The sequence below is a fragment of the Carassius gibelio genome, chromosome B24 (genome assembly GCF_023724105.1).
Source record: "Carassius gibelio isolate Cgi1373 ecotype wild population from Czech Republic chromosome B24, carGib1.2-hapl.c, whole genome shotgun sequence".
NCBI classification, from domain to species: domain Eukaryota; kingdom Metazoa; phylum Chordata; class Actinopteri; order Cypriniformes; family Cyprinidae; genus Carassius; species Carassius gibelio.
Genome location: NC_068419.1, coordinates 23,009,166 through 23,153,344, shown reverse-complemented (window position 1 = coordinate 23,153,344; position 144,179 = coordinate 23,009,166). Strand labels below are relative to the sequence as shown.

At 37.2% G+C, this 144,179-nt stretch overlaps 1 protein-coding gene across 1 annotated transcript; it reads left to right on the top strand.

Moving 5' to 3' along the window:
- Positions 1-36,459: 36,459 nt before the first annotated feature.
- Positions 36,460-121,853, top strand: ofcc1 (orofacial cleft 1 candidate 1). The gene is made up of 17 exons (XM_052595827.1): positions 36,460-36,463; positions 36,813-36,956; positions 43,046-43,224; positions 49,787-49,873; positions 50,947-51,008; positions 51,740-51,866; positions 54,312-54,632; positions 58,512-58,775; positions 60,327-60,468; positions 66,708-66,802; positions 70,804-70,895; positions 82,507-82,743; positions 86,600-86,852; positions 87,710-87,873; positions 95,718-95,877; positions 116,107-116,289; positions 121,597-121,853. Exons 1-17 carry the CDS (start codon positions 36,460-36,462, stop codon positions 121,735-121,737), a joined length of 2,655 nt encoding a protein of 884 aa, XP_052451787.1. The 3' UTR covers positions 121,738-121,853.
- The last annotated feature ends 22,326 nt before the right edge of the window (positions 121,854-144,179 follow it).

Genomic DNA, 144,179 nt, shown 5'->3' with positions numbered 1-144,179 from the left:
TATATAGTTTGTTTTTACAGCTCTGCTGTTAGACGCGGCATGGAGTGATAGAACAGCGAGTGTGATGAGAAATGTATTGATCTGAATGGTTTGTTTCCTCTCATCAAAAAAGTGTATGTGGTGACAGACTACTATATTGACTGACCACACTGAGGTCCTTGGCTGGTGTGAGTGTGTGTGTGAGACAGATGGAACACAACAAGACTGTACTCTTTTATTATTATTACCATTCACAACAACTAAAATGTGACAAACCAAATACTGTTTCCATACAAAAGAGTGTAATGAGGTTTATTTCAAGTCACTGTTTTGTTGATCTTTGCGTTACCATAAAAATGCACTGTGGTGTGGGAATCTAACAAATAACACATATGACTCTCATTAAGATTTCTCAGTTTACTGTTCATCAAGGCTGAGCAAAACCCTCTCTGACCCCTATGGAGGGTTACAAGCCCCCAGAACACCTCCTATCCCCAGGCCGGGAGTTCCTGTGTGACCCTCAGTAGCCTTTCACACAAACCCTTAACGTGAGAACCCTCACAGCTGCTGCAGTGAGAACCACTGTTACATTTCCAACACACTGATTCCACCTCCATTAGCCTAAGCGGCTTTTAGATGGGTAATACTGAAGATACGTCAAACAAGCTCGAGCTTGCTAGCTAAATACGAGGGTTCACTCACTCCTAAAGATGCAATGTTCAGGTAAGTCCAGGCCTGGGCCTGCATGATAATCAGAGGTAATGTTAGAGGCTGTTCCTCTTTGTCTATGTCTATGTGTCCATTCTAATAGAGGCTGACAGTTAGCTTTGCTCTTTTATGATCTTTGCGTCACTTGGAATCAGTCATTGTGAAATCAAGCGGTAAGAGGAGGGCAGGGCAGGGCGTATGTGAACACCCTCCCTCCCTCACTGCATTCACACACACACACACACACACACTGGCCACTGTGTGGGTAAAAGCCTGGCCGTTCTTGGGATGTGGGTCACTCTGCCCTGGCCTGTAAAGCTGTATTGATTTTTTTCTCCAGTCAGAAAAAAAATAATATGCAGCCACTATCTCTCCAGTGCTTCGAATCATTCCCTTGCTGCTTTTCTCTTTTCCATCCTATAATAGACAGACAATGGATGCATTTGACAGAGTGGAGAATGATGATTTGAGAGAAAGTCAGACAGACAAGATTTCTTCTTACCCCCACCTCCTGCTTAAAGAGTGTGGAGTTTCACCCATATGTTTGTCTGTCAATGCAGAGAATGCAGTCATTTGGAAGGAACTGATTAGAATCTTTCTGTTTGTGTATACATCGCAATAGTTAATAGACTAAATTTGTCCACAAAAGGTAAATGTGTACCCCAAAAGGTAAATACAAAATAATTAGTGCTGTCAAACGATTAATTGCGATGAATCACACCCAAAATAAATATTTTGTTTACATAGTAAATTTGTGTGTACTATGTATATTTATTATGTGTACAAACCCATGCATGTATATATTTAAGAAAAAAAAAAATCATATATACATTAAATATATTTATTTATAATATAAATTATATGAATATAAATATATACATGTACACACATGTAAATATTTTCATTTTCAAGTATTTAATTTAAATATGCATAATAGATATACATAGTACACATATATATATATTATGTTAATAAAACGTTTATTTTGGATGCGATTAATTGTGATTAATCATTCGACAGCACTAAAAATATAATTTAGGAACAATATTAGACTACAGTATATCTGAAATAATTTTTGGGATTGGCCCCTTAAAGCAAAAAAAAAGTTATTCAGAAATGTATGTATGTATGTACGTATATATTTGTTTGTTTGTTTGACTGTTTTATCTGAGCTGAATGTTTAACATGTTTATGTGCAATATGTATAGGTCACTGTATTTGATTGAATCGGATTTTTTTTTTTTTTTACTTGTATTATTTTGATGTTTTCTGAACACTAAGGCTTGATAGATATTTGTTCATAAGTTTTACACATTAATACATTTATTGTGTTTTTATGAAGAATCATCTAAGTAGTATTTTATATATTGTATATATAAGTGTTTTAATCATATATTTTGTGGATCACTCCTCTCAATGTATTCCACCATTCTGAAGTAATAAACAAATAGCAGTATCAACATTTAAACATCTCCTTTTGTGCTCCACAAAATAAATAATGTACATCATAATCTCACAGCAATTTGTAAGTATTTTATGCCTTGGTATATTGCTGGCTTATTCTCATGAATTCACACAATCCTTTCTTTTAGTTTTCGTACGATCTCCTTATGCCCCACTGACAGTTAGGTTTAATAGTGGGTGGACCTTTATGCTTAAGTTTTTTTTTTTTTTTTTTTTTTCAAATAAGTATGTTTTCTGTATGAATCACATTGTACAAATTCATACAAAATCTTCAGTTTGTAAAACAGTATTGATTTGTCTTGAGAAATGTTTGGAAGGACAGATGAGTTTGTAACAATATGAGAAAGATTAAATGATGTCAACTTTCATTTATGGGTGAACTATCACTTGTAAATATTTAATGTTTTCAACATCATATGCTGAAAAAAAAAAAAAAAAATGTTGTCAGTTTTGAGAAAACTCTGACATGTAAACTGAATTTGGAACGACAGGCCAAAACCATGAAAATAAAATTGAACAACACATGTCAAGAGTTCAGAGCCCTCCCAACATCATCATGCGATGGACTGACCTTTCCACCCCAAGCTGATCTCCAGTAATTCTGAGCAGCCAATGCTGAATAAACAAAACTAGTACGCATTTCAACCAAAACTGTGTATGTGGCAAGAAGGGAAGGTTTAAGTTAAGAGATGCTATAGCAGAAACGCACCATACTCAGTGCCCCACCAGTGCCCGTTTAGCTCTCTCATTAGCTTGCTATTCGTTATCAAGTATGCTGTAGGCCTTTTTTCAATTATACTCATTTAAGTTCTGCATGGTAATTACATTCAACTCTGCTACCTGTAAGGTGGGCAACTGTAAATTAATGTTGTAAGTTTTTTTTTTTTTTTTTTTTTTTTGTCTTTTTCTCTAGGGAGGTCATGCTGATGGTGGGACATTATTCAATACAGCAAAGTAGCAATACAGGAAAAACACCTCATGAGTAGAGGCCTGCATTAAAACAGATTTGGGTAGCACATTTGGAATACTGCTCTGCCATTAATGATTAACTAGAAAGGAACAAATGACTAAAGCACAATTAACACTTTAGTAACTACTGTTAAAAGGTTAGTTCACCCCAAAATGAAAATTAGACTATGTTTTACTTACCCTCAAAGGATCCTATGTGGATATGACTTTCTTCTTTAAGAAGAATCCAGTCAGAGTTATGTTAAAAATTGTCCTGGCTATTCTAAGCTCTATCATTGCAGGTTGCCGGGTGTTGAAGTTCCACAAGTTGTCAAATAAACCTTGCATATCCATAATAAAATGTGCCGCAGATGGCTCTGGGGGATGAATAAAGGCACCCTGGAGAGTGTGATTTCACCAAGTACAACATGTTCCTGGATTAACATCCTTGTTGATCCTGGAACAACATTCCAATCAACCAATCAGAGATTGAGATTTAATTTTTCAATAAATATCTGTTTAAGACTTACAATCAGGGGTAGGTGCTTCTACACCCTCATTAATCAATTATCATTTCCCACAGATTTTAGGAATAATTATGGCTAGGGTTAGGTTAATCGGTAGGGATTGGGTTAAGTCTATATTTTTGGAAAAAAATGTTGATCCAGGATCATCAAATGATGTTAATCCAGGAACATGTCTTACTTTGCAAAACCACAGTGACCATATATATATATATATATATATATATATATATATATATATATATATATATATATATATATATATATATATATATATATATATATTATAATAACTGATCCAAATGCTTAGTTCTTACTATTACTTACTAATTCATTAATCAGTTTCTTGTTGGTTAATTGTAAGCCTAGTTACTAGAGTACTAATCTTGTGTTACTCATGTGTTCCTGTGTAGTTATTAACTATTGATGGAACAGTATTCTAAAGGGTTAATCAGACTTACAGTAAGAGGCGTATAAAAATGACATGAACATTTATGCAGATATGGCAGTATTTACATATGGCCACTTTGTGCATTTTGACTTTGGGTATATTATTTAAGACAGCTCCTATATGGATCCAAAACTTCTGCAGTACCCTTTTTAATGCAAAAAACAACCCCCTGAGACAAAATGCCAAACAACTGGTGATTCAACAGAACTGTTTGACTGGGGACACAGCATTACTTAGCTTTGAATGATCTAAATCTTCAATAACTGAACTCTATAGGAAGATAAATGTCCAGGAACTGGAATAAAGTAGCAAACAAACTACATTGTTCTTTTAAAAAGCAATCTACTAAAATGTCACAAGTTTGTTGCATCAGTCTGTCATATTAGCCATTTATCAAAAAAGCTTTCTAACACTCTCTTGACCCTTGTCGCTGAATGATTCTGAGAGTCTTTCTTTCTGCTCATGGCATTTACAGCTTGTGTGTTTTGTATGTCAAGTGCACTTGGTGTATTTCGAGTGGCTCTCATTTCCTCTGCGGCTTTAACTGCTTGTTCAAGCGTCTTGCTGATTAGTGGTCAAATAAATCAGGCTCGGGATGGTGACACACACACTGACGAGCTGTAGTGCTTGTTTGTGACACTGGAAACACTCAACATCTACTAATGACTAATTTGCTAATTGCCAAATTCCCATTTTCAGATGGGTTCCTCATGCTTTACACGCAGAGTCCCACCATCTAACATATATTCTCCAGAATGCTGCCTTGATGACAAAGTTTGTTCTTTTAAAAACGCTGACAATATTCCCATGCTTGAATACAATAAAACATTGTTAAAAAAAACACACACAATATGATACAAATGCCCTTTGTGTTTCTGCTAACACTAACAACAGTTTTCCTGTCACATACCCACACACACGAAACACTCACAGACATCAAGCGTGTTTGTGGTGGCGTACTGCTCTCAGGCATTCAGTGTCAAATGAGAGACTTTAATAAAGTGAACTGCCACTACTTTAATGCGCTGTGCATTCTAGGAGCAACCGCACAGTTCAAAGTACTGCAGGAAAAAATCATGACAGATGCCAAACGTTTAATCTGTGCACAGGGCTGAACATTTGTGCATGCTGTCAGAGAGCTGTATATTCTGAAAAGGGCTTATGATCACATTTCTGCATAGTACTCATGAATCTGTGGACTGCTTGGCCTGAAAGATATACTCAACAATTATACAATTACGATTATCAGTTGCTTTATTGTGCTCTTGAGAACAGAGGTTCTTTAAATATGTGGCTGTTGTACCACAGGCAGATTTTTATTGCAACAACAATACATATAATTTCGTTGTTGTTATATGGCATCACATTAAAACTGTTCTAGAAACATTTTACCATATTGCCATCATTTAATTACAGAAAAATTACAGATCAGAATAACAACAACAACAACAACAACAACAACAACAACAATAATAATAATAATAATAATAATAATAATAATAATAATTATTATTATTATTATTATTATTATTATTATTATTATTATTATTATTATTATTATTATTATTCCCTTATGCACGTATGCATAAGAGTCAGAGTACGAAAAGTTTGTTTTTTTGGTAGTTTATTTCTGGTCTCCACCTGCATACTTGTGTAATGTATGTTTCTGGCCTTCTTCCTCACAAATGATGGGCAATAACTCATCCAAGCTTAGTTTACTGACAGATCAGATACTGTGTGTGCATAATTCTAACATCATTCTATGTATAGGGGAAAAGAGAAATACTCCTGACGTCTTTTCACACAAACACAACACTGTAAGGATAATATGACCTTGCTTTGCTCAGTATTGAATGATTAACTAGTTCGGTCTGATGATTAAAAGTTCAAAAGAATCTGGAGTTAATGCACATGAGCTGAATGTGCTACTGGTTAACGGCTCACTCTCTCAGTGTGTACAGGTGCAGCGCTCAGATGATCAAGGGCTATTTTAGACATGCTGGTTTCCCATTTACCCAAGACACACAATTATGCATACATACATCATCTCATTTGTGAGAAACTGTTACCCTCCGTACAAGTTTTCTGTCCATGGTTAATATTTTCCTCATGTCAGACTATTATCTAACAGGGAATCAGGTGTCCATTAGTGGTTCTCAACTCAGGTCCTGGAGCACATTTTGGACATCTCCCTAATTAAACACACTTGTATCAATTCATCAGCTCCAAGATCTCAAATCAGTGTGTCAGATACAGGAGACATCCAAAATGCATTTAGTACTGGGGCTACTCCAGAACCAGGGTTGGAAACCTTTTCATTAGGTCATTCTGTGTGGAAAGAGGAGCTTTAACATTTGCACTTCATTCAGGAAGCGTAGGAGAAATACTTGTCTGACCTTTTTTTTTTCATGTGCTTTATTTTACAAACTTGCTACAGCAATTATTTCAAGAGTTTCTCAGAACACTTAGCATAAAGCCATAAACATAATGAGGCCTGGCACCAAAATGAAAGTGTGTCAATAATTCTGAGTACTGTAGAAGTTTACACAAGCAGCTACAGTTTGTGCTAAACAAATATTAGCATGCAAGTGCATCACTCCATCTGAAGAAATATGATTAGCAGCATTTGGCTTCTGAGAAAGTAAAAAGTGAGTTTACCATTACGACATCCCAACACACTTTTGCAGCTTTTTATGTGAACATGAGTCTTTGTGATGTCAGACTAGTTTCCTGGTTAGTGTGAAAGTAGGATTCTAACTTATGCGTGCACCATCTTCTTGGAAAGTGCTGTGGGGTACATTTCATGATTAGTATGAATGCAACTCAACCTGGAAGTAGAATGCAAATTATACTAGATGATATCATTGAATCATTTTTGGAACATGAAAAGTTTGGACCTCATTGTGGACCAAACAAACAAACAAAAAAAAAAAAAAAAAAAAATATATATATATATACAGTATATATTTTCCTAAATGCTGTGCAGAAGAAAGCAAGCCATACAGGTTTGGAACAACATGGGTGAGTGATGATATAATTTTTTTAATTAAATGATGAAAGAGAGATTCATGGTCCATCATCAGAATACAACCAACCCCTGTCAGGAAGTGATGCCAACAGCACCTCAAGATGTTCTCTAAATGCTCCCTGCAGGTCCTGATGTTCTAAAGATCAACTCCTAATGATGACCTTAGGCCAGTTTCTCCAATTATTTGTGGTGCCCTTTTGACAATCATGTCAGTCTCATGCACAATACGACCACTAAACTAGAGATGCTTTTCCATGCCAGGCTCGTTCACACTATCTTTCCTCTTTTCTTTATCACAGTGAGCAGGCATGCCACATTCAAAGAAAGCAGAAAATTCTCTAATAGTCTTATTCCTCACTTTACCATGCATATTAAATATATCACGGCAGACACAGCCTCTGAGCAATCCAGTTTGTAAAACACTCTGTAAATATCACACACATCACAGCTGTAGTTTCACTCAGATATCAGCTGTGCTCTAAATCCCACTCACTCTCTACTGTCTACTTCTAAGCATCCTAAGTGAAATGAAGCTTCAGATGTGATTCTTTTGGACCACTCCCTTGACAGCAATTCTGTGTTCTTAATAAATAGCATTTCTCATGTGAAACACATTAAAAGACGTGACATACGAAATGCCCATTTAACCCTGATACAGCTTTTGATGAGGTACCTTAAAGTAGTAACAGTACAGATACACAATTTCTTAACATGTAGGTACTATACAGTACTTATACAGCAGTTTGTTATCATGCTATCATTGTTAGCTGTAGTTTAAGCATACATATTTAACAAAGTATAGTTCAAGTGAATTTGTTGAAATTGTCAGGATTGTGGACCTGTTTTGTTGTGTTTTCCATCCCCGTGTGCTCCGTGACCCAGTTTCTCCCTTGTATGATTGTGTTGTCATGTAATTCAGGTTTGTCATGTTAATTGTCATCATTACCCCATGTATTTAAGTCTGTGCGTTCTTTCTTTGTTGGATCTACATTGAGATGTACGAGTGTTTTCTCCAGTTCCTGGTTTGGATTCCCCCTTGTGTGTATTCATTAAAGACCGTTTATTCTAATCTGTGTCTCCATCATTTACAAATAAAAAGTACATTAGTTTAGTTTCACTTTTGTTAGTTAGAATTTTTATTTAAATTGTTTTCATATCAAGTTCAAAATACAGCAATGACACTAAGCCCAGTATATATTTCATATTATAAAATATAAAATATTTCTAAAATATGAATGATGTTTTTCACCATGTGATAAGGAATTAATTCTATGTAATCAGATGCTAAAAAAAAAAAAAAAAAAAAAAACCTTCTCAAATGATATCTGAGGCCTGCAAATCCGTTGTTTTGTGTCATGACCAATGCATTTATTCCCTATGATACCCTGTTTACATCAGAAGTTGAACTGACATAGTTGAAATGCATACAAATACGAGATTTGAAATATTTCAACATAGTGTAGTGCTGCGGCTTTCACTTTTGAGTAATCTAGACATGAATAATAAATTAGCCTTCAGGTTTATGTATTTTTTCCCTGATATGAGCTGTGTTATTTATAGCTTCATCTTTATTACAAGCTTAAATATATGACAAAATATTATGACATTTTGATGGTGGAAGGGGCTGGTGCAGGCCAAACAAACATTTACTTAATCAATCACTGAAATTTAGCATTAGGCAATACCTCCTGCAGCGCCACTGCACGCGCACCCAAACCCACACCAGACTCGTCCTGCCAGACTCTGAAACATGGTTTGAGTATCTTTGAATTCATTTGCATCACTGTTTAATGGTGGATTATTGCAGAGAGGGGTGATTTTATTTTGCTGCATTGTTTTGTTTGAGTGACCTTGAACGCACGGGCCAAAGGCACTGAAGTAAAAAAAAAAAAAAAATCAATTAAACACAGTTTATAGCTGAAACAAAGAAAAAAAGGGCTAATTGAACAGCTGCAGCCTGATGAAATGCTACTCCATATGCTCAAGTGAAAAAAAAAAAAAAAAAAAAAACAATTTCTGTGCATCTAACAGAGGAAGAGAGAGCGAAAAGCTCTCATTTAATCAACTAACATTGATATTACTTCTGGCAATTAGAGGCATGCTGATAATGATATGAGTTTTCAGCTGTAAATAATTATGCTGCCTCCAGGCCATGCTTTCCTTCCTCACTGTATCTATAAACAATAATCAAACCACCAGGCGAAAGTTGAGGGGCTTTTGTTTGTTGCCGTGCTGCAGTTTGGGGAAAAACATCGGTGTGGCCCCCTGGTGTTGCCCTTGGCGGCTCTGACCTTCAGGAGCATGGTGCTGGCAGCATGGGGAGCTAATGCATCGGCCTATCGATCCCTACACTTTCACTTCAAACGGCCTGTGTGCATGCACGCTTATTTAGCCCGAGAGCAGGGTGGGACGCGGAACGCTCCTGTGGCCTAATACTTTGAGAGACATGCAGCGGATTGAAGATTGCTCTTTCACTGGTGCAATCTGAGATTTAATAATGAGGAAGATGAACACAGACCTCACGCAGCTCTGTTTTAATTGTTTAGCAGATTCAGCTTTGAACACATTGCAGTCTCAGTAAGTGCATGGGTTTGGCTAATTTTGGCACATGGATTAGCAGTTAGCACCTATCTCAGGTTTCACAAAACCAGTCACAAGTTGCACTGGAAGACTATTTTGTAGCAATAGCCAACAATACATTCAATGGATAAAAATTATAGATTTTTATTTTATGCCAAAAATCAATAGGCTATTAAGTAAAGATCATGCTCCAGGAAGGTATTTTGTAAATTTCCTACCGTAAATATACAGTATAAAAACTAATTTTTTTTAAAGTAATATGCATTACCAAGAACTTCATTTTGCACAACTTTAAATGAAATTTTATCTATATTTATATTTTGTTGCACCCTCAGATTCCAGATTTTCAAATAGCTATATCTCGACCATACTGTCCTATACTAACAAACCATACATCAAAAAATCTTATTTGTTCAGCCTTCAGATATATCTTAATTAAAAAATAAAATAAAATAAATAAATAAATAAGTAAATAAATAAATAAATAAATAAATAAAATGGACCCTTATAACTGGTTTTGTCGTCCAGGGTCAAATTGGTTACACGAGTCAATTAAGAACCAACAAAGTAAATTAAAACAAATCCAAGTGTATCAGAAAACAATGCACACATGTGTATAGGGGTGAAAGGGGCAAGCTGTTGGACTTTTTAGTCTATAAGGAATATTCCTTGGTGTAGAGAGATTTCTGAAGTCAATTTAAATATAAGAAAACACCCACACCTACAAGCACACACGCAAAGTAAAACATTATACAGCCTGTAGCTATATAGTTTACATTCATTTTAACCGTTAAACAATCATAATAGACAAAGCCACTATTCTGATGAACAAAAATTGTAATTAATAATAATAACATGTGACAACCTGCACCGACCTGAAACTCTTAGTTAAACTCTTCATTATACATAATACACTCACAAAAACACACACTAAATTAAACCAAAAGCTATTTTCATCAATATAAAATAATAATAATAATAATAATAATAATAATAATAATAATAATAATAATAATAATAATAATCACTTAGTTCTCATTAAATTTGTTAAATACATTTACTATCAGCTCAGATTATACTTTTGTCTCACAGCAAAAAAAAAGAAAAAAAAGAAAAGAAAGTGTGGCAATTAATGAAGCTGTAAATGTATCACCTCAGGAAATTCACATCAGTAACAGCAGCTCGTGAGGTATTGTAAGCACTGAGAGCAGCAGACAGTGAACTTTGCTTACTAACTTCATCTGGTGTGAGTATAGACTAAGATGAAGAACATAATTAAGAAAACACATGGAAGGCTACTCGAGGTCCACGATTAATTAGCCTCCTGTCGATATTCTCATCAATACCCGATTAACAAATGACACATTGCCCTATGAATGCTATTGATCTGCCTGCATTTCACAGCATTAATAAGCTGAAGCCTCCTAACAAACTGAAAAGCTGACAAAACAGAGGAAAGTCATTTCTCTCCAACAGCTTGTTGATCCGCTTTGACAGAAAGGCCTGTCTAATATCAGAGAAAAACTTGCTTACTTTACAAGTTCAGACAAAACAACCAACTAAAGCTCATTAACTCAGTGTCAGTGATGCAAGTTCTTTTTTTTTTTTCTTTTTTTTGCTCTACTAATTACGATAAATGATTACTACTGTAGATTACTAGCTATAACCAACTAGAGACTCTGAAGTAAATATGTTTTATTGTTTTAATTTTATTTTAAGATGCATTATATATATATATATATATATATATATATATATATATATATATATATATATATATATATATATATATATATATATTTATTTATTTATTTATTGGAAGTTTTTACCAAAAGCAACATGAAGAGTCACAGAAATGTGTTTTATATTATTTTCTTTCAATTACAAGCCTCTACATTTACTGGATCTGTATGTTCTCCTCTCATTACAGAACTATTAAATAAACAGTAGACTCTTCAGCCAGGTTTAGCTCCAGACACATACTATATGGTCTCCCTTTTGAAAAACGACTGCAAAGTGAGGTAAAAAGGGACTCAATATAAATTAATGGTGCCCTAGCAGCCCAAGGTTTAGTCCCCTTACGCTAATGATAGTAATGAATACTTAGATGAGGGATGATCAGGCCTGTCCTCCAGTCAGAGCTTTACGCAGGTTAATTAGGTAAGATAACATCATCAACCTCTTTCATGCCTACACATGGAATTAATTGGATAAGCTGAAGCTGGATTCAGGTCTATATATAATCATGTGAACAATCAACGGGAGTAATGGAGAAGAGACGCTGGCCACGTCACAAGATGTCTTATTTAGATTCTCTAACAACCTGCCTAATAAGCACATGGACACTAATGGCATACTTTACAGTAATGAATCGGTAAAGTAGAACAATAGCAGCGTGGCAGTTGCAGCATCTGTAAAAAAAGACATCATGGGCAGTTTGATGTGCTTATCATAATATTAAGTAATTAGTCAAAGCATGAAGACATGATGAAGTGTGGTTTAATAAAATCATGCCAATGAAAATGTCTTTGAGGAAAACATCAATCAATCCATGATTTGAGTTAAGATATGAAGGCACTTCAATTATTGTTATTGATTTGTATATTGATATTATTAACACTGTAATGATTTATGCCATATACGGGTGATACTTCAATTATTGGAACTCCGTCCTCCAGGACTATTTAATGAAATAATTAGATTAAGACACATTATAGCCGAAACCCACCCGATCAGGCATAATCAGATATTTATTCAAGGACATGCAAACACATTTTAAAATAGATGAAATATAATTTAATTTTTCAAGTAGTAGTCAGAAGTGCCCTAACTGAAGTGACATCCAATAATTAGAATTACACACATCATTTTATTTTATTTTTTCAGAAATCAGAAAAAAAAAAAAAAAAAAAAATCATAAGTATCTTGTGACGGGTCTTGTTATCCTGTGTGTGCATAACGGGTGTGTTCTTAGGCCAAACATTTACCATGCTGTGTTGTGTCATATACAGGAGAGCAGTGTGCTGTGTTGTTTAGCACCTATCATCCATCACAGCAGATGTTTGGCTCCTCTCATTGGCTTTGTGTGAAGTACGTTTGTAAATTATGTATGAGGAACTTTTGTGTAAATTGTCATACTACATAATATATGTTTACAAAGCTGCATGAAAGCTCACCTTAGATGGCAACTCATTACAATAATTGATGCAGAGAGGTAACAAAGGGCTCTTTTGCACATAAAGTCACTTTCTGATCTCCATCAATAATGAAAGATCATTTAGAATAGACCGGATAGGCCATCTGCTACACGCACCTCTCAACTCATCAGCCGAACCGACAAACATAACATTTTCCCTCAAAGATCATTGTGTACAGACACATTATAAATGTATGTCATGAGGGAAAATTAACACACATGAAACAGAATTGTTATAAATTAAGCAGCACTACTGTGGTGAAGGTTTGGCTCATGAATATTAATTACATTACGTGACTGGACACTCCAACAAAGTTACCAAGCAACGGCAGCATCAATTAATATGCATGAGGTAAGCCTTCACCGTAGTTCAGTGAACTCCAAGATACGTCACTGTCACCATAGTAATGGACACCTCACATGACAACTCTAATAACATCAGTAATGTCTGTGTGACCCGGAATGTTTTTTTTTTTTTTTTTTTCTAATCAACTTTGTTTTGTTTGGACCACTGCAAACAAAAAATAACTTTTCTTAAATTATTTTAGGTTTAAATAGAGTATTAACTGAATGAATGTGCTTGTTTTATTGTCATAACAGCACAATAACATCCCATAATGACATCCCAGTGTTTCATACCTAACTGAGGTAAGTGATGTAAGAAGTGTTTTTGTGTGTCATTGACCCCAGTGTCATAATGCCTCAACATATATGTCCTATTGAAATGTTGTTTTGTTTGCAGTGAAATGATAGAAAAATGCTACTTTTATCTGCATTGTGCTCTGTTTGGTGTTGAAGGAGCAGAAGATTTTAGGTATAATTGTGCAGCGTTATAGAGAGTACACTTTCTCCATGAAACTATCAAAATATTAGTGTTTTTGAACATCTGTAAAAACTAATTTGTTTACTTTAAAAATTAGCAAAATGAATTTACCCTCAATTCAGTTAAGTTTTACCAAATTAAATCAAGTTAAAAAGGAGTCTCATATACCCAAAACACTCTAAGTATTTTTTTTTCCTTAATGTATTTTATTGTGAGTACTCCTTACGTATTCTAAGCCACAAATACTATACTGATACAGAGAGCGCACTGCTATGTGACTAAATAATACATTTCCTTTGTTTTATTCAATGGTTTATTTGCTGCTATTGTTGTTGTTGATGCCAATATTAGCAATATGTTTTGTAATTTTTAAGGGTTTATCTTATTATGAAAACATTATTTTGTTGTAATCATTGTTGTGAATACTATATGTTGATGACTGTGCACGTCTACATAAATACTACTGTAATACATTTATTGCACCGTAATTTAATCATGTTACATTAAATGTAGATTGGTGTTAATAATCTAGTTTTGAGGCATATGATCATAATTTTTTCATGATCTCTCTTCATTCAATAGCCCAAGTGATTGCGAGGGCTTGAGTGCTTCTAAAGTAGATTCTGGTCATTTTGAAACAGAAATATGTTATTTAAAGCATTTTGAAAATAAACTAATCTCTACACTTCCTTAATTTATAATTGCTTCTCTTGGTTTGCTGGTTAAGGAAGGGGTATAGCTACAGCTACCAGGGCTTACTGGGCATGTGCACAAATAAATTTGTCAATTTTGTCACACCATATATTATATTATATACTATATTATATACTATATATATATATATATATATATATATATATATATATATATATATATATATATATATATATATATATATTATACTATACTATTATACTATATATATTATACTATTACTATATATCACTATAGTATATATAGGGGTAGGTGTAGACGTTAATAAAATACAATTTAATATTAAGCTAATTTAATTCATTGTTACTTTCAGGACAGCTGTAGCCCATCTATCAACTGACATTCAACTGGCTTTACTATGTACAGAAGCGTAGCGATTTTAAGGCAAGTCATTTCACTTGGGGGCCATTTTTTTAAAAGCCTCTCAGGCATGCAAGTGCAGCCCCTATCTCTTTGAATTGGGAAACATTAAATTCTCCAAAACTGTTTGCCAAGCTTACAATTAAATTTAAATTTAAAATCACCAAAGAAATGTCTCATAAATGTTGTTCCTTTTGCTCAAATAGCATATAAAAAAAGCATATTATTCAAATTAGACCAGCCACTGTGTATGCACAGTCTTAGGCCCAATCCCAATTCTACCCTTTAGCCCTTTCCCTTTCCACTACCACTCCGTTTCACGCATTCTGAGCGAACAAAAAGCCACATTCAGGTGCATCTTGAAAATTAGAATGTCGTGGAAAGGTCATTTATTTTAATAATTCAACTCAAATTGTGAAACTCATGTATTAGATAAATTCAATGCATACAGACTGAAGTAGTTTAAGTCCTTTCTTTCTTTTAATTGTGATGATTTTGGCGCACATTTAACAAAAACCCAACATCTCAAAAATTTGAATATGGTGACATGCCAATCAGCTAACTCAAAACACAAGCAAAGGTTTCTTGAGCCTTCAAAATGGTCTCATAGTTTGATTTACTGATCAGTCTATTCAGTTCTCTTTTCACAGCAGTTCAGTCAGTGTACTGTTTGAGTAAATTAATTACTCCGGGATATTGGTTTGTGTGAACTCAGAGGGAGTGTCAGCCGCATTAAAAAAAAAAGTTAACAGCTTAAGTCATTTGTGGATTAATGCATATTAGAGATGCAAACCGCTTAAAACGATTCAGATTTTGGTGAACTGAATGATTCGTTCGCGAACCGGATATCCAGCTGCTTTGTTTTGAACTCTATCTCACAACAGACACAGAAGAGAAGACAATGCTGAATTAAGTTGTTTTTGCTATTTTTGGACCGAAATGTATTTTCGATGCTTCAAAAAATTCTAACCGACCCTCTGATGTCACATGGACTACTTTGATGCTGTTTTTCTTACGTTTCTGGACATGGACAGTATACCGTACGTACAGTTTCAATGGAGGGACTGAGAGCTCTCAGACTAAATCTAAAATATCTTAAACTGTGTTCCAAAGATAAACGGAGGTTTTACGGGTTTGAAACAACATGAGGGCAAGTTATTAATTACATAAATTTGCTATCCGGTTGAACTAACCCTTTAAGTTTACGCCATGGCTTATCTTTTAGCAGAAGTTCTAAAGAATGCTCCGTGACAAATGGTCAGCTGACCATTTGCAAAGACCTGCCCTCCTAAATTCATATTGCTATCTCTGAGGAACAATGCCGCTCACACGATACACATCATGTTCTCACGCAAGTGAAAAATACATTGCAGAGCAAAGAGGAAACTCACAAAACACCGACAGACAAGACAGAGCAGGTTACTTCTGTTATGAAACATGGTCCCAGGACTCTCACCTTTCAAATTTTGTCATTTTTGTTTTAAAGAAATTCAAACAATAACTACAGTTGTGTGGCCCTTTAATTACATATCACTGTATTGCTTCAGTTAAAGTGGCACGTGATCTTTTCATATTTACTTAAAGCACGAAATCATATTTTATTTTAACCGCAGAGCACACCACTTATCAAGTTTAAGTCCACTCAAGTTAATCTACTCTCCTGTCTGATTTGTGTTTGGGATACAGCTGTGACTCCTGGGCATGTGCAATACAATGTATTTTTTTGTCACCCTGTCCAACAAATATTTCTGGCCATTGCTCACGGACAAAATGGAGGTTTGACTTTATGATTGTCAGGATCGTCTGTCAATCAAGCTCTTTGCAAAAGGTCAGCTGGGCTGATTTTGTTTCGCAGATCTACAGTAGCAACCCTGCTCCCTGGTGAAGACATATATAGATAGATATAATATTCATAAAATGCATTGAGGAGCAAGAGGAAACGCACAATGCGCAGACAGAAAAGACAGAGCAGGTTATCTTATGGAAAAAAAGTCTCACCTTTACAATTTTTTTTTTATTTAAGGAAATAAAAACAATAAATACCATTTTGTGGCTCTTTAATGTGTCGTGACAGATTGCTCTAGTGCCTCTGTTAAACCGATCAAGATAATCTCTTCCTCTTAACTTCCTTGGGGATGTGGAAGACATCAATAAACACATTTTTGCCAAAATGGCAGTTTCAGCGTTATGATTGGTGAGATCGCCTGTCAATCAAGCTCCTGCAAAGGGTCAATTACCAGTTTTGTAGAATGTTGGCAGGGAGTAATAATCAAAATAATATTATTACTTGTGAAAGGAGCAAGGAGTTGCAAAATATGTACAAAGTGTGTATGTCTGTATTTATTTATTTCGTGCATGGCAACTGAACTCATGGAATGTGATTGACATAACTGCAGCAAGGCTTGCCAAACAAAGAGAAATGGGTTGGAAGAAGACTTACTGTATGTAGTTATTACATTTTGATTAGAGATTTCAAGGTCCGAATATAATTCTAATTCTAATTCTAATAACAATCATAAAATATGTATGCATGAAAAAATACACTTTGGAGTAGCATACCATGTAAATTACATGGTATTAAAACTTGCCAAAGTGAGAATAATTTATTTATTTCATCAAAAAATATTTGTAAACTATTTTCTTATATTAATGTATTATTTTCTCCCTTTTTCTGATAAATTCATTTGAATTCTGTAATAAATATTGGACTGAAAGTTGTGTCTGTTTCACCATTCAGAGATGACTATTCCAAAGAACCAAATAATTACAAGTATGTTAGATTGGCAAAACAATAGTTAAAGCAAAGCTTATGGAGGGAATGTGTCACAACAACTAGATACAGCTATAGGCCTAATTAGAGATTCAGGACATTTACTGATATCTTTTCATAAAAGAAAATCAATATTATAACAGGTCTTTTTTTTTTTTTTTTTTTTTTTTTTTTTTGTTAACTTGACTTGAAATTGACATTGTAATGTCTGCATTGCTGAGTATGTAGAATCGTCACAGACTGGTATGTGTTTCATTTTATGAAAGCATTATGCCACTGTATGCCATGCTACATACTGTATAATAACTGTAGCATCTACAGAGATGTATAAAGTACTAAAGAACCATACTTGAGTAAAAGTACAAGTGCTCTATCAAAAAAGTGACTTGAGTAGAAGTAGAAGTGCTCTTTAAGCACCACACTTAAGTAGAAGTACTAAAGTATTCAACATTTTTTGTACTTAAGTATTGCAAGTAGTCTATTTTAAAATTTACTACTCAAGTACTGAAAGTAAAAGTAGAAGTATTGTGTTATGTAGCTATTAAAGAAAGTAGTCAAAAGTTTGAACATATTGTTTTTACTATTTCAAATGATTAACCTAAAGGACAATCACAATTCCTTTGACTGTAACTTCTTGTAAACAAAAAACAGTTACTAGGGTTAGTTAGCCCAATTTGCAAAATGATGTCATTAATAACTTACCCTCATGTTGTTTCAAACCCGTAAGACATCAGAGGGTCATTTAGAATTTTTTGAAGCATCGAAAATACACTTTGGTCCAAAAATAGCAAAAACTAGACTTTATTCAGCATTGTCTTCTCTTCAGTGTCTGTTGTAAGACAGTTAAAAACAAAGCAGTTTGTGATATCTGGTTCGCGAACGAATCATTCGATGTAACCGGATCTTTTTGAAACAGTCCACCAAATCGAACTGAATCGTTTTAAACAGTTAAAGCGTCTCCAATACGCATTAATCCACAGATGAATTAAGCTGTTAACTTGTTTAATGTGTCTGACACTCCCTCTGAGTTAAAACAAACCAATATCCCGGAGTAATTCATTGACTCAAACAGTACACTGACTGAACTGATGTGAAGAGAGAACTGAAGATGAACACCGAGCCGAGCCAGATAATGACTCGTTCACGAGTCAAGAACCGTTTCTGTCCGATTCGTGAACCGAGGAGCTGATGATACTGCGCATGTGTGATTTAGCGTGAAGCAAACCGACACACAGAGCGTCTGGAACCGAACTGATTCTTTTGGTGATTGATTCTGAACTGATTCTGTATTAATGTTATGAGCCCATGTGCAGTCAACGCCAATGACGCCATTGCATCGAGCGCAAAAGAATCGGTGAACTGTTTTCTTCAACTGGTTTATTGAATCGAACTGTCAGAAAGAACTAACGTTACTGGTCATCCGAAAACCGACGCAACCGGTTCTTGACTCGTGAACGAGTCATTATCTGGCTCGGCTCGGTGTTCATCTCTCTCTTCACAGCAGTTCAGTCAGCACGCGCAGTCTCGCTTGATTCGCTCAATGATGTGCCAGCTTCATCAAACCTGTCATCTACAGTTCTGGCAGTGGTTTGTAATGGAATGATTCGTAACATTATTATAATTGTAACGAGTAACGATGCAGCACATAAAAAAAATATCGGAGTAAAAGTATTAAACTCAGCGAAAATATGTACCGAAGTAAAAGTGGAAGTAGGAGAAAAAAATAATACTCTAGTAAAGTACAGATACCGCCTTTTAGTACTTAAGTACAGTAGTGAAGTAGTTCTACTTCGTTACTATACATCTCTGAGCATCTAATACCTGATTACTGAAATTCACTCACTGATGACCATTCGATGTGTTGCAGTCTGTGACTTAATTGCTTTAAGGACTGTTTTAGAGCATGACAAAAGTCAGCAGCCTTTTGTGCAGTCATATAGCTGCTGACATGCACATCATTTTCAGAACAATATTTGGCATATAGAAACTAACAGCTTTTACTACCAATTGCATGGACTTTTTGCTGTATTGCATTTTATGGCCCCTATAAAATATTCATCCTCCATAACTTATTAGTTACTGAAAAAAACAAATCAGCAAATGAGAAACATTGGTCTGAAAACCATCAGTAATCCAATGAGATGCACATGTGGAAAAACCACAGAGTACTTTATCAGAGAGAATTATGGGTGCTCTGAGCACCGAGCTGACTTACAGAATGAATTAAAGCACAAAGTGATTCTGCAAGAGTGAGTGAGTGAAAGAAAGGCCTTTTTCTGTTTCTGACTATTTATCTGAGTGAGCTGTCGTGTCTGAGAAATAAGACAGAGGGATATCCTGTGCTCTTTACGTTCACTTTTGCAGGAAAGGTGGCAGATAGCTTTTCCTCTGTTATTGCACACAATGTAATTTGAAACAATTACCAAAACACTGGCTCACTTGTTACTACACACTGTTCTCCCCATATATACAAAGTGCAGATTCAATAGCTTAACATGTTTTACAATTGCACCCGGTGGAGTAGCGTTTAGTGTGAAAAAGTATAGTGTTTCACTGTAACGCGCATAGTATGGGATAATCTTTCACATTTTGCCTGGGGTTTGTTTTGCTATTTCTGCAGAAACTTGTGCAGGCCATGTGAATTACAATGGAGAGAACCAATAGAAATACTAAACATGCTGTATCTGATAGAAATGAATAAACAGGACTTAAACAATAAGGGAAAATAAGTTGTTACCTTTTATAATAAATATTTTTTTTTCTTATATTGTCATTCAGCTAGATGAATTCTAAGTAATTAACAGCATAAATATACCCCAGCACAGCCAGGATAATACACTTGAACCCAGGTCTGAATTTGTGGAGTAGATTATGCATATTGGTTGCAGTACTACACTGTAAAAAGTGATTCTTAGTTTTAGTCAGTTTTTAGTGACATTATGTCCTGTCAACTTGCAGTGTCTCACTACGCAATAGGATGAGTTATAACAACCTCAACTTGAAGGGAAATGCACAACTTTAAATAATCTGTTCATCCTAACTACAAAACATAGATTCTATACATTTTCTGCATAATGTGTATGTGCCAGAAACTCTATGCCATGATGACGTACTATTTTAACAAATTTGAGCCAGAAGCGCCATTGATATTTTCTGCACGAGATCACAACATGAGTTGCTGATGCAAGAAAAAAGACAAAAAAGCTCTTATTTGAATGACTACAGGTGGATTTTTATAGACCACAAATAATGAATAAGTGTACCCCAATTTGTGCTTTTTTTATTTTATGTAAAAATTAGGATTGTTTCGTTTGCGCTCACCAACCGCGTATTGATTTCAGGCTATCAAATTTGACAAACTTGATTAGTAATAAGGAGCCACACACACTGCCAGGCACATTTTCTGCTAGCTATACAGTGTGTTAGACACAGAGCCGCTGCCCAGACGTGAGCAGAAAGATAAGTTATGTTGGTAAATTGATAAAAAAGTGTACATATAAGTAACTTTTTAGAATGATCTCATTATCGTTAGAAACACAGAATGATAAGTAACTTTAATATATGAAGCACTGCCTGCAATCCATATTTGGGTTTTACCATTATGAATAAAAATGCTTGATTTACTTATGTTTTTTTTAAATGCCCAGTTGGTATTTTTTTAAATGACATACTCTTGACGCCATGTCGGTGACCAACACAAAATGTGATTTCGCTTCAATAGACTAAGCTACTTCGAGTGTAAACTAAACGAGCCAATGCACATTGGCATGCAATTAATTCACTCTGTTCAACTATGTCTGCTGTGAACTACGAATTCAGCATGGTCTTGGAAGCTTTGTGTAGAGTGCATTGTACACTTCAGGCTGCACTACCCCTGTCATGTTGCAAGTGGCCAATTCCCCTGTCCTCCTCAGCAGTAAAATAACATTTCCTAAAGAGAAAATTTATCTAAAAGAGCTTCAAGGGGGTGTCTTTGTAAAGATGATGGATCTTCCTTTAAGGATGCCATTTCACCTGTGCGTTTCTGGGTGCGGTCATTACCTGGCAACGGGTGATGGTCACGATCGCTGCCTTACGTGTCTGGGCGAGCAGGCTGAGGTGGCCTTCGTGGATGAGTCATGTTCTCACTGCGGGAAGATGACCATCTCGGAGCTGAGAACCAGGCTCTGCTACTTTCAGGGGGCAGAGTCCAGTTGCTGCTGCCGTGATCTTGGGCTCATTCTGGTGGCTGACATACGAGAACCACTTCCAGCAGTAGGAGGACTGGATGGAGAATCTTTTGTTTCATTTTTCCCGAAATACTCAATAAAAGAGTAATTTCCCTTATCTCTGGGTCCCAGGAGGGAACGGAGAGTTGCGGACAGCAAAGCTCCGGACCTCACTCATCCTCCTCCTTCGCCGGTAGTCAGCGGGCGGTTTGAGGGCGTCAACAAAGACCCTACTCATGCACCCTCTGCCAACCCGTGGAACCAGGTGAGCCCTGCACCACACTGTCCCTCCAGCCGATATGAGGTCAGAGTTTTACAGCCCTTACTTCATTGTACCCAAGAAAGGGGGTGGATTACGACCGTTCTTGGATCTGCAAGTTTGGGGTCTTTACCAGCTACCCTTCACGATGTTGACAGAGAAACGCATTGTCGGGTGCGTCCGTCCCCAAGATTGGTTTGCAGCGATCGACCTGAAGGACGCGTACTTTCATGTATCCATCCTTCCGCGCCACAGACCTTTTTTGCAGTTTGCAGTCTTGCCGAGGCAGAGGATCTCTTTTCTCGGTATGGAGTTGGACTCGGTCAAACAGACAGCACGCCTCACAGAGGAACGTTGGGTGCAGGCGGTCAGTGCTAGCCTGCTTGCATATGTTCAAGGGCAGGACAGTGGTCCCACTGAAACTTTTCCAGAGGCTCCTGGGGCATATGGCAGCTGCGACAGCACTTACACCGCTTGGCCTGTTACATATAAGACTGCTCCTGCTATGGCCGAGTCCCAAGTTGGACGTGGAAGTGCGGAACTCATCGGGTCTAAGTTACACCGGCCTGTTGCCAAAACCTGTTGCCAAAACCAGATCTTGCATTTCTTCGGGCAGGGGTGCCCCTAGAGCAGATCTCCAGGCATGCTGTGGTTTACACGGATGCCTTCACCACCGGCTGGAGGGCCAAGTACGACGGGCATGCAGTCTTAGGGGTTTGGACGGGCCCGCAGCTGCAGTGTCACATCAGTTTCCTAGAGTTGTTAGCAGTGCACCTTGCCTTGAACTGTCTTAAAGGTATCTTACGAAGCAAGCATGTACTGGTCCGAACGGACAATGCAGCGGTCATTTCGTACATCAACTGACAAGGTGGTCTGCACTCCCTGCGCATGTCACAACTCGCCCACCACCTCCTCCTTTGGAGTCGGAAGGTTCTGAGGTCGCTTCATGCTGTTCACATTCCGGGCCTGCTCAACCGTACAGCCGACGAGCTGTCTCGAGCAATGCTCCCGGGAGAATGGCGACTCCATCCCCTGACATTCCAGCTGATTTGGAGACGATTTGGAGCCACTCAGGTAGACCTGTTTGCTTCTCCAGAGACCTCTCACTGCCAGTTGTTCTACTCCCTGACCGAAGGAACTCTCGGCATGGATGCACTGGAGCAAGTCTTGCTAGTGGCACCGTATTGGCCCTCTCAGACCTGGTTCCCTGAACTAGTGCTCCTTGTGACAGCCCCTCCTTGGCCAATTCCTCTGAGGAAGGATCTACTGACTGGGAATTGGGAATTGAAGACACTGTTTTATAGTTGTTAAAAACAGCTTATTGAATTCTTCATGTACACCTGTTCCTACAATGAAAATATCTAATAGTGACAAATAGAGTTATTTGTACTATTCTCTAAGAATGGCTCTAAGATGGGTCTGTGCTAAGTTTTCACGTGCTTGTGTGAGCTGAATATATGTGAGGGTTTTTATATCTTTGCAAGCTAATTCTTTTTTTCTGTGTTTTTTGGGTGCATTACATCTGTTTAAAAAAATAAATGCTGAGAGTTTCAATTTTGCAGTTGTGTTGATTTCATAAAAACATCTGGTTCCAGGTAGATATCTAGAACTTCTTGTCAAAGCAAGCATTCGAGTCCAGTAAACTCAAAAAATTAAGTTGAGATGTTGAGGAAAATTACTATTTTATGTCAATTGGACTTGGTTAATTGTTGTGAAAACATGAAAAATTAAGTTCAACCAATATGCTTTAAAGTTGACTTTAAGTTGAAATTAATTCAAATCTCAAGCTGACAGTTTATCAACTGAGCCGAAGCCTCTTTTACTAACTCCAAAACATCACTTTAGAACTAGTAATGAAGGGATGTTGAGTTGCTTCATTGAAAGCTTATATTACGGCATAAAAAGTAATGTATTATGAGAGAGATATGGACTCAGAGTGATTACCTAAATCTGACACAGCGTTCATTTTTTAGCTCAATCATATTGTAGTAAGTTCGTGAGAGGAAAGGAAGAGGACAAGGGGGTCGGCTGGACTGCTGACAATTTTATTAACTGAAACTCTTTATAAACACCAATGTTGACTTTTACTCTGACATCAACACAGACACAATCGCACAAAATTTCCGGGTTACTCGTTTCGGTTCCATTTCCGGTTCGCGTCAGCAGTCTGTCTCTCTCTCCACTGCTTCGGTCTCTCCTGGCATTTTATACTCTCTCCGTGTCAATTACTGAAACAAGAGACAGTTTTTGATCGTTTTTGCCCAAACCACTCACTTACCGCTCATATCCTGATTCTCAGGATGCCCAGTTACTATTGGATTGTTCTATTTCTCCTATGTCAAGCATTGTGCCTAATTCAGCCTGAATTACATTTAACTTGTGCTCAGGTAAGCGATACGGCCGGCTGCGAACTACCACGCCCGGCTCGGTCTTGATATGGTGCTGAATCAGGTTAGTACGGCCCGGTAGGGGAGAGAAGATGTCGGCAAACTCTGCCTGTAGTTTCGTTAGATCAGTGAGTTAGGGCGGCGAGAGGTGATCTCCCCCTTGGGCCAGGGCGGGGGATTGTGGTTTGACATTCGCCTCTGGTCCGAGATCATCCTCCCCGCCAATCACCGTTGCCAACATCACTGATTCCGCCTCATTTTTTAGGAGGTTGAGGTGATAGATCTGATGTGCCCTGTCCCTATCGGACCGTATTACCTCATAATCGAGATCTCAGACTTGTCATGCGACCTCAAATGGTCCCTGCCACTTAGCCATTAACTTTGAGCTCAACGTTGGGAGTAATACAAGTACTTTCTCTCCCGGTGCAAATTTGCGTTATCTAGTTCCCCTGTTATACAGCTGGCTCTGGCGGTCCTGGGCTTGTAACAAATTTTCCATTGATAGCCGCCCCAAAGTGTGGAGTTTTGTTCTCAAGTCCAGCACATACTGAATTTAGTTTTTGCCCTGAGATGGCCCTTCCTCCCAAGTTTCTCTCAGTACATCCAGCACCCCTTGGGGCTGGTGTTCATAGAGAAGCTCTAAGGGGAACAACCCCGTGGAGGAATGTGGGACCTCTCGCGCAGGGAATAACAAGGGATCTAGCCCCTTATCGCAATTCTTGGCGTCTTCTTGAACGAATTTACGGATCATGGATTTAAGTGTGCAATTAAATCATTCAACCAGGTTGTCGGTCTTTGGGTGATAGATGCTAGTTCAAATCGATTTAATGCCCAATAATTCGTAAAGTTCACATAGCGTACAAGACATAAACGCTGTGCCCTGATCGGTGAGTATCTCTTTCGGAACCCCCACCAGGGAGATAAGACTAAACAGGGCATCCGCAACACTCTTAGCGAAAATGTTGCGGAGGGCCACTGCTTCAAGATATCATGTTGCATAGTCAACTATGACTAATGCAAAGCGATGTCCCCGTGCAGATCGCTCTAATGGCCTGATGAGGTCCATACCAATTCTCTCGTAGGGGACCTGCATTAAGGGAAGAGGGTGCAAAGGCGCTTTTGGGGTGGCAGGTGCATTCACAAACTGAAATTCCGGACAAGACGCGCACTACCTGGCTCAGTTTCTCCCACCTGCACCTGTGCGGCCTCCTTCCATGCCTTATTTCCCCAAGAAGCATCCGACCCAAATAAAACAGTAAATGCGGGCCAATTCCTTCCCAAAATTATCGGATGCCGGAGGTTGGGAATTAACCGCCACCTCCACACTATTCTTTTGTTCCCGAAATTGAATAATAATCAGGACCACCGGATACTCCACCACATCTCTGTGTATGCACTGCACCTTAACCACGCGACTTGTATCCATTGCCCCCGGTTGAATCAGGCTTTGATGGATTGATGTTTGGTTACATCCTGAATCCATCAAGGCCGGATATGTACCCCCCTTGATACTCACAGGTATTTGGTACTCGCCAGCCTGACCGGGGTTGGCCTGTGGGTCATTCGGGACCGGGATCATTCGTCCATTACATTACATTACATTTAATCATTTAGCAGATGCTTTCATCCAAAGCTGCTTACAAATGAGAACAATAGAAGCAGTCAGGGCAACAAGAGAACAACAACAGTATACAAGTGCCATGACAAGTCTCAATTAGTCTAGTATAGAACGCATAGCCAAGGTTTTTTTTTTTTTTTTTTTTTTTTTTTTTTATAAATGAAAAGACAAGAAAAGGAAAAGTGCTAGTATTAGTTGGTTAAGTTGGGGTCACTTCATCTACAGCGATATCATTGACTTGATTGCAAATGAATGCACAGACACTATTTAAACTGAACAGAGATGACATAACTGAATTCAATGATGAACTGCCTTTAACTATCATTTTGCATTATTGAGACACTGTTTTCCAAATGAATGTTGTTCAGTTGCTTTGACGCAATGTATTTTGTTTAAAGCGCTATATAAATAAAGGTGACTTTGACTTTGACTTTAAGTGCTGTCGAAAGAGAAGAGTCTTTAGATGTTTCTTGAAAATGAGTAAAGATTCAGCTGTACGAATTGAGATTGGGAGGTCATTCCACCAGCTCGGCACAGTCCAGGAAAAGGTCCCTGAGAGTGAGAGTGATCCTGTCACGCCGCCCCAGTGGCAGGAAGTAGATTGGAGAATTGGCACGGAGAGAGAGGAGAAACAGAAGCGTTGTCCCCTCCGCCAGCCATCAGCTCCGCCCCCCTGGGTGTGGCCCTTGGATTCGCATAATGACCTTGGTCAATCCTGCTGGCGGGACACGAGGAGGGCCGGGTGGACGGGACCTAGGGAGAGGGACAGGTCGAGAGAGAGGGAGAGAGAGAGAGATGTTAAGGGTTCGCCGACCCCTGGGCACGCCACCATGTGGTCCTCTGCTAGATGGATGGCCGAGTACAGTGACGTGGGACCGTGGCACTGGACCCACTCTGCTTTTTTCTTCGATAGCCGAGCGATAAATTTCTCCAGCACCAAGAGGTCGATGAGGTGTTCCACGTCACTCCCCTCGGCCAGTAGCCACTTGCGGCAGGAGTCCCGGAGCTGCTGGGCCATCGCGAATGGCCGACCGGATTCCCCCAGGTCCAGGGAATGGAACCGCTGGCGATAATGCGGCTTGAAGGATGGCATGGAATCGCCGCTCCTGAACCATTCTCAAGTCCAGCAGGGCCTGGTGTTGCTTTTGATGTAAGGCCGCAAGGGATGAAATGATGTCCACAAATGGCGTAGAGGACACTTCCAGGTTACTCGTTCCAATTCCGTTTCTGGTTCACGTCAACAGTGCATCTCTCTCTCTATACTGCTTATGTTTCTCCTGGCGTTGTATACTCTCTCCGCACCAATTACTGAAATAAGAGACAGGTGTTGATCGTTTTTGCCCAAACCACTCACTTACCGCTCGTCTCCTGATTCTCTCTCCTGCTGCAGACTTCGCTAAACCACGCCCCCCCGCCACACATATTTTCACAATAATACATAGTTTGAATGTATGCTGAGGAAAGAGATGCTATCTTTGTCTAAACTTGGATCTGTTAAGGATGATTTAAGATGATTTGCTGTAATATCACACTCCAGGGATCCGTTCTTCATACGTCACTAACTTAGTCAGCAGGATTTGATAGTTGACAATTTTACTTGTTCTTGATTGGTTGCTTCTTCAAAGCTGATCACAGAGTTGCTGTCATAGTACTCCAGTCCTGGATAGTTTATCTCCAACCCTAATTAAAACTCACCTGCCTATAGATTTCTAATAACCCTTCAGATCTTGATTAGCTTATTCAGGTGTGTTTAGTTTAGTCATGATTTTAGGGCAAAAATAAAGATGGCGTCTTAAAGTTGCGATTGGTGATTAGTTTGTGTGTTGACTAACATTTTGCACTTTTGATGTTATTTCTAGTGAGAAATCAGTATTATAGTATGTTTAACTATTCGATTAGTTATCACCAAAATATGTTCTATGCACTATTTTGTTGTAGATCATTAAACCATTACGCTGCCTCAGAAGTCTGTCCGAAATAAGTTTCAAGAGGTGCCTTCATGCAAAGTCATTGCCTCATAAGGCAACGAGGCAGCAAGTCAGCAGCCTAGGCTTTCGGAGGCAGCCCTGATCTATGGTTTACATGCTGTTGTTGAAAGTAAAAATAACTTCCTTGTTTCAAACAGTGCTTTTTTCTCTTTTTTTTCTCTTTCTCTTGCAGTATCTTCTTGACTAATGTATCACTAAAACCACCATCATGAACACACACTTTCCCAATGCTAAATACTATTATGTATCTAAATATTATTTATTGAATAATAATGATATTTTCAAGGCAATTCAGTCAAAAGTACAAAGGCAGCACACTAATATACAGCATTGGATTTACATGAAATATAATGTGATGAAGACTTTGCCCTCAGCCAAAACTATTTGCTCTGGAATACAGTTTAATGAGACCAAAGACTGCCCGTTAGATTTCCCCAAAACTAAATATATCTCATGCTTAACCACTATAGAGACATCAGAGCCAGTGGCAAATTCTAGAAGAGTTGGCCGAGGTGAGGCTACTCTCGATGGGTTAATGAGGAGCTGGTGCCCTGGAGCTCACAGCTCTGTAAACGGTGAATACAATTATCTTAATTAACAAACCACATATTTGAAGTCCAAACAAGTACATTCTCACCTAAGCAAACAAACAAACAAACAAACAAACAAACAAAAATCTCTTGAAACTACATTCTGTGACACAAAAAGTATATATATATATATATATATATATATATATATATATATATATATATATATATATATATATATATAGAGTGCCAAAGATGTGACATCAGGATTCTGCACAGTGTGTTTATTTTGAAATATACATTTGATTTTTTTGACTTTTATTTTGTATTTGCTGTGCGGTTTGGATGCTGTGTCCATCAAAAATAGACTAGGTTCCTATCTTTAGTGAAGCTTTTGAAACGTGCCTTGGCACGTTCAACAAGGTCAGTTCCGGTATCTGCGTTGGAGCCGTAATGTGCCAAAGACGTGTGCAGTGTTAATCACGGGTGGTCCGGACATCACTAGACGAGACAAAACCAATAAAACACATTCAAAACAAGAAATTTGTTACATTCAGTGAGGACATAATTACTGATTATAATGACTTGTTTTTATACTGTCTTTTTATGCGTTGGGTTGCATATCACACTGCATAAACTTAAAACCATTTCTGCATATGTAATCGGAGAATCAGAACTCACATTTGATTCATTATTGGCAAAATATTTAAATATAAAAGACTTCATGTTACTTACAGGCTGTGAGTCAGAAGCGCCAGAATGTTTTTGTAGTTTTTAAAATGCTATTTGAGCAAAGGTAACAACATTTATTACACAGTTGTTTCTGATTTCTATGGTGATTTCAAATATGAAATTTAATCATAAGCTTTGTGAACAGTTTTGGAGAATTTGATGTTTCTCCATTCAAAGAGATAGGAGCTGCACCTGGGTGCCCGAGAGGTGTTTCAATTGATGGCCGCCAAGTGACATGACCTGTCTTAAATAGATTTCGGTGTGGTTGACTTAAGTTTTATAAAGGATATCTCTTTGGATTTAAGACTTTAGTCTTTGCAACTTTACATATCTTCTTTATGCACCAAGAGCTTGTAACACTCCAAAGAGAAAGGAAAACATTTTTTTATCACATCATATGACCCCTTTTATATGTAAAAAAATTAATACAATTAAAATGAAAACATAATAATAACAATAATAAAAATAATAAATAAATAAAATACATCCACATAACTTTTTAATTTTGTAAGCTACCTGTATTCAAGTTATTATTATTTAATCAAAACAACATAATGACAAAATAATGTTTTGATTAAGTTAAATGGCTCATGATGACCAAGGCAGCACTTTAACTTTAATATAGAGAAATATATATATATATATATATATATATATATATATATATATATATATATATATATATATATATATATATATATATATATATATATAGTGTTTATTCACTGTGATGCAAAGGTAAATTTTCAGCAGCATTACTCCAGTCTTCAGTGTCACATGATCCTCAAAAATAATTTGAATTTGCTGATTTAGTGTTTAAGAAACATTTATTCCATTGTTATGTAGAAAACCATTTTTGCAGCATTCTATTTTTGTTAAAAGCATGATACTACCATTCAAAGTTTGAGGTTAAAGAAATATAGAATAACATATTTATAAAACATAAACCTAAATATTAATATTGAAATAAATCAATAAATATTATTTTTACTAAGCAATTATGCACTATTTTTTTATTCATCACTTCTTTAGCTTCATCACTTTAATTAATCACATACTAAATTACTTAATTGCTAATTACTAAAATATTATAATTTGAAATAAATGTTGTTCTTTTGAACTTTGTATTCATCTAATAATACTGAAAAATGGTTTCCCAAAGTTAATAATCAGCAAAAACTGTTGCATTTTAATAATTAGAACCATTATTAATAATTAAAAGCAACTAATATTTGATGATAACTGAATATTTTCAATGTGACACTTAGGACTGAAGTAATACTGTAGCTGCTGAAAATTCAGCTATGCCATATACAGTAGTTCCTTTAACTCCATGAAAGTCTTTCCCAAAGTCAATGCCATGTTTGTTTGTTTTTTTTTCTCTTTTTTTTTTGTGTGTGTGCCTAATTTCTGAAATAAATAATTTGAAACACAGACACATCCTTGTACAAACTTAGTTAAACACAGGTAGCCAAATGTCACTAATAACCTGTAAGTCTGTATGTGCTGTTAAAGGTCGAAGATCATCACACAAGGAGTAGTAAAATGTACTCTCTGTGGCGATGGATGTGAGCATGCTTTCAATACAGGGTCAGAGACTTCAGCTTACAATTTTCTATTAAGTCAAAGGCAGACTTACCATTCACATTTAACATTTGCTGCAGTGGCCTGTGAGAGGTCAGCTGGGAATTGAGAGAAGGAAACGGCATAACAGAAAGCTGAGGAATTCTCAAGTAGCTGAACAAAAAACCTATTTAAATTCCCAAAGAGCTCCCATGATCCCAACCTGGCCCCTCATTCAGCTGGGCTAGACTTGCCACTTGGTTTTGCACACAAAACAGTACATATTGACATGTTTATTATACCTTGCCTTGTTCAGTATTATTGTATTGCTTGAATGTAAAGTAAAGGTGTAAACTAGCTTACCACTCTTACTTCCTCTTCATTATGTAGTATGTACTGTATATTGTTTACAGCATGCAGATTTCCTGCATGGAATACCCATATAGACACTGTCCAATGCACTTTCCTCAACTTGACCTTACATTTGATAAGTGAACCAAAAATAATTGAAGATGCTGTGTTTTAAACATTTATTTTTTTAAACGAATTGATTGATTAGACTGCCATTTAAAAAAAAAATATATATGATAACTGGACACCACCCACGAACTGGACAGAGAGTTGGGTGAACGCACCAATCAATGGGACAAAAATATATTGTTTGAATTGTACTGTTTTTATATAAAGGAAGCAGGTACTATGTCAGATATTCTGAAGTAAACTAGGTATTCTGAATAAATAATCTGTTATCAAATATGTTTAGCTTATGAAAGGATTAAGTTTTTTAGTTGCATTTTTAAACGACAAAGAAAGTTCTGTAATTTTTCAAGGTTCTGTTTTCCCCTCGTAATCAGTTAGCATCAAAGGGGCACACACGCATAAATAATTGGCTAATTCACTTAAAGGGGCCAGCGTAGATTAATTAAGTCTGAATTCTAATTATGTTTTCCTGTTTTCACCAACTGACATGGTTGTTGTTCAACATAATGATATTAGTTTAATAACAATTAGTATTTTGTAAAAATGCATGCTCTAAAAATACATGAAGACAGAGCTGCAGTGAGGGTTTGTACAAAGCGAGCTAGTGCTTTCATCAGTCTTTTTCTTTGAATTTATTTTCAGACAAAACATGAATTTAAAAGATCTAGATCTCATGCAGTGTTTGTGAAATAGTCGCACACACTGTATATTTGAGTGTCATTTATTGATGCAGGTTTGTGCTGACGAAATTCCAATTCTGAATTATATTTGGATAAAGCAGCTTTAAAGCTCGTAAAATCACTATAAACATATATGATTTTATTTTTAAGATTACGCCTGTCATGATTCCTTGATTAAATTTTAGTACTAGGTTCAATAAATAAATAAATAAATAAATAAATAAATAAATAAACCCTTGATTGCATTTTGTTTGTGTCAAGTAACAAGCAAAATACAGGATGTGGCACATTCCACGGATGAGAATCCATGAAACATAATTAAACCATTTACCAAGGCTGCACGATATATTAAACCCATTTAAAAATCATAATAACTAATAATGCTATTGATTAAATGCTTGATATAATGCCATGATTCAATTAAATAAATACATGCAAAGCAGGTTTTGTATGCACCCTAATTATTTACATGTGTGTATGTTATGTACGTGCTTGTCAGAGTGGCTCCGTTTACAGTAAATAATGCACGAAAACAGTTATCACTTACACACAGGATAATACATCAGTAGTTTTCTCAATATGCTAACTGTTCATCGCAATTTCAAAATAAAAGTTGAAACTCTCAGTCTGAGTTTACACCTTTTGATGTCCACATATTCAAGAAATTACAGTGGCTGTAGCATGTTCGTCATAAATAAATGGCCAAATATTATAGATGAAGTGTAAATAAAATTAAATGTTGAATTTAATGTTAAGTAAGTATTAAACAAGAATTAAACTGCAAGTGTAAAAAATTTACAGGCCATTGGTGCTATCTGCAGTCATTTGTTGTAATGCATAATGGGTATTAGCTCTATTGTTTATATTACATTACACTATAATAGTTTTGTACTTCATTCTTTATTTGATCTAATAATTACTTCCTCATTGGTATTATATATATATATATATATATATATATATATATATATATATATATATATATATATATATATATATATATATATATATATATATAACATGTATATTTTTTTGAACATGTATGTGGATTCAGCATAGTCCTTGGATTTTGGGTTATGTGCACGTAAGTGTTTGTGTTGTGTGTGTGTGTGTGTGTGTGTGTGTGTGTGTGTGTGTGTGTGTGTGTTTAAGCTTGAGGTTAAAGCTGCAACATAGAGGACAGAGGCTGTCAGCACATCAACAGGGTGAGAGAGAGAGAGAGAGAGAGAGAGAGAGAGAGAGAGAGAGAGAGAGAGAGAGAGAGATTGTCGTAGGGCTTGTTTACCGCAGCCAGCAGAAGAAAACAGTCAGACGTAAATGAGGGTTGACGGTTTCATGAAGCACAATTGGTTGAAGGCAGATTCAATGTGACTGCTCTGAACTGGGCAATGATCCGTACAGTATGCAAAATTCACTCTGGAACTGGTCTATGCCCACCAGCCTTACGCCTAGCTGCTGCACTCTGAATGGATCCCAGGCTGAAGATGGCCTCCGTATTCCCAATTCTTTTCGACAACAATCACATTCTTTTATAAAGCTCATACATTTCGGTTTTCTTGCTCTCTCTGTCCACGGTGCAGCACATAGTGGCATCTTGTTAGTGTCCATTGAGAGAAAGGGCAACATTTTCATTTCTAACAGCAGACGGGATGCCTCCGGATGTCAGCTGAACCATTTTTTTCATACTTATTTTATAGTGTGTTTAAAGCAGATATCAGTGGGATTACTTGGCACCTTACACCAGTCCTGACACTGAATTGCTAATGCACTGGCCATGTAGATTTGTTCAGTTTTTAAGATATTAAAAGGAAATGGCAGTTGCTCAGCGTTTTGTAAAATAATTTGGCACAGGACCCTGCTGATGAATAATGATAATTACCTTATTTTATCATAGTAAGATTGATTAATTAATTTAGATGCTAAACAGATGATAGCTGACCCTAGAGCCTGTTTCTGTGTTTACATCCCAAAAGAGAGATGAGAACACTAGAATTAGTGACAGTAAAATAAAACTAACTCATGGTCTTTCAAAATGTGTTCCTTAGCAAGACTGGCCAACAGTACAATGCATTATGCAATTTTTTTCTTGTCAAAAAAAAAAAAAAAAAAAAGGGATCTTAGCATGAAATTATGATTGTGATATCAGATTAATTTTAAAATATTGTTCAAACAAAGCAATAGTTAACATTCATTTCTAAAGCCACTGTTTTATCGACTCAAAAAATTATTTTGGGAAAAATAGAGGAATACTGTATGACAATGCTGGTGCGACAACTTCAGAAAATAATTAAAGAGATATTTTACTGGGAGATAATTGAAATCCACCAGTGTAAGAGAGCGCTGGATGGATAATATGAAATGTTGAATTGGTGAAGATAATTATGTGTCATTCTGCTTTTAGCTAAATCATTATTTGCTTATTCCTCAAGTGGTGTCCCAATTATCACTCATAAATTTGCATGCGGGACATGCACCAAAGTGTTATATATATATATATATATATATATATATATATATATATATATATATATATATATATATATATATATATATATATATATATATACATATATATATATATATATATATATATATATATACATATATATGTATATATATATATATATATACATATATATATATATATATATATATATATATATATATATATATATATATATATATATATATATATATACATATACATATATATATATATATATATATATATATATATATATATATATATATATATATATATACATATATATATATATATATATATATATATATATATATATATATATTCTAGAATGACTATACATAAAAATAAATAAATAAATAAAAATAATAAAAAGAACTTAAATGACACATTTAAAATTTCTGGTCAGTCTTTCCATCTTCCTGTTGGAGAAATTGATTTGAAGACAGTAGGGGGAAAAAAAAGCAAATGGTTTTTAAATAAGTTACAATTAGATTAGCATTAATCTCAGCGGTGCAAATGAATGTGTGGCTTTAGGGCTTGTTGGATGTTAAAGCAGATTTCTAAACTCTGCTCCAGATTGGAGTGTGTCCTGCTCAACTTTAATTGCTCTGTCATGTAAGATGAAAAACATTCCCCATTTTAACTGCTGTCTTTAAGATGATGTTTTATGTTTTGTGCATCTGTATGCTCTGTTCATATATATAGCAGTGTTTATCACTGTAATCTGTGCCATTCAGGACTCATTTACAAGTGCAAGAATTGAGTACTACAGTCATGGTTCTCAGCTTTGAGTGTCATCCAAAAAAAAAGAAAAAAAAGAAAAGAAATCAAAATCAAAACAAAAAGATATTTATATATAATATTTATTATTTTAACACATGCAGATCCATAGTGTGTGGATCCACAATATATGGCATAAGCACTGTAAGTTTGCTATGGATTCTGCCTTTTTTTTGACAGATTTGTATGCTTTTCAGCACAATTTAACAGCAAAAGATATGTAAACCCCAGTTTCCCCTATTTATTAAAGACAAATGATACTATGAAAATAAGTGTGGTTATTGATGTGTCAGATTTGATCTCGTAATAGTAACAATAATGAATGTCTTATTTGCAGTAGTCAAAATATATATTGAATCATGCAAATATTGGACATTGCACGTCAGATTTTTTGTTGTGTGCTTCATTCAACATTACATTAATGTTGTACATTTATAAACAATGATATATTGCAACACCCTATTTAATTATAGATCATATGTAGTATATAATGCTAGGAAACCTAACTTGTAGTCCTAAAACAATGAACAATATTTTTAAAAGATATCCTACTGTAAGTGTTTTAAGTCAAAACTTCAATTTTAAATGTTCAACCTTTTTTTTTATATATTCTTTCATGGAAAGTTACAGTTTTAGTATGCAGTAACCAGTTTTAGAACTGTTTTATGTTTTTAATTTGGTGCGAGATCTCTCGTCCTATTCTCGTCCTCATATGTTTGAGCCTTCATGCTGCTTGCAATGTGTTTATAATGATTTGCATATTCATATGCACGGCAAACCTCCAACATTTTCATGTAGTGCTCATGAAAATGCATCTTTTTTTTCTTTTTTTTGAGGATACATTTTTTTTTTTTTTTTTTTTTTTTTCGGGTTGGAGGTTGGGGTGGGATTTGGGAAGGTGGGGGTTGGACATTGTAAGTATTTTAATGTGACCTTCATCAGGCATTCATGTCAACTTATCTATTTATGATTCCAGTTTCTTCCACTCTGTTGTTCAATTAGTGCTTGACCCCTTTAGCGGCATTGTAAATTAAATGACATTTCCGTGTCGTCCCATATTTAAAATACTGCGTTAGTTGCGGATCAGAAATGATGATCTTCATTCTGCAGCTAATTTATTCATTTAACAATTTCCCTCCAGAAGTTGCAGCAGAAGGCTGTGGAGCAACCTGAGCAGAAGAAATCCAAGTCGGCTGAATTTCTGATGGGTGAGTCCCGCGTGATGAGTTATTGCTCATAATTTGTGTAAGGATTAATTAACTAATTACAGACAAATGGCTCTGGGCTAAATTTTGCTCTTGCTTGTCAGGGCGCAATTTGTAATTATTTTAATCATTTCTTCTTCTTCGTCTCCTTCATCTTCTTCGTCTTCTCTCTTCCCCTCTTTTTCACACACCCTTCCTATTCGTGCTTTGGGTTTAATTTTAACCTCGTTGTGTTTCTGTGTCATTAAAGTAGGGAAGAATTTTCAGTTGCCATTAAATGTGCTTTGGAATAATGTGCCACTCTGACCTTCTCGGTTTTATTTTCATATGTGCTTTTTCTTTTTGTCCTCAGCAGACAGAGTCTTTATGGAGGGTGCTGAGAATCCTGCATTCCAGGAGGACTCGGAAGAAGAGCTTGAAATGAGAAGTGGTGGGCACGATAGCACGCTTGCAGCTCAGAAGTGTGCGGGGCTGCAGGCCGCTGCTATGGCACAAGGTGAAGCTTCATGCTGTCCCTCCCTCTGTAACACAGGCCCGGCCTCACATTCCAGTGCAGCCTGTCCCAACAGGTATCTCGGTGTAGCATAGGTGCATCTGCAGATGTTGCAGGAGAGAATAAAAATAAAAAAAACATTTTTGTGTTTGCCGGGTCTGCATGAGAATATATCATGTTGTGCTAAACGTGCTGCTCATCATCTAAAAGAAACCAATTTAGACTTACACCTGGAACGTACACCCACTTGTCATTGCAGGTTATGAATCAGAAATGTAGTTTGTAAGTGTATAAGTACTTTATCGTATCCTTGTTTTTGTGCATCATCAACAAAATGCAAGCCATTGGTCAGTTGATTTTGTAAGAACACCCTCAGGCACTTTATAAACATTAGTCTTGTCCAAGCAGATCGTAAAGTGTGCATTTTTTTCATGCATGGTGAGCTGATTACTATATATGACAGACAGAGTGTTTGGGAAATGTGTTTAAAAATAGTCATTAGATTTACAATTTTGTTTGGTGATACTAATGGTACATAAATACTGGTCATTGTTAAGGTATAAAGAGCAAATGGACAATTTGTCACTATAAATTAAAATGACTGCATTTCACAGGAACAGTGACAGAAAATTAATACTCATTTCAGGAAGAGCACATCTTATGCTCAGCTTGGTGGTAGGAATATCATTATGGATGAAAAGTTAAGTAGCACGTTTGTGTAAGCAACAGACATCAAGAAAATGATGTATTCATTTAATGGATGTTTGTAGACTGTTTAAGTGTCGCAATACCTTTTGTTAAGACTAATTGTAAAAAAGCTTCAGCTGAGTCTTCTTATTTGACTTTCTTAACCAATACTTTATAGTAGAATAACTGAAAATGCAAAATATGTAAAAAAAAAAAAAAATAAAATAAATAATAATAATAATAATAATATTAATACAAAAAAGAAAAAAAGGAGTGGAGTTTAAATTTCAGACGGTTTCCGTCTTTGTGTGTGTTGTGAAAGCTTACAGAGCACTGGAACGAACATAGAGTGTGTTTTAGCTGGCAGGCATATTCCCGCATGTAAATAATTCAAATGATTATCAAATTCAAGCTGAGATCAAACCTTAGCTTTTGCCTATGCATAATTTCAAAAGTAAAACCGCTGCGTTCAATTCCTTTGATAGATACCACATCAACTTTCATTTCACACTGCAAAAGAAAAAAAAAAAAAGGACAGATCATTTTGTCCTAAGAGAAGCTTTCTTTTGGGTATTTTTGTAAATTTTGTCAGCATGTAGTTGAGAATGTATTTACTTATATGTACGAAAATTGCATGATTTCCCCATCCTAAATCTATAAGCAGCTGCCCTGACAAATCAGTGTTATTCTAGCGAAGTCAGACCGCATTGCAGAGCTGCATTATTGATAGCGTTCATGGAGAACAGAGGAGAGTTTGATTAAGGATGAGAAACACTGGAAGATGGCCAGGCAGTGTAGTTAAATCAAAGATATAATTCAAAGACATCATTTCAAAGACCGCCAACGTTATGCAAATGCAAATGTTTAGCCCCTTCCAACAAAAACAGAAATGGAAGCCAAACTGTGTTTACCGTGGAAAAGAGCTTCACTTCAGAACTCAAGTCACTTCAATTTATTTGATGGGTGAATGTCAGTCAAAAGGGGCGTTCACATTGACAACAATTAAATCGCTTGAGGTTCAACTGTATCAGACGGGGGATCACTGTGTGCACTCCCACTGGTAGTTGCAGACTCACATCGCTGCTCATTTGCATGAAGTCAACTCAACTTTGTTGTATCGCCAAAGGTCGCTTTTGCTCATGATGGCAGAAACAGAGACACTATATGTAGGAGGATATACTCTTAGATAAATGGATAAAATAAATGGCAATTCTCATTATGGCTGTTGTAGGAATGAAAGTCCCAGCTTAGAGCTTAAGGACCTACTTGCCTTTTTGGTAGTATCATTGTTGAGAATATTCCTATTTTTAATTAACTATTTTTTCTTTATTTTTTTCTGTTTTGTTCTCAATTTTTAGCATAATTCAAGCTAGATATATGTCATGGCTGATTTAAAGCATAATCTTGACAGAGAGGTTTGGAGATTCTGGCCCTTCCCCATTTGAGGAGACAGTAGGTTGAGTACTGAAACAGTGACTGCCATTAAGTTTGGCCAATTTGTAACAGAAATTAAGTTCTAAACATCTTTTATAGATGAGGCTTGCTCAGATGCATCTTTCTGAACCATTTTCAAGATGTAAAACCTACAGTTGAGACATGGACGTGTTGAGTAGTGAAGAGCAGAGAGCAGTGACTGTTTAACAGGAATAACCCCTCTAGCTGCTGGCTTTCTATAAAACTCTGGCAAGACGCTTTGATGCCCAAAGGTCAGCGATTGCTAATAAGGAGTCAATGGGATACAGCGTTTGCTTTGTCACCCCTCTCTCGCTTTCTCTCCCTCTCTCTCTGACCAGTGACCCCAGAGCAGTGTTAGGGTATTGTCTTTGAAATCCAGGGCTCCTTGGCTTATACACATTTCTTATTAGTTCCTTTGAACACAGGTAACATATGGCAGGTTGTGTTTAAAAGATTGCCTACTCTGACCTTTCCTGGCATGCTAATTAGGCCCCTGAGCAGCGTTGGGCCCTCGTGAGTGCAGCTCAGGGAAACGTGACCGAGCGGGGCCTTATCAGGTAGCCTGTGCCAGCCGGTGAGAGTGGTGTGGACTTTCAGAATTAACATTTTCACTTCATGTGCTTTTAATAATCACTAACCTCACCCGGCCCACAACCATCAACCCCCCACCCCCCTCACTTTCTCTTTTCTCTCTTTTGCCCGCCTGTACTTTCCACAGGAAATGAAGGTGCCCAAAATTACTTTGACCCCTCGTCGGCAGCGGAGGGTGACCCAAGGCGGTGCAGGATGTCTGGGGTCGGAGGCAGAGATGAGCTGGAATTAAGTATGCCATTTTTTCTCATAATAGGCCGTCTCAGTTCATTAAAGCGGGGTGAGCGAGATCACTCGTAGCCAGTTAGAGCACTGGGTGGGCCGGTCTATGTAAATACTTTTACCAGTGGGTCACAAGATAGGGTGGTGCTGTGACTGTCATTGCTGAAGGTCACCGATCATTGGTCAGTTCCATTTCCGATCCCTATGCTTCCCTTAACTTCTTTTAAATGAAGGGGGTTCCTTCCAATACGGCTACATGCACTTCAGTGTGTCTATTAAAAGTGTGCTCTGGGGAGCAAAGTCATATGCATGTTATAATGAAACATGGCTATTAACAGAAAAGCCATTCTGACTATATCTGTTGGACATCACCATCCTGTAATATTCCACAATCCCCACAAACCTACAAACCTTTGATAATGACACTCTAGAGGTGGGGACACCTTCAAATGATATTTTGCATAAATTTCATTGCTGTCAAACGACTTACATTGGACTTACTTGTGTGTTATTATTAGCTCTGAGCTATAATCATTTAATGTAAATGAAGGTCAAGAATTAGTGTCAGTTGTTGGAAATTCATGCCGTATGCTCTTTTATGTTTGGTTTGGACTTTGCAATCCATGTGGAATCAGTCAGTGAGAGGTGTTTGAAAGCACAGCAATAAAATGTGCCACATGCCATCCGTAATATTAATCAAGTAAGATGTTTTTTCCCCCAGAATTTATGAATGAAGATGAGAGAAACCTTTATGAGAGACTTTCGGAAATGTTTCAAGAAGAAGATGCCTCCACTGTCATAGATTTACCAGGTAATAGTTATTGAAGTATTGGAAAGAAATAAAACACAATTTGTTTAATATTGGAATTGTTTCTCCTAGACATGAAGAAAGTATCAAAGGATCAAACAAAGTATTTGCCTACATCTTCTGCTTAGCCTTTTATCTTAAGAAAACAAACCCAGCAGTCTCACAACTCTCTCATGTAGAGTTTCAGCATAGATTTTAACAATGTTTCAAATTGTGCTTAGCAAAGTCCACTATGAGATCAAATATTTCTCATTAAATTCTTACAAGAACAAATTATTGTTATGTTCCATCAGCCTGGTAATAATAATGAATAAAAAAAATAATAATAACGAATAATAAAAAAATTATGCATCTCTGTTTTTTACCTTCATTATCTGATGTTTGTGATTTTTTTTTTTTTTTTTTTTTCATGTAAGATGTTTTTTACCAAGCAGGTGAGATATTAGCCCACTGATGTGAAGCTTCGGTGCAAAGAGTGTAATTCCCCAACAAAACATTGAGCTCTCAGGTAGGCATGGAGCTCAACTTCCTGTGTGAGAGCTATTGTTGTGCGTGACTCCAGCGTTTGTCCCATTAGCAGAGGGTCGGATTAAGACTCTCTCCCAAGTAGAGTGTTGGGCTTATGCTGCTTTTGTCTTGGTGTAAAATGCTCTCTGTGAATTGGTTGAGGTACCGCACAGCAGGTGTAATTGGTTTGCCAGACTGTCATTGGGTTTAGGCCTCATGGTACACGCGAATACAGTGTTAGCTGTCTAACACTCAACTGGATTTTTGTGGATTTAGCTGGAGTATATAGATTAGCCTCTTCACTATTGTCTTAGAATGCTCATAAAATCCTTCAAAGAAACAGAAGGAAAGAGGATACAGGATTAACACACACACAGTAGAAGGAGGAGGTTGATCACGGGGAGCATCCATCCATGAGGCTTTAACACTGTCACAATAGACATGAAACAATTGCCTGCAAGCTTTCTTTGCCGCCACCTCTTAGTGTAGGCCATAGTCTGGTAATTCTCTAAATATCTCCACACCTCTAAAACTTAAAGGGTTTGGAGCATCATTACCAGAATGGACACAGTCCAGTATGCTGTGTGTAAAACTCTGAGGAAACCAGTTGGTTGATTCAGATGTTCCAAAGGCTGGTGCCTTCCATAGCGGATTCACTGCTGCATATTAGCAAAAAATAAATAAATAAAATAATTAAATAAAAATTATCTATTATCTATTGTCAATAGTGTAGCATTGCATGAAGCACAGCTCATACATAAGTCATTTTACACCAAGCAGCTTTCTGTTGGTCAGTGTATCAAATTTGTGTGACCAACTGAACGTAATGCAAGATCTCCTTAGGGATCTCACATAAAATCTCATCCTCACACAAAATTCTTAATGCATCAATTCCTATTGAATGGACTGGTTTTTGCTGAACAACAGTAAATATGACCACACTTTAACTAAGATGAAACCTGATTTGGAACACTCTAGATAGCATGCAATACAAAAATAGCATCTCTATATATATATTCAGACTTACTTGTACTCTTCTTATCTCTCTCTCTCTCTCTCTCTCTCTCTCTCTCTCTCTCTCTCTCTCTATATATATATATATATATATATATATATGGGACAAATGCTGGAGTCACGCACAACAATAGCTCTCACACATGAAGAAGACCTCAATGCGGACCTGAGAGCTATATAGTATAGAGCTATATAGTGCACTCCTTGCACTATATATATATATATATATATATATATATATATATATATATATATATATATATATATATAGTATTGTATATATTATGTATTGAATAAAATTTATTTATAGCCAGTATCTTTTTTCTTCTGCCATATTTGATGAATGCTTTCACAGAGCCTGTCACAGTGCATTATGGGATTGCTTTATGTGTGAAGGATAGAGGAGGTAGAGCTTTAGAACTGGGTCAAAAGAAGGCCTTTAAATAATCAGAGTGCCTATGGTACCTTAAAATGCTGTCTAGGTAGGTAGCTTACTAGGTTACATGATTTTTGGAACAGACTTGATAAGTATCTTTGCACTTTGGCCTGTCTTGATCCAGGTGTTTCCTGATTGGTGTATTATGCTGCACTGTGAAACAAGCACAATCACGTTAGAGCTTCATTAACACTACTTAGTTTGATTAACTCGCTGGTTTAATTAAATCATACTTCTGTGTAATTTGGTTCAGATGAGGAATGCGTCTAAACCTCAGAGCAGAGTTTAACATCACTATGACTGACTTTTCAGATTTGTGTTTGTTGTGCATATTTGTATTCGATTTATAATCATAGTTAATGTGTATTGCAGGTATGGTGACGTCTGAGCATGCTGAGAATGTTCACCCAGCAGCTGAGAATGGATGGAGAGATCGATGGAGGGCTGAGCTGTCGGAGAGGAGAGTGGAGGTCATTCCTCAGTATGTGGAGCAGCTGAAAGAGTGTGTTCAGAGAGACATGATCCCAGTTAGCAGACTCACATCAGAGCAGGTCAGTTACAGTATATATAAGCCCATAACTCTCTGATGGCCAGTATGATCATTGCTTTGAAGTCATCATATCATGGCCTGAACTACATCCAGTCTAAACTCTGTCAGCAAATGGCAAGATAAATGTATATTCCAAAAAAGTTGGGATACTGTACAAATTGTGAGTAAAAAAGGAATGGAATAATTTACAAATCTAATTAACTTATATTTTATTCACTATAGAATATAGATAACACATCAAATGTTGAAAGTGAGACATTTTTAAATGTCATGTCAAATATTGGCTCATTTTGGGTTTCACGATCCAAAAAAGTTGGGACAGGTAACAATAGCCCCTTTCACACTGCACGTCGGACCCGCAATATTCCCGTAACATTGCCTGGTCGCCTTCTGTGTGAAAGCAACCACGTCCCGGAATTGATTACCGACTCGAACCCGGGTCGGGGACATAGTAACATTGCGGTAATCGATCCGGAACGAGCGCTGTGTGAACAAAAGTCAGATCTAATTCCGTATCGAAGTGATGACGCGCGTTATCGCGCGTCTTTTTTAACGGCTGTTTTGAAGGAAGATCAACATTCGCGACGAAAACATATGTGCAAACTGTAATGAAGCAGAGATCAGTTAGTTCCTCACTTTCCGCACTGACGCAGAGATCGTTTGCTTATTTCAGTTAAAGTATAATGTGCCAAGCGTTGTCGACTCGTACATTACACGTCACGCGCTGATGTCACGTGTCGTTACGGGATCTTCAAGGGTTGTGTGTGAAAGCACGCACATATACCGGGTCATCACTGGCAGTGTGAAGGTGCCAAATCTAGCGACCAGGGTACAATTACAGGAACACTTTACCCCTGAATTTGCCGGAATGGCAGTGTGAAAGGGGCTTATAAGAGGCCTGAAAAGTTAAATGTACAAATACGGAATAGCTGGAGGACCAATTTTTTTTGCCAAACTCATCAGTTCAATTGGCAACATATTTCTCTCAGAAGTCAAGATGGGCAGAGGATCACCAATTCCCCCAATGTTGTTATCATCGTCTACAGTGCATTATATCATACAAAGATTCAGAGAATCTGGAATAATTTCTTTGCGTAAGGTCGGAAAACCATACTGGATGCCTGTGATCTTCGGGCCCTTAGACGGCACTGTATCACATACAGGAATGCTACTGTAATGGAAATCACAACATTGGCTCAGGAAAACTTCCAGAAAACATAGTTGGTGAACACAATCCACCGTGCCATTCGCCGTTGCAGGCTAAAACTCTATAGGTCAAAAAAGAAGCCATATCTAAACATGTGCAGGTGTTTTCTCTGGGCCAAGGCTCATTTAAAATTGACTGTGGCAAAGTAGAAAACTGTTCTGTGGTCAGACGAATCAAAATAAACTAAAGGGGACAAGGACAACCCAAGTTGTAATCAGTGCTCAGTTCAGAAGCCTGCATCTCTGATGGTGTGGGGTTGCATATGGAAAGGCACCATCAATGCTGAAAGGTATATCCAAGTTATAGAACAACATATTGCAAGACCTTGCATTTTCCAACATGACAATGCCAGACCACATACTTCATCAATTACAACATCATTGCTGCGTAGAAGAAGGATTCAGGTACTGAAACGGCCAGCCTGCAGTCCAGACCTTTTACCCATAGAAAACATTTGCCACATCATAAAGAGGAAGAAGCGACGAAGAAGACCTAAGACAGTTAAGCAACTAGAAGCCTTTATTAGACAAAAATGGGACAACATTTCTAATCCTAAACTTGAGCTACTCCTCGGTCCCCAGACATTTGCAGGCTGTTATAAAAAGAAGAGGGGATGCCACACAGTGGTATACATGGCCTTGTCCCAACTTTTTTGAAATGTGTTAATGCCATGAAATTTAAAATCAACTTATTTTTCCCTTAAAATTATACATTTTCTCAGTTTAAAATTTGTATATGTCATCTATGTTGTATTCTGAATAAAATATTGACATTTTAAACTTCCACATCATTGCATTTGTCACGGTGCAGGGTGCCGTCTCAGCTTCCCCTGTGGTCTGTGTTGTCCTGTCTGTTCAGTAGCTCGTGGTCTGGGCAATCAGCGCTGATCATGGCGGGGTTGTGCAGATCACGAGCTGATTCTTCCCCACCTGTCGCTCATTCCCCCACTCCCTTTATATGTCTCTGCTTTTCTGTCTGTGGTCGTGGGTAGATTGTTTTGTCTTTGCCCATGTTTTGCATTGTTTCTCAGTATCAGTCTCACCTTCTGTTCTTGTGTCAAAGGATCCGTAATTCGGAGATCCGGCAGCGCGAGTGGTCCGCAGTGTGCCGGCCAGCTCAGAGATCTCTGTGTGTGCCAGAGCTTTTCGTTATTGTTTATGTTATTTTGTGGCGAGAATAAAGATTCTCCTTTTTCTAACTCTGCATCTGAGTCCTCTGTCCAGTACGCACCCCTGACAGCATTCTGTTTGTATTCACAATTTGTACAGTGTCCCGACTATTTTTTGGAATTGCGTTTGTATATTAAATCAACAAAGAGGTGTATCCTACACTAAAAATTTCAAATGTTGCTTACAACAGGACGTTTGTAGTTTTGATCTAGTCACACCACTCAATTGCTGTTATGTATACACATTCCTCTGTCTGTAGAAAATACAATTAATTTTCTTTTAATTTAATGAAACTAGTTTGTGTTCTTGTTGCCCACTCTAAACAGGGTTAGTTCAGAACGTTGTTCTTTCAGCACTCTTAGTTTTTATGCTTTTACAGTTTTTTTTTTTTTTTTTTCGTTGGGTTACAATTTATATTGATAAAGGAGGAAATGGGACATGAAACAGCAATCAAACTTCTGTATCTGCAAGAGCAGTGCAAAGTAAGATGCCATGAACATTTTGACTAATTCCTAAAACCATGGTAGGGGAGAGTTGGACACAATGTAACACTTTTTGACTTTCTCAGTTAAATCCACATGGGGTTCAGAGTCCTATATATTTTTTTTTATCCACAATGATTTTACACTTGTTTGGTCCAAATGTGTCACTTTTGGCCCTATGTTAATGATCTAAATGCAAAGTGTAAAATGCATGGCGCAGGTGCACTCAGGGCGTTTCCAAATCCACTTTTGCTATTTTAACTCTGTAAAAGTGGTCCTTCCATGGGGCGCATTTTTGGAATGGTTTGCCCCTATTCTCTTAATGAGTAATGGGTGTAACGTTCAATACATCGATCAGAGTGTCATCTCCCATTCCCTTTAAGAGCGAGATGTGCTCGCGCCAGGGCGGATCGCTATTTACATAATTGCAACTCAGTCATGGAATTTGTTGGCGGAAAAGTTAAACGCTTCTCAAGAGAAGAAACCGATCTGCTTGTGTGCGAAGTTAAAGCGCGCATGCAGATCATTGAGTCAGTTAATATATATGTGTGTATTAGCATGATTGTTCAATTAATTAGCCAATGTCATTCATCATCATAAGTAGTAATAAACTGAATTGCAAATAGGTAGCCATATTCCAGTACACGCGATGACTACCCATCATTACATTTTTTATATTTACGTAGCCTACACAATAATATCATTTTACACTATATCTTGTTTTTAATATTTGACATGTTTGTGTGATGTGCATCCCTGTGTGTAATAAGCCAATGAGTCAAGTTAATGAGCACTGTGGACCCGCCAAGAGGCGCATTTTCCACCAACGTGCTCTTTAAATAACAAAAAAAAATATATATAATAATATTGTGCCATTGACTTTAGACTGTAGACCAGGTTTGAGTTGGCACATTCTATTTTCAGATCCTTAAAATAACAATGCGCATGAACACACCTCTTTTTTTAGACCAGCACTACCATGGGCACATAAATGGGCGCAAATGCATTTGCTCTTTAAACGATGTGGCACTGGACCGGAAAATGCAAATGGCGCCGACTGAAACTTGCAAACACACTTGCGCTGCACGTTGCGTTGCATTGCACCAGTGTATGATAGGGCCCTTTGTTTCATAATTGCAGTGTATAATTTTTTTCTTGATTTACTCTCGAAAAATTAAAGTGAAATGTGAAAACATGCCCCTTAGGTGGCGTACATTGTAGAATCTGAGTGGCACGTTTTACATGACCATATGACATCTTAAAATATTATCTGATCTATATCTATTTTTATATATACAAAATAAACTAAAATATTTTGTCAATGAAATAAAATTATTAACTTTATAAAATAATTATTTATTTATTTATTTTTTTTTTTTACAAATAATCTCAATTCGGAGTTTGATAATGAACACATTGCTACCATGATTAGGATGGCCCACATAAATTAGCAAAAATACTTTACATTTCTTGAAAAAAATAACTTCTGAACATTAAACATTGACTGTCCGTATTTATTCGCCTGTTTCTTGTGGTTTCTCATAAAAATTAAAGTAAATAGTGTAAATTACATTGTTAATGTCATAGAATAGAACTCACATTTTAAATGAATACTAAAAACATGAATGTAAAATTTACTTAAAATTTACCCCAGAAACAGATCTCCTGTAAAGACCTTGTATCAGACTCCCACTGAGACAAGACCAAAGGAACCAGTTTAGCCATCTGCACAATGTGACTTTGCTGCATACTGGAATTGAACTGCTGGTTACGTCTGGCCAGAGGAGAACTGAGGCTGGTTCCTCCCAAGGGTTTTTTCTCCATTCTGTCACTGATGGAGTTTTGGTTACTTGCCTCTGTCGCCTCTGGCTTGCTTAGTTGGTGACACTTCAATTACAGCAATATTGTTGACTTGATTGCAAAAGATTGCAAAGATACTATTTAAACTGAACTGAGTTGGATGATGACATCATTGAATTCAATGATGGACTGCCTTTAAAAGTCATTTTGCATTATTGACACACTTTTATACTAATTATCGTTGTTCAATTTTTGTTTGTCTGTTTTGTTCTATGTAAATAAAGGTGACTTGACTTATCTCAAAAAAATAATATATATATATATATAATTTTGGTGCACTTTGTTCTTTATATAGTGTTGATATGGGAACTAGTAAATAGTATACATTTTGTTATGCTAGCATGTGTGGAAATATTCAAACCATTTGTGTTATAACTAACCCTGCATTACTTTGTACACCTCATTCCCCTAATGCCATATTATTGATGCAGAAAACGTGGTCAGAATTACAGAATCCATGTATGCAGATTAACATGGGACTGGACAATTATTTTGAAAATAAATAAATAAATAAAATAAAATAAAAATAGCACTGTACACCTAATCAGATTGGAAAAGTGTCTGTGAATAGTAAACCACAACAAGACTTAAATATAAAGATTACATTTTTTTTTTTTGTGTGTGTGTCTCTGTGTGAATAAATGTCACAGTTTCATCTACTACCCAAACTGAAACACAAGTGATGATCATGGTGTTTTTATTGTCTGACATCTCACTGTATAACAGAGCTCCAGAGCTGATTTGAGAGTCCATTTCTCCAGCTTTTCACCATTTTATTTGAGAAAACTATTTTTATATCATACACACTGAACAACCCATCAAAATTAAAGTTTGGTTTAAGTTGAAGAAATTATGACAGAAATGCATTATTATTGTACAACATACATAATTATGCTGTCTGTAGAGGCAGCATCCTGACTAAAATGGAGCCTTGTAACTTAACTGATTTTGATTTGGTTTCTAACAGTTTTACTTTTAGCATGTTGCTATATTTACAATCATCTTTTCTCACTACATCCATTATCTTTGCTGAATTCGTTTTTCACTGAACTTTGTCTTTGACTTTTTTTTTGGTTATTTTTGGTTATTTTTATTTTGCGTTCAATGTGTTACACTGCTTTTTGGTTACTGAAATGCAGGGCCCAGATTTATTGTTTATAGTTAAAACCCCTTTGAATGTAACCTGTTGGTACTGTAATGTACTATAAGTTCACATTATTTATGTCTTATGTTATTTTTTGCTTCTCCTTTGCAACCAATACTGAAAAAAATAGGATATTTCAGGTCATATTCTATATGCTCCACTTTCTATGCAATTCTATACACAGAGAAAATGTCAAAAACACAAAATTACACCGAACAGGATAAGTATTAGCCAGCATATTTAAGATGTAGTCAGTCTTGGAAACTTGTTATGACTGAAATGTGAATGAAGAGTTGCACATTAAATAGAGATTCCGAAGTTGAAGTGAGAAATGAATACATAAGGAGCGGATGGGATGTAATGGTTGTTTGAGTCATGGTGTGTGTTGAATAATCACTCTTGGTTTGTGTGCGGCTGCAGAACTCTCCAACTGTTCTGAAAACACAACATTATCCCTACCACACTCCACAAGCGTTTCACTATAATGTGAGTTTAAGCAGCACAGGATGTACCACTGTCTATCAGCGAGTATAAAGCCTCTTAAACATGCTGACAGAATTCTGCGGTGTGTGTCTGTAGGGTTTGCCTGCAGATTGTATTAACACATCTCTTTAGATGTTCTGAATTCAAGTTAGCCACATGCAGTGGCAGAATACAGTCTGTTGGACCTAAACAAGAACATGGATTTTCCTTTTTGGCAGGAAGAGCATTCGGAGCGAGGGAAGACGGAGGAAAAGGTGTGGGCGAGGAAGCAGAGAGTAATGTCGCTCTTAAGGGGAAATTCAAAGGTACTGATGTGTGTCCAGAAAAGGAAAGATTACTGTAGGTATGTCAAATGAGATTTCCTGAGGTACAGGAGCTGCTGCTGAGACCTTCTGCTGTCTTTGCCTATCAATCACACTGTACTATCATTCAAACACACAGTCACATGCTAATATGGACAATTCTATGGAGTTCTATAGAACAGTAACACATAAATGTGTGTGTGTGTGTGTGTGTGTGTGTGTGTGTATTAATTCTTCGCCAGAAATGCTTAGGCAGTCATTGCAATTTTCTTCAGTCTTGGTTGTGTATGCATTGTTTTTATGAAATAACCTACTCTCATACTAATGTTACTATTTCCAGATGACCAAAGCACACTGCATGAAGTACTTTATCCCACAATGCAATGCACTTGATTTGACCTTCTACTTTAAGTCTGATGAATTTATTTTGACTAAAAGCTAAAAAAAAAAAACAAAACAAAAAAAAAAACAACTACATATTTAACTACAATTACTTTTGTGTAATGTGTACTGTTTTTCACTCTTTACAGAGTTTATAGTAAGCTATAAGGTATTCATTTCCGAACAGAAAATGTGTTCAATAATTTGTGCAGATGGCAGAAAGCAAGACACAAAATAAGTGTCATAACAACAGCAAAGCACATTATTTTTGCATGCCTTTGCAAGCAGTGATAGGAAGTGAAATGTTTGGTTTCGCTCTACATTTTCATTGTGTAGCATGTTCTGGTTTAATATGGATATCATTTTCAAATTTTTGTTTCTTCATAATATTGGATAAAAAAAAATAAAGTATGCTCTCTCAGGGACTTATTTATTAAGATTTTACCAGAGAAGATTATTGTATGTTAATAAATATATATATATATATATATATATATATATATATATATATATATATATATATATATATATATATATATATATATATATATATATATATATATTGGGGGGGGGGGGGGGGTGCTCATTATTGCAACTCAGTTTTTGCCATAAAGATAGCCTTAGATGTTGACATGGTATTGGTCATATAATACATTTACTATGTAAAACATTTGATTTATTATTTGCTTCTGCAGATTAGGCGCATAGATGAAGAAGAAGCCATTCTGCAGGACAGACTCTATGCTGTGTTCCAGCGGTGCGTGAATTTCTCTACATCCAATCTGATGTGAAATAATCATTAATCTGTGTTTCCAAAGCCATTTACATTTTGCTGACATTTGTGAGGAGATGTAATATACTCCACATTGTATTGTCTCTACCAGTGCATTCTGGGTAAGTTGCCAAAGGCGAGGAAATCTGTCCGTGTCATTGGACGCAAAGTAGCATCAATTTCATCCTGTTCACTTCAGTCTGCAGCCCTTTCTCTTTCGTGCTCTCTGTTTCTGAGTGTCAGGCCTGCAGGCTCGGCTGTGTTTAAGTTTTTAATAATTGTGCAGCACCACACAGACTGATCTAATGAAATCAGGGCTGTTAGTTGGACACTGGCGCAGAGGTTTATTAGATGACCCTCTCTATGTCCTTTCATATCAACACTGGGTGGTTGTTACTCAGATGAGACGTCTGTATCAGATCAGGCCAACACCACCCACATTTACTGAAAGAATACTGTGACGTCTATTTTTTTTTAGCAGATTTCCAAAACAGTTTCTTTGTTCAAGATAGAAACTTTCAGTGGCAGTATTGCAGGATATCATTCTACCTGGTGTGGTGTTAATATCTGATATTATTTTAAATGCTTACTCTTCTTTTGACATTATCTATTAAAACAAGGCTTCATTCAAATAGAGGAAATTATTTATTTAAAGATGGCATGGCATGTCCTAATTTAGATAAGCTAATTAAATATGTATCCATGTATATTTTCAGGGCGGAAAATCGCTTGCTGAATTCTCTGCGTCAACACCAGGCTGAGGTCGTCAACCAATATGGTGAAATTATCGAAGAGACAGAAAACACAGAACCACTGGGCATTGAATCTGACCTCCACTGGCAGGTACACTCTCTCTCCTTCTTTCTGTCTATCTTTCTTACAGTGAAGATCTCTCTGACTTTATGCAAAAAATCAGAAAAGCCCAAATGTGGACTGTCATAATTCAAATAATTTTAATAGATTACGTAAATGACAGTCGAAGGCAATAGTAATTTTGGAACAATTGCCAACTAGTAACAGCAAATATTGCACTGCACTGAGTTTATCAAGAACATTATTTTTCCTTTCAAAATGGATCACTCTTTCCTATAACATAGCTTAAAGATGATAAATTAAATATATACTGATTTATACTATTACTAATGATACAAACTGCAAGAGACACTTGCCTTGTTTGAACCATGTGGTCGGAAAAGACTTGCATGTCACTCCCTTAAAGTAAATCAGATTTAAGAAATATCAAACCATTATTTTAAAGGCAGAAATGTCACAAAATAATAAGGTTGAACTGCAGGTACAAATTCTGCATTTTAGTGAAGCCCCGGTATTTTCATTTCAGATTTAGGTAGAATTTGATTCGGTTTGAACCCATTAAAATGTAATGATGATGAATAGGAACATGCAAATTGGCTGATTTTATAAAGAAAGAATAAAAGGTAGAAATTAAATCAATGTTTTAAATGTTTTTTATTTTTTTATTTTTTATCATGATTAGGTTAATGAAATCAGTCATGGGGGCTTACATATTACACGTTTCATGAGAAGAGGAAGCCACACCTAAATTTTTCTGACCAAAATTAAAGGAAGAGGGCAGCAGCCAATTCTTGTTCAGTTGCGTGAGAGATGTTGTTGTGAGGTTTTGCGTTGTAATGACTTCTGTAAGAGGGCCTCAACAGTAGCGGGAGCAGCCTTGGTTTGCAGACAGAGCATCAGCTTTGAGGGAGGCAGTAAACGCAGTGAGATTGTAGTATAATTCCTCTGCCTGGCATCCGTGCCCCCCAGTCACTGTTCCATTATCTCTCAAATTGCTGTGTTTCAGAGAGATAAAGATATTTTATGGCTTGCTGACTTGAAACAACCCGCACAGCCAGAAAAGCAATGGCCGACCTGCCACGCATAGTAATTTCATTGGTAAATGACAAAATCTTTGTTTATATGACATTTCCAAAATTACAGTGGCAGATGAATCTCAAATATAAAATGTCACATTTGGCATGCAAAACTATGAAAATATATTTCTGTACAAAATTCATGGAGGCATTTAATTTAGAACATGTTTAATAACTAAGCCTGCCTGCATCGGTAATCCTGCCTTCAGGACTCAAAAAGATTGTCATATTTATTCACTAGCTCCCCCCCCCCACACCCTCCTTCATTCTCACGCCAAAAAATTTAAGGGTAAATGTTCATTGTTAATTAAGATTTACTAATTAAAATGAAAATAATTAAGGAGAAAGCTTAATCTCGGAATATTAGGCTATACTTAGAAAGAAAATAAGTTTTTGTGTGTGTATGCATGTGTGTGTTTATATATATATATATATATATATATATATATATATATATATATATATATATGTATATACACTTTATTTATTTTTATTTATTTTTTTTTGGGGGGGGGGGGGGGGGAGCTGTTACTTGTTTGCAATGTGTTTTGTCAGTCTGTCAGTGAGGTTTCAGTGAAAGCTGGCCTGCTTGCCAGAAAGAGAGGGATGAGAAGTGTATAGGATCTGGCGAGCTGCTTTCATGTCATCTAGGCGAGTGTTATGGCGTTACACACTTACGCCACAGCTGCAGGAAATGCGTCCTCTTCACCTTTATTTCCTGAAAATCTGTCTGTTTTGAATAGCATACTACTTTTGCTGTTTCAGTAATATATAGAATGAATACTGTGCACAGAATGCAAATATCCTAATGAGTGGCTGAGTACATTTTCCATCAGAACACATTGCATACCATAATACAATATTTGTATTTGAACTTCCATTTCAAATGATAACTATATTACTCTCACACACAAAGTGATGAGGTCATGTGCAATATAACGTTACTTATTTTATTTTATTTTTTACCGTGAAGCAATGCATCACATTTTTATGTATTTCTTTCTTTTTTTTTTTTTTCTTTTTTTTTTTTTATATAGTAATCAGTATACTGCACATACTTAAAATGAATACTGGGTAATATTTAACAACCTATAAGCTAGTATTATTTCCTGATCATAGTGTCTGTGCATCCTCTTTATATAAAGAAAAGCCAATTTATTATTATATTTACATTTGATTCAGGGAGTCATGATCTTATTCCAAAACTAATCTCAATGCATCTTAATTCTGCAGGCTGCATATATACTGGTAACGTTAACAAATGTTGACAAATTCTGTGTAAACATTCAACACAAAGCTGTAAGAAAAAATAGAAATGAATAATATTTTCTGTAAAGTTTTCTCTCTTACACGCTTCAGATCTCTTTCACATAGTGAAATATTTCATATTCCTGTGTAGGTGGAATGGATACGGACCCCGGAGCCCATAGAGGTGCTTGTTTTGTGTTTGAGGGCCGTGAGAGAGAAGCTGCCCAGAGGTCTGTACTCACTGAGCGTGTCTCTTCAGACTCAACTGGGCGGCCGCACGCTGCGCTGGTCCCGTCTGCAGGAGCAGCAGTGGGTTGGAAGAACAGAACCCATGGAACACCAGGGCCGATACTTTGACATAGAGCTCAACATTAACCAGAGCCTCTGCATGGTAAGAAAACCCCAGCAAACTGCCCTCTTGAGACGCCCACAGCACTGCAGTTTATTTAACCCTTACAACAAAAAAGCTAATGTTCAAAGAACCGATTTGATGATTGTTGATCTGAGTGGATTTATGCTACATTAAAGAGCACAGCAATCAAACATCATCACCTTTACGTTAGAAGTTGTGGGATATTTTAGCACTATCAATCATGGGTGCTGCTCAGAGGGGCCATCTGTCATTGAGGACATTTGTCATATTTTTGTCAGAAGTAATGAGTTTTGAAAGCATATTTACTTTGTTTTTTTCGTTTTTTTCTTTTTCTCGTTTTGCCAAGCTAAAAAAATATATTCCCCCCCCCATTATTTTATTAAAATGTTCTGTACTTTTTTGTAGCTCACGAGGAGATATTATTCTAAAAAAAAAAAAATATATATATATATATATAATTTATATTTATTATAGCAAAGCTAAATTTTTCAGCATAACATTATTCAGTGTTATATGATGCTTTAGAAATATTTCTTGTACACCGATTGTTGTTCCAGATGTTAATATTGTTACAAAGCTTACATCGAAAAGGCTAACTAAAAAAAAAAAAAGTTAATATAATACAGTAATAGTTCACCAGTTCGGAAAATCCAGTGAATTTAAATGAAGTATAATTATTGTAAAACTAATCCATATTAATTATTATGGATTACCAATCCATATGAATCTATGAATCAGTCGCATTATAAAATGAACAGATTAAATTTAGGCTTTGATTCACATGTATACCTCACACACACCCACGCGCGCGCACACACACACACACACACACACACCAGTTATGGAAAACATCTCAATGTACTGTAAATACATGAATAAAAGTAAGCCGTTTTATGAACTTTTTAAGCATCAAAGTGGAAGTTGTGTAGAATAGTGGGACAGAAATCGCTCTGATTATCAGACAGGACTAAATTCCAGAGCAGAACCACACTAGTTTTCCCTTCTGCCGTTCCACTTCAGCTATTGAAAATAGAGTCAGAATGAGGCTTATGAAATGTGATATTAAACAGTGAGTGTGTGTATGGGAGTGGAAAGAGACTGTATTAAAAACTGCTGCTGAAAGCTCAAGGTTTGACTTGAGGGACAGTCACTGTGAATAAAACAGCTGCTTTTCTAACGTGACATTCAGTGTGTGAACGTAAATCAAATTTATAATTCATTATACAAGAGCTGACGGTTTATTGGGATAAAAAATGATGTACAAATGCTGTGAAACCAGAATTCCAGAACTCAGAACTACTGAGAAAATAAGAGAAAATAAATAACTATATGATTTTAAAGAACTATCAATGCTGCTCAGAGCAATAGTGTTCAAATTTGAAGTTAGTTGGAGTGATGTTTTAGCGTTAAGCCCACATCTTGTCTTCTGTTGCCTGTGCATGAGAAAGAGCTGTAAAGAAAGAAGAATGAGAATGAAAGAACACCTCCTTGGTCAATGGGATACTTTATTATACATTTTTTAATGATTTCGAGAAATTATTAATGCGTTTTAGTTTAACTTAAAAGAAAAGAACAGTCAAACAGGTTTTTTACCAGAATGAAGTGATAATGTTTCAACAATAAAGCTCTGCTATTATGAGATCTGAAAATATAAAGATCTCTAAAACTTTATTCTCAAAATAATATTTAATTTTATCAAATTACTTTATTCCTCATAACTTTATTTTTGGAAAAGGTCAATTATGAGATTATTCACAAAACATTGCAATTTTATTCTTGTAATATTATAACTTGATCCTCAAAATAAGTTTTTTTCTTTTTTTTTTTTGTACACACCTAAGAAGGAAATGATCTTTAAAACAAGGTTCAAATGGATTCTGTTTGTTAAATGGTTTGGGCTGAAATAATTCCAGAAGTTTAGACCAAACCTTCACCAGAATGTTTGTTCACTAGTGCCTTCCAAGCACTGTAAATAAATAACCTAAAAATGCGATCACGATCAATAAATAAAGCACCAAATCTAGCATGCACTTGTGTAGTCAGGCCTATATCTGCAGACAGAAGCGTCTGACACAAAGGAAAAAAAGTGGGCCGCTTTAACTGAATACTCCTCCTCTCTCGTCCAAAACCGTGGGCTCTTATTTGGCAGGCAATCGTTTAGCGCTCCATTGAGATTGTCTAGTGTCAGTCTCCTCTATCCTCTACCAGCTCTTATTTATAGCCAATCCTGTTGCTGTTGATGTTTATGTTTCGAAGATTTCCATCAGATTTGTCTGTAATTAGCTCATTTGCTTTTTGCAGTTGCCCACATTACCGTGCTCTCTCGCCTCGTCTGTTTTTCTCAACAGCTTTCACAGAGGAAACGAGGAATTAACGTTAGTAGGAGGAAAGCTACAGCTCATCATGTTTTTCTTGAGTGTCTCTGGCTGGCGCATAGAGATGCTCTGATCCATCTTGCAGATTTGAGGCTTTCCTTCAAGTGGGATGTGAAAGATGCGATGGTCCAGGCAAGGAAGCAGAAGATAAGAAGGATCTTTTGCTCCTTTGCCAATCTGTAGTCTCAGTCTCATTTTCACATCTCTTCATTCTGTTGTTTCACAGCACTTCCATCTAAAGCAAACAGAGTCATTTAATGTTAAAAAGCAGAAGGACACCAGCAGTCCACGAGGGAAATGCACTTAAATGCACATTTTTTATTTTTATTTTATTTATGCTTTCTCGTTTCCCCTCTTTCTCTTGTGGCGTTTGCTCAGTAAGCACAGGTCTGTTTTGTATTAAATTTGATCTCTGTGATGCTTTAATAGATTCCCAGCATGTCGCAGTTCTACCTGAGAACTGACACAGGCCCAAAACACAATATTTCAGTCATTTAATTGTGTTTTCACTCTTTCCTTTTTAATCTCTTTTTCTTTGCCAATTGATACAGTCAGCAGTGTTCTTGCTTATTTCTCAGTGAATTGAGCGTCTGAAATATTTTTTTTCAATATGTATAATGCAGGAGATTATGGCATAAATTTGAGGCCTGATGCAGGGAATCTGTGCCATTTTTTTTTTTTTAGGTGTGAGCACAAAGCGATTAGAAGAGAAACACATGATGAATGTGATAAAACAAGACTTCTCCGTTTTCCATTACTCCTAATGGAGGGATAGAATATTCCTGGAGTGACTGATGAAGTCAAGCGCTTCTTTTTGTCAGTTCATTTTTTAACGGTCTGTCTCTTGCTTGATGGGTAAATAAGGATCTCTGCCTGTTAAACACTGTTATTCCCCATGCCACGTTTTTCTGATATACCACATTTTTCTTTAAACGTGCCTGGTTTACATATGTTCTAGTGATGTCACGGCTGTCATGTTGGGATCGTCACATGCTGGCGCTCCTGCTGAGATGGCTTCCTGAAACCAGCCATAATCACACTCCAATGTTTCATCATCTAGGTTCAAACTTTAGATCATATTAAACACATTTAGCTAGAGAGAGGAAATCGGGGAAATTAGATAACAAATATCCATTTTGAACTTACTCTCTTTACATTGCACCATTATTCAACTTTCTCTACTGAGAAGTGTTAGCTGTGTTTTGTGTGTCAAAAAAATAAATAAAATAAATAAATAAATTAATTAATTAATTAAAACATTCCAAATAGAGGATGCTTTATTTTAGATTATTATTAATTAAATATATAGCATCACCAAAGGCTGCTAAAACAGCAAATACAAATTAAACATAGATAAAACACTAGTTTAAATGTTTTGCAGGGTTAAATGTTACAGGGTTTCAAATTTTTTCAAAACTTTTTTTTATGCATTACTTGAATCAGTCACTTTGGTCTTCTCTGTGTTAAATGTGCTAATAAATCATTTTGACTTTAACCCTGAACTCTCTTTGCCCCCCCCCCCCCCCCCTAGATTTTTCTAGATTTGTTTTAAATGATATATTTAGATTTACCGTAGGGATTATTCACACTCTGTCTCTTCCAGGTCTTGCCTGCATCATGTGATCTGTTGCCATCCAGTGTGTTAGTGTTCAGGCTGTTATCTCTGCCCGGAGATCACAGTTCTGTGAGTTCTGTAGTGGGCTGGGGTGCATTTCCCGTCTGCGACTGCTCCTTCCAACTCTTCAATGGAAAGTTCAAGACCCCTCTCTTGCGTGGCAGTCCGAACCCCTCACTCAACCAGTTCCGCAGAATTGAGCATCTGCTTTCCACTGACCTGGACAACTGGCTATGCAACCTCTACTTCCAGGTACATATTTAAAATGTACTGAAGGTTTATTTTTGTGAAGATTCTAAACAGTCTAATGGTCCATGCTATAAATAATAATAATAATAATAATAATAATAATAATAATAATAATAATAATAATAATAATAATAATAATAACAGTTTTATTTACTTTGTGTTGTAATTGCTTTAAGTTAATAAACCAGTGTAGTTGCCCTAACTGAACTCTGTAAAAGACAGTTTTGGGAGAATAGTGCCTGTTTTGTATATGTGAATGTGTGTGAGAGAGTGTAAATGGCTCTAGCAAGAAAATTGGAAATTGGAGCCAGGTTGTAAACAAACCACATCTTTACTAAACAGATCCAGATACATTTGAGGAGAAGCATCGATCCTGTTACTCAACAGCTTAATGGAATTAAAAAGCAGAGAAAAGTCTTTTCTCAATCTAATGCTTTCATATAATTGGAAGATATTTTGTGCAGTGAATATAAGCAGTTAATATCCCTATGGAATCTGGACTCCACAAACGTCCATTTTACACATTCACAATCTCATGATTATTAAAAATTATTTATATTGGCCACTTTGACCGTTTGACAAATTTAATGTTCAAATTCAATCCAGATAAATTTGCAGATTTACTAGCCAAATCGGTGCATAAAGTAAAAAATTTAATAAAAAAATAAAAAGTCATCAAAAAGTCAAGAGCCCCAGATACAGATCTCCTGTAAAGACCTTGTCTCAGACGACCACCAGGACAAGACCACAGGAAACAGATGATTCTTCTGCAAAATCTGACTTTGCTGCAGCCTGGAATTGAACTACTGGTTTCGTCTGGTCAGAGGAGAACTGGCCCCCCAACTGAGCCTGGTTTCTCCCAAGGTTTTTTTCTCCATTCTGTCACCGATGGAGTTTCGGTTCCTTGCCGCTGTCGCCTCTAGCTTGCTTAGTTGGGGTCAATTCATCTACAGCGATATCATTGACTTGATTGCAAATAAAAACAGACACTATTTAAACTGAACAGAGATGACATAACTTAATTCAATGATGAACTGCCTTTAACTATCATTTTGCATTATTGAGACACTGTTTTCCAAATGAATGTTGTTCAGTGTTTTGACGCAATGTATTTTGTTTAAAGCACTATATAAATAAAGGTGATTGATTGATGGATTTTATTCTAAGAATTACAGGTTTGTTTTGGAAGGCTTCCAGAAAGTAAAGGAAATAACAACAAAATAAATAATAATAATAATAATAATAATAATAATAATAATAATAAAAAATGTAAAAATAAAATACAAGTAAGTATATTTGTGCAAAGGAGTGATAGCAAAGGAAATTAGCTTATATGGGTTTAAAATGGAGGAGAAATGCTTCCTGTTTTTTTTTTTTTTTTTTTACATCAAAGGCTGTATCCAATCAAACTACAATAAATCTGTGTTCCTGAATGATCTGGGTCCTGAAGCAAAACCAGTTGAGAGCCACTGCTGTACAGCATCTATTTGCCAACTGTTTTATAATGCCTTTCATAATCAGTCTTTGTCAATCAGCAGACATCCCTCTGTGCAGGTGAAGAGACTCCCGCGGGGTAGCACTGGGGTGCCGGAGCGTAGCTTCACCCTGCAGATCCCTTCTCACCCCCAGCTGAGCTCCAGCCAGGGGCTTCATCCCCATCCTGACACCTCCATCCGCTCTTCTGCTTCTCTGCCAGGTAGGACTTCTTCACCCCCCACGAAAGGTAGAAATGCCAGCGAATGTCACGGCCTGCCACAAACTCCCACACAGAGGCAGAATGGCAGCTGCCAGTTAGAATCTGTTGGGTCATTCATGCAGAGAAAATGAACCTTCTCCATTCAGATCAAAGCACGTCCGATTTGTGCAGCACAGTAAGTGCCATTTGGGCCAAAATTGTTTGCACTGTAATTGAAGCTCACTAACATAAGACGTTCAGCTTTACACATGATTGAAATTTCTCACTGAATGCTATCATCATTACCACCACCGTCATCATTCATGGCTGCGTTATCAAATGGCACATATTTCCTCTAATCAAAACTCTCAGCCATAAGCCAGTTCTCATTGTTGTCGAACCGTGAGCAGTCAGTGTTAAGCAGGATGGGGTGATTGCGAGATCACTAATAGGGCTCATTCGCTTGTGTGTGCCTCCATTAGCTTATTGATTTTATTTTATTTTTTTCTAGTTCGGTCGTTGTTTGCCAGTTGTTTAGGAAATAGCATGAGTTTGGAACGGTACCCATAGAGATTAAAGCTTTCAAAACACGTGGCATATGTTTGTGTGCTGAACACTGTATTGAAAATCTTCATAGTCACATTGAAACAAATGAAGCAAGCCAGGCATTGTTTTCATGTTACGTCACTTGGGCCCTTTTGCATGCGATCTTGTCTGCATAATAATGCCATCTTTGTTGGCTTATTTTGTTTATAAATGATTTAGACAGCATGTATATGTCTCAGTCTTTTGATGGTGTTTCAATACTTTGGTCATAAGCTCCCACATTTCCAAACAACTTAGTTGAAGTATATTAGTAGCTATGAATGATACCTTAAACTGTATGACGAGGAGAGTCATGCAATTACTTTTATAAGCATTTAGACACAAATATATCCCATTACAATGGAGTTGGTATCTGAATCACATTTAAAAATCTAGAGTCATCAAGTACTTTTTTAAGATTAACTCTCTTCAATGGCCTAGCAACCACCAAGAACACCTTAGCAATTACACAGGATCAACCAACAACAAATGAACAACTGCAAAGTAAAACCACTCAGAATACTGAGTTAGTATGGAATTTAGGAAAGTCTTGGCAACCACCAAATGCTCAGAACTCATTAACAACTGCAAAGCAGTGCCCTGGCAAACATTTACATTTATACATTTGGCAGATTATTTTATCTAAAGTGATTACAGTGCATTTAAATTTATTTGTTACCTTTTGTGTTCCATGTACCAGTTTACCCAGCTCTATCAGTTTACCTGCTACCTACAACACCCTATCCACACAGAAATATGCTAAAAACCACACAGGACACCTTGGAAACTGCAATGTTCTGGCTACCTCCCAGACCCAAGAATTACACTGGCGAGTTTTTTATAGGGAAGCATTCTATTTCTTATTTTCTTAAGAAGAAGGGGGAAAAAAGTCTGGTTTTTATAAGCAGTTGTGTAATTTATGCTCTTAAATATCCAGCACCCCTACTGCATAAAGATTAGTTTGGACAGGAAAGAGGGAAATAAGCAGTTTCCTTTCACTCACGTCCATGTGTAGAGCAGTTTTTACCTGAATAAGTGTGCTTCTCCCAGGCACACCTTCCTGTCTCCGAGCGTTCTGTCCTCACATAGGTCACAGAACATCTTGACGCCAATGCTGTCTCATTTGGTATTGATCTACTGCAAAGACCATTGTTCCCCCTTTTTTTTTTTTTTTGACAGTGCTCATCTTTATTTAACAGAGCAGAACCAGAAAAAAAAAAAAAAAAAAAAAAAGTTTCTGGAGTGCTCAGCTTTAAACATCACATAGGCTTTTTAATTACAAATGAGTTGTGACAGGTCTGCTGGGTAGCAACCTGTCCCATTTTAAGCGTGATGCTAGCTGACAGCTCGGCGCTGTTCTCAGAGTGCCGCAACATGTGGAAGAAATTGGTCTTTTACATTTCACAGCTTGTCACTTCCTCTCTGCAGTGAACTTTGACCTCCCACTGTGCTCCTAACACCCCACATGGGAAGTGTCCCCATGCCATGGCACTCTGGGAGAGTTGTGTTCTGCTTATTATACATGCCAAAAAAGAGGAAAGAATAGGATATAAAAGAAGCAGGTATCGGAGAAACAGAGGAAAACTCAATCTGACTCGAATAAGTGATCAAAAGGTGTCCCTCACTGGACATCAGAGCGTCAAACCGCTGAGCAGAGATGACGTTAGCATAAGGATCAGTTCAGGTTGCATTACTGCTACACACTCTTATGATATTCAGATGGAGGATTCCCGTCAAGCGGGAGAGCGGGATTGGACTGACAACCTCACATTACTCTGAAATGAAAATCAAATTCAGTGAGGAAAAACTGCAAACAGAGAACATCCAACTTTGGCTCCATGGACTAAAGATTTTTATCACGTGTCTTTTCTGCTAACTATTGTAGTTTTATCTGGCACCCTTATTAAGGTTTTTTTTTTTTTTTTTTTTGAGACATTTGTAATAATAATAATAATAATAATAATTATAAAAACACTATATATTTGTGTTTCAGTTCATTCCAGTCTTTTTCTTTTCAAAAATCATCTTAGAATACAGGTGCATTCATTGGCAATCTTATCTATTATTGTAATGCTCAGACATGTCAAATAGGAACACTGACAGCTAATGTTATTTCCCCTCATTTCTATGTTCATTGCAACATATGACGTAGCTGCAGGCATTATGAGTTAACTGACCTTTCACATTAAGTGAACGATCCAGTTACACTAGGTCTGTTTGAATTCAAATGACTAATTAAATTAGACCTTTCTGCTTTGATCACCCTTAGTGGATCTGTAACTGCATGCAGTGGGGCTTTTGGAAGCTGTGTTTGATTGCATCCTGCCCCTTAAGTAAAAGCATCGTAATACACACGGCCTTTCAGCGCAATGACAGTTTCCAAGATTTGCTCTTAGAGTGTTTCTGGAACTAAGCCGTGCTCTGTTATATCATTGTCCCTGAGGGGCCAGTCCCGGTCACTGCAGATAACCCTAATACAGGATCATACCCTCTAAATCACACTGCATTTTTACCCCAATTAATTTACCACTGCCCATCTTTAAATGGATGAATTAACCTTGCTTACATCAAACTCAGTTTTTAGTTGATGTGAAAACCTAGCCTCATGTGGTGAGGGTGATGGAGCCGGACAGACATTCCCAAAGGCTGCTTAGCTTATGTGAAGAAAAACAAACTGTTCTGAAGTGACAAGCCTTGCATAATGCAGATTTTTAAACATGATAGCATTGTAAATGCGCAGATACTTGCTAAGTGTCAAATATTTGAAAAAGCTCACGATTCATGTCATGGAAGCTGGAAATGACTGTAAAATAATGCATCTGTATGTCTCTATATTATATACAGGACAAATAATGATTCAAATTATAATATAATGTGATATACTGTAAAATGCTGTATAATAATTAGACCTTTAACTTTAGATAAATGATACGATGATGATAAATTTATAGTTCTAATTTATGTTGTACATTATTTTAACATGAATAATTTGGTATGATATAAACACACACACACACACACACACACGTTTGCTCAAAAATTTTAAATTGACTTAAATATGTAAATATATATATATATATATATATATATATATATATATATATATATATATATATAGATTATATATATATATATATATATATATATATATATATATATATATATATATATATATATATATATATATATATATATATATTGAACAATATAATTTTTTATAAATTATTGCTCTAACAAGGAACAACTCAATTTAAGTCAATTTAATTTTTCTCTACTTTATTTCTCTTTGTTTTGATTATTCATATTACATTGGGTAATTATGAGTCATGGATTATGCTCATGGGTAATCAATAATTCACTGACCTTTGGCAACTCTGGAACCGACACCAGGGCAATTAGAAACCTAGGTGAGCGCACAGGTCCCCGTCGGTCACCCAACCCTTCAGGCCCGGCTCCTACTCTCTGTGTGTTCATGGTAAGCAGAGGATAACAAGCCTCTCTTGTTCACCCTGGGAGAACGTGGGTTGTGGCTGCAGCACTCCAAGTTCATGGACATAGCCTACAGCTGTCAACGCTGCACTAATTCAGACCCGACACCATCTGAGCATCAGGCTGGAGGAAGGATAATTAAAGGCAAAGTTGCAAAGTTGTGTTGGCTGGCCCATTAAAACATGCACGTTCGTGGCGCAAAGGCAGGCAGAATGCTCTGCTGACAGGGATTACAGTCTCTGGACACAGAACAGAGGTGGAGGGCAGGCTTTTGCTCCACATCGCTGCAGGCCGCAGATTGGAACAGGCTAAACCTTAGATAAAAATGTATGCACTTTACACGCCAAAGACAGGGGTCTTCGGTTTATGTAAGGCTAATTTTTTTATTACTGTGTCAGTATCTTTTTTTTGTAATTCTGATGATGCATGTCGAAAGTATCGTTGGAAAAAAATAATAAATACAAATACTATTTGATGGCAAATTGTTGCATTTTTTTTTTATATTTTACATAAAAATTGCATTGCTGTATGGTGCTAAACTTGTCGGTCTTCGCATTGGTTACCTTTTACCTTGGAGATGTAACACCATTGTTGAAGATAATTAATGCATCGCTACCGTCCAGACTTTTTAATGAGCAACATGTTGGACAAAATAATAATATAGTGCAGGAAGTTTAAACACTGAAAAGAAAATAGGCTATTAACTCCCCTGGTACGAAACTGGAACAAACTGTTGGAAGCAACCATGTGAAGAAATGATTACAAAACCATTATGAACCAAACACACCAATATTGAATGGTAGAGAGTCATTGGGGCCGGTCTCATAACGTGAAGGTTTTGAATAAACCTTTTTTACATATAACTCCATATGGTTTCGTGGGTCATTAACTGTGTCTCTTCCAAGAGAAAACATACTGACATATCTTCTGTGGAAGACAGATTTCCTCTCCGACACTTTTTGACTTGTTCAAGCTCCAGCAGAAGAAAATGTCGGTAATTTGTTTCCGTTGTCTATGGTATTTCTTAAGGCTTGTCACTACAGTGAAAAGATCAGAGTTAAGCCATGCTATTGAACGTGATTATGCATTCACTATAATGGAATAACCACCCATATTTCTGTTAAGATAGGGCACATGTAATGCTTTCACCTGTAGGCATATCAAATGTTTACTAGTATAACTTGTAATTAAAATTTACATCTGCGTTCAGATTAAATGTAATATCAGTTCAAAACCAGCACTGAGGACATACCAGCCCTGCTATTAAAACCTATTTGAGTCTTCTGAAGCCTTCCTGATACGTTGCCTATATTTAAAAGTTATTATTACTGATATATTTAATCCCGCAGCAAGAGAAAAATTATATCATCTGGGAAGTTTCCATATTTATTATATAGATGTGACTGGCTGAGGCGAAGAGAAAAACGCAATGAAAAAAGTTTCTCATGGTAAAATTTTTACATGTATCAAGCTAAGGTTTACTTAATTGGAAGCTCCAGGCAATGCAGGAACCCTCTTTTTAAATTCTGTGAATGTTAATATGCTAAATAATGCAAAGCTCCTGCACTTCAAGCATGAGACACACATCTGGCAGCTTACCATTTAAATTACAGACGGAGAGCGAGAGAAAACACTTCAAAAGTAATTTTCCAAAGGAAGGAAGAATGGCAAAATGTATTACAACTAAATTTAATTTTTTTCCGATTTTTCATCGTGTCTAATTGTGCGCATTAGAGCAATGAAAAAAAGGAGAGGTTGGGCTCAGAGATGTTGATGATGTGTGTGAGGGAGAGAGAGAGAGAGAAAGAACAGAATAAATGTGAAGAGAAAGTTTCATCACTTTTGCTTTAGCTGTACATTTCATTGTTGTTGAAAGTCTACAGGCATTTACCATTCTCATTAGTTGTGCTTCATATGTATAATATATCATTTATATAATTTCATTTTCACTTGTTTAATTTATTTTTTCTGAAATTGTCAAATTGCTTAATTTATTTTCTTTTATTATATTTCATTTTATTTTACTTTACATTGAAGGTGAACTATACCAGAGATTCTGTTTCTGTGCTTCATCTGTGAAGTTAGAGATTATGCAATAGTCATTTATTTAATTAAACCATAAATCACTGATCCTGAGTTATTTTCTGCCATACAAGAACAAAGGTTCATTTGTAATGTCATTGCAGGTAAGAGCCCCAGTGGACCTGTGCCGGCCTCTGAGCCCAGCAACCAGACAAACTGTCCCATCGCTGAGAAAACCAAGGCTGAAATTCATAGCAAGGTAACTCGAATGAGGAAACATTCTGACCTTGAACATGGGCTCTCTCTCTCACTTTTCCTTAATATAAAAGTAATATTATTATGTAAAAATAAGTTAGTAAAAAGTGTTTGAATTATTACACATTCTACTGTACTATCATACTATTTTTGGCATGGTATGCATAGCATGCAGAATCATTATGTGTGCATGGAATCTCATGAAACTATGACTTAAAAAAAAAAAAAAAAAATAAAAAAAAAAACCCTACTAGCAAGTGTACTATGGTATTTGTTTAATTATAATTGGATTCACACACACACACACACACACACACACACACTCACACACAGGTTTTAGGTAATTACATGACATGTTTTTTTTCTTTAGTCATGTCTTATTTAGCCCAAGGCACCAAGTGAGCCAGGACCGCCATTGGTGCCCCCTTTACAAAAATAAATAAATAAAAAATAAAGAAGGTGCATGACGCCCCTGCTGCTCCTCCCTTTTTCCTCCCTACTCCCCTTATTATCTGAGATTTGTCAAAATACATTTCACACTAACAGGTATTTTTCAGTCTTCAAAGCTAGTTTTGATGTGCCCGACAAGCCAAAACAGCTCAGGTTCTGTAAAATCAGCAGTATCAGCCCGGTGCTCTCTCTCTCTCTCTCTCTCTCTCTCTCTCTCTCTCTCTCTAACCGCTCTCAACACGCCTTTTCCTGCGCTCCACAGGACTTAAGCTAAATGAATCAAAGCTGCGACATTACCTGCCACACTTTGAAGTGGTAATTGCAAAATGACTTCTCTGTGCCGATCTGGTGCTGCTGTCTTATATTGCACAACTGTGCATTGTGTGTTCTCTCATGCCCCTTTTGTCTTTGTTGTTACTGTTGTCATGGGATGCCAGGAACATGCAAACTTGCATCGGTTTAAGTGCATCTGCAGATTAATCACAGGAATGGAATTGTGCACATAGTCTTAGAAATTATCATTATTATCCATATTACATCTCTCTGTTTATTAAAATACGCTGTCATACAGACATCTTTTTTTTTTTCAGGGAAAGCTAATGGGCCATTGTGTCAATTGTACACATGTCTAAAATGATATTTAGATTTATTTTACATAAAGTATTATTAATGTAGTAATATTTTGTGTCTTTAGGCCATGCTTCAATGTACTTTTTTTTTTTTTTTTTTACAATTTTCAAACTTCTCTCCTTTAAAATAACTATTATATGATATATAACTCACTTTCTCATAATGCAAATATCATCCTTTCAAGTGAACTCTTCAAATCAATGAAAATTTTAAGGGGATTATCTTAAAATCAAGACTCTGATACACATATATGTTGCTTTAATACTTTTTCTGAAACATATTTAACATTTGATGGCATATTTATATTTATATAAGATATAAATATAAAGAATATATATATAAGAATGCCTGTCTTTGGCTTCTCCTGTAATCAGTTATAGTTCAGAAGTAGTCTAGTGATGACGTGAACGATGTCATACCTGCCTAAACCTGGAAGCCAGCCATAAAATTTTACATAACAGTATATATGTCCTGTTTTTCCCCCTCCTTCTTCTTCTACTTCTTTTACTTTTTCTCCAGCTATAATGTTCTTCTCTGTTGTTTTGTTATTCTCTGTAGTTTGCTGTATGTGGTCCAATGTGTTTTTCATTTCTGGATTGGTGACAGTGTTCTTTCATATGGGGGAACTCATTGACATGTAGATGCAGGCAGTATCTGTGCTGCAGCAGCGCGTCTGAGCCCACCCAAGGGCGTAGTGCATCAGACTGAATGCCAGACTCACGAACAATATCAGCACCCAGCTCAAAATGACTTCTGAACTCTGATGGACTCCAATTATGACGGGACTGCTCTAACACACTGCCGTATGTTTGAGCTATGCGGGGTCAGAATTAGACCCCTGTTTTTGCCCAGACCCCAGAATTAGATCCCTCTTTTCTGAGTCAAATTTGAATGTGGTTCATTATGAGGGGATATCTGGCTAGTACTATCTCCCCTTGTTTTTTGTGTCTACGGTATTTTAGAGGAACTGTGAAGAATTATATTGCCAAACTACTGCTGCGTTTCTAGTACTTAGTGTGTCTGGAGGAGGGGGTCTTCAAGAAAAATTGGGTCCAGTCCCATGAAGTTAAGCAACTACCCAGAAAGAGGACAACACATAGAATATTAGTTTAGGTATGAAATACATTACATGAATAATGTAAACGATAATCAATCAATTCAAAAGGCAAAATAGGACAGAACAGACGGAATACATTGCGTCACTGGATTTAACTGTCTGTCATTTAACTTTTAAACATCAAATGCTTATCTACTCACCTCTCTTAAATCTTAATTCTGAAGCTTCAATTTCATGTTTGACTTCTGGGAAACAGTTTGGCCATTTCTAATTATTGTCCCCCTCAACGTCTGTGGTGGTTACAGCTCTGGGCCCCGGTGCTGGAAGTTTCAGTTAAGAGTTTAATAACCTGCTGACTTAGTTTTAGGTTTAAATGTATTGAGTGGTGTTGATTTTATTATTGATTTAAGAGGCTCGAATGTGGTTCAATATAAGAGGATATCTGGCTAATTCTGCAGATTATGATTCTGATTGGTTTCCACCATGACTGGCGTTTTAATGGATAACCGGGTCCAAAATGTCGATGGCTGACTCATATTGTTAAAAGAATGGACTAGAATAGAACAATTATTTGAAAGCACTGAATTTCCTTTTTATTGCTTATGACTCTTCTGTGCTTTAAGTGATTTCAGCCGTTTGGCTAACTTCTGCTATTTTTCTAATCGCAAACACATGTTCCTCAAAACATCCTTCAAAGCATACAGTATGTGCAGAATGATTGACTGGCAGAGCGTTTCTGATTGGCTAGTTGCCCTGATTTACAAAAAAACACCTGACACCGATTTTGCTGATATTTGTCAAATAGTGGACGGTTTTTATGTGTGGTAAAAATAAATAAATAATTAATAATAATAATAAAAAAATAATAAAAGAGGTTCTGTGGCAGAATATGATGTTGATACAGTATTACAGTATATAGTTTTTTTTTTTTTTTTTTTTACAGAAGAAAAAATCTGTTTGCTGCCAGTTCATATTTCACATTTATTCTTTGAATATATTGCTTTGATTTCATTGCATGCAGTAATTTTTGTGACTGTAGGGCAGCCCTTCATAAATGACATATAAATTATATGAACTGTCTTCCAAAGTCTACTCAGCACCCAAAAAGCTCTGTTCAACAACCTAGAGAGCTATCTACATTTGAAGTCAAAAGGAACCTCATAAATGACATAAATTAGGAAAAGTGTACACTTAACCATGGGAGAATCAACTAAAGTGAATAATTTTATTTCTTAACATGTTGCTAAGTTATCAATACCATAGTCTTAAAAAAAAAAAAAAAAAAAAAAACACCAAGAAAATTAAACACATACATATTGGGTAATGTAGACTATTTTATTGTACTCTTTTTGCTGATATTTTTCAGCATTGAATTAAGTATTGTTTATAATCACCATATTTTGCAAGAAATGGGCAAAATAATACTGTAGAACCAGAGACAGCATTAATATGAAGCCTCTCTTTTATTCTTTGATTTGGAAACACACTTCTGGTGATTTATTTTATATAGATATCTTTATATATATCTTGACTCATTATGATTTTATAGAGCTGATTTCAGTAGTTTGAGTATTATAGTTGTGTTCTTTTAAACATATAATTTCTTGTTTTTGTCTATTTTTTTTATTTTTTTTGTGACTGCCTTTCTTTTCATTTCATCCCATCTCTGTTCTTCTGACAACTTTGATTAGATGTTGTCTGTAATATGGATGTCATTCGTTTCCTGTACTGGTTTGTGTGTGTGTGTGTGTGTTTGAGAGATGATGTCAGGATGAAGTGTGCTGCTGTCATTGTATTCCCAAGATAAATCATTGCAACTGTTTCCTGCTATGATTACAAACGACATGCACATGTGTCTCTCCGATCAGAGCGGCAGGCAGAAGAAGATAATCGAGAAAAACAGTGAGGCGCTCAAACCTTTCCCTAAAGATCAGCTAGACCAGTTCACCTTCTCTGTGAGGTAAGTGTAATTTAATGTCTGGTTTCATGTCATATAGTTTTATATGGTTATGTTCAGAATGAATACAAAGCATACTTACTTGCATACCGCACATGCAGAACAGCAGGCATTATGCCATGATAAACATCATTGGCAGAAATATCTTTGTTGTCACATGACCTGATTCCGTAATGTGTTTAATTCACTGGCATGCAGTTACCATGTAAAAAAAAAAAAAAAAAAATTGTATCTTGTAGTTGTTTTCCACCTTGTCACACTGTTTTGGGAAATGTATTAGGTCACTGGCGAATTGTGTGTATACTGACTACATCATAGAGCAAAGTATGCTATCCTGAATATTTTGTGGCAGTTTGTGGATGAACATTAAAGGCCTTCATATAACACACCAACACCCCCCCCCCCACAAATGCACACACACGACCCCATTTTTTTGTATGTATCATCTATTATACTAAGATTATATATAAATCAAACCACCTACTTTTCCAATATTTTTTGAAAATTGTTATTGACCCTATAATACTACATCTTTTTCTCAGTGCATATATTAACACACATCAACTTGAATGATTTATTTGAGGCTGAATGTGAATGTCGCTGTCCACAATATGAATGTCGCTTTATTGTCAGATTCAATGTGTGTTTTTATTGAAGGGATCAAGATAACGTTAACATCGGCAACACATAAAACCTTGCGCTGTGGATAATTGCTTTTTCTCTAGTGATGCGAAGTGCACAAGCAGGCCTACGAATGAGTGTTTTCTGCGTTTTATTGTGGCTTACAGCATTTGATATTAATGAGAAAACAGGAGTGAAAACACACCGACACAAACAGCAGCACCGAACAAATCTTATAAACGGCCTCGTCAAATTGCATTTCACAAAACACTTACCTAAATTTCACTGCACGTGCTTGCGATGAAAGCTGCTCGCCTAAATCCACAGAGGGAAAAATTGAGGTGTGTGTTTTTATTTTGATTTTGCCCGAATTATTGCCGACGCTGTATATTTCTCTAAAAAGAAAGAAAGAGCGACTCATTTTATAGGATTTAGAGCTGCCTACCTCTGCTCATTTCTGAAAATTGGTAATTTGTTGCCGCTGGACTAGTATTAAACAAGATCAGAAGCTGTGCTGCTGTACGTATGAGAGGAAATCAAATGAAACTCAGGCCACACATCAGAGAAGAGAGGGCTGGAGCATTGCTAACCTAAAGCAGGATAAAGGACTTCAAAACATAGAGCCAAACATCGACGGGCTGAGTTTAGCCCCTCTGTCTTTCATGTAAGCCATCTGAAATTCAATTCAATTGACTGTTTCTTTGTTTGTTAATGTTGTTTTGAAATGCAAATAACATGTTATAATATTCTCATGGTTCTCACACAACCAATCCTGCAGAGATCATATTGACTTTAGAGAAAACTCTTTGATTCATTTCACTGGATGCAAACTCAGTAACACCATCATTAGGGTGTATTATTAAAATAGTGTGTGTGTGTGTGTGTGTGTGTGTGTGTGTGCGTGTGTGTGTGTGTGTGTGTGTGTGTGCATGGGTGATTCTTCAATGAGGTGAACTTTTCTACCCCCAGGATGATTTTAAAATAACCAAGTTGTCAATTAATTGCAAATTTTATTCAAATAATGTGCATTAGATTTTATGACTTTTGGTTTTAAACAATACATGCTTTAAATAGTGCGATTATAATTGAGGGTTTAAATAGCTTTAAGCTTTTTATACTCTCTAACAGCTTCTTTGCTCATTTTTATAAGGTTAAACTTTCTATAATTTCTCCATTTTGGCCTTGTCCAAGACTGCCCAGATTTTCAAACTACAGTAAAGTATTATAAAAGGATATCTGCTTTACTTAAAACACCCTGTTTAAAATGTATCTGGTATTTATGTGGAGTTTTCATAAAACAAAGAATCACTGCTCCCAATACTGCTGTATTTATGAAGAAGAATCTACCAGAACGTTGCTCAAGCCCATCTTTTCTTCCCAGGACATGCTATAAACGTTTGAACATGAAACGGATTGCAGAAGTTTCATTTTGCACGATTAGTCAAAACTGAACTTGAGGTATTATCTCAATTTACTTGAATGTGACAGATCGGACATAACCTCCCTCTCTCACGTGATGCTATGCTGTCTTCATGCACAGTTTGATGTGTGAATGAGTGAGGCATATTACTGCCATCTAGAGAATCAGCAGAGACTCTGATGTTGCATTTGATTTTTTTTTTTTTTTTTCCTGCTGTGAAATGCGTGAGGCTCAGGCAGAGGTGTTGACAGTTCACAGCCACGAGTTTATTGATAACTGCTGTCCCATTTGTTTGCATGGAAAATCCGTATCCGCTTGTATGACCTCTGAAAGTACAATGTGTGCCAACCAAACAAATTTCAAACAAACAGGGCTGAGCCTGCTGTATTACTAAGTAAACTGTACATTATGAAACCTTAGTTTTACTATATATGTAAAGTATTTCTTGATTATCTTGTTGGTTAATGTATTTGCCACACTGGCAGAGACTTGCCCTGGAGGGTAATGCATGTGCATTGTCTGTTGTGCAGTGGTGCTTGTATTATAAATGTTACAAATTGTGCATTAGTATGAAATAAAAATAAATACAATTAAAAAAAAATAAAAAATACAATTGTGATTAAAGAAAAGAATTCCTTCAGTACTATGTAAAAAGGATCCTAGGATGCACCTCATGATGTAATCTAATAAAATGGCTAGAGTTTGCTATGATATCCAAAAAGGGTATTTTATTATAACTCTCTGGAGTCGATACACGTTATGAGTCATTTTCTCCCGATAACCCCCGAAAAGAACTTAAATTACACTTTCAATTGTAATCGTATACATAAGAGCAATGCATCAATAGAATCTGTAAAGGGTCTACTTTTTTTTTTTTTTTTTGTATACAGACATAATAACAACAAAATGTTGTGCACTTATAAAATAAAGATAACAAACAAGGTGCGCTGTCTGCAGCCTTTGTCTGCGCTGATCTTGATTTACAAACACGTCATTAAAATTAACTGTAGCTAGAATATAGGATTTGATTTTGTTCCCCAAATTTTGACTATTTTACATTTTACTATTAATGAAATTAATGAAATTAATGAAACCTGCAAATGGGAAGACGCAGAAGATTACATTTAGAAACAAGTTTAGAAACATCCCAAGTTGATTTTCATATGTGCCTTAAATTCATAGCAACCATTTCACATATAGTTCTTCAGCTCTGTATAAGCTTTCAATGTAGACCGTGTTGTTTTATTTGAATGGGAACTTTTTTTTTTTTCTTTTTGGATCCACAGTACAACGCTCACATGATATAGAAACAGTGTAAAAGTCAAAAGCGCCTGAGACAAAAACACAGCTCAGAAAAAAACGTGTGTCTCAAGGCTTGTGGTATTCAGTGAACTGGGAGCAGGGGATGCTGGGTATCGCTCAGAGAGCTGTTTATCTGAATGGGCAGAGCTGCTCTTGTTCTTTCTCTTTGAGTTCTATTATCCTTCTCTCATTTGATCCTCTCCCAGATTTACATATCAAACACCTTTGCCAGAGTAATAACCTTAAACCATACATTACAATTTCAAAGAACAAACAAAATGCAGCAAAGCACAAATATTGATAAGTGTGCACTCATTTCAAAAGTAGAAAGAATGACAAAAAGAGTTTGAAGACCTTCCACCTTATTTGATCTGGTAGTTTGTTTGTCGTCTTTTTTTTTTCAGATACAGAAGATCAAATAAAATGACAAACTAGTTGGACGCTAACCAAGAACATATTTAGATATGGTGTCTGGTTAAAATCCGAGGCATAGTCAATTTTTTTTCAACAAACACACACACACACACACACACACACACACACAGCAATCCTAGGATGCATCTTGTAAAAATGGTGGACAAAGTTGAGAGAAATATTGATTATAAATACAATACAATACATTTTTTATTTTATTTATTTTTTGCATTGTTTTTATACTTATCAATGTCTACTGAAATTACTTTTCAAGTCTCTTGCGAGGAGCACTATAAATGTTGTGTAAAGTTGCTACCTGTGTCAATCTTATCAAATTGGTCACTTGTGATGTTTCATGATGATAGTGATGCTGCTTTAGAAGAGATCTGCCTACAGCGAGGCAGCTATTGTTAATGACTTATTTATACTGTGACAGAAGTTTCTGTCATTTTTTTTATTTTTTTACTTTGAATATTTCCTTTGAATGTTGCCTTGAGATAAAGTTCTGCAGTTGCTCTGCAGATAAATTTTGTCAAAGACTCTTGTCTCAGTGAGCGGGACAGTGAATATTTTTATCTGCAAGTGTGTGTTTTACTTTGCAGTCATTTCCACTGTATGCACGTGTTTGTTCATTAATTACTCTGCGTATTTATGGTGCGCCAATGTAATCCTGTCAACTAAATATTTTCCCTCTTATCTCGTTTTGGGGAAACCTGTTTTAATCAAACTCAGTCTCACACAACAATTATATCTAATTAGCCCAATTATCAAGACTCTAATTACACTGAAATATACCCCCCAAATCTCATATCAATTATATCTGTGACTTTTCCTGTCCTAAAAAGAGAAGGATGAGGGGTCTGTGTTTCCTCTTGAGGATGAGCAATGCTTCCAAAATCTGTACAATCATTCCCATCTCTTTCATAAAACTCCTTTCCACCCTTTCACTTTGGATCCTTGTGTGTGTTCCAATTTTTTTTTTCTTTTTTTTGCCGTCTCTTACCTAGTTTGTAAGTTGTGTGATTTCTCTCATTGTCTACATACACACTGCAGCTGAATACGGCTGTTAATTTCTTAAACCATTTGGCCAAAGCAATCTTCTTAGCCGTGATATCTAGAGTACGCATTATGAAAAAACAAACAAAACAACAACAAAAAAACCTTTTAAACCTTTAAGTTATTTACTTGATTACAAACTGAATTTATTTGTTTAATTTTACTTAATTTGCTTAATTGTTTTACTGCTGGTTAATTGCTTATTATTATTACTTAAAATGTTTTGTAGTTTTAATTATTATTATATGCAGTCAGCTGTCCTTTTTTAATACACAATTACTAACAGTATATTGTCTTTGAAATATGGTAAAAGTGTGATTCGGAATGTAATGACAACCATTTATGGTAATCTAAAATATACTTTATTGTATAGATTATTATGTAATTACACATTTGTAGGGATGAAGATGCAATTAAGTGCATTTAAAATATATTACCTTTAAATGTAATGTTGAATAACACTACAAAATTATAATCAAGGACTTTGCATGTGATTTAGTCAACACATCACAATGATACTTAGAATTTGTAAGCAAAAGATTATTTCAAAAATGTATTTTCAAGTAAACATTTTAGTTTGAAATTGTTACCAAGTGAACTTTTCAAAAGAAACATGGTCACAAGTGTACTTACACTTAATTCAATGTTTTGATGGTTCCACAAGAACCAACCTAAAGTCATTTTTGTTATGCTAATTGTAGATCTCTGTAATTATCTTACAGCGGTGTTTGTTGTGAGTGCCGAGGTAGCCATGTGCAAGCAGAGCATGCCCGAAGTTCCACATCCCACGTTCCTCGGTCTTCGAGTCACAGGTCAATACATTCTGATGTAATACTGTGGGTAGTTTTGTCTGGAGGTGTGTAGAGTCACCTCAGGGGCTGAAGGGCCCTTTCCTGTGCTAGGAAACTCCTGGGAACCATCAAAACACTGCACACACAAACATGTATATATATATATATATATACGCTTCATGACTGGGTTTGTATAGATGCCCTCTGACTTCGCGAAAATCAGAACTGTCAAATCTGACGAGCTGTTGGCCTGAGAGCAGCTGACCGGTCGTGGTATGGTGGGCGGCTGAATCATGGTGTGTTTGTGTTATGCATTTTCCCATAGCCCTAGTTTCAAGTGCACTTGAATGAGGTGTCCATCTGAATAGAAGGCCACGGACTGAATAGTCAGTGTTAAACTTCCAGCAACATGTTCTGGAAGTCTCAGGAGATCGGTGCACTAATAAACAACTAGACAACTCAGATTTATATATAATTGTTTTCCTTAAAATTGTAGCCAAAAGTAAACAGATGTATCTGAATCACATTCGCACTGCAGAACATTAAAAAAGAGGGACATTTTAGTGAATATGTATTTGGTGCCAGTAAAAACATGCAGTACAGTTTTAAAGTAGTATTTCTTGCCCGTGTAAATAAATGAATATATACATATGGCCCAATGAAGCAGTTAACTGACAGAAGATTTTATCGCAGTTTGATTTACCCATGATGCAAAGTGTGATAGAGCTGTCAGGTCTGTGAGAGCCCAGTTTAGGTGAAACAGTCCTTTAGTTTCTCATAGTCAGGTTTGTACTTTTAAACATTTACACTTGAATGACTAATGATTGACCAATGTGGATTTAATGTGGAAGTTTCTCTTACCTGATGCTTGATTTTTATCTAGAATTAGGCTATTTATAATTAGGATTTGCTTTCCCAGTGATATTCTAAGTTACTACAACCTTTTTAATGAAATATTTAGCCTGAAATGTATGATATAGTCCTTTAAAATAAACACTTTTTTTATTGGTATTTTGCTATCTACTTGGCACAATCTGAGCCTCCAAATATATTTTGTGGCCAGTATTATATGAAATGATCCTGGTGCTGAAATTGCTTATGTTTTCTGATGTTCTTGTGGGCCACACTAGGTTTGGATTTGGTAGTATGGAGCAGGATTTGCAGCGACAGCAGTCTGTACAGATTTGTTCAGTGAATAGTGGGTCAAAACCTGCAGCTCATTTTTATTTTTTTATTTTTTTTGATGGCAGTCTGATGTCCCTATGAATGTCCTTCCTGTCCTGTCTTATGCGTCTGTGTTGAGGATTCTGTTGGGTGACTATTCTTGGGTGCAAGGGCACATGGTTCTATGTTTGAATAAGAGACCATTTATTTTCTAAGTGTTGAGTGGAGGTTTCTTTAAGTGGCTTTAGTTAACAGATTAGCATGACAGTTTAAAATGAATCAAAATGAATGAATGAATGTTTGCATTGTATAAACACTGTGTGCCTGCATATAATAAAGACGTAGCACATTTTTGGAGAATGGTGAATTCAAGATGGCATCATAAAAAAAGCGTAGATCGTGGCCTATTTTGTCTATTCTTACCTAATGGTTAGAGGGTTGGACTCCCAATCGAAGGGTTGTGAGTTCTAGTCCCGGGCCGGCAGGAATTGTGGGTGGGGGTAGTGCATGAACAGCTCTCTCTCCACCTTCAATACCACGACTTAGGTGTCCTTGAGCAAGGCATTGAACCCCCAACTGCTCCCCAGGCGCCGCAGCATAAATTGCTGGCCACTGCTCCGGGTGTGTGCTCACAGTGTGTGTGTGTGTGTGTGTGTTCACTGCTCTGTGTGTGTGCATTTCGGATGGTTTAAATGCAGAGCACAAATTCTGAGTATGGGTCACCATACTTGGCTGAATGTCACTTCACTTCACTTCTAGATAACTACCAGCAGCAGGGGAGAAGAGGTAATTTATATTCCTTCAAAAACCACAAGCAGATAAATAAGTATTTTACTGTAAGAAACAATATGTGCTCCAAAAGTAGCTGTACCATTATCAAACTTGTACGAAGATCATAATATCAAATTTAATAAACAAAGAATAGACAAAATAGACAAATGTACGTTTAAAGAACGGACATTTTCTGGTTCTTGGCAGGCTTTAGTTTGTTTGTTTGCCTATTTCAGTGGTTCAGATGTTCAAGATCACATTAATTGATGACTAATTTGGTGCTAAAATCCACCAGTGCAGCACTAGGAAGCACTGAAATGCAATGAAAGTAAGAAACATTATGCCCAGGTTTTGCTGAATAACCTGCTCATAATCGCCCTCAGTGGATCCCAGGTGCATTCACAGACTTCATGTTTCCACTGTGTTTATTAGACTCAGTGGGTCCGGGCATTACCATGTGAGATTCCCTACCGGCAGACGCAACCGGCCCATAAACACACACATGTTGCGCTGGCTTGAACTCGGCTTCCTTGCGTACATGGGGTGTGGAAGTGTGTTTGGACCTAAGAGCCAGAACACTGGAGGGGTGAATCAGTGTGTGAAACATTCACATACTCCATGTTTCAGTTTTTATAGAGACTTGAGCACTTTTCTCATATGTAGGAACTTCACTGGATTAAAAAAAGGAGCGGTTAGCTATTAGTCAAACAAGATCCGCTAATTAAGTGGAACACTTTTTTCCCCCCTGCTTTCGATTAGGTTAAAGTACCCCAGCGCCCATCTCCCCTCTGCTCTCAGCTGCAAATAATTCTGATAATTTGGCAGTGGCAAAATTCCTATTCTAATTATGAGCCGTATTCTAATTCTGCAGCAGTAATTCTCTTTTACTACACCCCGAATCTCATCTCGCTGCTTTTTTCTCAATGAAACACATTTATGTGCATCTCACCATGCCAGAAATGGGGAAATGGGCTTTCCTATAAAAGCTGGAGATGTGAAGATAATTATGGAAAAACAAGGCAAGATATAAATCTGCATTGTATTGTAAAATATTTGTGGAAAACAGTATGCAAGCGGCCAAAGAGGATGATATCCAAATTGAGCTGAAATGATCTGTGGCTTTGTGGGAAAAGAGAGTGTTGCTTTTAACAGCATTTGGGGACTGTTGGTTTAAACAGCACAATGACTATTGATTGTTGGTCTATTTATTATGCGCTGGGGGCATTTTAAGATTTAAATTTGGATATATCACATCCAGTTGTTGACACACTAAAGCATCAAGTTACAGTGAATCTAGCTGATGCCACTGAGGACTAGGCTGATGTGACCAAATTATATATGGCATGCATTATTTTACTGGCTGTTTCAGAAGTCCATGTTTATCTATAGCTGATTGTTGTATCATACTTATCACAAACAGCCTTCATTTGCACCGAATATAGCTTGGTTTCAAAGGCACATGTAGTTCTATATGAATATGTGTAGCCATGTGAAATAGTGTTGTTCATATAGAGATATGAATGTTCTTATTACATGTCTGCGCTGCTGTTCTGTTCTGTATGATAACTCCAACCATTCAGAATAAAGGCCTGCTGTCTTTCTGCATTTGCTTCAGATCGTCTGACATCAAAGCTGCACTCCTCACTGTAAAGTGAACGTTATACGGTTGCCATCGGTTGCTTTAAACTCAACCCTGTAGAAAAGGTTATTAAGATATACACTTTGACTACACCAAATCTTACATTATGCTATCAATCATCACACACAGCTATTTTCAACCTATAACACATACAGACACAAACACTCTAATGCTTTGGAATACAGAATAGTTTCCCTTTTTTTTCTTTTTCTATCTTTTTGTTTAATATAAAATCACCTCTGGTTTCATTTTACTCCTTCTTTAACACTTTATGTGACTCTGCCTGTCCACTGATGGAGGGGGTAGAAAGTGGCTCTGGCACATTTACAAAAACAATGTCTTTAATTCTGCAAATAAAGAAGATGTCCAGCTTTTAAGTGACTTCAGATTTTGAATCTGTAACTGAAGGCACAGATAGTTCCAAGGGTCATCAGGCCATAAATCAGTCCCACCCTACTGCCTGTCCATGCTGCAAAAACATGTAATGACCAGCTCCTCTGTATGCCACAATTAACACTGCTCTTATCTTACAATTTTTTTTTAACTGCTAAAACACATTTTCACCCCACCCTCCCCACCAAAAAAATTAAATTTAAAATAAATTTAAAATACAAATAGAAACAAACAACATGCTAAATGCCTCATGACTCTTGCAAAATGAGGCACAGCATTCAAAATATCACAAAGGTCACATAAATAAATTATGGTTTAGTCAGTATAAAAGTAATAAAAGTCTATGGAAAGTCTCCACAATTCACAGAAACAAACGTGTGTGTTTGTGTGTGTGTGTGTGTGTGTGTGTGTGTGTGTGTGTGCGTGCGTATGCATTCTCCTGATATCACAAATTATGTGGCTGGTTGAGATTAGCAATTTCTGTTTGTAAGCAATCAAATAAGAAGATTTTTACATGTCCATGTTGTGTCTTTAAAAATCTTCTTATTTGATTGCTTACAAAAGGAAATTGCACATCTCAACCAGTAACATAATTTGTGATATCACTCATGTCCATAATACAAACATAGAGGAATGATATACAGGCCAAAGTGTAATTAGAATTCTAATCACAAACCCTAATTGGCAACAATAATACGAATTTTAAAAGTAACACCACAGATGAATGTAACACATTACCTTCCTCTTTTTTTTCACATTTCAAGTACACGCTTTCATGTCACACTTTCTTTAAAACAAACCTCAAGAGATGGAGCTATGGCAATAAAAATCAGTTTTGTGGCAATAACAGATTTCACATTGCATTAGACATTTTCTCTAGAAAAGCCAGTCTGCGCAGGCGGCTAAAAATACATCTGTTCATATATCATTGATACGTTCATTAGAAAAGGGGATGCAAGTCAGGATTTATTTGCCGCGGTGGCGTAATGCGGCTTGACAGGGATGCGTCCCTGACACATTATCTCTGTCTAGTGTGCTGTGAATATACAGAGAGACAGTTTTGTGTAGCGTGGATCTTTTAGTGATGTAGATGGTATATTTCATATATCGGCAAGTTGTTATTGCTTGAACTTTTTATTATTACCATGTCTCATTTATTTCATCCTTAAGATGCAATGCTTGTTATATTCCTTATTTGTAAGTTGCACTGGACAAAATAGATGAAGAAATATAAATGAAGAAATATTTCAATAAACTGCTGTTATTTTAAACTTTCCATCAAAGAGAGAAATTTTTAAATCGAACAAAATTAACAACAGTTATTTCAAGTTAATAACAGTTAATAACAACACACACACACACACACACGCACACACACACACACGCACACACACACACACACACACACACACACATACATATATATATATATATATATATATATAAACATTACATACACAGTCCCATACATGGAAGAAAACATTTTTCTCCTTTCAGAAATGCATCCATATTGTCCATGTCACAGCTAACAAAAATAGCAAAGGATTAATAACCATTAGTAACCATACACTTGACGTGTGTTTTTAAGAAATAACTCCATAAACGCTCATATAATCCAGTTCAATCAATGTATATCTGTATAGCGTTTTTAACAATACATGTTGTTTCAAAGCAGCTTTACAGAAAATGTATGTTTCTTACAATATGGAATGTTGATTAAAATTTAAGGAAATTTGACATTTTTGTATTGCATTGCACTGGTAATATATAGTAGTCTTAAATTCCATCAGTTGTGTAATATTCATTGTATGGTGACCAAATATTATAATGAAGTGATTATAGGTAGTATATATTTTATTAATGACAATCACACTCTTTAAGTCAGATGTTTTAAATTAAAAAGGAAGAATTGTGTTTTTCAATTTGTTTTATCTAAATTTGAGCACATTAAATCCTCATAAAAACCTCTATTACTGCATTTATTTATTGTTTTGCACTGCTTACAGAATCAACCACATGTTTTTTTTTTCTTTTTGTCCCCAGATCTCAGCACCACAACCAGCACAGGTCTGCCGCTGTGTGCTGTGGGACGGGTGAGAGAACACGTCTGGCAGTGTGTCTCCTCCCGTCACTGCTCGGTTTGTCCTGCCATCCACGTCCTCATCTGTCTCAGATCAGTCTGACCATTCTCCTGTTCAGCTTAATGTGGTTTCCCCGTCTGTACCTTCATTACTGCAGCCAGTGGCTCTTCCTGCAGGCTCAACACATCCCCATCAACAGGTGAGACATACGTGACCCTCCTCACAAAACAATCATTCGCAAACACACAGTGTCAAGCTCATCATTATTCTAAACACACAAATGCATGCAGAACTATTCCAGGAGAGGATATGCTGACCTTTACAAATGTCTACTTACAATAATTCACTGGAAACACACACTCAAATGCACAAATATGCATGCAGGTGATTCATGCACTGTTGTTGTATATGTCATGTGTGTGCATTTATATGCATGCAAACAAACGCACACACATGCGTAGTCTTTTACAAGACTTGTCTAAACTTTAACTACCTTATGAGGGGAAAGTCAGTTGATTTTAACATGCATGGGTACGGGCCTTTATGTGTGCATTATTTGGAAAGAATTTATCTTCTCTTATTGTGTGGACAGCATTTCATCATAAACCCTGTGTGATACCGCAGCGTGGTTTTATTTTGCATGTGGTGTTAATTTAATTTATCATCCAGGAGTCATTCAGTGAATATTCTTACGCACCAAGTTGTGTTGTTGCCAAACAAATCCGATCATTAAATCGAAGAAAACGACTTACAGAAGATAAGAGGAATGCAGAGAAGGACAGATGAGGGAGAAACAAGTGGAAAACAAAAAAAGCTGGGGTCATAGGCTCATGACACGTTCCACATGTCTGTCCATTTGTCCGCTGCGAGCGTTTCTCTACAGGGCTAGTGACCACAGTAGCGGTCAGAGATCAGCTGCAAACTGACAGCACACACACACACGCTCGCACGCCCCGCAGTCATTAGCGTCTCTCTCTCACTCTACCCCACGCACATTTCATTACCCCCAGCATTCTCACAAATACCACCCCCCTTCCCTCCTACACACACAAACACACTCCAAAATCAGCACACAACCTTGCAGTGCCAAATGAGTCCCACCCGTCTACACAACAACATGTGTTCTGTGGATTTTATTGCACCACAAGCATGTGGAAAAACTCTTCATTACCAACACAGGTCCCGTTGTAAACGTTGGAGTGAGTTGTGTTAGGTGGCTAGATCTGTTGACGTAATTTACAGCATCCTAAAACAGAAAGAAAAAGTGCATATTGACAATGGAATACAATTAGAGATCTGATTCTGTCAGAATAAAAGTAAATCAAATGCAATTGAACCTTAAATGCACTGGAATCAAGCTGGATATTGAGTTAAAATAAAATTGAATCTCAGACTGAATAAAATATAGCAAAACTGAGTCAAGTTGGACTGAGTTTAATTGAATCAAATTTAAATTTGACTATCAATCAAAAAACGCATCTTAAAAATTAAACCTTGATAAAAAGAGATATAACATACAGTGAGTGTTGGAAAGTTTCACACGTTTTAAATGCTTGAGAGAATGCTAGAAAATCTGGAGTAGTGAACTTGTGCAGCATAAATGGGCCGAACGAATGAAATGAAGAGTGCAAAAGATTCTCAGGTAACGGTAGAGAGGGATTAATGAGCAGAGAAATGATGGTAGATTAGGAAAGACATGAAAGACATAAAAAAAAAAAAAAAAAAAAAAACCACTAGATTTATCAGCATAAATTCTTAAACATTTCATTTTGCTGTATTTTGTGCAGATTTAGTGAAGGTTCTAGGATTTCATCCTCAGGGGGGCTTAGCACTCACACTGTGAGAATGTGTTGCAAGATGATTCCATTGCCTCTTTGTAAATCAGCACCACTAGATTAGGCTACTATAAAGTCAAAAGTAGCATACCACTAAAACCGCTATAAACATTTTATAAATTATATAATGATAAGAGTCAAATAACAGTCCGCAGTTAAGTTCAAATTGGTATACATCATCAGAAAAAAAAAAAGGTCATCATGTTGTTGTTATTAACAAGTATTTTATATTGACTCAGGACTCAACATTAAGGAGTTTTTCTACTGACCTGGTCAGGCCAGGAGATCAGATATTTTACTTGCCCTGCCAAAACATTCACTGGCCCTGCCTAAATAAATAAGTAAAGTTATTGCTTTCATTATTTTTTGACCTATGTAACCTTACAATACCGACAGTTTGTGTACCAGTGGAATTTCACAGTTCTCGACTCCAATTTAAGTTAATAGCAAATACTAATACTAGCCAAGTTAATATAAAGTTCAAACATTGAAGACAAGTAAGCAAGCATCAGAAAACAAATAACAAGCAATAGAACAAATAAATACAGAGCAACAAAGATACAAATGAAAAAAAAAATAAATAAATACAATAATTTAGTACTGTAGAGTGCCTGTGAAAGCTGTATTATTACTGTATGAAGGAAATACACAGGTACCTATTAAAGCTACAGTAAGTTGCTTAGTTAAGAGCAGTGAGTAATCATCTCTTTTTCTTTTGTTATTTGATTAACATCATTAACAAAGAAAACAGAAGGTATAATGTATGTGGTTGTTGTCACTTTAAGATCTAATGTACATATTTGTTTATATTGACACATCCAATATTTTCACATGGATATTCAGTATGAACTTTTTGGTACTCATATGTTGTCTGAGAGGTGGCTTTCTGCGCACACACACAGAAACAATTTGTCACAGTTAAAAGGGGGGTGAAATGCTATTTCATGCATACTGAGTTTTTTACACTGTTAAAGAGTTGGATTCCCATTCTAAACATGGACAAAGTTTCAAAAATTAAGTTGTACGTTTGAAGGAGTATTTCTGTTCCAAAAATACTCCTTCCGGTTTGCCACAAGTTTCGGAAAGTTTTTTTCGAGTATGGCTCTGTGTGACGTTAGATGGAGCGGAATTTCCTTATATGGGTCCTAAGGGCACGTCTGCCGGAAGAGAGCGCGCTCCCGTATAGCAGAGCACTGAGAGGCTGAGCACAGACATTCACTAATCAGAGCGAGAGCGTCGCGAAATGTCACAAAAGAAGTGTATTTTTGGTTGCCAGGGCAAGACAACCCTGCACAGATTACCAAAGAAAAAACAGCATTAAGGGACCACAGGATGGAGTTTATTTTTACAGAGCATCAACGGAGTTGTGCAAGTGTTTGTGTTTGTTCCCTGCATTTCGAAGATGCTTGTTTTACAAACAAGGCCCAGTTTGACGACGGATTTGCATATTGTTTATTTCTTAAGGATAATGTAATCCCAACGAAAAAGGGTCACGATCGTGTGTTGGAACCACAGGCGGTGAGTAAGACTGCTTAAAATATCTCTGCCTCCTTGTTAGTACGTCCGCCTCCCATGCCGGAGACCCGGGTTCGAGCCCCGCTCGGAGCGAGTCGTTGCTGCTGCTGCTCTCTTTAAAGATTACAGCACTGAGGTCTCTGTCATGTCATCTAGCACTTTAATGGCTTAAATCACTTGAATGTTTAAACTGACAAGACTTAAACACATGAAACAGAGGGTATACAGTATGTGGTTGTCGTCACTTTAAAATCTAATGCACATATTTGTTTATATTGACACACATGCAATATTTTCACACAAATATTCATGAAGAACTTTTTGGTACTCATATGCTGTCTGAAAGGTGGCTTTATATTAACAGAATATTAATCTCTTTCATGTCATCTAGCACTTGAATGGCTTAGATCACTTGATTGTTTCAACTGACAAGACTTAAACATATGTGAAAACTCTCTTTAGGAAGCAGCATTGGCCCGGTCATTCAGTTATAATTGTTTTTTTTTTTTTTTTTTCATTATTGTTATAAATACATAAACAGATGACTCAGGTTTACTTTACATCCTGCCTAAGAACGGCTCATCCTGTAATTTGGAATTATCTTAATTCACAATTATTGTCAAATGCAAATTTCTAATTTATTTTTTATTTGATTAACTTACATTTTGGACTAATCACCTTCTCATCATGTCTCTCTCTGGGCAGATTTTGGTTGGGTGCGCACACGGTGGATCTGGTCTATCAGGGTTCGCTGCTGTCTACCCTGGAGGAGGTTCTGCTGGTGCTGCTGGGCCCCCTGACCTTGAATGCAGCTACGCTACTGCTGCTCCTGATCAGATGGGGCTGTCAGCTAACGTTTGGCTCACCGCCCTCCTTCCTGTCAAAGTTTATCATGGCTGCGGCGGTGTGGACAGTGCTGGACCCTCTGGCGGTCTTTTCTGTGGATGCCGTCCTAGGGGTAAGTCACTTAAAATAACGTGGACACTTCTGCACTGTAAATAGAAGTTTCACATTATCTTAGCAAAGTCACTTTACAAATAAAACTGAATGTGAGGGCAGGGATGGGATAGACAGACTGTAGAGAGAAATGATTATTCAGGATTATAGGTGTATTTTTGGTTGGAAATATTAAATACTGCACTATACATAATGCTGAATAACAAAATATGAAAAAAAACAAACAAACTAGAATCCGATATCACATAGACTATTTTACAGATGTCACTATTTGAACTGAAAAACCTAGGACCTAAGCTAGATAGATAGATAGATAGATAGATAGATAGATAGATAGATAGATAGATAGATAGATAGATAGATAGATCGATAGATAGATAGATAGATATGCTGTATGATATTTCAATAGAAATTACATTAAGTCCTATGTGGGTCAAAAAAGATAATAGATAAAATTATTTTGTTTATATATCATGTAATAAAAGTGTCTGCATTTCATTTAGTTTACATTGAATATTCTTTTAGAGATATTATTTCTATAAAAGTTATTATTTTTTTTAAGCATGCACAAGTGTACTTCTTTCACAATGGTTAAAATAATGCTTCCCCATATTACAAGTAAAACCAAGAAAAAAAAACATATAATTTAATAATAATAATAATAATAATAATAATAATAATAATAATAATAAATGCGTATGTTTAAACTCCATATGTATTTAAAATGGTTTTAATGTTCCTAATGCTTTTATGTTTTTACATTTAAACAGAATAAATAATGGGACAATATGTTTGTGTATTTATGTTTTATATGGAGGAGAAAGTTGTGATTTTGTGAAACGTGTTTTGTTTGCTCAGCGTCTGTCCTACAGTGCAGAGGAACCGTTAGCAGATGCTGCTAAGCTGTACTGGCATTTCTTTCGGACTGAGCAGTCGGGCACAGCAGGCATCATCATCACACTCTTCTTGTACGGTGTCCACTGCATCCTTTCCTTCACCTTCCTTTATGTTTACTTCCTCAGGTAAAGAATCTTAAAAAAAAAAAAAAAAAAAAAAAAAAAACAATCTAACAAACACAAAATCAAAAGTTTGTCCAATTCATTTGTAGTTGTTCTAATGTTTCACCTGCAATTTGTAACGTGCCCTTATGCCACTGCAAATTATTTTACATTTTGCCTAACTTCAAGCAGCCACTTCTGCAGCAGGCTTTGGTTCTGGAACTATTTTCCCAATCATTTACACCAAATGCATTTTTAGAAAAAAAAATAAAATCTTGAACTAAGTCAAAGTTTTAATCAGAGTCTTGAACTGAACACAAGTAGCTCTCTAATTCACTGCAGAATTGTGCACTACGTGCAGTATAGTGAAAATTAAACACTTCACTAATCACTAAATCATTTCGAGATACATTTTGGTTTAGGAATATAATTCTCTCTAGGAGTGTCATCCTGGATGAGCTCCAAATTTCATCAAACTGCAGCCAGATACAGCAAGCAGGCCAGGACACATACATTGATGATGCAGTGTAAGTGCTTTAAAAATAAGCAAAGTTAAGTGGGAGAGAAAAAGCACCTGATGAAATGAGTGCAAAAAGTGGCCGCGAGAAGATCCTTTCCTCTGAACAGACCTAATTCAGGGCATTTATTTTATAGGAGAACTCACCTGACCTTGACGAGGCATTCTTCATTTGCCAGTTTTAATTGTACAAGAGGGAGAAAGAAAACAGAAGGCTGCTTGCAGGGCAGCCAAGCATGTCAGCAGAGCGATATATTAACATATAACATATATACCACACATTTATATTTAACAGAAAGCAACAAACCTTGTGTCATAAATGTAAATGACTTGACATTTAGGTAACAGCAGTTTTGAGTTTGTATATAGTAGGGGAAAGGTGACAATGTTGAGAAAAAATATGAAAAAAGGGATGCAAGATGAGAAGATTAAATTATTTTGACACAGTATTAGTTTTTTTTATTCAGCATCCAAGTAATAAATGATGTCTATCTTCAGAAAAGGAATTTCACAATACGAACCAAAACGCAGTTTTCACTTTGCCGTTATTTTTCCTGTCAACTTGAGAGTTTGTGTGTGACCTTCCTGGTGGAAGTGTCAAAAGTGTCACAACACTGCAGTCCACACGATTCAGAGTCTGAGATTATGGCAGTGTATTTTCGGACAGGGAACCCCTGAGGGACATCCAGCCAATGAAGTCCTGTCCACCAGCACATAAGCATCATAAACAGGCCGTATCAAGAGCTTTCTGCTCATTACCGTCGTCTGACAGCCAAGTGTTGATGTAATGCAGTTTGATTTAATACTCCCATGAAATTAAAGAATAAATAATCAGAGAAATGACATGAAGATGAGCTGAAATCACCACAGGGTTTGTTAATATGCATGACAGACGTAATGAACATTGGGGTTTATGATTATATTACCAGGAACCAAATTGTGATGTGTTTTGAAATAATGACCACCAAGGATCATGTACAATAAAGTATATATATATATATATATATATATATATATATATATATATATATATATATATATATATATATATATATATATATATATATTTTTTTTTTTATGTTCAAATTGCTGTTACTGGGCAAGATCATACTGCACAAAATCATATTAACCAAACATGGAAAACCTTTGATTTTAAGGCTAAATTTGGACCAACAAGTCAAGAAATGCATGTGTAAGATATAGATATGAAATCGACTGTTCATGGATTTCTTTTCATGTACCATCCCTGTTTTGAATATTTAGGTCTTTAATCACACAGACTGTAGCTTTAAGGACTGGAATTAAAACAAAGGACCCAAAACTGTAACAACCTGATTTTTCACTAATCAGTGTAGAATGGTCTCAGAGAAAGAGCTTTCATCTTGTTTCTCAATGGCTGGGCTTTTATCCCACACTGGATGGACGACATTAGGTGTCAGCTGTAGAGGCGGGTGATGTCTCATGCCAGTGCACGGTTCTAGGATGGCAGGGTTGGCGCGTCTAACATGGGTTAAAGCTGAAGGGTGGTTGTGCTGTGTGAATGTAGGCCAGCAGTCTGATTGTGAGTAGGCTTGCGCGTTTTTATGGGTTATCTGCTTCTATTCACTGTGTGGAGAGAAGCACTGACACAGTGCCTGACCTATTTCTAAAATAACGCCTGAGGATACACGTATAGATAGAATGAACTGTTATCCGTTTTTAATTACATTTTAGCAAGCCCTGATTCACTCCCTGCAAAGCAGGAAAAAAAACATTTTTTTTATTTTTCTTTCGTTTGTCAGAAAATATATAAACACAATCAGACATTTGATGTGGGACCACAGGTGAACTTGTTATTTTAAAATAAGAGGTGAATAGTGGCTCAACTAAAGTGTCTGTTTTAAAGCAGTGAACGGTGACTGAACGATTCTCCTCTTCAACATCTGGTCAGTTGAGAGGCTTTCAGGCTAACAGTCTCATTGGTTGAGAGGCAGATACTAGAATGTGCTAGTTTTCCTGGTTCTTTGTTTGATTCCTGATCCTTACATTTCTTTGTGTTGAAATTTTGTCAGGAATATTTTGTTACAGGCAATTTTAAATGGTGAATGGCATCATTGTTCAGTGCTGTATCCTTCTTCAGAGTTCGGTATCTAAAACACTTCAAACACTAAAACCTGATGGTTTATGGGAAGTCTTGTTTTTTTTTTTTTTTTTTTTTTTTTTTTTTATTCATAGCTTTATATAACATCGGAAAAGTCCTTTAACTGTTGGCTAGACAAAACAACCAACAAACCCACATTCTCTGGGACTGCTTGAACACCTTGTCATTAAGATGTATTTGAATGCCTTAAGTTATAATAGAAATGTACACATGCAATGTACTTACTGTATAACTGTTATTGCTACATGAGCGGGCTTTTCTGATAATGGTCCAGTGCTATTAGGATCAAATTGACTAAACACAGTCACTCTAATACAAATTCTAATAAATATGTTTTAGGATGTGCCTAGTTAGGATGTGCCTAACTTTAACTTTGTAAGTTAATGCAAGATTTATAAACTTTCTGGCACCTTTAATGACTTTCCCCACCAAAGAAGCCAACTGTGTTGACTGTGGCAGATGGCTAGGCCTAACGGTTGTTCTTGAGCACCCTGCAAAAGCTATAGCTAATGGCTAACTAGCCATTGATGTGAGAGGAAATAACTGAAACAAGTCCAGGACCTTCTTGGACAACATTTTTTAATTTCTTAGACTTGTTGGTATAGCCCCACTAGCCCAATGATGGTTCAGTGAGTGGCTGAGAGGAACAATGTATTCGGTTGACAAATTCAAACAAATGTAAAGTGCTGACAGTAGGCAGAATGTAAATACAACGTAACAATGACAAGAAAGTGCTAATTAATCTATGATGCCTTTTAGTGACATTTATTAACATTTTGTGCAACCTATAGCTCCATTGAAAATAATTGCCAATTAGTTGGCCTAATTTCAGAAGACCTGGTGACCTTGCACTGGTGCCAAGGTCCCCTTGAAACATATCAGGGCCACAATCAACACAGTGATCACCTGACCCCACTACCATGGATCAACTGCCCCACTACATAGCCTGACTTTTGAAAAAAAAAAACTTTTTTATAATAATAATAATAATAATAATAATAATAATAATAATAATAATAATAATACAAATAATAATAATCTGCTTTCATCTTGTCGTAGGTCATGTACACACAGAGATTTTTCACAGAGAAATGTATATCGTATCAGCGTTTCACCCAGACGGATCCTGCATTTTGGGAGCCTTAAACTGCTATTTTGTGAAACCAGGCCCTTATGAAACAAAAATATATTGCAGTATATTGGAAAATATCATGTAATATATTAGGCATATATTCTTATATATATATATATATATTTATTTTTTCCAATATATTGCAATATATTGAAAACGGTAATCATTTGTATATTTTGCAATATCAATCAATCAATCACCTTTATTTATATAGTGCTTTAAACAAAATACATCGCGCCAAAGCACTGAACAACATTCATTTGGAAAACAGTGTCTCAATAATGCAAAATGATAGTTAAAGGCAGTTCATCATTGAATTCAGTTATGTCATCTCTGTTCAGTTGAAATAGTGTCTGTTTTAATTTGCAATCAAGTCAATGATATCGCTGTAGATGAAGTGACCCCAACTAAGCAAGCCAGAGGCGATAGCGGCAAGGAACCGAAACTCCATCGGTGACAGAATGGAGAAAAAAACCTTGGGAGAAACCAGGCTCAGTTGGGGGGCCAGTTCTCCTCTGACCAGACGAAACCAGTAGTTCAATTCCAGGCTGCAGCAAAGTCAGATTGTGCAGAAGAATCATCTGTTTCCTGTGGTCTTGTCCTGGTGCTCCTCTGAGACAAGGTCTTTACAGGGGATCTGTATCTGGGGCTCTAGTTGTCCTGGTCTCCGCTGTCTTTCAGGGCAGTAGAGGTCCTTTCTAGGTGCTGATCCACCATCTGGTCTGGATACGTACTGGATCCGGGTGACTGCAGTGACCCTCTGATCTGGACACAGACTGGATCTGGTGGCCACGGTGACCTCGGAACAAGAGAGAAACAGACAAATATTAGCGTAGATGCCATTCTTCTAATGATGTAGAAAGTACGGTGTTATGTGAAGTGTTCCGGTTCCAGTTTACCTAATTAATGCAGCCTAAAAATCCTTTAACGGATTTGGATATTAAAAGCATATTAGTATGTTATGTGTATGCCAGGTTAAAGAGATGGGTCTTTAATCTAGATTTAAACTGCAAGAGTGTGTCTGCCTCCCGAACAATGTTAGGTAGGTTATTCCAGAGTTTAGGCGCCAAATAGGAAAAGGATCTGCCGCCCGCAGTTGATTTTGATATTCTAGGTATTATCAAATTGCCTGAGTTTTGAGAACGTAGCGGACGTAGAGGAGTATAATGTAAAAGGAGCTCATTCAAATACTGAGGTGCTAAACCATTCAGGGCTTTATAAGTAATAAGCAATATTTTAAAATCTATATGATGTTTGATAGGGAGCCAGTGCAGTGTGGACAGGACCGGGCTAATATGGTCATACTTCCTGGTTCTAGTAAGAACTCTTGCTGCTGCATTTTGGACTAGCTGTAGTTTGTTTACCAAGCGTGCAGAACAACCACCCAATAAAGCATTACAATAGTCTAACCTTGAAGTCATAAATGCATGGATTAACATTTCTGCATTTGACAATATATTATATAATATATGTATCATCAATATATTATTAAATGTATTCAAATATCTAAAATATTAGAAAATAAAAAGGGAAAATAATATATTACAATATATCACAATATATTTTAAGAAATATATTGGTAAATATATTTTCCTTTCGTAAGGGGGTCTCGGATATATCTGAAAACGACAACTTTGTTTTCTTGTGTACAGCCAAACTGTATATTTTGAGAAACGATGATGTCATCACCCCACATTTCAACCCTAGTCAGACACTGCTATGTCATATAACAGCAACAACAGCAACAATGGCGGACTACATGCTTGTGTTCATGCTGCAGAAGCTACTGAGCCTATTAGCTTTACTAAATTTACTAGCTTTTCTTGTTGTTGTGTTGAGTTTGTATACAGCGTACGATGTTTATGTGCATGGTCCAAGTCTTCTTCTCCATTTTTGGTGTATCTCTGTGGCAGAATTACAGCCCCACATAATGGGCTGGCAAGTATACTACATCGTTTTGAACCAGTTTCAGTGGTTTCATGAGTACAATGATATTTCTTGAGACAATGCCATGCTTACAGAAGAACGAGGAAAAAAAAGATAAAATAGGAAAATAGGTCTTTGTGTGGATGACCCCTTAGTCATCTTAAGCCAATTATTGATTTATATCTTTATTTCAAAAATACTAAATTCCATCATGATTCTACATTGTTTATTATAAATCCCTGACATACAGTCAGAAATATGATTTTGAATACATATTGATTCACATTAAGACATTTACTAAATACATAATAGAATATGTGTACTCTGGCAATATCATTTTTTTTTTTTTTTTTTGATCTTAAATGAATGGGTTATCATCATTCATGCATACTTAGGTCATGTGCACATGCCATAGAAAAACAATCATCACACACTTTTTTTCCCTTGGTAGAATGATGGATCATTACATTTCACAAAGCCATACTGCTTTTCATCCTTTAAACTTTGCATGGTAGATGTTTCACTTTCTGGAGTGCTCATTACCCTTTTGAGCGAGAATAATCTCTTTTCCGCAGTGGAGGGTCAAGACATTTTGAAGAGAAGCCAAGCTGTGTGTTTTCATGCCAGATGATTCGTGCACTGACTAAGAGTGATGTCTGAGTAGGTGCCACCTTAAGACTAAATATCAATAACCATTCTGTAGTGGTCATATGAATCACAACTTCCTCACCAGACATAGATTCAGATACCGTTATAAACTCAGCTTCTTTGAAGAATGTTAGGATCTAGATATGATCTGAAGAGAGAGCCTCCCCAAACAATCACAAGCAAACAAGCCTCCTACACTGTCTTAGAATCCAACATTCAATGCACCTTCTCTGTGATGAGTGAGAGAGGAGGCTTTATTTGATATTATTCAGAAGTTTAAGACCCACTAGAGGTCCAAGACATCAGAGTAGAATGTAGGGAAGAAGAAAATACCAGAATTTGTTAAATGGATTTTCAAAAATGAAAATTCTGTCATCATTTACTCACCCCATTGCCATACCAAACCTGCATGAGTTGATTTCTTATGTTGAACATAAAATAAAATATTTTGAAGAATGCTGATAACCAAACAGTTTGACTTCCATAGTAGGAAAACAAATACTATTAAAAATCAATGAAACCACCAACTGTTTGATTACCAGCAATCGTCATAGTATCTTATTTTATGTTCAACATAAGAAAGCAACTTATACAGGTTTGGAACGACATGAGAGTGAGTAAATGATGACAGAATTTTCATGTTTGGGTGAACTATCCCTTTAACAAAGGTGTCAAACCTAGACTAGAGTCACTTCTGTTTTGCCGGTTTGACATTGATGGGTCAGGCCTGCTTTTTTGCCGAGCTGAAGCTCATCAGAATTTCACTCTGTTGGAAAGGTCAGATGAGCTGTTCGTCAGACGTTAACAGCCTTGACAGCAAAATGACCAGGATGTGACAAGGTGGCATAAAACACGTTTTAACTCTGAACCTCTATCCTGCAACTTTTTGTCGAACGAAGAAATAGTTTGCTGATCATCAGGTCATCTTTACAGGCTGTCCATGCCATTGAAACCCTTTAACCCGTATGAAACAAAAATATATTGCAGTATATTGGAAAATATCATGTAATATATTAGGCATATATTCTTATATATTGGATTTAATATTTATATTTTCAAATCATTTGTATATTTTGCAATATATTATATAATATATGTATCATCAATATATTATTAAATGTATTCAAATATATATTAGAAAATACAAAGGGAAAATAATATATTACAATGTATCACAATATATTTTAATGAATATATTGGTAAATATATTTTCCTTTCGTAAGGGAATAGTTGCTAAATTCTAATAATATGTGAGAAACGGATGGAAACATTGGTTAATATTCTTTAGGGTCTCTCAAATATAATTTGTACTTGTGTTTGTTTTAAAAAAAAAAAAAAAAGTCACCTTTACGAGCAGAAGACCAAGATTAACATCACCAACACCAAATGCTACTGGTTCCTTCATTTTACATGACCAAAAGAGATTTAATATATAGTATTCTTTTTTGGTGCTATAAATTAATAATTTTACCAAACCTTTCCTAACCTTCTACTTCTTTTAACAGACTTCACAATGATGGGAGACTATTAGATATCTACCAGCGGCTCCACAGCACTGAGGGAGCATTCTTTGTTCCACATGACATGGAGGTTTCCAACCAGGAGCTCAATTACATTGTAAAGAAGGCAGAGCAATGGAGAGGCTTCAATGGAGAGAGACGTAAGGTAAGTCTGAGGAAGTTCTTACCTGTTTACGGTGGTAACAACCAGCGCTAAACACTGGTCGAGAGAGAATATATTTTTGCATCAAGGCGATCCAGCTGTCATGGGCTGCATTGCCACACAACGCCTGAATGTTGCAAAGCTCTGCTCAAGTCTTGTGCTTAATTGGATTAATGGCTGTTTTAAAGGAGATGGGCAAAATGGTAGTTGATACTAATCCATCAGATTGCCTCTGCAAAAGATTTCTGTCTGTTTGATGGCTCATAGATGCCCGCTAGCATTTGTGAGTCAGAAAGCCTTTGTGAGGGTTTTCAGAAATGGACTGTCACATTGAACTGTTCACTGAGCTTTCTAATATGCATTATAATTAACATAAAATGGATTCAAAGGATATAACATTATTATTTCAAATCATTCTGTTTTCTTTAGTTACATTTGTGAATGCCAAAAAATTTGTCACAGAGGTTTTTAGCTAGTCTAATTAGTTGGGGCTAATTATCCAAAAAGGAATTCGGCTTGATTAATCCACGGAAATCAATTTCCAGCAATATTTCATTAAGAAAAAAGACTGCTCAATCAACAGTGGCACGCATGAGGACACACACTCAACACACATACACTGAGTTCACAACTTGGGTGGCAACTCCTCTTTAGTGCTCTTGATGAAGAAATGTTATTAGTTTTCAAACAAGTCATTAAAAAGGAATTCTGCAATTCCTAGCTCAAATCGTAGACTTTTGCAAATCATGTTATTTTTGCAGCCCTTTGCAATGACCCCTGTTTATGTTTTAGATTCAAAAAGTACTGCTACAGCTGTGGAAATATTAGTAATGTAGGTGCTACTAATTGGATGCAGTTGTTTAGATTGTAATTAAGAAACAGCATCGTTTAGCCAACACACTTGCAGAATCTTTTTCGAGCTAGAGCCGTCTCCATCCCAGAACCGCAGTCATAACCTCCTCTCTCATATTGGCCCTAATTTGCCGTTATTGAACTGATAAAATGCTAACACATTAAACACATTCGCCAGCATGATGAAAATTTAGGGTTATTGCATTTCACAATTTTTACATTATTCAGGCTGACGATTTTTCATTTAAATAAGACGGGCTAGGCTATTATTTCATAATTATTGTGGCAATTTCTCTATGCAAAAAGGGTCACTTTCCCAACTCAGCAAAGACATATCCCTATTAAACTAATTTGCCTACATGCAAATTTTTGTCATTTTTCCCTCATTAACTATTTATCAACACAGTAGAAAAAATATATGTTGGAGGGGAGGGAGCAGCTAGACAGTGCTGAAACTAATATTTTGCAACTCTAATGATTTTTTGCATCCTTAATTAGATAGAACATGCTTGATATGATTAGGCCAGGATGTAGTAGTTTTCATTAAAAATAGATTTCAGAAACTGTATTCCAAAGGTTCTCTCACAATTAAATAATGAATCCAGCACATTCCTTATTATGGACCCAATTAATATCGCTGAAAGAGGCATGATTTTAATAACAAGAGGCCACGAGGCCTTCATTAGCAGAGAATGGGGGTGGAGAGAGCATAGACAACATTTACAGGTACAGACAGAGCCACAGGACGCTTGGAAACTTGAAAAGTTTTAGCAGCTCTGTGGGCTGTGGCCAGTACTGTACATGTGCTGATCATTTCCAATGAATATTACAATTTTGCCGTAACTGACATAATTTGTCTTGGCCTCGGCACATCAAATATCAACTAAATATCATCATTACAATAAATATAATTTATCTCTCCTTTTTTAATGCATTTTGCATATTTAATAGACTTTAAAACATTAAAAAGTGACTACAGTGTCCTTTTACATTTTATTTGAAACTGCTATCCTATATATTTTTCTAATGTCTGTACAATTGTTACTGTACATGAACATTTTATGAGCTCATGATAATTAAACTTTTTTTATTTTATTTTTAGTTTTTTTCAGACCATGTCATCATATTAATGGATGAAACAGAAAAAAAAAATGACACTCTGATTTACTCTGACACTGACCAAAAATAAACATTCAAAATACATTTTTACGTAAATGAGATTCCATGTAATTTGTCATCTAGCCTATATTAGGTTATTAAAGCCAATAATTTGCTAATTTTAAGTAACTTGATTCCTGATATGAAGCACATTTTTCTTTATAGAGTAAAGAAACCGTTCTGACACTAAAACAGTTATGGGTAATTTATCATTAATGTAAGTTTCTTTTTCCGAGCACTATAGCAATAAAACAATCCACAATAAATAATTTTGCACGTGGCCTGGCTTTATTATTATCAAATTATGTATGTTTCAATGGGCGATCATAAAAAAAAAAAAAAAAAAAAAAAATACTAATCTGATTTTTTACTCTTTAATTAACTTCCTATTAAAGCTTATTTCCTTCTAGGCCATGAGATCAGCATTACTACATTAGTAACACATTGTCATACTAGCATTCAGACCCCACTGAATAAAAGTAAATGCTTGCACGCACAGTATGGATGGCCACACTGTAGGTTGTGGGTCTTTTGCTGAGAAACATTTCTATGGTGGTGATTGCAACCACATAGGCTTTATGTTCTAACTGCACTCCTATACTGTGTAGCCTATGTCTAGCGAAGGGGCCTAAAGTCAAAGTGTGTGGATAATGAGCTCATTAATTATGTATAGGCACTGCTGCAGATGGACCTCATTAATTGTATGCCGTCACCTTCTTGATTACTGTACCTGGAAGGGAGGTGCTAATGTCTGCCGTGCTTAAGCAGGTAACGCAAACTGTTTTGTCACCGTCTGTGTGACAGTGACAGAGGAGTCCGGCGTCGCCGTAATCTTCTCCGTAATTCACCAGAACGTTACGCTAATGGCTGCTGATAGCCCTGGAGATGTTTTCGCTACTGAATCGCATCGAGATTTGCACTCTGTCGTGCTATTTGTCTCCACATGTCTCAGTAATGTCTTTCCACGGGCTGAATTTAAGGAACACCCTAGGTGCTTTGCAAAACAACTGACAGGGGGCCCAACCTGTCGCAGGAAGGAGAACACACACATTGAAGATCTAATGACGAGCAGACTGCCACTGTCTTCCTGTGCACCCCCCACCACTCATCTCTCTGTCTCTCCGTCTGTAATTATTAAGACGGAGGTACGTGGGACCTCTTCATGCTGTTGCTGTAGTCCAATTCTGTGACATCAAATAACTCGCTCCAAACTTTCTCTCTCTATAGTTACCTTTGCTCAAATGATTAAATACTGTCACCTATATGCAGTATTTAAGAGTTGGAAAACAAATATTGCATTCACAATTAAAATTCCCCTACCTTTATGATATACTGTAAAAAAATGACAGTACAAGTGATTTATTTGTAATTATGTATTTTACCAAAATGGAATTATGCTGCTTTGCATTAAAGGAATAAAATACATTTTCATTATTTTAAATGTTGAACTGTTAAACTGTGGTGCATTTTTGATAAAGCAGAAACAAGAAAATGCAGCTTTGTGAAGTGTAAGAGACTATTAAAAAAAAAAAAAAAAATCTTACTGACCCTACATTTTTTACTTGGAAATATATATATTACATTATTACAATTAAAAGACACTGTATTACTAAATAACCACAAATACAGTTAATTTACTAAATATTTAAATATTGATCTGCATTATAATAATCAGCATAATTTTTAGGATTATTTTGCGTGCTACACTGTCACATTTCAAAATTTCGTATTTTATTATTATTATTATTATTATTATTATTATTATTATTATTATTATTATTTTATTTTTATTTTTTGTCCCATATACAATTCATGGCTTTTTCCAAAATGATCAGCTTTAGTTCTCACCTACAAAAGCTGACTAGTGGCCCATGACCGGCAAGCTCCGGAGACACTGTCAGGTAACAATGGGCCTGAAAAAGCCTTGGAAAAATACCCAAAACAGGAACATAAACACTGAAACGAAGGGGGAAGCTGCCCAGAATCTGCCCTGATATAGGAAGGGTCACAGGAAGGCACCTGCAGCCCTCCCCCCTCCACTCCGTTGGCCTGTTTGCTTGCATTAGTTCTGAAAGCCGCTTCTTCAATTACAGGAGGCTATTAGTGGACAGTGCACAGAGGCTGCAGGGCCCCAGGCTACAGCGGCACAGCCACACAACAGAGCTCAATACGACATGACTGCAGAGGGGACACGCCTGCCATGCAGAAAAGGTCAACGGCTTTCGGTGGGCAGCAATGTGTGAAAGTGTTGCAGTCACACAATGGTTTGGGAAGAGAGAGACACCAGTCTAGATTTGCGTGGAAGCCCCTCAGATTTTTCTTGGCTAATTTATTGCTTTGGTGTGTTTATAAAGCTGGTATTTTATTCAACATCTTCAGTTTGGTCACTTTTTCATGGTCACGGTTAAGTCTGGATTCTACTATGGATGGGTAATCAGTAAAAACAGAATCTTAGCAAGTGAGCAAGAGTTAGTTCACTCACGCGCTCTGAAAACATGGCAGCACTATGATTGTTTTTATACAGCGCTTGTTTTCCACATACCAGTTTGGTCGTTGGTTGTATCAGAGATGGACGTTTCTTTTAATTTTATCCGAACATATTGCACACGGTCAGCTGTCAAAACAATTGCAGCTGGGAGTTTGAAATTGAGTCCACATGTTAAAACTCATATAGATCCTGTAATCTCTCTCTCTCTCTCTCTCTCTCTCTCTCTCTCTCTCTCTCTCTCTCTCTCTCTCTCTCATAATGTAAAACAGAAGGAACAACTTGGATGGTCAGTAAGTCAGTGAACATAGTTTAAAGTTGCAGCACAACAGGGATTTTTTTATTTTTATTTATTTTTTTTATTTTTGAATTTTTGAAAAAAAAAAAAAGTTTTTAGGGAACAACTTCAACTGATTGTATCTATCATGCAACAGAGCCTGAAAACAGATGTAGTGTATTGCTAAAACAACAGTCAATTAGAATTAGGCACATATATGGGATAATGCATGGCTAGTTATGCATCAAACAATTTTAATGCATTACGTGGAGGCCAAGAGCCACCCGATGCTATTTTTTTGGCCTCCACGAACAAGCTGGAATCAATACAGTTGGACAATTATTAATGTATTTATTTATTTATTTTAGAATGACACTTAGGTAGTATCTATCTATCTATCTATCTATCTATCTATCTATCTATCTATCTATCTATCTATCTATCTATCTATCTAATTGTTTTAGTTTTAGTTTTAGCTATGATAACCCTTCCTTAAATGCTGTAAAGAACAATTGTTTATTTAAAGTTGTATTCATAATAAATTAACTTTACAATTATTTAATTAACTTTAACAATTTAACAGGATCTGGTTTGTGTTGTGTCTGAAAACACCCCGTAGCTATAGTAAAATTACTGTAATGCACAGTTGTGTGTTCTTATTGCTTTAACAAAGTGTTAAGGTGAAGGAGTTACATTTTTTAATTTGTGAAGCAAATTTTCAACACGCTTACAATTTGTATCTATTTTATTTTTTTAGTAAATTGGTCACTTATTCTCATTTGTATGTTATTATATGATCTACTTACACCCCACTGATGCTTAGGTTTTTTTTTTTTTTTTTTTTTTAAATCACACTTTTCTGTACGAGTCAGCCGTCAGGGTATTTTTTGGTAGTCAACAAGGACAACAAAGGATCAGTATAGACACAGTCTTTAATCAATGAGTCAAAATATGCAGGAGAATAACAAGAAGCTCAGAGATACATATTCAGGAAACAAACAAAAGTAAATACCTTAGTATTTACCTAAATACCTTAGGTAAATACCTAAGTTGACACAGGTGAAACTAATTAGCAACTAGCAACTAACAAGGGGTAATCAAGAACCAAACTGACATGAGAGGAATGAAATAGCAGCTAAACTAAACATAAACATTACACCACCTTGTAATTTTTTTATTTTCTCATGATATCTTTTGTTCTGTTGAAGATCCAATCTGTAAATTAAAACCCAAATGAATCACTCTGATTGGTTTTTAGTTTTTAGCCAGTATAGTTGCTGATCCTCAAGTAAATCTATGAGCAGATTGGTGCATGCAAAACCATTTTTAATATGAACGTAAATATCCCTGACTCTCTCCCCTCCAAACAAACCTCGAAAAAGTTTCACTTCCAGGCATTAGTGCTTCATGCAAGTCGCTGTTTCCTTTCCGGAGTTGTTTATGGATTAAATGGGCTTTTTAAGCATTTATAAAAGCAGATTAGTAACAGTGAATTATGCAGATGCATGAAGCAGATTATCCTGAGCTCAGATACTATCTCCTCTTTATCTGTCTCTGCTTGGAGTCTGAAGTTAAATATTCATGCCTGTTTAGTTTATAAATCTCTCTACCAGCCCAGTTTCAGTCAAGCACACGTCACAGTAGATTGGCATTACATTAGCATGGGTTCATTGAGGTAAATGAGTTGCGCTGTCAGAAGAGCGCTCACTCTGTCCGCTGCTAACAAGCAATAAATAAACAATACAAATGATCTTGAGATGACTCATTTTGTGCGTTCTGATGTTCAGCAGTTGTTTGTCAAGTCTGTGGGAGCAGTAGGGCAGATATAAAACCATTCCACAGCCATATCATACTCGAGCACTGCAGATTCATGTTGCCCTAATTACACAAACAGCATGCTCTACCATGCGTGCGGTGATAATGCACAGAACATGCAGCCAGAGAAACCCATTCAGAGAAATCTCAATGAATCAATATTATAGTTTTGCATAGAAAGAAGCATTCAGGTTTTGGAAGTATTCCAATACCTAATTATCTATAGACCTATTTCTTTTTTTAAGAATCGCATGTTTTTGACTCACAGTTCTGACTTTATATCTTAGACTTGTGAGATATAAACTCTAAGTTGTGACATGAGAACTTCCAAATTTTGAGAGAAAATAAAAAAGCAGAATTCTGAGAATTACTGAGAGTTCATTTCATCTGATAATTGTGAGAAAAAAAAAAGTTTTAAAAAATGTGAGATAAAAACATTATTATTATTATTATTATTATTATTATTATTATTATTATTATTATTATTATTATTATTATTATTATTAATCCTGTGGTAGAAATTGACTTCCATAATTAATTGATGGTATATGCTGTTTTTGAATCTCTGTATCTCTGTGTAGATACACACACCCTCTATACACATTAATTTAAAACGCACACACACATTTTACATATACATACATATATACCTGTATGTATATATAAATCACACACACACACACACACACACACATATATATATACTCACACAGACAGACAGACAGACAGATAGACAGATAGATAGATAGATAGATAGATAGATAGATAGATAGATAGATAGATAGATAGATGAATATGTATGCCTGATTTTGCATAGGCCAGTGTTTACCAAGGTATCATTTCGTAAGATTAGTTCCCTATCTGTCGGTCACTACGAGTTATGTCGACCGACAAATGGGGTCTCACTTGGGAGGCCAATCATCTCTGATTTTAAGAGAAAACGCCAATGAAATTGGCAAGTGGATTAACACACCTGAGCCACTCCCCGTGCCAGCGGGTATAAATAGGGCGACAGGTGCATCCACTCATTAGATTTTTGCTTCGGAGCCGAGTAGTCGATGAAGAAGATCACTACAAAGCCATTCATCTTTGTTTTTGGTAGAGCTGTTCCTGGTCGGTGTGACGGCGCGTTACAGTGGTGTCCCTGCGAGCGGCGATTCCCCTGGGCGCTTCGGCTAAAAGAGACAGTTCTCTAAAAGAGCAAATCACGGACGATTCGCGTCTTTTTCAAGATGCCGTTTCGTCCGTGTCCTTCTGGATGCGGTCGTTTCCTGTCTTCGGTTGACGGTCACGAGCGTTGTCTGCAGTGTCTGGGCGTCCAACACGCTGAGGCTGCGCTCGTGGATGATTCATGCGTCTACTGTGGGCGTATGAACATGGCAGCGCTGCGATCGCGTCTCTCACTCCTCAAGGGGAGTGCAGCAGACCCCTCTGTCGCCACCCGTCCCGGTCTCTCTGGCTCGAGCAGAGGGCCGCCGGCTGGCGCTCTGGGAGATCTGAGGATCACAGTGAGAGCTTCTCCGCCGGGCCACGCCCCACGGACCTCTCACTCCTCACGCAGCGACTGTCCCGTGCAGCTGCCGATTGATTCTGCTGGGCCGTCTCACAGCGGTCCCAGCGTGTCTTTCGGTGCGCCGCCCGAGGACCAGATGTCGATTGCTGCATCGGGGGATGGGTTATCGACCTCTGAGGATGAAGGTTCGGCGGGGCTGCCCCCCTCGGGTGTTGTCGCTACTGCCGAATCGGACTTGGAGTTGTCGGCCATGCTTGCCCGGGCAGCCGTGAGTATCGGACTGGAGGTGACTACACCGCCCAGTCCCGAGCCCTCACGGCTGGATGATTGGTTTCTCGGCGCGGGACGCGGCTCACAACCTCGTTCTGCTCCGGTGCCTTTCTTCCCGGAGGTGCATGAAGAGGTGACGAAGTCGTGGACGGCCCCTTTCACGGCCAGAAGCCGCTCTTCTCCCTCTTCCATCCTCACCACCCTCGATGGCGGGGCAGCCAGGGGGTACGTAGAGGTTCCCCAGGTGGAGAGGGCGGTTGCGGTGCACTTGTGCCCACAAAACGCCGCCACTTGGAGGAATCGTCCGCGCCTCCCGTCCAAGGCCTGTAAGCTGACGGCCGCACTCGCTGCCAAGGCTTACAGTGCTGCGGGCCAAGCTGCCTCTGCCCTGCATGCCATGGCTATCCTGCAGGTACACCAAGCCAAGGCACTCAAAACCATGCACGAGGGTGGTACCGACCCGGGGTTGATGCAGGAGCTGCGCACGGCGACCGACTTCGCCTTACGGGCAACGAAGGTCACGGCGCGGTCCCTCGGGAAGGCGATGTCCACGCTGGTGGTCCAGGAGCGGCATCTCTGGCTGAACCTGGCTGAGATGAGGGACATGGACAAAGCGCGCTTTCTCGACGCCCCCATCTCCCAGGCAGGCCTGTTCGGCGACACTGTCGAGGACTTTGCCCAGCAGTTCTCGGCGGTACAGAAGCAGACTGAGGCCATCCAGCACATCCTGCCCCGACGTGTCTCTCCGGCTGCCACCGTTCCGTCGCGGGTAGCGCCTCAGCCTGCTCGTCGCCGTGGGCGCCCCCCTGCGTCCTCTACGCCAGCTCCGCCCCGTGCTGAGAGTTCTTCGAGGCCGGCGCGTCGAGCCCCGCGCAGGAGAGCGGCGCCCCCCGTGTCACTCCCGGCTGCGAAGTCCTCCAGGAAGTCGACCAAGCGGCCCTGACACGGGCAACTCGGAGATGCGGAGAACTGCTCTTCAGGAGATGGCGAAGACAGCGCCACTCCTTCCCCCGGAGGAGGGCCGGGCGGAGAATCTTCAGTTTCTGTTTTGTTCTGTTCCGCCACTGGCCGGCTTGCGCTGCCCAACCCGTCACGCTGGCTCATCCGGACGGTTCGACTCGGCTATGCGATTCAATTCGCCCGGCGACCCCCCAAGTTCAATGGCGTGCTCGAGACTTCGGTGGCAGTCCAGGACGCCCCTGTCTTGCGCGAGGAGATTGCTGTCCTCCTGGCGAAGGATGCAATCGAGCCGGTCCCTCCAGCCGAGATGAGGACGGGGTTTTACAGCCCTTACTTCATCGTGCCCAAGAAGAGCGGTGGCCTTCGACCTATCCTGGATCTGCGAGTCTTGAATCGGGCCCTACACAAGCTCCCGTTCAGGATGTTGACGCAGAAACGCATTATCAAATGCGTCCAGCCCCAGGACTGGTTTGCAGCGATCGACCTGAAAGACGCGTACTTTCATGTCTCTATCCTCCCTCGTCACAGACCGTTCCTGCGCTTTGCTTTCGAGGGTCAGGCATGGCAGTACAAGGTCCTCCCCTTCGGGCTCTCCCTGTCCCCCCGTGTCTTCACGAAGGTCGCGGAGGGCGCCCTTGCCCCACTTTGGGAAGTGGGCATCAGGATCCTCAACTATCTCGACGACTGGCTCATTATGGCCCGGTCCCGAGAAGAGTTGTGCGATCACAGGGACTTCGTGCTTCGGCACCTCAGTCAGTTGGGGCTTCAGGTCAACCGAGAGAAGAGCAAGCTCTCCCCTGTGCAGAGAATCTCTTATCTCGGTATGGAGTTAGACTCGGTGAGTATGACGGCACGTCTCACCAGCGAACGTGCCCACTCAGTGCTGAACTGCCTGAGTTCCTTCAGAGGCAGGACAGTGGTACCACTGAAACACTTTCAGAGGCTCCTGGGGCATATGGCATCCGCAGCCGCAGTCACGCCGCTCGGATTGCTTCATATGAGACCACTTCAGCACTGGTTACACTCCCGAGTCCCGAGATGGGCATGGCGCCGCGGTACACATCGTGTCACCATCACACTGATGTGTCGCCGCCTATTCAGTCCTTGGTCGGACCTTGCCTTTCTACGGGCCGGTGTGCCCTTGGAACAAGTGTCCCGGCACGTTGTTGTCACAACAGATGCCTCCAACTCGGGCTGGGGCGCGACATGCAACGGGCAGGCAGCCTCAGGGTCCTGGACAGGACCTCGACTGCTTTGGCACATCAACTGCCTGGAGTTGCTGGCAGTGCATCTAGCTTTGCGACGGTTTCGTCCGCTAGTGCTGGACAAGCACGTGTTGGTCCGCACGGACAACACTGCGGCTGTTTCGTACATCAACCGACAAGGCGGGTTACGATCACGCCGCATGTCTCAACTCGCCCGTCATCTCCTCCTCTGGAGTCAGACGTGGCTCAAGTCGCTGCGCGCTGTCCACATCCCGGGGGAGCTCAATCGTGCAGCCGACGCGCTCTCACGACAGCTCACTTTCCCCGGGGAATGGCGACTCCATCCCCAGACGGTCCAGCTGATTTGGAGTCGATTCGGGGAAGCCCAGGTAGACCTGTTTGCTTCCCACGAGTCCTCCCACTGCCAGCTGTACTATTCCCTGTCCCAGGCCCCCCTGGGCACAGATGCACTGGCACACAGCTGGCCTCGGGCTTTACGCAAGTATGCGTTTCCCCCAGTGAGCCTGCTCGCACAGACACTGTGCAAGGTCAGGGAGGACGAGGAACAGGTCCTGTTGGTTGCGCCTTACTGGCCCACCCGGACCTGGTTTTCGGAACTCATGCTCCTCGTGACAGCCCCTCCCTGGCGCATCCCCCTGAGGAGAGACCTTCTCTCTCAGGGGCTTGGCACCATTTGGCACCCGCGTCCAGATCTCTGGAACCTCCACGTGTGGCTTCTAGACGGGACGCGGCAGACCTAAGTGATCTGCCCCCAGCAGTGGTAGACACTATCACTCAGGCTAGAGCCCCTTCTATGAGGCAGGCCTATGCTCTGAAGTGGAGTCTGTTCACGAATTGGTGTTCTTCTCACCGAGAAGACCCCCGGAGATGCCCGGTCAGAGTCGTGCTTTCTTTCCTGCAAGGTAGGCTGGAGCGTGGGCTGTCACCCTCCACCCTGAAGGTGTATGTGGCTGCCATTGCAGCACATCACGATGCAGTGGACGGCCGGTCCCTGGGGAGGCATGACCTGATCGTTAGGTTCCTGAGGGGTGCCAGAAGGTTACATCCTCCTAGGACACCCCTGATTCCCTCCTGGGACCTCTCTATTGTCCTGGCGGGACTTCAGAGGGGTCCCTTTGAGCCGCTGGATTCGGTTGAGCTTAAGTTCCTGTCTCTCAAGACAGCGCTCCTGATCGCGCTCACTTCCATCAAGAGGGTCGGGGACCTCCAAGCATTTTCGGTAAGTGAAGAGTGCCTTGTGTTCGGGCCGGCCTACTCTCACGTTGTCCTGAGACCCCGGCCTGGATACGTGCCCAAGGTTCCCACCACTCCCTTCCGAGACCAGGTGGTGAACCTGCAAGCGCTGCCCCTGGAGGAGGCAGATCCAGCCTTGTCGTTGCTGTGTCCCGTAAGAGCGCTCCGCATATACGTGGACCGCACCCAGAGCTTCAGAAGCTCTGAGCAGCTCCTGGTCTGCTTTGGAGGTCAGCAGAAGGGGAAGGCTGTCTCTAAGCAGAGGTTGGCCCACTGGATAGTGGACGCCATCGCCTTGGCTTACCATTCCCAAGGCGAGCCGTGCCCCCTGGGGGTGAGGGCCCACTCCACACGGAGTGTGGCCTCCTCCTATGCGTTGGCGCACGGCGCCTCTCTGGCAGACGTTTGTCGAGCTGCGGGCTGGGCGACACCTAACACCTTTGCGAGGTTTTACAACCTCCGTGTAGAGCCAGTTTCCTCCCGTGTGTTGGGTAACAGGTAATTGGCGGGAAGGGCTGGCTGGGTGTCTCGCTTGCTGCGCCATTCCCCCTAACACGGGGATGTGAGCGCCTTCTTCTCCCAGTAGAGTTCCCCGGTTGGCGTACCCTGGTCGAGCATCCTCCAGCACCCTCGGCGTCAGACTTGGCGGAGCAGTCTGTCGCCAGGCCCAGTACTGGCGTTAGCATGCCCGGAGCCGGTCAGCCCCCGTACTGGGCTAGGTGTCCATATGGCTGGGTTCCCTGCGGGTAATCCCATATGTGTATTTTTCCACGGTAAGGTTTCCCTCTTGGCAAACCCGTGTCTTCCCTTGACAGATCGCTCTGTCGGTCTCTTCTGGCAGCCGTCCCATCCCTACTCCAAGGTAGGACCTGCCTCAGAGACCCCTTCCATATGTAGTACTGCCCCCTGGGTCAGTCCATATCAGTATATCCACATGTCACCTCCCTACGGGTAGGATGTGGTCTCCGTAGCGACCCTTCCTAAAGGCTCGCTTCCCCATTGTCTTGCCAGCTGAAAGAACAAATAGGGAAGATTTGAAGCAATCTTTCACTGAAGGTTGAAATCCCTTCCATTTACTTTATGTGGGCGGAACAGCAGCATGGCCTTCTCCAGCAGCGATGTACTCACCCTTTGGCCCCTTCGGTACCAAGGTCAGTGAATTTGCGCTGGGGCTTTGGGAAGGTTACGACCTTAAGCGTAGCTTTTGTGGCACGCCAAGGCTTGTCAACAATTGCAGCGCCTCAGGGTTGTGACAAGGTTCAGGTTATGGCGTTTTCCATAGGACCCCATTTGTCGGTCGACATAACTCGTAGTGACCGACAGATAGGGAACGTCTCGGTTACGTACGTAACCCTCGTTCCCTGATGGAGGGAACGGAGACGTTATGTCCCCATGCCACAACCTTGAACCATTCGCTGTTGCCGGGACACGTTCTCGGCTCCTCAGCGTAAAACCTAATGAGTGGATGCACCTGTCGCCCTATTTATACCCGCTGGCACGGGGAGTGGCTCAGGTGTGTTAATCCACTTGCCAATTTCATTGGCGTTTTCTCTTAAAATCAGAGATGATTGGCCTCCCAAGTGAGACCCCATTTGTCGGTCGACATAACGTCTCGGTTACGTACGTAACCCTCGTTCCCTGATGGAGGGAACGGAGACGTTATGTCGACCGACAAATGGGGTCTCACTTGGGAGGCCAATCATCTCTGATTGTTATCACAAACTACACATTTGATCGTTAAGCAACAAACATGGGATAGGAAACAACAATTGGGCAAATAGTTTATTGTTAATTCGATGTAGCTAGTTTATTAAAATGTTAGCAATGTTGTACTATTTCAGTCATGAATCAGTAGTAGTAGTAGTTGTAGTAGTAGTAACTCATTACAATGCGTGCTGGGATTGCTTTCTCTCCAAAGGATACACACACTTTGTGAAATTTGGGCCAAAGTTAGTATTTTATAAAATCTTAGAACATGCCATATTGTTGCCTACAATTCCAGGCTTCACATCTGTGTGTACCTAAGATAACAAAAGACCGCACTAAGTGGGCAGCTCACTAGTTTGTATAAAAAAAAATATATATATATATAAATTTTTTTTTTTTTTTTTTTTTTTTTTTTTTTTTTTTTTGTATAGTTGTGTATTTTTGTTGAACAGCTTAACCCAGTATATCAGTATCTTGGCCTCTGGATGCCCTCACTGGCCCCACATTCACCCTACTGTTTAAACCCCAGCTGCAGCTCCGCTTTACTCTCTTCCAAGATCTTCTGCTGTAATCTGCCCATCACATCATACTGTACCAGGCCTGCCATGTGCAACTGCCACATAAATAACCCAGGCTGTCCGCCACACACACACACGCACGCACAGGCTCATTCAAATGCACCTGTCAACTTGATGAAGCACTCGCCCGCAGGGAAGCATTGTTTACATTTTCACTCCACTCTTCGCAAAAGTGAGATTCTAATTATTTTCCCACTGTAAATTAAAGCCAAGTGGGACAGAACTGAGAAGCTGCAGATTCCAGCGGTGGAGCGGCACTATATATAAACCGCTCTTAGGGAGAAGGGTGGGTAGAGCGCGAGAGGAAGGTCAGTGGTGTTTTGTCTTGAAAATACGAGAAGAAAACAGCAGAGCTACTTTTGGTGGGGAAAGCTAAAAATCTGTGCTGGGGAATTTATTTGTGAACCTGTGAGTTTGCCAAGTTGCAAGCTAGTTACAAGCTATTTAAAGAAATTCACTGTTTGTAATGAGAGCAGTATTTATAAAGCCCCAAAACAGTCATGTTCTCAACTGGAGTGTCAGCTTAAAAAAAAAAAAAAAAAAAAAGTTATACAAAATACCACTAAACAATATTTAATTTATAAATGTATTAAATTTAGTTTTTAGTTTTTCTGTTAAGCAACTTTTAAAAGAGGAGGGACAAAGCAATTTGTCAAAGAGCTAACAACGTGTTTACTAAACAATGCCAGGTTAATTAGACAACTAAATTAGGAAGCAAACTTGGGAAGAGGAAAACTGTAGAGAATTTATGTTGCTAAGCTAACAAATGAGTATTCTATTAAACTTCTACACACTAGCACACTATATATATATATTTTTTTTTTTTGGCAAAATAAAACTATTTATTGATTGTATTTGGTATTAAATGAATAAATAAATAATTGCATTTCACACACTAGGGTTTATACTGTCAAAGAACAATGTACAGTAAAGTCAAAATGGGGTAAATGAATATGCTCCATCATGCTAAATAAATAAATAAATACTCAAGATATCAATCAAACGCTCAGTCTGAACTTAAGAGTCTGCAGATGCAAATTTGGGCATTTATCAATCCAAAATAATAATAATAATAATAATAATAATAATAATAATAATAATTATATATATATATATATATATATATATATATATATATATATATATATATATATATATATATATATATATATATATATATATGTATATATATATATATATATATATATATATATATATATATATATATTGTTTTATCTGTTGCTTTTTATTTTATTCTTAGAGATGTTATTCACCCTTTAGATATGTTAAGATAGGTACTTTTTACAGTATAATTAGCAGTTGCATTTTGTTTTACACAAGAACATTTGGGTCCATTTGAAATCGCTGAATAAATTTGGCCCTTTTATGTCAGTATTTAAAAGCTGCTCTCATCTGACTGTGACTAGGCACTGCAGTTATTACTCCATTAAACAGCAGCTTTCGTACGTGCTGGCCAGCGTATTAGGGTTGTCGCGAGGAGGCAACCGCACTTAAATAATGCACTTATCAAATTTCGGATATCCATTTTTACAAATATGGAGATGTGTAATCTCATTTGCTTGGGCACAGGCACAGGCTCATTTGGAGTGCAATGGAGCACCAGTCTGTATTTCCACTTCCTGGACCCCCGCCTGTCTGTCCGTTTGCCGTAACGCCTGCAAAATCTGAATTTATGTTGCGACTGGGAGACATGGTTTGATGTTTATAGTCCTCAAAGAAGCAATGGCTGTCTCTCCAGATTCAAATAAAGAGACTGATATGGACTCTATCAGATTTCTAAATACAGACGGCCACAATAAATCGAAGCTTGATTGGTTGGAATTAGGTTAGCTCACTTGAATGCTATCTGCTTAACCCACAGATGGGTTCCCTGAGAACAGCCAGGCATTGAGTGTGAGTCAAGCACTTACCGCCACCACGAAGACGGCGCTGGAGAGAAGCGTTCGCCAAGTATTCTCGCGTTAAAGAAAAGGTTCAAAGGAATAACCATGATGCAATGCGTGAAACGTGCAGAATACAGACTTTGTGATTTCTGACAGTGGAATTACACATGCAGATTAACCACACTGAGTGTGAACAACCAAGATGAGATGTTGCTAAAGCGACAAAGAGCCGTGGAGACACTTGAAATGTCACGGCATACGAAGCGCTAAACAACAGAGTCTTCAGTATCTGTCCAGGCCACACATGAATCGTTCAGAGAACAGGCTTTGAGTGTTTGCAATTTGCTCGCTCATGTTTTTCCGATGACGTTTGATGTGTCCTGTGACAATGCTCAGTGTGGACCTTCTCTCCAGGCACTCTGTATTTAAGAAGTGTCTAATTACGTGCAGTAATGACTCTCAATTTCCGACCTACCAGCATGACCTGTGTTTAGCCAACAGTCTTAAGTAGTTGGAAAATCAAGACATGGGTACACAGTGAAATTAAAGTTCTCCTTCGCTCTGACCCTGCCTGACAAGACCTATGTTTTTCCAGAGGAGTCGTAATTACAGAGCCAATTAAGGGGTCACCTTGAGTTTATAAACTCGGCTGTGGCCTGAAAAACTTCCTGCTAGAAGAGGGGAAAAGGGAAACAGAGAGAAAGTGAGTCATGTGGTAATCTGAATTCAGGCCTGTCTGAGCCTGCTGACTTTTTCCCAACGCCCCTCAAAGTGTTTCCAGTCTCAGAGGATGAGATCCTGTTTTCTTCTCTGCATTCATTTTGTTGGTCATCCAGACCTGCTGGACTGAGTTTTCATTGTCCTTCATTAGCCCAAAAAAAGTCTACTATAGAGTGCTGGACCCTGGTATCCTCGACAAAAACCCAGTAGGGTTTTTCCATTTTGGATTATTGCAGGAAATAAGCTCACACGGCCAATAAAAGATTATGATTCCTACATGTTTTATTCATCATGATAATCTTCGTAAATGAACACAACTTTCATGAATTTTGAAGCCTAAATGCAGTCACCAGAAGAAAAAGCTAAATAGTTTAGAATAGTTTGCAAAAGTGTAATTATAAACAGTGAGGCTATAAAAGCGGGAAAAGACATCGTGATGTTTAATGTCCCCAGCAGCCTCTGTATAGTCTCATTTAGCCACTTGTTAGAAACTGCATTTATTCAAGAAAAGTAAAAGCTTAAAAAAAAATCACAATGGGGTAATACTGATGTATTTTATATCGTAGAATAATATGTGAACATATCTTGAGCTTGTGTTATCCACAGACCTTATTACAGGAATTTAACCACAAACCCATTCAATTAGAAATACAAAAACTCATGCCAAAATACCCATATGAAAGTCAAGTCACTATTATTTATATATGATAATGGACCACAAAACCAGTCATAGTGGTCAATTATTTGAAATTAAGATGTATACATCATATGAAAGCTGAATAAAAATAGCTTTCCATTGATGTATGGTTTGTGAGGATATGACAATATTTGGCGGAGATACAAATCTGGAATCTGAGGGTGCTGAAAAGTTGTCCAAATTAAGTTCTTAGCAATGCATATTACTAATCAAAAATTAAGTTTTAATATATTTACGGTATGAAATTTACTAAATGTTTTCATGGAACATGATCTTTACTTAGTATCCTAAATATTTTTGGCGTAAAATAAAAATCAATCATTTTTACCCATACAATGTATTTTTGGCAATTGCTACAAATATACCCCAGGGACTTAAGACTGATTTTGTGGTCCAGTGTCAATTGTTTTACAATTCAAATTGTGTCAAAGCAGCTTTACACTATTAAATAGGGAAAGTCTGCTGTTCCCGTCTAGCCAGAAAAATAAAATAAAAAATAAAACAGCTGTTTAATTCTAGGTTGCGACAAAGTCAGATTGTGCAGAGGACTCATCTTGTTTCTGTGGTCGACCTGATGGTCGTCTAGGTCATGAGGTCTTCAGAGGGGATCTGTCTCGGGGGCTTATCTAGTTGACATGGTCAACAAAAATATGTCATCACTCCCATATCACTTTATTTTCCCCCACATATACACAGCTTACATGCGCATATACAAAATATAAAATTGCATGTAAATAATTTCAGGGTTATTCAAGACTCTTTCTACAATGCTGTAATGTCTGCCTTTTTTATATATAGAGAGAGAATTAGAATGAAATATTGTGGCTTTTTGAAATATCATGCAGTTCTAAATCAAATTCATGTACCACAGTATTTTCATGATACTCCAATGTACATGTCCACAACACAGTGGTAATACATTCAGACCTAAAATGAATGGTGAGTCTTTGCACATAACATGCTGTGACAGCGCATTCACACATATGTTTGAGAAATGATGAGTATATGTATAGTGTGCATGTGTGTGTTTGAGGTCAGAAGGGGTATGTGTAGCAGTGCTGACACTAGTGTGAAGCTGGCCCAGTTGGGTGAGAGGCGCTGTGATCTTCACACACCAATGCATCTGAGATCCATGACCTATATAGCATGTTACACGCTCTGCTTGTCTCCTGTGTTCCTCTAATAGAGCAGGGCAGTGCATTACAGGTACAACACACACAAGGGACCCGTATACTCGGATCAGAGCCATCCCTCATGACATCAAACCTGCTGAGACACTTAAGATATGATTTAATCACAACTGATTTTTTTTTTTCATCTTGTATTTTCCTTTTCTTTTCTTTTCTGTTTTTTTATTTATTTATTTTTTTGCGTTTGTATATTTATCTCTGTTGCAATCTGCTATGAGTCTTTGATGTTCAAAGCTCTGCCTATGTTCTGAATGAAACACTAGCATACTGTTTACTACATAGTGTGTAATATACGTTGTCTACTGACAGCAATTTGTTTAAAAAAAAAAGTACAGTTTGTGAAACTGAATGCTGTATGCAGTGATAAACAATATTATGCATTTATTAAATACATAGAGAAGAAAAGTTATGAACACATTTTGATTCAACCGTATGAACAAATTTGTATAATTTTTTTATCATTTCATCTTCTTTTGTGCACAATAAGATCTGAAGCATGGAACAAGTGAGCAGAATCCATGTTGAGGTTGATCAACATTTCTGGTTTCATTCATCCAGCTGAAAATGCAAGGTCAAGTTAAGAAGACTGTAGTAAAGTAGTAGGTCTTCTGAGTATTCCATGCATAAAGGAAATTTACATACTGTGCAAAAATAGAACAAATAGCATGCTATTCCAAGCATAGCCCTTAACACTAGTATTAATGATTGATACGGGCCACTAGTTTCTTTGTTTTTCCTTTCAGTCGTTTAAGGATTAGGCTGGAGCAGGTTATTGTAGGCTGATGTGTGTTAGTGTCGTGTCAGGGTCAGAGGCTGCATGAGTCATGCAGAAACCTGACACGCTGCATTCCTGCGTCTCTCAGCCAGAGCTCATCACCTCACAAGCACAGCTGTAAATTACAGACCATTACTGTCAACTATCCGGGTTTGCATTCATCTCAGTGAGTGCTGAACTGTGGCCGCAGGTAGGGCAGGTAATTGCGTTAGGCTAAGCATTCGTGCAAGCAGGCAGTTGCACTCAGATACACCCTTGATCTGAACACACACATAAACACATGCAGCTACATGAATGTGTGGTCATAGTGCCTATTTTAATTTTTTTGCATTAGCATAACAGTAAAATGTAATTAATTATTTTTTTTATTATTATTATTACTTTAGGATGCAAATCAGTCTAAAAATATATATTTTTAGAAGTAGTTTCAGTTAAATTAATAAAACAGTTACTTACTCCTTACTCTTTTTTTCCCTTCTTTTTTTTTTTTTTTGATCTACGTCTTTCAGAAAACTACTGAAATTGAACCGTTTTGGAATCCACCTGTGTGTAATTAGTGTGCAGAAAAAAAAATACAAATAAATGTAGAGCTGAACATTTACTTACCCCTCATGGCATTACAATAATTAGAATAATTTTCTTTCTTCAATGGAAGGCAAAAGAAGATATTTAGAAAAATTTCACTCTACAGTGAAAGTTTGTGGAGTCCAGTGTTATTTTTGGCCCAAATTATTAATATACACTCTCTGTAGAGTATGTACTGTATACAGTCACTCATGTAGCATGCTGTGTTAGTACTTAGTATTGCAATACTGTTTAAATACTCTAACAAGGTGTGTATATGTGGCGGGGGGGTGTATGTGTCTCAATAGGTGGCAGTGTACGACTACATCTGGACGGAGGAGGAGCCTGTGGTAGAATTGGCACAACCTTCGGGCACGCCTAATACCGGATGTGAGACCAGCACCCATGTATCCATCTACACCCTGCACTTGAGCGGCCTGCGCCAACATCACAGACACTTCCTGAGACAACCTGATGGAGCCATTATAGAGGTGGGCATCTTCTATGTAGAATCCAAGACTTTAAAAAAATTACTTCGAATACTTTATATGCACACAACAAAATGGGGCTCCTCAAGAGAAGTTCACATACAAATCCACTCACAACTTATTTCAAAAGAACCTGATATTAGCATGTTGTGAAGTAATATAAGAAAAAAAATAAGTGTACATAATTTTGACTTTTTAATCATGATACATTCTGGTGTTGCCTTACCTGTATGAATACATACATGCTAACTTATGTTTTAGTCAAAATGATCTTTAAATGTTGCTTTTTACCTTGTGAAACAGCAAGCCTAATGATGCCTAAAATTGCTCCCTAGGTTTTGGAACAGAGCTAAAGTGTGTAAAGAAGCGAGCATTGTCACCTTCACCACAGGCAATCAGTGCATTTCGCTCATGATTGTATCCCTCACACCTGGACTAGGTGCTAATTCTTTCTTCCTTTGGTTAATCTAAGACTCTAAAACGGGATATATTCGCTAACCTCCGCCCATGGCTTCACACGTTATTAAACGCAGAAGAACAGCAGGGCGCAGACTGCCGTCCAGATTGCTGTCTAATTAAATGTACCACTGATTCTGCTTGGTAACAACTGCAAGCACATGAATTAACTCCCATCCCCCCTGAGAACAACCTGGATCATCCTAACAAAATTAATATTTCAGAACTTCCGTGTCAAAAACAGCAGATTTATGCTGCATGCACGTCAACGGTTCGCTCGCAGGCAGTGCGGTCGGTTAATGGCGTCCTGAGTTGTTTTGTGACTGATGAGAGTACCATAGAATGCGGCGCATATTTATCAGTCTGAGGGGCGGCCCTGAAGAGCCACAAACACATCAGTGATGATACTAAACAACAAATGGCTTGAGAAGCTGTCAAGAATTTCTGAACTTTGTCCATGTTTGGAAGACAAAAGTCTGTACACCAGCCATTCGAATGCACTAAATCACACATCAAAGATTCAGGTTCCGTACATGGCAGAACTTTACGTTTCCCTTTTACAAAGATTCTGTGATTAACCCTCCGAGGTCTAAGGGTATTTTTAGGGGCCTGGAGAAGTTTTGTTATGCCCTGACATTTGTGCTTTTTTCAGTTGCTTGTAAAAATCTAAATGACTTACCATAAATTAGCAATTGGCTCAAAATCAGCAGAATTCTGAATTATTTTCATATTGGATTTTGTTTTTGAAGGCAGTCAGTGTTATAGATGAAGTTTATACACAAAAAATATCTCTATCTATCTATCTATCTATCTATCTATCTATCTATCTATCTATCTATCTATCTATCTATCTATCTATCTATCTATCTATCTTTATTTATTTATTTGTTTGTTATAAGTGACTCATAAGTCGCACGAATATAGCAATAGCAATAGCAATTTTGTTTTCTTTTATGCCAAAAAGCATTAGGATATTAAGTAAAGATCATGTTCCATTAAGATATTTGTTAAATTTCCTACCATAAATATATCAATACATTTTTGATTAGCAATATGCATTGCTAAGAATTTAATTTGGACTTTGAAGGCAATTTTCTTGATATTTAGGTTTTTTGGCCCCCTTAGGGGAGTCCATGGGGAGTCATGGCCTAGTGGTTGGAGAGTTTGACTCCTAACCCTAGGGTTGTGGGTTCGAATCTCTGGCTAGCAGTACTGTGACTTAGGTGCCCTTGAGCAAGGCATCGAACCCCCAACTGCTCCCTGGGCGCCGCAGCATAAATGGCTGCCCACTGCTCTGGGTGTTCATTCACAGTGTGTGTGTGTGTGTGTGTGTGTGTGTTCACTGCTGTGTGTGTGCACTTAGGATGGGTCAAATGCAGAGCATGAATTCTGAGTATGGGTCACCATACTTGGCTGAATCACACGTTGTCACTCAAAAATTGTCCTACTGTATCCATACATCAGTGGAAGGCTTATTTATTCAACTTTTAGCTGATGCAAACATCTGAATAAAAAATAAATAAAATAAAATAAAATAAAGATCCTAAAGACCAGGGTCACAAATGAAATTATATTCATTTATAAACACATTATTATTATTATTATTATTATTATCAACGGTAGTAGTATTATTTGAATAACATGCACCAATAAATCATGGACAAAATGAATGTGTAATAAGAAAGTAATTTTTGATATCATGTGTACTTCAGCACTGAGTGACAATGGTTATTTAAGGAGGGGGTTGTGTGTTGTGTTTGTGGCTGGCTCAGCAGAGGGAAGTGTCAGGCCATATCTGGAGTGTGTGATGGGTGTGGCGATGGGCAGGCTGACACACGAAAGACGCTGATAACATCAGTGCCGCCCACCCCAGGGCACAGGCGACAGCCATGCCAGCTCCCAGACAGCACTGCAAACCTACAACTCCAGCCTAACTCATTCTCAGTGTATATAATGTAACATCGAATAAATAAATATGATTTAATTTAATGTTTGGGAAATCCATATAGAAGTAACTAAAGGTTTAGAACACGAAGTGACCAGAAGATTTACAATTACAGCTTACACAGAGAGAAAAACACACATATGCATATACTGTATACTGAGGCACAGAATATCTCAAGCTGTTGGACACTGGGATATGAAAAGTATATGAGCAGGGTTTTAAATTACTTTCCCATATAATATATTATTTTTGGGGGAAATGTGTACTTTTTCCCTTAAGTTAGCTTAATATTTGTATTGCAATTGTCTGAAGATTTGAATATTTTCCCAATTTTCATCATGGCCTATAAGAAACCCTCAATACAGTATATCTAATATTTGTGCATCTAAATGACAAGCTAAAAGTTATAAAAGATAAAAGTTCCTTCTGTGAACTTTAATGGTCTTTTGAATAACCAATCAAATCCATTTCCTTGACTTCAACTATAGCTGTTCACCCTCATTTTAATCAGTCGCCAAAACACACATCGTTGAAAGTGAGTTTTCAGTCAGTCTGTAAAGAACTGTGTTTACTCAGCTGTCAAACAATTGCTGTATAAAAATATCTGCTGCTGAATTGAAATAAACAGCTTTACCTAGAACACTCATATGACTGGAGTCATCTTATCATTTATTTAGGAGTAAAACGCTTTTACTAAGTAGATTAGATCGAAATATATTTCTGTGCACAAACCCATCACTACAGGGGATTTAGGTTTCACTGAAGAAAGCTTTGTCAGCATGCAACAGAAAAGAGTGCGGTTTAATCAGTTGCAATTCTGCAGAAACTTTATGACGCTCCCATGATGCTTCTATTAAAGTTATAGATGCTTTAAAAGCAAACATTACTTAAGCAGATGTTTACCGCTCTCTGAGTAACTACAAATTGGGGCAGATAATAGCTCAGATTTGAATGCAGCACCAATAACTTTTTCATTTCCGATTGGGCCAACATCCGCCTCATATGTGGAAACAAGATGGCGATGGACATAAACGTGTGTGAATTCATTAGGGCGCGTGCTAAAACGGCAGTAGGTTTATGTGCGTGAGCGCGTCTTTCCTCTCGGGCTAGCGTTTAAGTGTCTGCGGCCTAAGAAAGCAGCGCTCTGACCAACTGTGCTGCATCATCTCTCGTTCCCATATGCCGTCTGCAGCATATGTGAAGCCTGCCGCCACTTCTGTAAAACTTCCATTAAAAATGCACAACTACAGCTCCAACAGCTTGAGTATTACCTCCACACAAATTATTAATGCTCGGCAAAACCGCTGATGAGCACCCAGCACGCATTAAACACACTCACTTACGCCATCCTGTTTTTATCATGTGGCTTTTGAGGTTTCAGAGCATGCGGCGCTGTTTGTGTTTCTGTGTGTCCTTTGTCTGTCCTTGAATTCAGCAAACTCTTTAAATAGACGCTGTGTGACAGTCATCTGGTATTGAAAGGTGCTAACGATTGACTGCTAGTGGCTTACGCCTAAAAACAAAGATACTAGTTTTGAGTGACACAGTGATGCAGGTTTTTATCTACTGCACGGTTAGAGAAGTCTTGAATAGTGGAGACGAGGGCAAGTTGGGACTCCCGTGAATACTTTCAGGGTACTTTTCTTTTTCAAAATTGACTACAGCAGATCAATTGACCATTTTCAAAAAACAATAAAAGGAAATTCACTCATTGAGCATGTTATGCAACATTAATAAACAACTGAAGTTACTTACGATTCATTTTGTATTTAAATTATTGGCTGGCATTATTAGCTGCTCAGCAAACATTTAATTCCTCAGGATAACAGCTTATTAAACAGCAAAAATGGAAAAAAGTAATATACAACACAAAATCATACAAAATGTTAAAATATAATTTTGCTCAACAAAAAAGTGTAATTAATGAATTATATAAAATTCTGTAAAATTGAACCAAGGCCTTTTCAAAGACCTCTTTTCTAACCTACGGTGATCATTTGCTCCCAGTCAGTGTGGGTAATGAGGTAAAAATCATGACATTTGATGTATCATATCTTCATTTGGATCATAGTGTATTAGATCCTCCATTAAATTCTTTCTGTTCAGCTCACATTTATGAGTCAGGGCTCATGACAGCTGACTGAAGCCACATTGACCCAGATTAGCATCTGGATATGAAATATTTAACCTTTAAAATAATCCTGCAGCCAGAATCATTGACAAACGACCTCGGTTCGTCTTCTCGTGACTGCTTGTAATCACTGTTCTTTATGTTTGACTGCCTATGTCTCATATGCCATGAGGTCAACTGAAAACAGAAAGAAAGAAAACAAATAGTTATAATTAACTTTTTAGTTTTCTTGTTTAACAGGGCTAGATCATTCAAATCTCTGGCATGCGATGTCCTTTTTTCCTGTTTTTCCAAAGTAACCTTAATGATATGAATTTTACAGTTAGCTTGTACTGTGTCCTAACCAGGTGTGACGTGAAAAAAGTGATAAACACTCTTGGGTTAATCTTGAGTTTTTGTTCTGACCAGCTGTGATAAGCAACAGGACATTTTTCTATTCTGTACTCTCCCACTGTGAAATTCATGGGTCAAAATTCCACATTAGTTTATTTGCAAAATGTTCTTATTGGCCGTGATTGAACATTTTTCTTTTCAGTCAATTATTATTATTATTATTATTATTATTATTATTATTATTATTTATAACATAAATTAATCTGTCAATGCAATCATTAAATTAATAATCTATTTGACCTTTTTATGTTATGTGTGGCCCATAATTCACACATTCAAGTTACCAATAATATATATATATAATAATTTTAGTAGTTTTGATCATCTTCTTACATTATGCAATGAATGCATTAGTTTGAACTTTTGTATGGTGTATTAATTACAGGTGATGCATGATTCTGACAATAAAGAGTTTCAGAGATCAGAGGTGCACGGGGAACATGGGAGGATGAAGAATGCAATGCATCTCAGAGAGAGGAAGAGGAGAAAACCTGCCTGGCGTGAGTTGCGAATGGATGTATACTGAGATGAACTGTTAAATGATCATGATGCAACAAGCTGTTATTTGTTCGTAAGATTGTCTTTGTTTATGTAAATGTGTGTTACAGGATCACACAGGGTTGAGCCTCTTGGAGGAAGTGCCTGTGAATCAAGCAATGGAATAAAAGAGACCAGTCCATAACCATAATCCAAATACTTTTTGATAAAACTGTATACTTGTGTACAAAAACATGGCAGCATAACTCATAAAGGACTCCAGTCAAACTTGCACTATCATGAATTTTAATGAAAGTTTAAATGCAGCTTTAATTACATTAATCAAAAGGAACATACAATCTGATTTTGACTTTCATTGGTTTCCAGTTTTTGGTGTCAGATCTCCTTGCACAGAAGTAGAAACCAATACCAGAATGTCAAAGAAAAGTACAATACATAAATGCAAAGCTTTTCATCACTCAGGAAACAATGTAAAGTAACAGTTCTATGAAGACATGAATGCGGGTCGTTTGGTCTTCACTGCTGCTTCAACACCATGAAAAATGACGATTCTAAAAGTCACTTATCAAGACACAGTGATAAAATATCAATATTGGGGCCACATTAAGCAGGATAATATTCTGTCTGCCTTGATTTGTATTGAGTATGTGTCTGCTGCCCGGTGCTTGACGTAATGAACTCGCCCACAAATCAGGCCTTAATGGGGCCCTACTTATATATACTGCTTAATTAAAGGTTGTGGGCTTATTAACATGTGTCAGCGGTGGCGGCCGGGTGAGATTGAATCTGTTCGTACGGTGCCAGGTTGTAAAGGTTTTATAGATAACCTATCATTATTAAACCCCATTGCTTAATATCAGATCTTAATAACCTGTCATTTTCATTGATGATGATTTTCTTTATGGGAGGCCATTATGGCCCAAAGTTGCGGCTGTTTGGGGAAAAGCTGTTTGGGACTCTCGGCACCTCAGCGCTTATGACTCTCGTGTGCTCATTGAACTTTCTGTCTTTTATGCGACGAGAGAGCATCAGTGAGTAGTGACCAGAGGGCTTTTAGCTCAGAACAGCCCAGCTGAGATGAGCCTTCATCTGTTTCTCTCAGTGTAGAGTTCAAGAGAGCTTCTTCCCTGACCAGCATCAGAAAAACACATCCAACCCATCATACGCATTCATATCCATCATGCATTCTTGGATTTTATTAGAACTGATAGTAGATGGCATAAGTACAATATACTGGACCACATGTGCGTGCGTGTGTGTGTGTGTGTGTGTGTGTGTGTGTGTGTCTATATATATTGCCATACTACAAGACTGTTTTGAATAGGATCACATTTATTTGTATACAAATATAATATATACATAGTAAATAATATACAAATGTTCTCAAGGCATGTATTTTAGTTGCTATTCAAGTGTTCATTATTTTTTTTATGACTATAATAATTAATAAGACTTAAGATATTAGATGAATTATTGTAGCCTTAATAAAAAGCAAAAACATGTAGTATGGATAGCATACTACATTAAGCACAGCAGTTATACAATTATACACAACTGTGGATAATATATATATATATATATATATTTTTTCAAATCAGTATATTCTAAGTTTATACTTATAATCTGGCATCACAGACATGAATGAATGAATTGCAATGTTATTTATGACTGCATTTTTGATCAAATAAATACAGACATGATGAATACATAAGAATCTTACATTTGAAAAATATTATTGACCAAAAAAAAAAAAAAAAAAAAAAAGAGAGAAAGGTTTAGTAGGTTGTATTTATGTTTTATTTTATTGAGCATTTGAAACTGAACTTAATCTGTATTCAACTGTAACACTGAAGGTGAAACCAGATAGAAAATATACCAGCACTTCAAATATTTGATCGCTAATGACAAATACTATTTCACATTGATTTAAAATTCAAATAGATCCCTAGCAGCAGTTATTTCTGTGAAAGATGCCAGCGGGTTCTCTCTGCTGTGTATTTGCTGATTTCAGTGAAAAGAAAAGTCGAACTATGATATGGGAACTGTAACTTTTTGAAGTTATCTACACAGTCCTGCTGCTAGTTAGAGAGAAACATGAAAAGAAAACACTTTGTTTAATGTCACATTCAAGTAGCCCTGTTGGTATTGAACAGAGAGAGATGGTGATGGGTTCAGTGCGTGTGACATAGGCCATTCTGCAGGCTTGCTCTGCTCAATCGAATTAAACTACACAAAGGATTTTTAAAAAAGAGAGAGATTTGACTTCAGGAACTCTTTACACTTTCTCTTTAAGATATGTCAGCTTAAGAGCATTAAAACAAGTGTAATAAAATTCATAGAAGTGAGTTGACTAAGAGAACCTTTTGTCATATCAAGAAAAAAATAATGTTTGACCAGTAAGGTAGTGTGGTGAAGTGCATATATCGTGCTCTCAGGGAAGTCTGCTGCACAAACAGCATCTGGATATATCATGTGGATTTTGCTCATTTATTTCCAGTTTTATTTATTTATTTCTGGAGTGGCAGAGGCAGATGTCCTGTTCACTGAAAAAGAAAATGTGTATATTTGCAAGGAGAGGAAGAAAAAAAAAAATTATATGCAAATCCTGTCACAACATGGAACTTGTAGTGATGAGGAACGTTCTGTCGTATTCATTAAGCAGAGGTCAATGCCTAATGTAGGCCACTCTCTTACAACTACTTTCCTGCCATTAAAACCAAATTGCTGTGTGGAATAGTGAAGCCAGAGAACCACAACACACACACATAACAGAGCTCAAGTAAGAGCAAATGCACCAGTGCATCAGAATAAACCTGATGGAGGTGCATCCATCCCTCGAAGGCTTAAAAAAAACTCAGTGCTTGTCCTACTGCTGTTTTACTTGTCCCTTCAAAACACTCTCTCTCTCTGGCAGCAACGTGTCTTTGTGGCACTGATCATTAGGTAAAACCCTCTTCTCTTCAAATAATCCTGTGCGTGAATGCTAAAAATGTAATGAACTTCACGCTCCATTGTATCTGACATTGCTTAATTAATGGGTGCATTTAAAGTACATAGGCTCTGGTAATTGATTTATATGCATGATTTGCACATACAGCTGTTGGTTCCTGTAGGAAAGTCATCACTCAAAGTGTGCACGCTTTACTGATGGACTAGAGGTGCTGCTAGCGCATCCTCTGCAGCACACATTTATTACCATACTTTCATTAACGCTAATACCAGCATTAAAAACAAAAGACACCACAGAGACATAGCTATCTTTCAAAAGAATCCAAATATAAAATAAATGGTCCGAGGGCCTCTGTTTCCTCAAAATTAAATAAGAAATAAATTGGTGAAAAAAGTATAGCATAAACGTATAACAGTATATACAGGGTATTTGTATATACATATATAACACACACATACACACACATTTTTCTAAACTAACACTGTCCAAGAGCAACATAAGAAATTCAAAGGCAGGCAACATCTCTTTTGCCTTCTTATGAATTTTGTTCTCACTGAGGTCCTGTACACTTGGGCATTTGGCTGAAATTTTTATCCAAAACTAGTACTGCATTCAAGATGCACACTTTATAAGTTCATGTATTCCTTGGGATTCAAACCCTTGACCTTGGTGGTGCTAGCACCATGCTCTAACTGTAGAATGGCATGAATGTGTTGGGGTGGCACCAAATTAATCATGTAAGTGCATCCATAGGTCTACAATTGGCTGAAAAACTCCAGTCAATGAAAAAAAAGTGTGCCTGTATATATTTGTCAGCACCATATTTACAGTAAAGACTAAGAAATATTTACTGTATGTCCCCCACTTACAGCCTTGTTTTCATCTGTGTTAAATTCAATATATCGTCTAACCTGATTAATATCTCCAATCAGCCTGAATGGTTCAAAATGAGAATAAATGGAATGACGTACCAGGGCATGACACCTGATTAATACATTCAAATATTGTCAAATTAATTTGGACATTTAGTTAATTAAAACGCTGATGTGACTTGATTTATATATATATATATATATATATATATATATATATATATATATATATATATATATATATATATATATAAATAATCATGTAAATAAAACAAATAGATTAGAAATATATACACATACTTTTGATGCATGAAGTTCAAATTGGGATTGGATCATCAAACAATTTAGATTGAAAAAAGGCAATATTTATTTATTATTATTTAAATAAATAAATTCTATTGAAAAGACGAAGGAAAAAAAAAATCGAAAATTGCTTCCAATGCACTCGTGTTGTCTAAATAAAGCATTGTTCAGTGATGTGATGCTATAATTATTGAAGCACTGGTGAGTGTGTGTGTGTGTGTGTGTGTGTGTGTGTGTGTGTTTTCTTCTGAGATTTGGAGGTCGGTGGCCTCTAACCATTATTTGGAGCTTGGGCAGATCCTCAGTGGAGCTCCGATCAATCTTTTACCTGGGGAACGAGTGTTGCGTATTTCTATCACCATTCTATTGATTTTTCCATGTGCAGAGCCCTATGTGAGAGAGAGAGAGGTGTTTTCATGTGGACACCACAGAGGAAACGCAGCCTGCAGCACACACTCATTTATTTATGCTTGCAGACACCCGTTGGCGCAGACCCTTGCAAAATGCACACATCGGCATATTTAGCCGGTTTTTAGATCTCACATGTACAGGTCCATGAGACCTAACGTATGAACACATGCTTTTTAATTCAGAAACATGCTGAATGCACCGGGCGCTTCTTTACATTCGCTTCACTTCACACAGATTTACTTGTGGATAGAGGTGTTTTTTGTTACCCCAGTGCTCTTTAGTGTTTATTACAGTGATCAATATGAGAGTCATGATCCAGTCAAGTGATGTATCATCATGGCTTCCATCGTGGCACCTTCTCTTTGTGCATGCCAAATTGATTCATGACAGTAAAATTGTGGGTTCAGCCAGAAAATTTAAATTTTGTTATCATTTACTCACTCTCATGTTGCTCCAAACCTGTATGACTTTATTTATTCCCTGTAAAACACAAGGAGAAAAATTAAATACAAATACTGTTAAAGTAGTCCACATGACCTTTTTGATGGAAATAATCCCAAATTTAAATTGTCATTCACGGGAAACCATCCTCTCCTTCCAAACTCTCAAATATCATTCACACATGTACATATAGAACAGTTTTGGGTTGAGATGTCAACTTTGTGTTGAGGTGTTAACTTTTAAAACATGGTCTGGAAAATTAGTAAATGGGACTATAAAAACAGTGTCTGATAAATAATAATGATTGAATCTTATATCTGTAGATAACATAGTCCAGTTAACCAAGATGTTTAAATTGCATTTTTTTTAAGGTTAATGTTTCATGTCAAGATGAGTTGAGTATCTTCAGTTTATGTGTATTTTATTCAAGCAATGACTATTTCTCTTTAGTCATTGGTTGTAAGTTTTGTATCTAGAGTTTTGGAAAATAACAAAGTTCATTATTCATGAAAATTAATGAATAAATAAATATAATCCTAATACACGCATGTTCCTGGTTGAGCTCTGCATCATTCATCATTGCATGTTAGTCCATTGGGAGAAAAAAATTGCATTACAATAAATATACAGATATGATAATTCAGTTGTTACTTGGTCTTCAGACCTATTTGCTGTAATTCCATAATTTTAGCACTGTAAAAAATGTGTTTAGTACTGTACACAGCAAGAGATTGTGTGCAAGCAGAAAGACATACAGTACCAAAGCACAGCGGAATCCATCAACAGCCAATAATCACTCTCTCTCTCTATTTCTCTATTTCTCTCTCTCTCTCTTTCTGTGACTAGTGTTACAGTCGCGATCAATACTGCATTACATAGAGCTGTCAGTATATACAATACTCATCAAACTGATTATTTTTGATGCTAAACTGGCAGTTTCATTTGCTGTGGAACAAAAAGCCACTGTGGTAACCGCTGTTCAATTAGCCAACCAAGACAGCAGGGTTGCAAATAAGACAAATGGCTATTTATTTGGCTGAAATCATTTGTTGCCTTAAACAGACATAAGGAATGAAATGTCATCGTTGCACTCTGCTTAAAAGATTACTTGTTTCTATTGAATATTGAAAATTCATGAATATATTTCCAAAGGCTTTGGAAAAAAAAAAAAAAAAAAAAAAAAAATATATATATATATATATATAATTCATCATGGAGTTTGTGGCCAGCAATGACACAACAGGGATTAGTCACTTTGTAATGTGCATGTATTGCATGTGTTAAGATTTGTTACCATGCAAATACAGTACGTTTCATGGCCAGTGTAAAAAAAAAAAAAAAAAAAAAAAAAAATATATATATATATATATATATATATATATATATATATATATATATATATATATATATATATATATATATATATATATATATTAAAGGATCAGATCTGATGGTGACAATACATTATAATAATTTTTACTTTATTTTTTAACTGTATTACATGAGTCGTTTTTACGGAACTCAAAATATGCTGAATATGTGTTCGATTTCCTAAACTTAAAGACTAGCTATACTTAATGACCACCAATATCCCCAGACTCATCAGATGAATCCAGCCATTCAAATGATTAAAAAGTCATTTTGTAAACTGTCCTCCTAGGACCTTTTTCTGTTCTTCTTCTGTATTTCTTAAAAAAAAAAAAAAAAAAAATTAAATTGCTTCAATCAAGCAGGGCTGTCTCCTGCGCGTAGTGTAATTTGTAGCTCCGTTTGCATGTGGTGCGGTTATTTGTCATTGTTTTCCTGTAGCACATTTCCCAAATGGTACAATCAGCCTTTAATACTCTAAATTGCCGCTCTGTTACTAATGGTGATGTGGACAGATGTGGATTTGCACTATAGTACAGCATGTGTGTTTGCAGAGCTAAATTAATGACTAAAAACAGAGCAGAAGAAAGCATATGCCACGTGCAACACAGTACGATGAACAAAATTAATTAGGTAAACTGTGGCTCTCTCACTCGCTAAACCTATTGAATCACAGCTTAAGAAATACAGCCCGGTTCCCATGACATTAGCTTTCGATTACCGTAAAGGCAGAGAAAGACAATATATACTGTATAGAGAGAGTTTTGTCTGGATGTTTTCTGATTCACAGCGTGCTGAGAATTATTCTCTTGTTGAAGGGCTCACACAACACAATATCTGACAAAAATCTAATGAAAAGCCAGTGGAGTATATTTCTCCTGCACTATTACTCTCCCCCACCAAATGACCTTTCATGCTTTGTAGTCCAGGGTAGCAGGGTCGGCTCCTTATATAATCAATATTCTATTATGATAGTGTGTTAAGCGTGTGGAGGTTTACAACTTCACTGTAATAGCGTCCTTATATCATCTCCTGGCAGTCTGTATTGTTGTGTTTGTGCTGGGACTGAGGTGATAGACCCAGTCTTGACTGTTTGCTAAAGAAGATGCCTTTCCAACAGCAAACGTGACTGGGAATTTTGGCTGGAATAATAATGCATTTATATGATGTGACAACGTCAACATATTTCCTTCATCTAAAGCGTAAACAATATCTTTAGAGCTTTAGATATATACAAGACTTTATCTGCAGCTAATAGCACCAGAGGTCACTGAGTTCAGTGTTCAGATGCTAACTCATAGCATGCGCTAATCGGTTACTGATGGAGAAACTGGAATTTTTAGTCCGAAAAAGATGGTACTAATGAAGGTGAAGTCATTGCAGTCCTTGTATGGCTGAATGTAATTATTATCAAAGCTTGATAAATATGATATTTTTCGATGTCAGTGTTTGGGAATCTCAAAGAACACAGTCTAAAACAAAATAAAATCAAATTAGGCAAACAAGTTATTTTTCTGCTGATCTGCAGCTGTGGCTGTTTCAGAGTGTTGCATGCTGGGTGATTTAACATTGCTAGCGAGGCAGAGAGCTCAGAAAAGGTTACAGCTACGCAGAGTCATTAAAGATTCATTTCATTATGCCTCTCCCTTTCTCCGATAATTAACTTCTGTGAGTATTTCACCCACGTAAACGTTGTTGGCTCTCTGTCACTGCAGCGTTTGAATGTCATTTCCACAGTTAGGTTGAAAGAAATGTTTTATTTATAACACAGAGAGGGTTAACACTAGACTTTGACACCAACGACTAAAATGTAGAGAGATTGCACATCGTTGTAATTATTTCTGGCTTTTTTTCTGTTGTGGGATTTGTGGCATTATTTGTATTTCTCTGTGGCATTATGGCTTAATTCTGCTGGATTTAAATATTTCCCTTTGCTCGTTTTGTTTTGTTTTATGCCCCCTTGGGTCATCACAGTCTACGAATATTTTTGTCGCAAATTTCTTTTGATAAAATGACTGAGTTGTCAATTAGTATTAATTCAAGCAGATGCAGTAAGGAACGAGTGCGAGAGTTGCGTGTTGTGCTTGTTAGCTGCGTCTGTAGGTGCACAATCTCGCGGTAAACATCCGTCATGATGTAACATAGAGCAACCGGGATCTGTATTCCTTGGCGCTGGCATCTCTCCAACACATCCTATAAATGAGGTAATCGTCCTTGACTATAAAATTTGCATTTTCAAGACTTAATTGCTATCATTACATTTTTTCGTAATTCTATTAATTTAACAGAATGGGGCACTGGGTTTTATGGTTATAATTTGCATTAAAACAATGCACTCCAAAAATAGAGCCATCGCTGATATTGGATTGAGCAGGAGCAGTGAAGGGGCGACAGGGACAGACGGGGCTTCCGGGATTGCAATGAATATGTCGAAGTGTGTTGGCGTACAATGGATGCACAAGACACACACATACACAAAAAAATCATTTAATCCGTCTACTTTGTGGATGTTGGAGCATGCAGCTGTATAAAAGCATCATGAAAATGGGCCAGGCCTCATCACATTGTGTAAACTAAGTCAAGCTTGTGTCTTAATGGATGCTGTCGTGGTTTAATGCTGCAGATATGTGTGTGATGTCAGCGTCACTTTGTTCCTCTGCTCCTAAATAGACAGAATGAGAAGGACATGTCCATTCCTTCATCAAAATAACCTTTTTAGGACCTTTTATATACTTCCAAGCTTTAGATAAAGAGAATGAAAAGAGGGACTCAATAACTACATAAGTGCCTTAGTGCATCCTTTCAGAACAAGAAGCATTCTGCTGTGGCCAACATCTCCACATTGCGTGACCGAGTGGCTTGGGACTTTAAGACATAAATCATAAAAAAAATGGAAAAGGCACTGGTATTTTATTTTTTATTTTTCCTAACCAGGACATTATCCATTAAGTTTACAGATTTACTTTGACCCCAAAACATAACTCAACGCAAGGCAATGTGTAATTTAAAATATGGCAACAATTTACTAAAAACTACATTTGAATATGAAGACCAAACCCAAACCAACACCCATAAGCTAACCTTGATCGAACCTTAATTTCCTACACAGTAACCTTAACCTACACCTAATACTAACACCTAATAGCATTTTGTGGATGTGTATATATATATATATATATATATATATATATATATATATATATATATATATATATATATATATATATATATATATATATATATATATATATATATATATATATATATATATATATATATATAATAATAATGTGAAAACAAAAACTGTAATTTAACTGTAGTGTGTTACATTACATTTAAAGTAAATATATTTTAAATGTAATAAATTGCAATTTAATCATAACAAATTTGTAATTACATATATTTATCTAAATACATGACAAGCAATTTAATAGATTCTTATAGATTATTTAATAAAACTATATTAGGGTATATTTTAGTTTACCATGAATACTTGTTAGTGCAGATGGCAAAATATTTTAGCCATATTTCAAAAACAGTAGAAGTAATTATGAAATTACATGTAAAGATGCACTTAAGTCCTACTTAAGTGGGTCATTTAAGTTATACAGTACGTAACACGTTTATATAACACGTAAATTGATTTAATGTGTATTTATACATTTATACATACAATGCATATTAATTTAATTGTTAATAATAGTGTCCTGTCCTAATACATAATATTTAGTTGTCACTTACAGTAAGCATGTTATCTCAAATGTGTATCTTATGAAAATGTAAATTTTAAAGTTTAATTTCAATGCACTTGCTAAAATGCATCATGTTAGATAATAAAGTGGATAAATTAATGAATGCAATAATGCTCTTATTGGCATTGTTTGCACTATTTCTTTGTAATGAAGCTATTATATACGTCCAACAAATTAACAGAAGTTAGCCATACTTTTAAACTCCCAAGGCTGTATTCAGTGAACTAAAATCTTTGTCTCAGTGTGTGGACTTCCTTTAGCACAGCTCCTTCTAGTAACCTGACAGTCATGGACACACAGCAGGTTGTCCAGTCAAGAAGTATTTTAGAGTTGAGTGTGTCCGCATAGGTAGAGCTGATGTGTCTTTGTACGTGCATGTTAGTACCTTGAGCAGGACTGATGGGCCACACGGTTAGTGTGTCAGAGAGCATCAGGTCAGCTTCACACGACCACCATGTGTGGAGGTGAATACGCGATCAGAACTCTAAAACACGCTAAGTGAGCTGTCAGCTAGCTGCAGCCGGCGCCGTCCATCATAAAGCTCCCAACGGAGTTCAGGTTATGAAAGAATCAAGGCTGTCATGTTCAGAGATAAGACGCCACACACAGGGTTACTAGATAGTGGCCTGATTCACGCTGCTTCATATAACTCAGACTTACACAAGCTTTAAGAAATGACCCGTGGTCTGTTCGGAGTTTAACACTTTATTTTACCCAACAGGTAAATATTTTTATTTTGTCCCACCTAAAATGCAGAACATCAAATTTCACATTTAAGTCCCCAAAATCTTGAATATTTATATTTACATCCTTGCTACTAAATGATAGAGAGATGTCATTGCAGAAGATCTAATAAACATGATTTCTGAGGAGCAGTGAGCATTAATTCTATCTAGGTAAAAGTCTGCTTTTATCAGCACTTTAGAAAAGCAGAATCTGCTCGAAACTGCAGCTGAATGTGACAGTCATTCTGTATCCCAGTGCTTGTTATGAAGCTAATGGTTGATGTTGTATTAGACTAGTCTCAATAAAAGTGTGTTATGTGTCTATGCAAATAATAATAATAATAATAATAATAATAATAATAATAATAATAATAATAATTTGTATTATTATAAATACAAAACCCGAAAAGAAGCTGCACGATATTGTAAGACCAGGCAGATTCTTCATGCAACCTTATAAAAAGAGTACCTCTATCATTACAAGCCAAAAACCCCAATTTGGTATGGTTTAGAATATATTATTTATTTATTTATTTTTATTTATCTGTTATATATATATATATATATATATATATATATATATATATATATATATATATATATATTATTATTATTATTATTATTATTATTGTTTTATTTATTTTTGCATAAGAATGCACACGTAGTGTTTATTTTATTAAGTACATACACTTACACTAAGTAATGCTACATTTAAATTAGTTTTTAAAGTGCAAGTTCCCAATGTACTTGTAAGACAAATGCCATCATAACAACAAGTGTTTAATCACAACAATAAATGTAAACTACTTGTTTAAATGAATTTTATTAATAACTTAAAGTATTAGTAACAGAATATTTTTCATATTAGTGAATATCTGTGTTGATTCCTGATTAAAACAGCATTTTTGTTGTTTATCATTTATCTAAAAAAAAAAATTAATTAAAAATGTTTTACTCATTCTTGTTCATTACTCACATCACTATATTTAGGCATTATTGCAAAATTCAGCTGCACACATAGAGTATGTGAACAGAATATACTGTAGCAGTAATAATAATAATTCCTTAAAGATGTTGGTCTCAAAGATGCAGCTGAGCATCTCATCCTGCCAGTAACCGTCATGGGTGAGAATACAGCGGGAGAGTGAGAGAAGACAGTGGCCAAGTCCAGGGATAAAGCATCTGTACACAGGAGAGTTTGTTACCATAACTGGCAAATGCAGCGTTATGACTATCTCACCATCTGTTGCACATGCCTTGGCTGAGGAATGATCATGTGTAGTTGGTCCATTTCAGCGAGGAAGGAAGTCCTGAGGCATTCATGCTTTTAAGAGGAAGTACACATGAAGCGTGCAGAGTCTTCAGTTTGTTCAAATGGGCACAAGTCACTCCCTAAGAGCTGCTGTCTCTAAATGAACCCCAGTCACTGTGCAAGATTCTCTGTCCCAGTGAGGGACAAATGGTGCAGGTACATGTCCTTGGGTGCTTTTCACCTGGGTGTTTGAGGTGGTAGAAGAGATGATAAATCTGAAATCTGGTGCATAATTCATTATAGGTTTTTACACAGGGGATTTTGGATATCTCATTATTAACACTCCATAAATCAGAACATGCTGTCAACAGTACATATTGCTACAAGTGTGATTGCATCATATAATAATTGCTGTTAATAGTGTTCATCATCTGGTTGACTACGTCTTGTATGAGTTTTTCCAAAAGATTCTGCCATATGCACATAAACTGACAGTTAACACTGATAAGCGACGACTACTAAATATTGTAGAAACTACATTTTCTGTAAAGTTGCTTTGCAATGATTTGTATCATTAAAAGCATTATACAAATAAACTTGAACTGAATGTTTTTCTTTACTTTATATATACATAAATATATATATATATATATATATATATATATATATATATATATATATATATATATATATATATATATATATATATATATATATATATATATATATATATATTTATTTATGTATATATGTATGTTTATTTATTTTATCTACAGACACTTAAATGTTTCTTTTTGATGTTTCCTTTCCATTAGTTTAAAAGAAGACATGTTATGAAAACAAAATAGGCCAAAATCTCAAAATTGACCAGTGCATGAAAAAACAATGGCCTATAGTATATATTGCCTTAAGCAGTGTTCCTAAGATATATACTAACTTACTTACTGAAGCAGCATAACACCAATGGTGGCAAAGCTTAGAGCAGCACAAGCTTGCAAAATAAAACTTTTGCTGAGAAGCCTTTGTGTTCATTTAAATTTTGAGCCGCTGAATCCCTTAATAATCCTGTGGTGTCGGCTGAAATTAAGAGAGACCCTTTCAGAGAAAAAGGCTTCACTGAAGACAAGTGACCATGGCTGACAAGATGTTCACAGATCTGAAGTCAAACCCTCCAGTGCCAGCGCTCAGTCCGGCCTCAGTCAGGATGCCTGGTGCTTGGAGGACATTTCACTGGATTTCACAAACGTCTCTCAGATACACAGGAAACATTCCCTCAGTGCACCGTCTCAAACACATGGTGTTCTCCTGCCCCAGAGGGGCGTCTGCCTGGTGCTGTGGCATCTTTCAGCCTGAGTGACCATACAGACTGATCAAAGTGGCATAATTGGCTAATTCAGAGTCCAGCGGGGTGGAAATGACCCCTGAGTCCTAGAGGCTTTCCAGACACATTAGCACACACAAACAGCCGTCCAAACACACCCTGCGTCTGTACATTCATTCCAGCCAATCCAGGTTTTCGCTGTACACACACATGTGCAGTGTTCCCACAGGTGCAGCAGTATAGTGGCAGGTTTCAGTGAGCGATAATGTGTTCAGGGACTGCGTGTTAACACATTATTTGCATTAGGCCAGTGTGGGTCCCCAGCTGGGCACAGTGAGAGAGTTTTACCTGTGCGTTTGGCATAATCCCAGATTTACCCTGGCAGGTGAGACTGGTTAATGCGAGCATATGTATGTGTGTGTGTGCTCAGGCAGTGCAAAACTGAATCCAGGCTGTTTTTGCACTGACACAGATTGGTTCATTTATATATAAAGAGTACAAGTAGGGCAATTTATTAATACAGAATATGTCAAACACAACCAATTCAAAGTCTTAGCACTTTACATGAACAAAAGAAAAATTAATATACAAGTATATCTTATACTGAATATAAGATCACAGGCCAACTTACTGTTTATATGTGCCTCTGACAAGCTGTTACTTGGTTTATTTAATTTATTTAGTGAGGATCAGCACTTTTTTCTCTCTCTCTCAAAATAGACCCATAATAATAATAATAATAATAATAATAATAATAATAATAATAAACGGGGAAACTCCATTTTAAATGGAATAAACAATTAATAATGAAAAAGTGTAGAGATCAAAATATATTTTTATATTTTATATCATTATATATATATATATATATATATATATATATATATATATATATATATATATATATATATATATATATATATATATATAGTTTTTATAGTATATCAACATTTTCAAGATTTTATTTTATTTTATTTTTTTCCTTAATCTTTATCTACAAATGTAATAACTTTTTGGTTTCTAAATTGACTTTTCTTTTTTGCGGATATCACAAAGGCTGTGGAAGGATGGGGAAAATAATATTAACCAAGAACAAAGCATGCTCTTTACAATCAAATAAAATCCTGAAGGATCAAATTGAATCCTGCCTTTTATTGTTTCCCACTAAATAGTTAAGTTAGATGCATTTCAAATTCCATTTCACATTGTCTGTTGTATTAATACATATATTTTTAACACCCACCCTTCATTATACAACTAAAACATTAAATAAATAAACATGGACTAGGAGAGCTGTGATTGATCGACTACTGCTCACATACTGCTCATGAAATCAGGCTTGCTTGTGTAAGCTATTGTGCAACAATTTCACAATTGTAAAATCAAAAACACAGTGCGTGATCAAACATTCAGGTGAGATAAAAATATAATTTCAGAAAAATTACCCCTCCTCCTCTCAAAAAAAAAAATAAAAATCCCTCTTACAAGAGTCACCTTACAAGATTATTACTATAAATAATTCTACATGATACAAATAAGACTTTAAGAAGACCGTAAGTACGATTGATCGTATCGGCAGATACTGCTTTCTGATTGACCTCAAAAATCCTGATCGGAGCACTCCTAAATGGGAGCATTGGCCAATCTATTTTATATGTCTTTGGATGTATTTGAAAGTGCATAGAAAGGTTTTTATTTTTTTTATTTATTTTTTGTGGTGCTTTCTGGTTCACTTCTGGTTCCCCAAAGATATCATTCAAATCCAGTGTGTCCGATATTCTTAGTGTTCACTACTACAAATGATGACAATAAAAAAAAAAAAAATGTCTCCCACAAATACACGTACACAAATTGAGCTTGTGCAGCCAGACGTCACTCAAATGTTTATAAATGCCAATATTAGCCATCATGTTTAAGTTTGTTGTCATTTTCTGACAGTAATACGTGTTGGTTGTTATTTATGGAAGCACTCCACTTTGGCATAAACACATGCGACTATCATCCCTACAGTAATGCACTTAAAAATGAGTAATGCACAGATTACCGCACAACACACACGCATCAGGAAGAGCCAAATGGCAAAACAGATGAATCATATGCATGAGAAAATATCTTCGTTACTTGATAAAATTCCTAAAATGTTCTTGAAACTTGTTCCACGCTCTAAAGACGTTTAAATGTACATCCTAGCTGATATGACCTATGAAGAAGTTGTCTTCAAAAGGTGTCTTGTCATAATAAGTCTACGTGCGTATTAATTCATTATATCCTGCTGTAAATAATTTGAAACTAGTCTAATTACACTGCTTAGGTCCAAGAAATAGACACACAGACACACAATGACTCATTTGTCTAGGGTATTCATGTGTTGTCCAATTAAAAAAAGGTAGAGGAAAAAATTACGAGGTAGTCTTCCTCTGAGCTTGCGTGTGTGTGTGTGTGTGTGTGTGTGTGGGCCCTGCATTGCCCTCAGCCACTCAGTAAGGACTCCCGATAAGGAGAATTAGTCAAAACTTGGGAGCTGCCAGTGTGTGCCAATTAAACTTTAATCTGGGGCTGAAACAGGCACAAATAAATTAAAGCCTTGTGCGAGGCAATGTGCTCTCCCCTGATAATACCGGATTGAAGCGTCTGCCGGCTGCTCCGTGCTTAGTGCTGTCACCATCTTCAATACGGGAAAAAACCATGGCAAGCCAGTCGAAGTGCAGAGTAAAGCGACTAGGAAAGTTTGCAATGTGCACACACTCTCACAAACCCTGGACCTGCAGCATGTTTCTCCATGTGTTTGGCTGGCTGTTGACCTGTGCGAGCTGTAGGCTAGCTTTGCCGCACTGTGAATGCTGGACCACGTTTTGCAATGTTAATCATCTCTGAATGCTGTCATTTTTTGCAGTTACAAAGCGAAGAAATGTAAAAAAAAAAATCTTAAATGGAGAACAATAATAATTATAACATTATACCTCAGTTAAAACACCACGGCAATTGTAACTGTAACAAAAATAATGATAACAATAAAACAAAAACAGACAAAAGAAAATGTATATGCTTTATTTCTCATGAAAAAAAGTTTTTACATTGCCAATGCAGATATACATAATAAATGCAAATTTCAAATCTGGACATGTAATGTTTTTGCCATAAATATGACACGGCATGCTCTCATAAAACACAATATCGTTCAGAAGTTTGGAGTGTTTTTACAAGTTCCTAATTTTCCTTAAAATGTTATTTAATTGATTAAAATTACAGCAAAAACAGATATATTTTAGAAATATAACAATTGAAGTTGTGGTTCTCTGTTTTAATATATATATATATATATATATATATATATATATATATATATATATATATATATATATATATAATTTATTTCAGTGATAGCAAAGCAATTTCATGTGAACCTCAATATTGTGTCGAAAATTATTATTTTTTTATATTAGATTAATTGAATAGTACAATTTGTGTGAAAAAAAAATCTGAGATTTCAGTTTTGATCAATTCAATGTGTCCTTGTTGAGAAAAAATATTAATTTATCAGACCATTATTATTATTATTATTATTATTATTATTATTATTATTATTATTATTATTATTATTATTATTATTATTATTTGTATTATTATTTATTATTTTATTTTTTTATTACCATTAGCTCAGTCTACCATGATCAGTGTGGAAAAGGCTGATGCGTTTTTTTGTTTTTTTTTTATTCTTTAACCCACAATGATGGCCATTTCACACACAGTAGTAGGTAAGACCATCGCCATACTGGATCAGTTACATGGCCTAAGCTGTCTTTTGATTGCTGCATGTTTTAACCATGAAGTAAACAATACCATAAAATAGCATTCTCCGTGCAGACAGTGCAAGTGAGGTCGTTTTCAGAATATGAATTAGAGGCCACAAGTCTTATGGGAAAGCATTTTATGCTGATATGGCCTGCTGAGATTGAAACGTTTTCCATTAATATTTTTAAACAAATTAATTTTCTTATCTCACACTGCCTGCATGACCTGTGGTCTAGTGTTTAATTTCAAAGTAATTTACCTCCAATATGAGAATACTTTTTTTCTATATGATATTAATGTCATGGTGCGTACTGATGAGAGAAAGGTTTCTTTTTAGAACAGAGGTCGTGCACTTTTCTACCAGTCCCAAAACTATAACAACTACTAAAATAATACGAATTAGACACATATTGTAATCACACATCGGAAAATAACATGGCTCGACTAGATCGTACAATTATCATGCATGTGCGTAAAATAATAGAATTAATTCTACGTCTGTGGCACGAGGCCTCGGGCCGTGACACTTCATGAATAAAACACATATCCCGGAAAAGAGTCGGAGCTGGTGATGCCTGTTTGTCTTTGGCCACTATCAAAGTGAACATGCAATATTGTGATAATCTATAGTTGATGAATTCAGGGCCGACTCGCCTTAGCTAAGTTCAGCTAATTTTCAGACATGGGTTGCCTCCGTAATTGAGTTTCCAATAACATTATGATTATTCCAACCCACATGATAATTGAATTCGAGCTTTGCGTTTTTCACTCTGTACTATTGCAATATTGTAGATGGGTTTCATGAAGGCGCCAAAATCTCCATGCAAATGTATTGTAATCACACATCCCGGGCTGCTTAACTTGATTTCTTATGTTATTGCACGCATTTAGCTCATAACAAATGATGTGCAGCTCTATGGTTATGAGAATGAAGTAAATTATTTCAACTTCTTATTTTTGAGAGGAATTCAGACACAGTCAAGGCAAGCGAGCTGGGCTTCAGCAAACTTTAAATGAATCTTTTCCAGCGTTGTTCTCAGAGACCTTATATTATAGAGATGATGAAATGTAAAGAGTACATTAAGCTGTATTAAATTAATTGTATTGATAATCGTCTCCAATTTCTCTGTGCCCTTCGATCTTGCTCTTTCTCGCATCTGCGTATTTTACAGTTTGTTCGTGTCTCTGAGATGTTCTCTAATTCGGCGTGCTGGCCCCAATCCTCATCTGTTGCATTATGCAATGCATACAGAATGGGTTGCTGTGAATGCCAATATCATTTTCATCTGAGCACCAGACCTCCAACCGAGGGAGAGAGAGAGAGGGAGAGCACATACTGCACAATATACAGGATTCTGTGATTCCATGGCTGCCTTCCCGTTTGGAATTCTCCACCATCTTCTCTCTGCATTCGACTGTTTGAATTTTTCAAGCCGCCAAAGAACAAAGCTACTGAGAACAGGCAGTGAGGCCCCAAACGGAGCAGATTGCCTTGCTCTGGAAGCAGATTGCCTTGCTCTGGAAGCAGATACAGGCAGAATATTTGAATGAGAAGTGAAGCTTTTGTCTGTCGCGGGTCGCTGGGAGCTGAGGGCACATAGACAGATAAACAGATATACGTGTGTCTGCCAGTGGGGTGAGGGAAGACAGACATTCTGCTGTCAGAAATTGTATATTGGCATGCTCTCTGGACGAGAGAGAACAGGACTGCATGCAAGGACTGCATGGTCATGCTATCACATATACTCACAGTCATACTATTATGACCTTGAGCATATGTACTCAATGTCATAATATCAACCAGAAGAATATATTTCTGATTGCTGATACCAATTTGGTAATGCATCATTTAGCATGGCTTCCAAGCAAGAGTCTTAATCCTGTAGTAGCCCAGTACTACACCTTAAAGTCAACCTCATTAACACACCTTCTTTAAATGTTAAGCTCATTAATAAAGGTTTTAAGACCTGAACTAAGTATGTCAGATAAGAAATTAGAAATAAGAAATTCATTCTGATCTCATGAAAAAGGGTCACACTACACATTTCGTTCTACTGAATTTTTCATTTATACGCCTACCAATGTGTAAAACGTAAGCTCATGCAAATATCTCTGCATTCCAAAATGCAAGTTTAGTGAACTCTCAGTTAAAAGAGTGCAAACTTTAAGTCTTCAGTATAACAGCATTGCAGTAAAATGGAGCACATTTTTACATTTTGTGTTTTATATGCTGAATTATTTGTAAAAAAAGAAAAGAAAAAAAGAATGAAACAGAGTGTTACATTGTATTACAACCGTTGCAGTGTTTGTTGAAGTTTTTGCATGATCAAAGTGTGGCTTTATATGAGTTGCCGATTCTTTATGAATTTGTACAATTTGATTTAATTTTTGAGGGAATAAGCATGAAGGTCCACCTCTAAACATAACCGTTCAGTGGCACGATGCAAACTGTACAAAAATGCACAAATGAGTACGTACAAATTTAAACAAATTGGGCAAAACATAAAATATTTACAAACAGCCTTGAGAGTATGTTGAAGAAATCACATGCTTGCAGTGCTGGGAGAATGAGAATGAGAATGTGTATTAATATTCATTCATTCATTCATTCATTCATTCATTTTAGACCCAAGAATAAGAGGAAAAATCTATATTCACAATACAAATTGCCAAATTGCCAGAACTGGGAAACACCATTTTAAAATCCCATGATATTTGCAGGTTTTCCATAACCGTGTATGATAACATTTGTTGTATACATTAATTGATGGTCTTGGAACATGCCGCAGCAGCATTAGATTAGTAGGAGAAAGAAAGGTTGCCACAACTTTCAACAAAACATGACATAGGAATGAGAACTCAGCCTCATTTGCATATGCTGACATTTTGAAGAAAATATTTCACCGTTGGTGGAGATGTGTAATGAAATCCTGCCAGCAGCCCGTTATGGAATAATATTACCATAAAGGTAACCTATCCATATTCTCCACTCTCGTTTTGTCCTCTCCTGCCATGTTCACTCTCTCTCTCTAGGATTATTTTTCTTCCGTTTCCTCTGATTTGTCTTGCCCGTGCTGAGCTAGGCTTCTCTATCTGACTCTTTGCAGGCTAATTGTGTGCCGCAGTGGAGAATTTGTTAGTGGTGACACCTTGCAACCCAGTGGGAATGCATCTCATTATCGGCCAACGTCCAAGAACATCAGACATTATTAGCTGTCATTAATCTGCAATATATATGGAGGCAGAACGAAAGAAGGAGGGGGCAGGGCATGAAGGGCATCACAAGACACAAAAGAAGAGGAAGTCAGGAAGAGAGAACTCTTTGAGGTGAAAGGTTAATGTCTGTAAAGCTTCTGTTTAGGATAATGGTTGAGGGAAAATATAATGGAAAAAAACAAGGGAGAAGCAAATAAAGTGTTAAAAAAAATAACTCCCCTTGATAATGTCCTCTGACCTGTGAATAAATTATGTAATTCACCCTCCATTACAGCGATTAAAGCATGATATACTACCTTTTACAGCCCCAGATGAAATATAGACTGTAGATCAGTGAAAGTATATCTGTAATGTTTTATTTTATTTATTTATTTACTTATTTGCCAATATTGATATATGTGTTTAATGGTAAATGTGATAATGTTAAACGGCCTTTCTTGCTATCAGTGTGGACTTTTTATTTGCAAGACTTTTTTTTCAATATTTTTAATTGATTGAAACATTAAAGATTTCATTGACATCCAAATGTTATGCAAACATAATCATACAACTACATTTCAAAGCTATGAAGTTTTATTAGCTTGCATTTTGTTTTATTGTACTATTGATTTATGTGACCTTTTGCTTCTTAAAATATTTATTGAGTGAAGTACTTATTTTTTAAGCGATTACAGATTAATACGTCACACTGTTATACGAAATTTCATATTCATGTGCATTCTAGGTTTTTAAACTTGTTTCACGATTTGAAACAATCCGAAGGAGGTTTTGTTGGATTGTATTTTGTTTTCTTTTGATTTTTACATGTATGCATGCATTTTGACTCGAAATCCAGTTGAAATAAACCGTCTTTGACAAGCTTAAAGTAGATTTGGTGAACGTGCAGCCGTGGCGTGTTTGCGCACGTCGCGGACCGCTCATATTTAGCTCTACCAACAGTGTATTTAATTTGATTCAGCATCTTTTGGCTGTTTTTCCTGTACAGCCACGCCTGGAGATGGGTATATGCAAACGTGATGGGATTACAGCTTCTAAGCAGATTTTCATGGAGGAAGGGTTCAACATGGCCCACTTGCCTTGGCAAATAAAATAGAGGCCGCTAAAACACACAAGAACCTCTCCCCACCCCCTCCTCAGTCTTTCTCTCTCGCACATTTGCTTTCATTAGAATAGTTTAGGTGAAAAGAAGCGTCCGTCTCCTGTGGATTTTCTCTGCTCTTTGAGCCAGGCCTGCTCTATGGCCCTAATGACTCAAAGTTCCCCTATAAAACGTCTACAGCACAGCTCCCTGCAAATTGAGTTTCCTCTTTGAGCCAATTGAGTGTGGTTTATGTAAGCTGCGGGGAGCGCCTTTGAACCCTGCTTCCAACGCCGCCAGCTTGGGGTCACAGGAAAAGATGGAGGCCACTGTCTCAGACACCCAAATTCATGCCACATTGAGGAAAACAGCTCCTCGGAGGGACGAAAAAAAGCATGCGGATTCCCATTCAGAGTTTAAGGAGCATGGAGCAGGTGTTTGCTTCCTTTATTGGTAGTAAATGAGTTTGTAAATGAGATTTCATGACATTAAACTCTCAAATGTTTAGATTATGCCAACTTTAAAGCCACAGCTAGACAATCCTTCACTCTTTTTGCTTGCTCTCTTAGAATCTAGTGAATCTTTATGGAACTCTGTTCACATTTCACGATGCCTTTACTGCACGTTTGATAAGCCCTTAAAAATAGTTTGGCTGTTAAAATGTGTGTAAAATACAAAACAGCACGTAGCATTCATTGGTACTCTTTGATTCTGAATATGCATCTGGTGCATCACATAATGCAAGTGAGTGACTTTGCCAAATGCATTACAGAACCTCATGAAAGACAATCAAAAGTAAAAACACAGAATTCAACAAAAGTGCAATGTAAAAAGTAAAAACGTGCAGCTGTTACCTTGAGCTATTTCCCAAAAGGCAGAAAAAAAGGTAGAATTCTGAGTTTAGAAATGTTTTCTTGTTTTGTTGCAACATACTAAACCCACGGTGTGTTTATTCTAGCAGCTGTGACTTTATTTCATTATTTAATTGT

Bases quoted from the DNA above. Each gene is read 5' to 3' on its own strand.
- ofcc1 (XM_052595827.1), top strand. The intron at 51,009-51,739 runs GTGCGTGAATTT...GTATATTTTCAG, and splicing joins CTCTATGCTGTGTTCCAGCG to GGCGGAAAATCGCTTGCTGA. The intron at 66,803-70,803 runs GTAACTCGAATG...CTCTCCGATCAG, and splicing joins AGGCTGAAATTCATAGCAAG to AGCGGCAGGCAGAAGAAGAT.